The sequence below is a fragment of the Stenella coeruleoalba genome, assembly GCF_951394435.1.
Source record: "Stenella coeruleoalba genome assembly, chromosome: 8".
NCBI classification, from domain to species: domain Eukaryota; kingdom Metazoa; phylum Chordata; class Mammalia; order Artiodactyla; family Delphinidae; genus Stenella; species Stenella coeruleoalba.
Genome location: NC_137154.1, coordinates 90,045,226 through 90,189,404, shown reverse-complemented (window position 1 = coordinate 90,189,404; position 144,179 = coordinate 90,045,226). Strand labels below are relative to the sequence as shown.

Genomic DNA, 144,179 nt, shown 5'->3' with positions numbered 1-144,179 from the left:
TTTCTCTTCCTCATAGTCTCAGCTTTTGGTAAATTTACTCCTGTTGCCCTGCCCTTCCTCCCTGTAGACGTGGCTGGAGGGTACAGCCCTGGTGAGACCCACCCTTCCCAGACTTGCCCAGGGAGCTGGGCAGGGGCAACATCGGGGGCAGCATGACCCTCAGGAGTGGGACAGGCTCTGCGGGTGGCTCAGCCCTCATGGAGTCCCAGGGAAGTGGAGCCTTGCACGCCCCGTGCCTGTCCTTCCAGGCAGCAGAGGGAAGGCAATAGCCTGCGTTAGAACAAGCGCCAGATGGGCGGAGGATGTGGGCTCACGTGCTGTGCTCGCCTTTGCCAGCTCATCTCCCCTCTGAGCCTTAGTCACGTCCTCCGTAGAGAAGAGACTGTTCTCTTTACAGGTTGCTGTGAAGACTGAATTAGATAATATGTAGACAAAATGTATGTATATAACATATAGATATATAGTGGATAGAACCCGACCCAGTAGATGATCATACATAATGTAGATTACAGTAATAGCTATATAAATACATAATAAATAGCAGTGGCTGAGGGCACATTACAGGACTGTGTTTTAAGCTTTCTACGTGTATTGTTTAATCATCACAGCGATGTGCTGAGGTGAATCCTTTTATTATCCCCATTTACAAATGAGGAAAACAAGGTAAAGAGGTATTGGAAGACATGCCCAAAGGCACACAGTTAGTAAGTGGGGGACTTGGAATGTGAAAAATGAGCCCTAGAAACCTGATCACATGTCCTGGGAGAATGTATCACTGGGCGGTGCCCATACTGAGGCAAAGTGCTTGCTTGTCTCTGTGCATGTGGGAGTGTGTGTGCGCACACACACACATATGCACACACACACACAAACACATATACACACATGCACACACATACACACGCATGCGCACACCCAACACATATACGCACACACATACACATACACACATACGCACATGCACACATAACATATGTACATACATATACACACATGCGTGTATATACACACATAGTCACATGCAAGCATATACATTCACACATGCACGCACATACACGTGTACATACACCCATGCACACATATACACACACGCACACATACCGACATGTCCTTGCACATTGTCACTGTGTAACCGAAGACCCTGCACCCTTCCTCCTAGAAGAGCTTCCCTAAGGGGGCCACCTCTTGGAGAAGTAAAGGGGAAACAAATTAGTCACTGCAACGAGTAGGAGAAAACTAGCAGGAAGGGAAACCAAGTGCCTTTGAACAGAGGGAGAAATTCCCGAGGAGCCAGCTGGGCCGACAGGGTGCCACCCACACCTCAAATTGTGAAACAGACTCGTGAGAACAGGAACAGGCTTCCTGTGACACTGTCCTTGCCTGATTACCCTGTTTCTTTCTAGGGAGCCCGGGACCCAGCTGTTTAGCATGAGGGGCAGCGCTCCTGATGCTGCCATGCTGCAGGCAGCTCATCCCAAAGCTTCATCCAGGGATTCCAACAAGGGGCCAGATCCTTTCTGTGCTTTTCGTGTAATTGAACTTAATGGAATTTGTTCAATTTCGAGTTCTCCTCTGCTGCACTCTGTTCCCTTCCTCTCTGATCTGCCGAATGGAGCTGGGGGTGGGGATTTAGACTAGGGACTTGCTTCCGCCCTTTTCTAGCTGACAGCCGTGGCCACATCATCACCTTCCCTGGTCAGCTCTAAGGTCCCATCCGGCCTGACCTTCCCCGTCTAAGATTCTAATCAGGTCTCATCAGCCATGGCCCACTGTGGCTAGCAGGTGACTTGCGTAGTGTGTGAAGGGGGGTCACTGCATCTGTGAGCCTCAGATGACAGTGTGTCATCACAGCAGAGGAAATGGTGTGTGAACGGGGGCATACGTCATCCTGACTGACACTGCCCCTGCCCACACGGCTTGATCTCAGAGTCAGAATCAGGTTTGCGGATAATGCAATGTCGTCATGGAGTTACCTTCCCCCAAGTACGTCAAAGGGATAAAAGGAAATTTCAGAGCAAAGAAAAGGGATGACCCAAGAAAGTGGTTCTGAATCACTGCTGCCCCTGCATAGCACTGCGTAGTGTCAGCTACTGTCCTAGACACTTCAAGAGACCAACTCATTTAGTTTTTGGAACAGCGCTGCTGGGGTGGGTACTGATATAACCCCCATTTTACAGATGAAGACACTGAGACATAAAAGGTTACACAACTGGCAGGTGGCAATGCTAGGATTCAAAATTATAAACCAGTGTTTATCGTTTTAACCATTAAATTATACTGCTTCCCAAGGAAAGTCTCTGTCCAGGTGGAAGGAGCCACTTGGGAGAAGGTAAATTTCCAAGTTGTCTCTGGAACCCGGATTGGATACTGCCCGTTTCAGAGGAAGACCGTGATCGGGAAGAGGGGAGCCCCTCGCAGCCAGAGCACTTGCTTTTTGCACACTAAAGAATCGGCAGGCAGTTCCTCCTCTATTTAATTTTTGCTTGTAGCCCCCAGGCGTATGCCTGGCGCTCCCGCATCCGGAGGATAAGGAACAGCGGGACGCTTTGCCCTCTCGAGGTGACATTCTCAGACTGGCCCTCTGAGGCCCATCTCTCCCATCCTCCTGAGGTTCACTTCCTGCTCTGGCCACCCCCATGCCCACCTTCCCTGTGGGAGGACTGGCAAGGCCCGGGCAGCAGAATGTCTTTGCAACATGGGCCAACGCTGGCGCCTGCGTCACTTCCCTATTTCTGCTGAAAACACGCGCCGAAGATAGAACTGGGAGGCGAAGCCCCAAGACGGGTTCGAGCAGAGAAGGCAGCTGCACCCCGGTGGCTGAGCTGCGATAGAGCGTGAGAGCCGGTGGATCATGGGAGAATCCCGAGTACAGCCCTCACCGCACGGGCAGCCCACCCCCTCTCCTTGGGCGGTGCTGGCTGCAGCTGGACTCATGCCATGGAAGTAGAGAAGGAAGAGGGGGAATCCCAGAAGTGAAAACAACACCAAAAGAGAGCGGAGAGGAAGATGAGTGAAAGTCCTAGCTGATGCAAATATTGACTTAACCATTACGGGAGTAAATAAAACTCCCATTTATGTCATGCAAGTGCTATATTCCTTGAATACTTCTGCTGGAGGAATGTTTTATTTCACCATAGAAGAAAAATGTTTTCATATTCTCTCCCGCCGCTCAGACCCAGAACCCAGCGAGGCCTTGTGCCCCCGAGAGCCATAATATTATTTGTTAACATTTTTATGATGCCAAATGGTCTGTAGGAGAACGGGCGCAATTCTTTAGCTGGGAAACCATATGGCACGACGAGTAATAAATAAGGTATTGTGATAGTTAATGAACCTAATTGCCAGCAAAGGCTTTAATACAGAGACTGTGCTGCTGAGAATTTAGCACCACATTAGGGATGCTGCGGAGCTCCCCTGACTTCTGAGGCTTAATTTAAGTTCTATATTGCAAACTCCAGAAAATAATTCCAAACCCTCCTGCCGGAACAGCAACCTGCTGGTAGACTGTGATTATACCAAATTACTAAAATCACAATCAATTTAATACACACAGTTAACCCTTGCCAGGAAGGACTCACAAGGAGGAGAGGGATCAAGATTGAAACCCAGGGCTTCCCTGGTGGCGCAGTGGTTGAGAGTCCGCCTGCCGATGCGGGGGACGCGGGTTCGTGTCCCTGTCCGGGAAGATCCCACATGCCGCAGAGCGGCTGGGCCCGTGAGCCATGGCCGCTGAGCCTGCGCGTCTGGAGCCTGTGCTCCGCAACGGGAGAGGCCACGACAGTGAGAGGCCCATGTAACAAAAAAAAAAAAAAAAAAGATTGCAACCCATTCTACCTGTGGCTCTGGATGGAGGAGAACAGGGAGAGGCAGGAAAGGGGTGGTGCCCGAAGAAAGGGGCCGGAGCCAGGGGTCCTGGTCTGCAAAGAGAGGAAGTGGGAGAGATGCTGATAGGAGACCTAGGCACAGGCACGGTGTGTTGGATTTCTCTAGTCCTGCAGGGTCCCTTTCCCTGTGGGACAAGATGACAGAGGGTCTTGGAGACAGGGGTCTGTGCTCACCCATCACTCCCAGCAGCAGGAAACCTGGCAGGAAAAGGAACTTTGCCATTGCTGCTATTATTCCATAAGTCAAGGTTATTAACTAGAGAAGATCAAATCGTGGCAGTCAAATAACCTTACACTGTGGAAGATGTAAATGCCGAACAGCTGCCGCTGAACTTTCAGTGGTGTCTGGTCCCTGGGCAAGAGAGGCACACGGCAACAAGGAGAGGAGCTGGAGGAGAGGATGCCACACCCTTCTGGAGCTTGCAATAGCCTCGCCCACCCACCAGCCCTGGCCCGGATGGAGAAGGGTCAGCTGTAGAAAGAGAGTCTACCGTAGCAGGTCAAGCCAGGCGTGGAGGGAGAGAATGCTCTGAGGCTGTGGCACCCCGTCCACAGCCCAAGTTCCATGGCAATGCCCAGGCTGTGGTTTGGAGAGCAGCTCAGAAATGTCCTTTCCAGAGAGCACTGTGAAAGAGAGGGGAGACCTAGCACAGCTCTGTGTGCTAGGCCCTCCTGCATTCAGAGAGGGCAAGTGGGGCAGGTTGAGAGGTGAGAGTGGGTATTGGAAATAAGGAATCTTCCCATAAACCAAGAAGACAATGGAGGGGCTTCCCTGGCGGTGCAGTGGTTAAGAGTCCGTCTGCAGGGGACACGGGTTCGTGCCCCGGTCCGGGAAGATCCCACATGCCGCGGAGTGGCTGGGCCCGTGAGCCGTGGCCGCTGAGCCTGCGTGTCCGGAGCCTGTGCTCCGCAATGGGAGGGGCCACAGAAGTGAGAGTCCCGCGTACTGCAGAAAAAAAAAAAGAAGACAATGGAAAAAGCTCAGATTGGAGAAGCTGGTAAAACCAAAAATGTACAGAAGAATCTGGAAGGTCATTAGAACCAGGCAGGAGGCAGAGGCAGGCCTGGCCTCAGGTATGAGACCCATGAGGGGTGACCACATATGGCCATATGGCTCCTTCCCAGGGAGCTTTGGACAAAGCCCATTTCCTGCTGTGGACTAAGGTAGATTCAGCGTCATCTGGGATGTTGGGTGCACTCTGGAGTCCCAGAAGTAGGGTTTATGGGACAGGCCTTACGAGCTGTGGCATCAGGTGTGAGACAGAGGATGAGGCATTACTGTAGGTGGTAAGCTTCTTGAAGGCAAGAAAACTGACCTTGGCAGCCAGCCTGCGCACACTTAGGAAATTGAACGAGTTGAATCTCAGAGGACTAAACTCCACAGGGGACCAGAAGAGGAAGCACTTGTATCGATCCAACCAGCCGGGCAGTCGGTGTGGGTGACAGGTCCTCCAGACAGCACTGGCAGGGTCTAAGACCCTCACGGTCTGCTAGAGAGGGTAGGACCCGCCTCACGCTCAGCCCTTCTCTTGGTGCAGGGCACTCCCTGCTGCCCTGGCTTGTCTCGGGTCTGTGGTGCTCAGCCGTGGGTGTGGCCCTGAAGTGGATGCTGTCAGCTGCCTTGTCTAGAAATCCTGCCTCCAGAGCTTGGTGATGGAAGCTGAGACCCTAAAGTCTTTCCCAGACCCTGCCTATGGGGGTGGGGAGTTGAGAAAGGGTCGCAGGACTCCCACAGGCCCTCTCTAACCCTGATGGAACTTCAGAATCAACTGGGGAGCCCCACCCCCAAAGACTCGAATCCAGCAGATCTAAGAGTAGGTGTTTAAAGTTACACAGGTGATCTGGACACAGTACTGGATAGAAAGCTATTTCTCTGCATGGTTCCTCACCCTGACTTCACCCTCACTCTACCCTCCCCACTCAGCTCCAGACTGTGGAAGGAGAAATACATACGCTCTCCCTGGTAAGCCATGGACAGAACACAGAGATTCTGCTTCAACAGCGAGCAACATGGAGAAGCAAAAGGAAGACATTCTTAACTCCAGGGTAGTTAACCAACCCCTGGGTCAAGGGCACAGTTAAGGTTGTTGAATTTCCACATCCGGTGGCCTTTCCAGTTAGATAGATACACATCTGGAGGCAGAGGGATGACAATGGCCTTCAGGTCTTTGGTGTTTGTAATTTGATGGTATTTCCGTATTTATAGAGGAGGAAAATGAAGGCCAGAGAGGTTGTGTGATTCTTACTCAGAAGGATGGTATGGAAACTGACTAGTACCCAGGTGTCTTGACTCTAAGTGTGTGCTCTTTCTAGAACAGTTTGCTTTTTCTTCCTTCAAGTTGTGTACTCTGGGCACTGGGAAGATAAAACGAGCAAAAGAAGATCTAGGATTCATGTTCATATATTGGATATGAAGGGGACAGAGGGTTCGCAGAGGAGGGAAATGTAAGATGCTGCAGGAGCTCACCATCTAGTTGGAGAGATTCTTACAAAGTCGTAAAGCTGTTTATTAAAGTTAAGATAGTGTAGGGTTTATGGGAGGAAGGACCTTATCCGAGAATGCTTCCTAGAAAAGGACTCGGAAGTGATAAGTGCTTACTGTTAATTGTGAGTTGATCACCCAGCTCTGTGCTAGAGGCTTTGGGAAAAACAAGGATATTGTGTCTGTCCACAGGGAGCTTTCAGTCAAGTTAGAGAAGCAGTGTGTACCTGAGAGGCATGGAGAATGCCAAGGCAAGCAGGCCCCTGAGCCCTAGTGGCGGGACCCAGACTCTCAAGTGCTCTAGTCTCCCAGTGAAACTCACTTTCTCCAGATTCTGAGAAGTGGGGAAAGTTGGACCAAGTTGGGCCAAGACTCCCAGTGGCAAAGGGGGCTCCCTGGGGATCCTGGGCGAAGAGTCCACAGGCCCTGGGGAAGAACTGCTTCCTCAGGGTCAGGGGGTGCAACTGGAATAAGCTCTTGACTGGCTTCTCCGTTCCCCCGGGGCCGGAGGGCAGAGCCCAGGGCCTCAATGGCCCCAGCTCTCCCTCTCCCAAACGGAAGGTGGTAGGAACCCACCATGGGCCCTGAGCCCTGTCAGATCCAGCAAGTCCTGAGCTGAAGAGCTGCCAGGTGTGGGTTTAATACTGTACATGAATACACTTTGCAATCACAGGGAAGGCTTACTACTTTGAGAAGACCATCGAACATGTTATAGTGATGCAGATCCAGTGAAAAGAAGGAGAATAAGTAAAAGGAAAGGTAATTATCTGATGGAGTTCTCTCAGGATATGCCACAGCAGGGAAGACCTGCAAAGAATGCAGATGTCTAGAGAGACACAACTACTCAAGCATCAAACGAACCTTTAAATTGTCAGAAGCGAGGACGGGAGGAAAGGGATGGCAGCGATCTGGGTGCACATCACGCCGTCAGTACTGGGTCCCTCACTCCACCTTGCTGGCAGCGGTCTCTGTGCGCCAGCCACAGCACAATCCCGCAGAAGGGAGATGTCGCCTAATAAATGTCTCTGGAAAATTACGACTGTACTGCTACAGTGAAAAGGTGGCGCCGTTTGTCTCAGCGCCATCTGCACAGGCTCGTTTGTTGCTCCCGAGGCAGCCCACACGCACCCAGCAAGTCTGCAACTCTCCACCACTTGAAGTGCTTTCCTCACGAGGATGCTCTGGGGCCTGGGGTGCTAATTCCTCTTCCGGCTCTGGGCAGTCAGCAGGAGAGAAGCTGGAAGAGGCCTGCAAATGAATGCTGCAACATCAGACCTGGACCTTGGGGTGCAGACCAGGAGCCCGGCACCCTTCCCACGCAGGTGAAGAGGAACACAGAGCATTGTTCATTATTCATTCATTCATGCATCTCTTCAACCAACTATACGGAGGGTCTGCTAGTTGCCAGGCGCTGTGATGGACATTGGGGCCACCTGGGTAGTTTGCTTGCACTTCCTGAAGGATTGGATTCAAATGTCATCTTCTCCATGAGGTCTTCCCTGGGCCCCCCATCTAATATGGCAGCCCCCCCTCTTGTAGCAGACTCCCACCCCACTGGGAGTTGCCTTTAACCAATAATTGATGGACACAAACCTCTGAACCCTCTCATTCCTTTGCCCCCAATGGCTACCACATTGTGATGTGTTTGGTGCTGTTGAAACATAAAATCTTGAGGAAGGAGTAGGTTGCTATAAAGCTAGGAATATGCACGTGCTGCATTCATGGGATCTGTGGGCATTTAAAGCGTCTGCGTTGAGCTGGTTCCATTGGCAGGTTGGAGGCGGCACTGCTGAAAGCTGGTGAATGAAAGGGACAATATATCAGTGTGGAGGGATGTGGCCATGGTCTTTGCCTGGACCCCGGTCCATTTTTTCATCCACCTGGAAGACACAGACTGCTCTGGTACCTCTGGGAATCTCAGCACAGCAGCAGCGAAGCCCATCAAGACCATGATCCTGAGAAGGCTTGAGATGCCTCCCTTCTCTCCTTCAGGGTCCTCTGCTGATTCTGAAATGGAAACCCCTCTCTTCTCCCTCTTCCCTCCCCTCCTCTCTCTGCACACAGCCCAAGAACCTCATCTTCACATGTAATAACCCTCCTTCACTGTCTTCAGGAAAAAGAAGCACTGTTCTTTCTGTCATGTGCAGAAGCGCTTGTCAGACTTTGCTTTGGGACTCAGTGAACTCACTGGAGGGGAGTTGAAGCTGGGGAAATAGGGACCAGAGTATGACGATGCTTGCTTGGCTTTTTTTCAGTAGGCAATGCAGATAACGGTGATGGTGTGAATCAGGGGCTAGAGTGAACCAGAGCTGCCCAGTGTGGACAATGGACTAGCTGGAGCCCATCCCTGAGGTGGTGAGTCCAAGGAAGGGGGTCCCTGGAATAATCGGGGTGATTGTGTAGTGTGGGTGATGGTGGTACAACGCAGGAGCCTTGAAAGCAGCACCAGAGAGGAGGTAATTGCTGATGGATATTCAGGAAGTTTAATTAAGAGAATTCAGTGACTGATTAGGTGTTTACATGTGGGTAGGAGAGCAAATTTTTGTGCGAAGGAGAAATGAAGGGCAGAGACAGAGATTGAGAAAGGGAAGTGGACAGAGAGGAAAGGTAAAGAGATACTAACAGGATGATAGAAAGGGTAGAGAATGACAGAGGTCAAAAGAGAGATGGAAAAGAAGCAGTCAGAAAGAGTCAATGAAACTCCTAGTGAGACTTCCTAATTTTTTTTAATTTCTTATTTCCAACTAATTTTAGACTCACAGAAAAGTTGAGAAAACAGTACAGAGACTTCCCATATACCACTCACCCAACTTCCCCTAATGTCAACCTTTTATACAACCATGGCACAGCTATCAAGACCAGGACATTAACATTGGTACAATACTGATCGCTAAGGTGTAGACTTTATTGGAATTTCACCAATTTCCTAGTGAGATCTGGAGAGGGAGAAGCATAAACACACAGAACCAGAGAAGGAGATGGGTTTAGACAAAAGAACTCAAGGTCCTCTTCATGGAAAAAGTTTAGAAGGTGGCCCCATCAGATCTCAAAGGCATGGACTATCTTAGGGACATACGTTTGGTACCTCATAAGTGGTTATTTGATAAATGAATACATTCAAGTGCTCCAGTCACAGACCAGTCATTGTAACAAGTATCCACACAACCAACCAGTCTTCAGTCTGCTTGAAGCTTCCGCAGTGTCCAGGATCTGTGGCTTACACCATAGGCATTTTTAAGGGGCCAAATGCCGAGAGCTTCTTCTAATCTCAGGTTCCCAGCTTCATCCTCCAGAGAGAGGTTCATCTACTAATGCCCTCTGCTGACCTCTCTCCTTAAGTGTCTCCATGGGCGCACAGTCATGGCAGCCAGGATCTCAATCCCACTCCCTTTGAAAGTATAATTTAGGGACTGAGGGAAGTTTATTACTGCCATGGAGTGAAGAAAGGAGCCTTTTACCCATCAGTTGGGGTCCTCAGTAAACTCACCCTCTTCATTTAGGAGCCAGGCAGCCTAGGGATGGGTGGCTGTCAATCACCAGGAGGTTCATTAGTTCTCCCCTTCTGGTTTCCTCAGGCATGGAGGGAAGCCAGCCACAGCAGAGAGCAGCTGTGTGAAGTGGCAACCCAAATGGGGCTCTCAGCAGCCCCTTCTCTGGCCAACTCCAAAAGCCTGTGAAATCTCCCATGGCCAAGCCAGCCTGCTTTCATAACAATAGCACATTTGAAGTCTTCTCTAAAAGACCCATTACTGTAGTTCTTTGTTGCATTACGGGGGAGAAATCTGCCATGTTGTCTCCTCTTGATTAAGTGTCAAGAGTCCCTTGAAGAGGTTGTCCACTCTCACCACTATTATTTAACATAGTTTTGGAAGTTTTAGCCACAGCAATCAGAGAAGAAAAAGAAATAAAAGGAATCCAAATAGGAAAAGAAGAAGTAAAGCTGTCACTGTTTGCAGATGACATGATATTATACATAAAGAATCCTAAAGATGCTACCAGAAAACTATTAAAACAATGAATTTGGTAAAGTAGCAGGATACAATATTCATGCACAGAAATCTCTTGCATTCATATACACTAATGATGAAAAATCTGAAAGAGAAATTAAGGAAACATTCCCATGTACCACTGCAACAAAAAGAATAAAATATCTAGAAATAAACCTACCTAAGGATACAAAAGACCTGTATGCAGAAAACTATAAGACACTGATGAAAGAAATTAAAGATGATACAAACAGATGGAGAGATATACCATGTTCTTGGACTAGAAGAATCAACATTGTGAAAAAGATTATACTACCCAAAGCAATCTACAGATTCAATGCAATCCATATCAAACTACCAATGGCATTTTTCACAGAACTAGAACAAAAAATTTCACAATTTGTATGGAAATACAAAAGATCCCGAATAGCCAAAGCAATCTTGAGAAAGAAGAATGGAGCTGGAGGAATCAGGCTCCCTGACTTCAGACTATACTACAAAGCTACAGTAATCAGGGCAGTATGGTGCTGGAACAAAAACAGAAATATAGATCAATGGAACAGGTTAGAAAGCCCAGAGATAAACCCACTCACATATGGTCACCTTATCTTTGATAAAGGAGGCAAGAATATAAATGGAGAAAAGACAGCCTCTTCAGTAAATGGTGCTGGGAAAACTGGATAGCTACATGTAAAAGAATGAAATTAGAACACTCCCTAACACCATACACAAAAATAAACTCAAGATGGATTAAAGACCTAAATGTAAGGCCAGACACTATCAAACTCTTAGAGGAAAACATAGGCAGAACACTCTATGACATAAATCACAGCAAGATCCTTTTTGACCCACCTCCTAGAGAAATGAAAATAAAAACAAAAATAAACAAATGGGACCTAATGAAACTTAAAAGCATTTGCACAGCAAAGGAAAACATTAACAAGACTGAAAGACAACCCTCAGAATGGGAGAAAATATTTGCTAATGAAGCAACTGACAAAGGATTAATCTCCAAAATTTACAAGCAGCTCATGCAGCTCAATGTAAAAAAAAAAAAAAAAAAAAAACCCAATCCCAAAATGGGCAGAAGACCTAAATAGACATTTCTCCAAAGAAGATATACAGATTGCCAACAAACACTTGAAAGGATGCTGAACATCACTAATCATTAGAGAAATGCAAATCAAAACTACTGTGAGGTATCACCTCACGCCAGGCAGAATGGCCATCATCAAAAAATCTACAAACAATAAATGCTGGAGAGGGTGTGGAGAAAAGGGAACCCTCTTGCACTGTTGGTGGGAATGTAAATTGAGGTTCCTTAAAAAGCTAAAAATAAAACTACCATATGACCCAACAATCCCACTACTGGGCATATACCCTGAGAAAACCATAATTCAAAAAGAGTCATGTACCACAATGCTCATTACAGCTCTATTTACAATTACCCGGACAGGGAAGCAACCTAAGTGTCCATCAATGGATGAATGGATAAAGATATGACACATATATACAATGGAATATTACTCAGCCAAAGAAAGAAATGAAATTGAGTTATTTGTAGTGAGGTGGATGGACCTAGAGTCTGTCATACAGATTGAAGTAAGTCAGAAAGAGAAAAACAAATACCATATGCTAACACATATATATGGAATCTAAAAAAAAAAAAAAAAATACTAGGGGCAGGACAGGAATAAAGACACAGATGTAGAGAATGGACTTGAGTACATGGGGAGGGGGAAGGGTAAGCTCGGGCAAAGTGAGAGAGTGGCATTGACATATATACACTGCCAAATGTAAAATAGATAGCTAATGGGAAACAGCCGCATAGCACAGGGAGATCAGCTCGGTGCTTTGTGACCACCTAGAGGGGTGGGATAGGGAGAGTGGGAGGGTGACGCAAGAAGGAGGAGATATGGGGATATATGTATAGATGATTCACTTTGTTATAAAGCAGAAACTAACACACCACTGTAAGGCAATTATACTCCAATAAAGATGTTAAAAAAAAAAAAAAAAGAGTCCCTTTGAAGGCCAAGGGCAGTCCTAGGGGGTTGTGCCAGAGGAAAGAGAACATAAAACTTGGATTAGCAGCAGACAGTAGGGAAAGCTGTCACTTGTCTCCACCAAGGGACTGGTGATTCCAGGCCAGTATAGATGGCCCTTGTGGAACTCTTAGTCTTTCTTTTCCTTCCTTCCTTCCTTCCTTCCTTCCTTCCTTCCTTCCTTTCTTCCTTTCTTCCTTCCTTTCTTTCTTTCTTTCTTTCTTTCCTTCCTTCCTTCCTTCCTTCCTTCCTTCATTCCCTCCTTTCCTTTCCTTTCTTTCTTTCTTTCTTTCCCAGGATATGGGAAGGGAAGGGACTGAGAACACCCATTAGTTGAGGGATACTTAGATAAACTTAGATAAAATTACGTCTCACACACCTCCAGACACTAGGAGTGTGCCCTGTATATGATCCCTCGTCCTTGCCCTTGAAGACCTTCCCATGATCCCCCCTTCTCTTCATAGATAACTCTGATCTTCCTCTCAACCCGGTGGAGAGATGCATGGAGCAACAAACAAGAAAGAATTAAGGGCCTGAAACCATTTTTTTCAGATTTGTCATGTTCCCATATTTGACTCAACCCTCCCCAAATAATCACTCGATCAGCTTGCATCTTTTTCCCTAATAGCAAGGGTAAGCAAGAGTTGGCTTATATAGAAATAGAAGGAATTCCGTTAGCTGTACTGCTGGCCCAGTGCTTGACATAAAGCACGTACTCAAAAATATATGTTAACTGAATGAATGAATGAGTGGTAATACAGGGAAAACCTTTATATCTGGCCAATATGGTGGAAAGAGCATTGGAAGTAGAGAGAACCAGGTTAAAACTCTGGACCTGCTCCTTTCCATGTGCCCTCAGGCAGGTTACGTGACCTCTCTCAGCTTTAGTTTTTCTCACTAAGAAAAACAAAGATGACTAGCTCCACTCTTCAGTGCTATGGTAAAAACAACAGATAATGTGTATGCGAGACAACACACATAGCTTACTCGGTCTCTCTGATGGTTGGTGAGATGAGGTCTGGCTTTAGAATCCCTCAGCACCACGGTCGAGTGAGAGGCTACTTCCCGCATGGAGGGAAGGCTACTTCCCGCATGCACTCTCAGCCCTCTAGCAGCAGCAGTCCGGGCACCTTCTATGTGACAAGGTGATGCTTGCTGTCACATACTGCAGTCTCATTAAATACAACAACCCTGCAAGACAGATGTCTTCTCCCCATTTTCCAGATGAGGAAAGTGAGTCTCAGACAGGGGAAATGACTTGACAGTGGTTGGAGCTTCAGCGAGCACCGGCGTCACCTGGAGGGCTTGTTAAAACTCAGATGCCTGGGCTCCAGCTTGTGTCTCTGATTCAGGGGGTCTGGAGTGGGGCCTGATAACTGGCGTTTCAACAAGTTCCTAAGCGACACTGATGCTGCTGCTCAGAGACCAGAGTTTGAGGACCCCTGATTTCCAGGGTCGTGGCTGGGAAGCGGCAGGCCAGGCATTGAAACCCAAGGCTTCTGATCCCAGGGCTCTCCTTCCCTGTCCACCTCAGCGGGTGCCTCTGCACAGGGTCTGGGTAGGAACTCCATCAATGCCCTGAAATCTCTCTACCTGGAGTCGAGTAGACGGGCCGGGGCCACTGTGAATCTACAAGGCTCCCAGGGAAACGGGGTAAAGCAAAAGCAAGCTCCCGTGAAAGGGAGAAGGTCTGAGGACAGGACGTGGCCCCAGTCGTGATCCCAGCTCACTGGCCCCTGAGCTTCTTTTACAGGGTGTTTTATGAGCCAGTTTTCAGTGCCAGCATCAGGCTGTGGGGGGAGCCCAGGCCCACCAAGAGTAAACAGCAGCCCGGGCAGGTGGGCAGGGTTCGCAGAGAGGCCCCCACTGCAGGGCGCTTTTAAATTGCTACCGTATTTAATTGTTAGCCCAGCTCCTTCATTGGTGGAGTGATGGGAGAAGGGAGAGGTAGGCAGGGCCCAGAATGAGCTGTGAGAAGCTGTATTTCTCTCCATTTGGGGCTCACTGGGGATTCTGTACAAAGCAGCGCCTTGGGGCTCAGTGCTGGAGTTTATCAACCCCTGTGCTTGATGGGTTCAAGGTTTGTGCCTCCTGGTTAGTGGGACCCAGGAGGGTGGGGAACCCAGCTGCTCCTGGCACGCATCTCGCCATTCTTGCGGGCAGGGACTGACTCTGACCTTTGTGGGTCCTGAAATAGAAGCCACAGCTAGTATGAGGCACCATAAAGCTTCTTGGCAGCCACACGCTGTCACCTGGCTCTTCAAGGCCTCGTCCTAGCAGCGGAAATACAAGAAAGCTGTCTGGAGGCAGAGGGATGGCCACAGAGATCTCTCCAGGGCACTGCCAGCCTGAAATCCCAAGGATCTTGTGTCTCCTGAAACTTTCTGGCCCTAAGGTGAGGGCAGGCATCTTTACCCCTGAGATCAGTCCAGACACCCACCCATCTTTGCCTATTCTTTCCCTCCTACTATCTTCCAACAGGAATCCAGAACCGCTCCTGCCTCAGAGCAATTTAACCCAACTGAGCAGGGAGAATATTAGACTGAGGAAACCTCATCACTAGAAAATGATAGTAATGATAACTATTGCTATCCCCCATTCACAGCATACTAAATGCTGGCCACTGTTCACGTACTGATGCATTTAATTGACTCAATAAACAATGACGTGGGTACTGTTATTATCACCATTTTACAGATGGGAAAACTGAGGCACTAGGGGGTTGAGTAGCTTGGCCAAGACCACACAGCTAGAGAATGAGTGAGCCTGCAGGGCAGGAAGGGCATTTGGGGCAAGTTGAGCAAAGGCCTAGGGAGGAGGTGGCAAGGCCCTTTTGAAGGTCAACTAGGAGTTCAGTGAGGCTGGAGTGTGTGTGTTGGGGCAAAGAGGTAAGAGAAGGTATGGCGAAGTAGGGAAGGGATTAATCAGGAAGGATTTTGAATAGATGCTAAAGAGTTTAATTTTATCCTGGAGGCAATGAGAAGTCACTGAAGAAAGCTAAATATGTAAAAGACGTACTTAGATTATGTTTTGGGAAAATCACTCTGAAAGTAGTGTGGAAGGTCAAAGTGGCATGGAGACTGTTCATGGGCCTACTGCAGTAATCCAAGTTCTCCAGAGACTTACACTTTTTTCTATATATAAAGAGATTGATATATTTGTCTAGTTTTTGCCAAGCTGGAGACCCAGAAGAGCCGATGTGTAGTTCTAGTTGGAAAGCCAACAGGCTGGGGATCTAGGAATAGCTGATGCTTCAGTTTGAGTCTGAAGATCAGAAAAAAAAAAAATGTCCCAGCTAATGCAATCAGGCAGGAGGCGTTCCTCCTTACTCACAGAAATGTCAGCCCTTTGTTCTATTCAAACCTTCAACAGATTGGCTGAGGCCCACCCCCATCAGGGAGGGCAATCTGCTTTACTCAGTCTAACAATTCAGAAGTTAATCTCATCCAGAAACACCCCCACAGACGCACCCAGAATAATGTTTGCCCAGATGGGTGGGCACCCTGTGGCCACATAAAATTAACCATCACACAAAGGAGAAATGATAGTGGCTTCGATGAGAACAGTGGCCACGGCAATACAAAGGAAATTACAGATTAGAAAATTGTTAACAAGTTGAACAGGATTTGGTGACCAGTCAGTCTTGAAAGATGGGGGAGAGAGTCCATGATAACACCTGGGTTTTGGTTGGGGGAGACTAAGTGAAAGGTGGTTCTTTTTACTGGGAGAGTGTCATCTTGTTGTCCCTTAGCTTCACCAGTTTATGGGGACAAACACTATCCCATTAACAGTTAAATATCAGTTTTACTGGCTCAAAGCCCCACCTGCAGATCCTTGCAAAGTTTTCCCAAAGAACTCCTGGCATCTTAAAAGGTCTTACCCACATTCATGAATCCATCTGAGTCATCAGTCATGGGCGCCACCTCTGCAGAACAAGAGATCCACTGCCCACCCCCTCTCATTGGCACCAGCAGCCTAGTGGAGCTCTGCCCAGGTGTGCAGAAGCTGTAGGCTGTGCACACGTGTGCGGCCACCTGCTGGGAGGTCAGAGCGGGGGAGCTCCTTCCCTCTGGCAAGGAGGCTGTCATAGACCATACAGCTTTTACCATGAGATTCTTAGTTTCACCCTTGGAGCCCTTGTTCCTGGGGTGCATACCTGCCATCCCCTAGGTTCTGGGGGTTCGTCCATACCAGCTGCCCTGCAAAACCTAGATCGGTACCTAGATCACTGCCCTCCTGTGACCACTGGGCAATTTTGGCGGGTGTCCCTTATCATACTAGATGTCTCCATTTGTGGGGAATTCTCTCCTGGAGGCCTGGAAGTTCTTATGATTTGGCCTCTGCCAGCTACCCCCAGTCTCGCACTCCACCCCTCCCACTGCACCTGACGTGCCTTTATGAGCCTGGAAACCAAATGCAGATGGAGTCTCTGTCCCCACACACCAATGGTCCTCAGCCCAATGGATCAGTGCATGGAGATAGATGCTCAAGGACATGAGTATTGTTCAAATCTTGGGGTGGTATGTTTTGGTCTAGATTTTTTGTTTGTTTTCTTGCTTTGTTGTGTTGTTCACGCTTTGATTTTACTTTGGATCTTAGGTATGGAGGGTTGAGGTAACCGTAGTCCTCATTCCAAGTTACGGCCACCAGATCTGTGCAAGTTCTCCCTCCTATTTATTTCTTCTTCTTATTTCCATACCTAGAGTGACTGTATGTTTATTATACAAGAAGGAGCACATCTGAGAAGAAAAAGAGGCATTTTAATAATCGTTATGCTGGGATCACAGCCGTAATCCGGGACAGCCACGGGCAAACCAGGACATATGGTCCCTGCTTATTCATGTGTCCGTTTCTGTGTCCCTCTAACAGCCATTCTATTTTGTCTAATTAGTGCATTTCATTTTTATACATTTTTATAAAATGTGTATTTTTGTTTTATGCACATGCATTGTTATAAATGATACTTTGCTATAGATCTATTTCTGTTTCTTACCTTTTTCATTAAGCACTGTTCGTGTTTACATCGAATCTGTTGCTTCTAGTGAATGCATAATAAATGTTCCGTGTCGTGCAGCAACCACAGACACGGATGCGCCCACTTGGTGATGGACACCCAGGTGCCCAGCCTCACCCCATCATGGATCATGCTGTCGTGATTCTCCTTGTTCAGGGAGCCTCAAGAGCTGCTGGGAGAATTACTTTGGGATCTCAGGAGCAGAATTGCCAGGTTGTTATTTAAGTAAGTAGTACCAGATTGCTTTCCAAAATTTGCCTGACTCTTCGTGACTAATGTATACATTTCAGCTCCAGCCCAGCTGGGACACCCGGGGAAGAGAAGGTTGAGAACAGAAACCAAGGAAGCACCAGAGTTTTGAGAATGATCAGAGGGGGTGGATATGATGGTGGAGACTGTGGCCAAAGCTGTCATAAAGGCAGGAGGGAAAAAACAAAAAAGGCTGCAGCAAGATGAGACATGGCAGCACAGAGCTGTGGCTCTGAGGGAGACACCCCTGCGCTTGACCTCAGCCCAGCCCCCAGCTAGCTATGTGACTTTGTTTCCTCACGTGTCAACTGGGTATAACAAGTCCCTGCTTTGATAGGTTGTAATTTAGTTCTGTATCTGGCATCTAAGCATCCAATAAATGTTAGGAATTTGATCCTCTAACAGTTTTTCATCCAAGCACTTATCAGAGTTTGTGTTTATTTTGTCATTTGTAGGATTATTTGATTCATATCTGTATCTTCCACTATCTTGTGTGCTGCTTTGGGGCTGGACCCTGTCTACTTGATGACGACTTTATCCTTAGCACCTACGACAGTGCCTGGCACAGAGGAGACACAACAGATATTTATTGCATTAATTAACCAGTGTAAGTAAAATACAGAGGATAATTACTGGTTGTGGTAAGTGCCCTGAAGGAAAAGACATCATGAAGTAATTGAGAATAATTGAGCTGAGGGAAGACCACAGGTAGGTCTGCAGGGAAGGCTTCTCTGAGGAGGTGACATGAACTGAGAGAGAAAGGTAGAGAATGGACCGTCCATATGGAGCGTTGAGTGTTTCAGGCAGAAGGATAGCATGTTCAAGGGCCCTGAGGCAGGTCAGGGCTTGGCATGTCATGGGAAGTCAATGAGGGATCTTAATAGGGAAAGTAACATAATAAATGAACACAGAGAAAACAGTTAGGAAGCTGTTGCCTTTGAAAGATTATGATGGCTTGTATCGTGAATAGATGATAGGTGGGCTTGGGGTACATTTTGGAAGTGGAAGATAGGACATGCTGAATGATCAGGTGTATGGCAGAAGGAAAATATGTAAATTAAGGTTGACTTGGGCAATTGTGTGAGTAGTGGTACCATTTACTGGCACCAGAAAACCTGGGAAGAAATAGGATTGGTGGTAGGGTGGGAGATTGAGACTAGAAAGCTCAGATTTCAACATATTAAGCTTGAGATAACTTCAGATCACTAAAGGGAGATACTGAATAAGCAGTTAGATAGAGAAGTCTGAGACTAATCGGGAGAGGTCCTAGTTTATTTGGAGTCATCAGTGCGTGAGAGGGTAAAGTCATGAGATAGGATTGGATAAACTCCCAAAGGAATAACGTATCGATAGAGGTGATAAGAAGGCCCTGCACAGAGCCTTGGGCCCTCCAGCATTTAGAGGCTGTTGGAAGGGGAGGAGTCAGCAAAGGAGATTGAGCAGGTGTGGCTAGTGAGGTGGGAGAACCTGGAGTGATGTCAGGAAAGGCAAGAGAGAGGAGGGAGTGGGCAACTGTTAGGCTGCTGGGAAGTGTAGGAAGAGTGGGATAGGGAGACGAGGCCTTTGGAATTGGCAATGTGAAGGCTGCTGATGTGTTTTTTTAATGACTTTTTAAAACAACAGGTTTATCGAGATACAATTTGCATGCCACAAAAATTGGCCCATTTTAAGTATACGGTACAGATTTTTCGTATATTCACAGAATGGAGCCACTGCCGCCACGGTCTAATTTTAGAACACTTCCATCATACTTATTAACAGTACTCCCCTTCCCCTTCCCACCCCCTACCCAATCCCAGCTCCAGCCAACTACTGATCTACTTTATGTCACTACAGAGTTGCCTATTCTGGACATTTCGTATAAATGGAATCATACAATATGTGGTCTTTGCCTCAGGCTTCTTTCACTTAGCGTAATGTTTCCAGGTTTCCTCCATATTGTAGCACGTGTCAGTACTTCATTCCTTTTATGACTGAATATTATTTCCGTGTACGAATATGCCACCTTTACTGATCATGCATCAGTTGATTACAGTTTGGATTGTTTCCACTTTTTTGCTATTATGAATAATGCTGCTGTGAACATTGTGTACTAACTTCTCTGTGGACATATGTTTTCATTTCTCTTGGGTAGATACCTAGAGTGGAATTGCTAGGTCATGTTAAACATGTCATTTGGGCTTCCCTGGTGGCGCAGTGGTTGAGAGTCCGCCTGCCGACGCAGGGGACACGGGTTCGTGCCCCGGTCCGGGAAGATCCCACATGCCGCGGAGCGGCTGGGCCCGTGAGCAATGGCCGCTGAGCCTAAGCGTCCAGAGCCTGTGCTCCGCAACGGGAGAGGCCACAACAGTGAGAGGCCCACGTACCGCAAAAACAACAACAACAACAAAAAATGTCATTCTATGTTTAACATCTTGAGAAATTACCAAACTGTTTTCCAAAGTGGCTGCTCCGTTTCATATCCTCACCAGCCCTGTAAGAGGGCTCTAATTTTGCCACATCCTCACCGTCTCTTGTTATTGTCTGCCTTTTATTTTAGCCATCCTAGTGGATGTGAAATGGTATCTCATTGTGGTTTCGATTTGCATTTCCCTCATGACTATATCATGTGCTTATCGGCCATTTGTATATCGCTACTGGTAAATTCCACAAGGACGGATTCAAGGGAATCTGTTGAAACCAGACGAAGTTAACAAAGAATTGAAGGTGAGGAATTGGGAAAAGCAAATATAAAAACTCTTTGAGAAGTTCCCCTTTGGAACAGTTTCAAGGGAAGTTTCTTTGTGCTTTCTTAATAATAGGAGACACTAAAATATGTTTGTTCATGAGGATGGTCCAGCAGACCTGGTTGCTAGGTGATGCAGAGGAAAGGGGAAATAAACACAAAAGCAAAAGTTCTTGAGCAGGACTCAGGGCATGTGAGGTGGGGTTGCCTTTGAAATGATCCCCCTTTCCTGCATCTTAACCTGTGAGAACTTGGGTACCGGTATGGCCCATCTGTGGATTTGCTGGTCAGAAGATGAGGGGGTTCCTTTCTGATGGCTCAGTGAATGAAAGAATGAGGTCATCAACAAGAAGCAGAGTGGAATAGGCGTGGGAGGTTGGGAGAAAAAAACAGAATAATATAATAATTATTTGGAGAGTAAGAACTCAAACTTAAAAGAGAAATATAGGCTTGCTGGGGGTGGAGGGGGCGGTCATTCAGTGCCCGTTATAGTTTGAAGCCATGGATTTATAGTAAATCCAGTCAGCTCAGTTTGATTTTCTCCAAGAATATTCAACTACTCAGATGTGGGAGCAGAGAATGTGGCTGGCTGGACTCAGCTGGGGTTGTGGCTTCACCAGGTGAATGAAGATTCATTTCTTTCCCATGTGGACACCCAATGTGTTAGACAGGGAGCTGAGTGGAGGGTTGAGGATGTATATAAAGTAGTGATTATAATAAGGGCCATGGCAGTGGTTCTTAAGGTGTGATTGCCAGATCAGCAGCATCTACATCACGCAGAAACTTGTTAGATATGCAATTTGGGAGCCCCACCCCAGACCTACATAAGAGGATAGTGTCCTCAGGGGATGGAAGTGAAGATGGAAGGGAGTCAACTGTTTCTAGATTGGAAGCTCCAGAGGAGAGATGAAATGGGTTAGTTTAGGAGACACGACCAGCAGTTTGGGGACCAGTGATCCACTGATAATGGATGACCCAGGAAGCCTGGACTTCTAGAGGTTCCTAAAATAAGCAGGGATGCGAGGTGTGATCGGATTTACCGTGAAGAGCCCTAGAAGAAAGTGGGCGATAGTTCATTCCAGGGTCCTGAATCATTAGCTGAGTTCTAGATGGCAGCTCCTCCTGAGGCTGGGAACGGGCATCAAATCACTTCAACCACATTCTACTGATTATTAATAAAGTCACAAACCCAGCTCACATTTAAGGGGAAGGGTCTACACAAAGGCATGAATACAGTCAGGTATGGCTCATTGAGGACCACCAATGTTCCAGACCACTACAACTGTTAATGCTTTTTACGTCCAGCTTAAAAAATCATTGACTGCTACAAGATCATTAAGTTATTTTATGTTGTATTTTTAAAGCTTTTTGTTTTACTTTTTTTTTTTTTTTTTTTTTGCCGCACAGCACGGACATGCAGGATCTTAGTTCCCCGACCAGGGATCGAACCCGTGCCCCCTGCAGTGGAAGCATGGAGTCTTAACCACTGGACCGCCAGGGAAGTCCGTTTTCCCTTTCACATTTAGATCTACCATCCATCCGGAATGAATGTTTGTGATCGATGCAAAGTAGGAGTCAAGATTCATTTCTTTCCCATGTGGACACCCAATGTATTAAGAAGACCAATCCTTGTACCATTGCTATACAGGGCCATCTTTGTTATAAATCAAGTATCCATATATGTTTGTGTTTATTTCTGGATTTTCTATTTTGTTTCATTAGTATATGTACTGTGGCTGCCCCTATTCCAGTCTGTCTTGATTACTGTAGTTATGTGAAAAGTCTTGATAACCAGTAATGGAAATCTTACAATTTTGTTCTTCTTCGTATAAGATTTTCTTGGCTTTTAGCATTTTTACAAGTTCATTAAAATATAATAAGATAATAAAAGGATAATGAGATTGTTGTGGATTGAATTGTGCCCCCCAAAAGATATGTGTAAGTCCTAACTCTCAGTGCCTCAGAATGTGACCTTATTTAGGAATAGGGTATTTGCAGATGTAATCAGGTTAAGCTAAGGTCAGATTGGAGTAGGGTGGGCCAATACATGGGATGGGTCCTACTCCAATATGAGTGGGGTTCTTATAAGAAGAGGAGAAAGCAGATACACAGAATGGGAAGGCCATGTGACAATGGAGGCAGAGATTGGAGGGATGCAGCGGCAAGCCCAGGGACATCAAAGGGTAATGACCACCACAAGTTAGGAAGGGGCAAGGGAGGATTCTCTCCTACAGGTTTCAGAGGAAGCAGGGATGTGGTGACATCTTGATTTCCAACTTCTAGACTCCAGACTGTGAGATAGTAAATTTCTTTTGTTTTAAGCCACCCATTTTGTGAGATTTTGGTACAGTAGCCCCAGGAAACTAATACAAAGATGTTATAGCAAACAACTTTTTTCTAATAAATTCCAGAATTTAAATGAAATAGACAAATTCCTAGGGCAACATACTTACAAAATTGACACAAAAAGAAATAAACGTTTTGAAATCCTGTATCTATTAAAGAAGCTGAATCTGTAATTTAAAAAAAGTTTGTCCACAAAGAAAACTATAGACCCAGATGACGATTTACCAAACTTTAAGAGATGCATTTTAAATCATCAGTAATGTGGAGAATTGTTCAAGGTTAGAGTACAAGATCCCAGGCAAAAATGATGTGGACTTACATTCTTTCAGTGAAAATGGGTATAGTAAAGAGAGGATGGATAGAAGAGAGATTAGGAAGAGAAGGCAGAATCAATAGAATTTGTGGATGTTCAAGACTTGAAGGAAAGATGATAGAGTGACATCCTTGCTCAGGTGTCTTGCTTGGACACCTAGGTCAGTAGTTGTGACATTCACTGAAACAGAGAGCATGGAAAGTACAGCTGAAGGAGGGGATTGATAGGAATTGAAATTTGACCTCTTGAATTTGAGGGGACGCTCCAAGGGCAGATGTTAGATAGATACTGGATCTGTAGTTCAGGAGTGCAGTGTTGCTTGGTGATACAGACTTAAGGGTTAGGGGCCCACTGAGTGATGTTTGAAGCTATGAGAATGGCTGAGATCCCCCCAGGAAGGAGCATTGTCAGAAGAGAAGAGGCCAAGGACAGAAGCCTGAGGAACATAAAGACCTATCGGTTGTCAGTCTGAAAGCTATTACAATTAAAAACAAAACCAAGGGACTTCTCTGGTGGTGCAGTGGTTAAGAATCCGCCTGCCAGTGCAGGAGACACGGGTTCGAGCCCCAGTCTGGGAAGATCCTACACGCTGTGGAGCAACTGAGCCTGTGAGCCACAACTACTGAGCTGGCACGCCACAACTACGGAAGCCCGCGCACCCTAGAGCCCGCGCACCGCAAGGAAGAGTAACCCCTGCTCGCTGCAACTAGAGAAAGCCCGTGCACAGCAACAAAGACCCAACGCAGGCAAAAATAAATAAAATTTTAAAAATTAAAAAAAAAACAAAGCCGAAAAAAAACAAAACAAAACTGCTATCCAACTAGATCGAATGATAAAGAAAAATTGTTATTATGCATAACAAGTGGTCTCAAGGTAGGGGGACTATAGGGTTGGTTGACAGGTGAAAAGGATCCTATATTCATTTCCTAGGGCTGTCATAACAAAGTCGCACACATTGGATGGCTTCAAACAACAGAAACTTGTCTTACAGCTCTGGAGGCTAGACGTCTAACATCAGCTGTCATCAGGACCACGGTCCCTCCCACGTTAAAAGATCAGTGGCTGCCAGGGCTTGTGGAGGGATGGTGGGGGGATGAATAGGCAGAATACAGAGGATTTTTAGGGTAGTGAAACTACTTTGTAGGACGCTATAGTGCTGGATACTTCTGTCCAAAGCCCTAGAATGTACACAGCAAGAGTGAAGCCTGAGGCAAACTATGGGCTCTGGGTATGGGATGTGCCAATGTAAGTTCATCGATTGTAACAAATGTACCACTCTGTTGGGGGATGTTGATGATGGGGAAGGTTATGTGTGGGGCGGGTAGAGGGGTACAGGGGAAATCTCTGTACCTTCCACTTAATTTTGCTGTGAATCTAAAACTGCTCTAAAATAACTCTTCTTTTAAAAAAGTATATTTATAGCCATGACTTATACCCGCCTACACGTCTCTACCTGGAGATACACTTGCTTCTAGCATTGCATATAAACATACACACGCTTTTCTCCCTGTCTACATGTCTTTCTAGCAGCTACTGCAGAAACAGGGAGGCACAGAATCTCCATCGGCGACACTGATGTATACAACTTTCTCTCCTTATGTAAGTGAGAGGTGTGTCAGTCCAGGTCCTCTGAGAATCAGATGCCAATATGGGATTCAATGTGCAAGCATTTTACTAGGGGGAATGCCCGTGAGGGGAGCTGGGGAGGGAGACAGGGATGGCGGCGAGAGCTGTCAGACTGCTCGGTAAGTAAGTCTGGTCTGAGGGAAGGAGAGAGGGAAGGAATGAGGGAAGGAGTCTTCCTGGACTGCCCTGCAGCAGAGGAAAGGTTTGGCAAGGCTGTCGGGGAGTCCTCCAGCCCCCTGTTCATCAGAGGAATCCCACCTCCCAGGAATGGGCCTCTCTTAGCATCCCAGCCACTCTCAGTCCCTGGCCAGGGGCAGCCCCTGGGAGGCGTGGCCTTGGCACCAACACTGCTTTCAGAGCAGCACCTGGGGCCCTTGATCAATTACCCTCAGCGTAGCTGGCAGTCCAGGGGCAGGGCGTTCTCATGGCTACCCTAAGAGGTGCCCTTTTTTTTTGCACTTAATCTAATCACTCCAGATTAAAAAACAGAAAAACAGGTCATAGTTGGAGAATTCCCCAGGAGACAGAATCGCCTGTGTGGTCCTCTCTGTCACCGAGGCTTTTCTAGGTGGAGCCTCTGCTCAGAGAGGCCCTCCAGGTTGGCGCCTCAGGAAGGCCAGGGCTGTCCGAGAACCTGGCCTGTGCTCTACTCCAGGCATGCCCTGGGGAGCCCTGGCTAAGCTTACTGCTGATGCTTCCTGGCTGCTTTCGGGGAAGATTTCCCTGCTCAAGCACAGGAGAGGCCAGGACACTCTTGGCTGGTGTCTTCGGGGACCCAAACCTCAGATCAGGGACACAGTGAGTGGGGAATGCCCATTCAGGGATTCCCCATCATGTCTCCCTCTCCCTGGGGTCCGTGACCTTTGTGGCAGAGCTGCCGGTCCAGCCCTCATCAGAGCACAAGGAACGGAGGGCGGCCAACCAGGCCAGTGGCTCAGTGTGAATCATCTTGTGTCCAAGGCCGAGTTCCACTGATGAAACTGCAGAGAGCCACAGTGGCCCAAGCCCAGTACTGTACAGATGAAAGTCTTGTTTATGCGAAAGATATATCTACAGAGGGAGCAATAAACTGCAAAGCAAAGTATGAAGGTTTGCAGCAAATGCTATAAAGTTTTATATTCCTGAAAACTAGGGATAAAAGATATAACCATTTAAAGCAAAGTGGATAAAAGGGGCTTCCACACGATTGTAAAACAGCCTTATAATAGCTAATTGCTAGTTTCTTATTACAGCGGAGAGAGTCAAAATAGCCTTTAAAATACCCATCGTTGGAAAGTGGGAGGGAGAGAGGACAAGGACAGGAGGGAGTGACCTGCCAGAAAGGGTTTGGGTCCCAGTCCCCAAGGGGTCTCAGAGGAGAGACCACTGTCATCCCTGCAAGGCGGTCCTGTCCCCAGTACTGAGGGCCTGAGGGCCTGTCCAACGTTCCCATTCACTATCGCAGAGACCTTGAGTGAATGTGGACAAGTCATCTCGCCGCCCTGGGCCACAACATCTTCTTAACCAGGAAGAAAGTGCACGATGACCTCGCAGGTGCTTCCAGCTCTGGTACTGTCACCACTGTCCACCCGGGGCCTCCACATTCCAGGCACCGTGTTAGGAAGGTGGCGGGGAGGACGGCTAAGATTCTGAGAATGGTGGAGAAGATCATGGCAATTCCATGTAATATGTTGTGGAACAGAGGTATGCGTGGGTGTGACGGATGCTCTAAGAGCTCTCAGAGGAGATGACGTCTGAGCTGCCTTTGGGGGTTGAGTAGAAACTTGCCAGAATGACATACTAGGCAGAGTGACTAGCATGTGTAAAGGCCCATGACCAGAGCTTCCTGAGTGGGGTCCGTGTAAGTGGTGCCCGTGGGTTTATACAGTGCACAACCTGTGCAGCCTGACGCAGGCATCCTATGAAGCTGGGGCCCAGGTGCATGCAGAGGATGGTGAGGTTGGTCCCAAACCCCAGCAGGCACTGCAGCAGACCTTCAGCTTTGGACCTCTCAACCCACCCTCATTTCCCACCGCCTCCCTTATATCAGGCCCCTTAGGGGTGCTACTGTTTAAATGTGGCCTGACCCCAGGGGATCTCTGTTGTACTCCCAAACTCTGGGGAACCCCCGGGGAACTATCAGGAAGCTAGGGAGAGGCCCAAATCCATTTCCCCCTTCAGCAATACAATTGCTCTTTCTCTTTACTCTGCAGGAGGACATATGGGTTTCCTCCTCCACAAACGGGATGATTAACGAAAAGTAAACTTTTAAGGCAATGGTTTACCCCAGGATTCCTTGTCAATCCAGCCCCATTTAGCCAACTTCCAACCCCATGGGGCACATCCCCTGCCAGCAGTGCTCCTTCCACACTGCACCCCACCCCACATACAGGCACTGGGCAGCAACTCCTGCTTCGGGGTTGGAGGGAGTCCCCAGGACCTGCCCTTCAGCCCTTCAGATGGTGGAGATGGGGACCCTTGGAGCCCCTCCCGGCCTGCCTCTGCCTGCCCGGCACCGCTTCCTGCTCCAGAATCAGCCCATCCTTCTTCCTGGGGGCAGGAGGGCAGAGGCCGAGCTAGGACCCTACATAGCTTTGCTGAGGACATGCGGCATTTGACCCGTGACCCTACAGGAAATCCTTCCAACCTCTGAGGCAAACCTCAGGAGGAAAACCATGACCCCAGAGGGAACAAAGGGCAGTGCTGTGCCTCTCCTCCCCTCCCCCAGCCCAAGATGGCTCAACTCTGAAACATGCAGGAGTGAAAGCATTCGCAGCCGACCAGCCCGGCTCAGGTCTCAGCCATGGAAGGGGGCCGGGGAATCCGTAAAGAGGTAAGGTGCATGCATGCATCCTGCTTGCCCAGAACAGTCCAGGTGTAATTAATAACAGCACCTCCATTTCCAGGACAGAAGTGCTCTGGTCTGGCTGATAATTACAGGATCATCCTAGCAGAAAGGGACTCACATAGAATCCGCACCACCACCCCCTTCATTCATCCGAATATTGAGCTTCCACCCTGAGCCTGGCACAGGTCTGGCCCTGGAGATGACGAGGCAGGCAGTCCCGGCTGTGGGAGCTCACGGATTTTGACAGCTACAGCGCCAAACCAGCTATGACACAATGTGGACGTTCTGGGGGCAAGTGATTCATTCTCTTAAAGGATCTGAGAAGGTTCACCGAAGAAGTGACATCAGGGGTTTCAATGGCCAATCAGCCTCCTTAAGGCCACTCCGCCCACATTCTCCACTCAGCCCCGCAGAGTTACTCTCCCGCCCAGATTCTCCCATGCCGTTTAGGCTGCCTGGGTCTCTCTTATGCCTTACTCCCTGCGCCTCACCCAAACTGGCAGTGACGGGAGAGGTAAAAAGTAGATTAGGGAAGGGGTTGCAGGTCAGAGCTCCCATCTGCACAGCAGATGTCTGTTTCCCCCACCGCAGCTCATCCACTCGTTGGCCCACTAAATGCCAAGCGTGGGCTACCTGCCAGCGCAGTGTGAGTGGTGAACAGGACGAGAAATACCGGCCTTTGGGAACTTACAGGCTGGGAGGCAAGATAAATGCTCAACAAATCACCCGACAATAAAGAAATGCCTCACATTTCCTGGGAGAGGGAAGAAATGGCGGGGATGGGGGGTTAGCAATGGGAGAAACACGTCGCTCACCTTCACAAGACTTTTGAGGGGTGAACCTTTCATGGGAATTTTAAGCCCAATGACAAACCCATCTGGCAGATGGATTTGAGTTTCATTAGTGAGAGCCAGAAAAATGAGTCCTTGGGTGAAAAGGGCAGGGGGTGGATATGTCAGCAAAGAGAAGAGGATAGAGCACAGAGCTGGAGCCTCAGGCCAAGATGAAGTGTCACCCAGATGGAAAGGCAGGATTTCCTGGACCCTGACCTGGGAAGGTCCTCCAGAGTTTACTCTATCCAACCCCCTGCCTGTACTGCTTTCTCAAAGAGGGTGGATCAGGAGAAGCGGGGTGGGTGTCTCTGTTGAAGTCTTCGGAGGGAGATGATTCTGCACCCCATTCTGGGTTTAACACCTCTTGCCTCAAGAAGCCCCAGGAAGATGAGAAAACTCTGGGAGTTGCAGGCGTTGGGGAAGGTGCTGCCTTGGCCTGATCCTATATCTCCTACCAGGCTGGGTCCTGGTTTCATTGCTTTCATGTCCCCTTCCCCTAAGGTCATAAAATAGCTCAAACTCATCACCATAAAGTTATTGCACAAATGAACACTGCCTAATGGACAGTATTATTTCTTATATAGTGTTAATTAAATAGGTCTGAAATGGACCACACCTCATTTTTCCTGTGCAAGGGCCTGGGCAGGAAGCTTCTAGATTTACGCATAAAAGCAATAAGAATACTGTAGTTAAAATTTATCAAGCACTTACTTTGCACTGGACCCTTTACTTGCATTGCTTCTTTTACTCCTCCCCAAAATCCCGTAAGGTAGGTATTGTTAAGTGTGTCTATTTTACAGTTGAGGAAACTGAGGCACAGAGAAGCTAAGCAACTTTGCCCGAGATCTCACAGGGTAGTGGGCAGAATGATGGCCCCCCCTCAGAGATAACTACTTCCTAATACCCAGAACCTGTGATTATGTTGCATTACAAGGTAAAAGGGTCTTTGCAGTTGTGATTAATTTAAAGATCTTGAGGTGGGGGTTTATTCTGGCTCATCTGGGTGGGTCCATTGTATTCACAAAGGTCTTTATAAGGGAAAGAGGGAGGCAAAAGGGACAGAGAAGGAGATGTGATGAAGCAGAGAGATCTGAAAGATATTACACTCCTGGCTTCAAAGCTGGGGGAAGGGGCCAGGAGCCAACCTCTGAGTCTCTAGAATCTAGGCAACCTCTAGAATCTAGGAAAGGCAAGGAAACAGATTCTCTCCTAGAGCTTCCAGAAAGAACGGAGCCCTGCCGGTGCATTTTGGACTTCTGACCTCGAGAACTGCAGGATAGTAAACTTGTGTTTTTAAATTGGTAATTTGTTACAGCAGCAGCAGAAAACTAATACGCACAGCTAGCATGGGGCAACAGCAAAGTTGTGGGTGTTGCCCTAGGATGGGTAAAGAAATCATGTCATTAACCCTATTTGGGACCGACATCATCTCTTCAGTCCTTACCCCAGAGCCACTGGACGGGTGTCTCCCAGGGTCCCGCCTTCCTCATCTAACTACAGACCCCCACGCCCACCCCTACACACACCTCCCCAGCTCCTGCTCTGGGCAGCCCCTTACTCTCACTCTTCTTTTCCTAGGACAATTGAGGAGCATCTCAGAGCCAGTGTGAAGGGGGATGGAGTTGGGGTCCTAGAGACATGGGCAGAAGAGAAAGGCAGAGAGTCATCCGTGGAACTTACGTGTATGGGTTTTGCGTAAAACAACTTCTTCACCATCAGGCATCAATATCTTCAACACATAAGCAGAAAGGGGGAAATAAACTAAGTGTGCAGCTTAGTGTGGGGTCCAGGCCTGAGCACAGAAGCAAGAGGGGCCGTTGTTCGGGGATGAGTACTGGCACAGCCTCCGCCCAGAGCAGCAGAGCAGGGCATCAGGCAGTCTGAAACACGATCCTTAGTGCTGGCCAAAAGGAAGGGGCTGGCCTTGAGAAAAGGGGACTCAGAGGCTCCTGAGGAGGGCTGGGGCATTTGAGGGGGAAGGGGGGAGAGAAGGGGGCAAAAAAAGTTTGCCTAATCCCCTCGATAGAATAGCTGGACTTTGCTGCCACCTTGTGGACAGAATTTAGAAGGACCGGGTTGTGACTGTCCTTGGCCCAAGTTTGACGTCCTATTCCGGGCCTTACAGGATGGTACTTCTTTCTGAGTCTTGAGTGGGGGGTTCGCCCAGGCACATGGAAGTGAGTCCTAGGCTCCCATGGTCCTGGATGTCATGTTCATGATGTGTCCCCCTGCCAGGAATTTAGGTCTCTTTGCAGACAGGGACACAGGAGGTGAAATTGAATAGGAGAGACCCAGCCAGGAGCAGGATGATCCCCCCAAGCTGTGCCCAGTATTCACATGCTTTCCCAGAGGAGGAACTCAAAGCTGTAGTTTTAGGGAGGAACTCTGTACAAAGGAACCTGGGAATGCACAGGGGCGAGCGAGGCTGAGTGGGTAGTAATAGGAGAAAAAGGGACAGGAAGGTATGGGACACAGAGATATGAATTCAGCCTGGTGTGGATAGAACTTTATCCCCTGCTGGCCTTATAGTGAATGACCAGCTCACTTCACCCTGCCCATCTCTAAAATGGAGCCAACAAGGAAAAGGGAGACGTTCCTACCCATTCAGAATGTGATGTGAGCAGACCAAGGAAGGGCCCCTAAGCCACTAGACATCCCTCTACTCCAGCCTCATGACTTCCCTGGGCTTTGGCCCCATACTGAGAGTATGGTGCCCCACAGCACCTATGAGCAGGTACTAATGTGCGCCCATTTTTCAGATGAGAAGGTTGAGGCACAGAGGAATTAAGTGCTTGTCCAAGGTTTCACAGCTAGCATGTGATGGGGCCAAAATTCAAATTTGGGGTGGCCCACTCCACATGGCACTCTGATATTGTGCCCAATAAATGTATTGCAGAAGGAATGGGAGTGGCCATGCTTCTGGTGTCCTAGCTCTGGTTCCCTCCCAACTTGAGTTTTGACAGTGGAAATTGAGGCAGATCTTCTCCCTGCTCTGCCCCTTCCCAACTTAGATAAAAGTCTCTCTTTTTCTTTTTTTGCGGTACGCGGGCCTCTCATTGTTCTGGCCTCTCCCGTTGCGGAGCACAGGCTCCGGACGCGCAGGCTCAGTGGCCATGGCTCACGGGCCCAGCTGCTCCGCGGCATGTGGGATCCTCCCGGACTGGGGCACGAACCCGTGTCCCCTGAATCAGCAGGCGGACTCTCAACCACTGCGCCACCAGGGAAGCCCTAAAAGTTTCTCCTTAAAGGCTTCTAGGAAATGAGTTCCATTCCTTCCCTTTCAGACTCCCAATCTCATTCATGTCAGGAATATGGCTCTCAGGAAGTCCTTCTTGCAGTCTAACCTCCCACCCCTCCTCCTGCAGGTCAAGCCCAGATATAAGGTCCCAGATAGGAGAGAGAGAGGATGTGAAGCAGGCTTCTGTTTCCGAGAAGGGTGTTCTTGGTCTCTAAAAGCAGGGTTTCATTCTCTAACCGTGACAGTCAGGGCTGGCCAATCACAGGCCTTAATGGGAGAGCTTAAATTATAGAGGACCAAGTTAGAGGAAAGAAGAAGAAGAAAAAAAAAAAAACCCGCCCAACTCCCAACCCCTGGTACTGCAGCTGATAGGTAATTATCTGTTGTCTGTGTGCACTGTTGGGGCTCCAGCCCTGACTGCCCAGGATGGACATTGCGGTCTGGGGAGAAGCCCACTGAGTTGGTGTCAGGTCAAGGCGATTGAGAGGGGCCCCGGCCAGACCGTTCGCGACTTATTCCCCCCCTCTTCCCCCCCTCCACTCCCCTCCAATCAGGGGAGGAGCTGCCCTCTCTTGCCCGCCACCCGTCCCCCAACACTCGGAGGAGAGAGGGAGTGATTAGCATGGGGCATTGTCCTTGGATAATGGGCCCCAGCTGCCGCTTGAAAGAAGAGACAAAGCGCCGGACCGCTCCACAAGCATTATCCCCTCGTTAAATCTCTGTTATTAGATTAGATTCAAAACGTATTGATTCAGAGGCTGGAGGGAAGTGAGGGAGGGAAGGAGGGGAATCTGGCTGGGGAATGTTGAACCGTACCTCCCCACTGACTCGTCCTCCCCCCTACCCCACCAGGCAAGTTTCCCTCGTATTCTCTCAGTGAGATCTCCCCTAAGCCCACATCCTGACTCTGAGCTCAGCTACTCTCCCTAGACCCTCCCAAGAGCCGCGGAATGTCCACTCTTGTGAGGGGCCCTGGGGTCGCTGAGCAGAGATGGCCATTGCCCAGGAGGAGAGGCAGCCTCCCTGGGATGGTGGCGGTGGACTCCACAGCTTGGAGCACCATACAGGGCGGTTCAGGCTGGGCACTTTCAAGATCTTTAAGGGAGTCTTTTGAGGAGAAATGACAGGTTTGGAAAGCTGCGTGGATGGGAAAGAAGGTGAGAAGCGGGACTATTCGTAGGTGAATGGAGAAGGCTGCAGGAGAGGAGTGGAGATGAGACGGAGAGAACCAGGGTGCTTCCCAGAAGCACTTGTAAAGACATGGGCGGTTTCTGGTTTTCTCTCTCTGCCTAGGACACAAGGAGAGGGACGGAGCTGAAGTGGCAGGAGGAAGGAAGCAAGCAAGTTCTGGGAGAGATAACAGGTGAGAGGGAGCTTCTGGGTGTTCTCATATCCCAAACTGGGTAAAGGTCTCCTTGGGAGGAGCCCAAGCTCAATACTGACGGACAGGGGTTAGTACACTGGGGGATCCTCTGGCCCTGGGTCTCAGTTTCCCATCCCTGGGCAGCGCGGCCTGGATGCTGCATTGATGAGCTGATTGGCTGTGGCTAGTGGAGCGGAAGACGTTACATGTGGTGGCTCATGCTCGGGTTGCTTGATTGGCTGCCTCAGTGCTGGGCTTGTTACCCCATTGATTGTGGGTGAAGAGTGGGGAGGGGGAGATGGGGAATCAATAGGTTGATTAGTGTCTTACTAGCTCTCTGGTTGGACACCTTGTCAACAGCCACCCACTTACTGATCGGTGGTGCATCGACCGTTCCAGACTGTCCAGCTTTCTCCCTCTCTCTGGCCTGAGACGTGAGAATCACCCAGCAGCATGACTGGCCCAGCAGGGCCAAGTGGAGAGTGGAGCGGGACAGCTTTGATCCCAAGGCCAGGCTCCCAGGTATGGGCTGCCAGGACCATCTTGAGAGAGTCGGGACGAGCAACCCTCATCTTTAGCCCAAGCTGCGCTTAGCAGGAGGCAACAATTGTGAATGGGAGCCAATCTCCAGCCCCACAGTCTCCTGCTTTTTGCTGGGAAACCCTGATACCTATCCATCAGCAAAACAAACAAAAATCCTTAACTAATATCAAGAGCACATACGTCTGAGGTGGAAGTAGCAGATGAAACCTCATTCCAGGTCAATTTACGAACCAGCAGCTGGATAGACAATATTTAATGAGTTCTTTCGGCATGCTGGGGAAACTGGGGTGAGAAGAAGAAGCTCAGAGAAGCTAAACCAGACGAGCCTGCTTCCTCAGCCTCTAGGCTTTTTCAGACATGAAGCTCTCAAGGGCCTAAGGTTCTGCCCTCCGTCCAGCTTCACTGGATGGTCTAGAAACTAGAGCTGCAGAGTTTGGGATCAGGGAAAGTATAGGTTCAGGTGATCCATACTGAATCCCTTGTAGTCGACCAGCCTTGAAACAACTCATCCCAGGTATTTGGGGGGGTCCTTTTCTTTCAGCCATGTAGAATTCAGTCCCTAAGAGACAGGCACCCCAAGACAGGGAAAGAGAGAAAGCTGGAATGAGAAAGGGAGAACCAGAGAAAGCCTCAAGCAAACATGGCAAACATGAAGCCATCATTCTTGGTGGTTCCGGCATTCCTTTCCTCTGAATGCTTGTTAGGTGGATGGAGTGATAGAGTTGGGATGCTCCTTAGCATGTCTTAAATCCTGATGTGTGGGAGAGGGGCCAGGATCTGAGATGCAAGATCAAAGACCGTGCCCCGGCCTCTGCCTCCATCATGGTCCTGCTTTCTGGTGGATGTGCCAGGGGCCGGCCGCTGAGAGTTCCCAAAGGAGAAACATAAACTCAAGACTTAGCGGTTTCTGCTTTCAAACACCGAACCAGTGGGTGCTGGCTGTGGTGCCGATGTTCTTGCAGGGAGAGAGCTGGCTTCCAGCTTCACCAAGAGACCGTGAGCCCAGAATGATGGCAGGACTGTGTAGACCCTTCCGGCATCTTTCCAGGAGGTCACAGAACTGAGCACGCTCCTCCCCACCTCTGCATTGTGTTCATGGTCCCGACCCTCACACCTTGAATCCCACCTCCTATTGTTTCTTTTTCAGAACAGCCACTGTTTGGTCACTTCTTAATTCCTTGGGGCAGAGGGCATCGTACATCTGGAACCACAGATAATTCCCCAACCTCATTTCCACCAGTAACTTCAGACCTCGTCTTCCACCCACCCAGCTGCTGACAAATGGTCAAGAAGAGAGTTTAGGGGCTTCATAGCATTTTATTACCCCACCTCCCCCATCTGATGGATGTGCAGGGAAGTGGCCAGAGGTGAAGTGACAGAGAGACATTAGGGTTGGTTAAACCTAATGCAGAGTTATCAGGCCCGTGTGGCAGACAGCTGGTTTACCTTCCATCTCAAAACGAGGCTGAGGGAGTGAGCAGATTCCAAGGTGCCAATTCAGGGGAGCGCCAATGGGGAAACTGAGGCTTGATGCTTAGACAGAGTGAAGTCAGGGCATGTGTGGATTTCTCCTGATCTAAGATAGTGTGTTTTAAAGCCATAATGGGCCTGTAGGAGAGTGGAGGATGTAAGAGCCTTAAACACCAAGTTTTTAGGGGAAGGGTTAAGGCCCTGTCTCGGGATTGCTGAGAGACTTGGCATTGGAAACAGGCATGGAACTGTTTATGTGTTTTGAGAAGGTCCCTGGCATCCCCTGGGCCCTGAAATTCCCCCATCCCCGGCCTAACCAGCCTCATTACCCACCCCCTACTGGGCTGGACCCACTCAGGAATACTGCCAGACGGACCAGAGCGTGACCAGGGTGACGCCGTAGGCCAGCACCGCCAGCAGGTAGATGCGGAAGAGCAGCCTGTCCAGCACGGAGCCCACGCGCAGCCACTCCCGGGCCACCTCTCGGCTCTCCTCCCGTTTTTCCAGGAAGTGCCGGATGGAGGTCAGCTCCTGCAGCAGCCCACGCACCGCCAGGGAGGCCTCCCGCGGCGGTGGGGGAGGGCTACCACTGCCCCTCGGGGTCTTCTCCAAGTCCCGGGATCCCCCCAAATGGCTGCAGTGGTTTGCCATGTCTAGAAGAAGGGCAGAGCATTGGCAAAGGAGGCAGGCCCAGCAGCCTTGCTTGAACACTGACCTTTAGGTTTCTAAGGCCTCAGACATTTTTATTATTTATAATCTTAGACCAAAGAAGTATAGAGAATAACTTACGTATTTGTGTACCCACCATCCAACTTAAACAAATAAAGAAAGCCAGGACAGGGACTTCCCTGGTGGCGCAGTGGTTAAGAACCCGCCTGCCAATGCAGGGGACACAGGTTCGAGCCCTGGTCCGGAAGATCCCACATGCCACGGAGTAACTAAGCCCGTGCACCACAACTACTGAGCCTGTGCTCTAGAGCCCACAAGCCATAACTACTGAACCCGTGCACCACAACTACTGAGCCCACGTGCCACAACTACTGAAGCCCGCGTGCCTAGAGTCCATGCTCCACAGCAAGAGAAGCCACCGCAATGAGAAGCCCACGCACCACAACGAAGAGTAGCCCCCGCTCGCCACAACTAGAGAAAAGCCCGCGCACAGCAACGAAGACCCAATGCAGCCCAAAATAAATAAATAAATAAATAAATAAAGTATGGTTCATTAAAAAAAAAAAAAGAAAGCCAGTACAGTGGAAGATCCGCGTATACCTCTCCTTAGTCACATCCTCCGTTCCCTCCCCACATCACCAAGATCATGAATTTGATATTTATCCTTCCCATGCATTTTTTTTAACCCATGGGCCTTCCCCAGAAATTTGATATCCATTATTTCATTTGAGCCTCCCAGCAGCCCCACAGAGAGGCAGAATAAGAGCAATTCCCAACCACACTCTTCACATGAAGATGCTAAAGCTCGGAGAGGTTGTGACTAGCCCGTGGTGACACAGCTGGAGCATCATTCAAAGGGGAAGCCACCAAGGCCCAGGTATCTGGACTCCAAAGCCACTGCTCTGTCCGCTACATCATATTGCCTCACTGCCCTCCTCTCCGTGACTTCGAATCCTTCCAGACCAGAAAATACACCTTCGCATCACTACCTTCCCCAGGTGAGCAGCTGAATTAGGTATTAGGCTGTCGCGCGAGCTCATGATGAGATGGTCTTTGATTAACCAAACATCTTCTGTAAAAGGCCTGGCCCCAGCCAGGAAGAAGACGCAAGGAGGGGAGTGGGGTGGAGAGTTTAAAACACCAGCTTAGAGTCAGGTGGGCTTGGGTTCACCAGGTCCTGGCTCTGTGACTTAGGGCAGGCTATTTGGCTTCTCTGTGCTTCTGTTTGCTGATTGAAAAATTAGAGTGAAGATCCTATTGAGTTGCCATGAGAATTACCTGTGATAGTGCAGGACACTGCTTTGCAAACACCTGGTAAAGTGCTCAAGAAAGAAACCAGCAAACCAATCACTGCCGCTGCCAACAGCAAGGATGACAAATTCCTCAGGGGCATGAGGAATTTAGTGTCCCTCTGTGCCCTGTCCCTCTGCCTTATAGGTGTTTGAAATTCTAACGGACCTGGTCTTTGGCTGTTTCTAATGAGAGAGTGTTAGGAACCCGGATGCAGTGCTGAACCACGTGAGGCTAGCTGTCCCCTAAGTGCCCGAGGGGCATCCATTTGACCCCCCCGCCTGGGGATCCATCCCAGGAGAGGCCACCCTCAGCCCAGAGGTCTCACCTCCTGATCTGCTCAGCCTCTGGGACTCCTAACCCCTCTCCGTCCCCACCTGGGATGATGCGCAAATACGAAGGTGAGGAAAGGGTTTGATTGATGCCTTTGGCTGAAGTCCACCGTGGGTTCTCTGTGCAGGACGGTACCCGCTTCCCAGGGCCTGCGCAGGCTCTCTGGCCTGGCTAGCCCTCCAGAGAACCCCTCCCATGTCCCTGCATCCAGGCCAGAAGTTCCCTCTCTCACCTGAGCAGGCATCGGTCTTGGGAGCTTGGGAGGTGGCTGGGGGCCTCCGGGAAGTCGACTGTTCCCCTAGGCAGAGGAGCAGGGCGACTCTCTCCAGGACCAGGTGCCGCAGCCAGGCAGGCACTGGCTGCTGCAGGTTCTGCTTATGTACCAGCCGCACGATGAGGATGGTCTCGGCCAAGCTGATCACCAGAAGAGCCATGCACACGACGAAGTAGACACCTGTGCACCCCGGGGTGGGGCGGGGGTGGGGGACACACATGGGAGGTGGGAGAGGGCCGGTTCCTCTGGTCCTCGGTTGCACTGAGCTCTTCCCCGGGAGCGGGCCTTACCGATGAGGGGCGTACCGATGGCCGTGGCCGGCAGCGTGTCGGACACGATGATCAGGAAGACCGAGTAGCCCAGGAGGAGCGTGATCTTGAAGGAGACCCTCTCGCCACTGTCCGGGGGCAGGTAGAAGCCTACAATGTCCGTGACCATGAGGAAAATACTGGGCAGCAGTAGGTTGACGGCGTAGAACAGGGGCCGCCGGCGGATGACCACCTGGGACCAAGAGAGGAGCTCTGGGGGAGCCGGGAGCAGACGGGTCCTGAACCCAGGAACCACCACCCCATCCCAGACCCCCCTGCTTCGTGGGGCTTGCAGCCTGGATGGCTCGGAAAAGGAGACGGGCAGACCCCATATTCCGCCTCCAGATCCAGGCTTGAGGCTGTTCAGGAGAAGTAAAGGACAATTCAGTTGCGTTTCCCCACCTACTTCACTGAGGGAAGAGTGTGAGCTGGGAAAGGGCTATGCCTCCTTAAGTCTACCTGGGTGTGACTTTACTCATTGTTTTACCCACATCCGCATCCTGTCCGACTCACGTGGAACTTCATCTCTGCGTAACAGTGGCTGCTTTCTATACTGAACTCCCGAAACTCGGTCAGCACCCCCAGCAGCTCCCACTCGCCCTGGTTCATGAAGATGCTCCTGTCCAGTTTCACCTTTTCCGGCAGACGCCACAGGGAGAGGTTGATGTCCTGGACTGAGACAGGAGAAATCAAGCAGCTTTGGAGTCTGAGCCAGGGGTGTGCCTGTGGTGGGGGGGCAGCACCTACGTGGTGGGGCTCAAGCCTCAACTCTTAATCTTCAGCCTCAGCTTTCTCAGCTATACGATGAGGTAATAGTGCACACTGTACATGTCTGTGCAGTGGGGCTGTAACAAGGGAGACGAAGTCTTGGGTGGGAACACAGCAAAATGCCAAGACCCAGCGAACCATTTATTAGGAAGTTCTCTTCTCTCTCTCTGTTTCTGTTTCTGTCTTTGTCTCTGTCTCTCTCTGTCTTTCTCTCTCTGTCTATCTCTGTCTCTGTCTGTCTGTTTGTTTCTCTCTCTCTCTCTCTCTCTCTCTCTCTCCCTCTCTCTCTCTCTCTCTCTCTCTCTCTCTCTCTCTCTCTCTCTCACACACACACACACACACACACACACAGCCCTTCAAGCACCTTTCTAGGTTTCCTGTTAGAGTTTCTCATTTAGACAATGAGCAAGAGACAGCTTTCCTCACCTTTGCCTTGATAGAGCTGCCTGTCTTTAAAGGTGAACTAGGAAAATAAGCACTTATTATTATACTCACTTATAGAACAGCAGTTATACTGCTCTGTATCAGTACTAGAGAAACAGATATACATATGCACAAAAGGACAGAAGTATCCACTGCAGCAAAATATTGGGGAAGATCTAAATGGCTACCAATCAGGAAAATGCTTGATAAGGTATCATGCAGTCCAAATCATAAGCTATCCTACAGCAGTCAAAATTGATGAGGAAGAGCTAAATCTGCAGTAACTTGGAAAAATGTCCAAGACCTGTTGTTGAGTAAAAAGGCTCAGATACCAGTATATAATAGAACATGAAATATTTTACATTTATGTAAAATAAAAACCTATAGGACAATTTCCAGGCACTTTCCATAGATGTGTATGTATGTGTATATATTCAAAGGATAGAGTAGGATCTGGAAGAACATATTATGTGAAGTTTGTACTGATAAAAATTGTTAAGTCTTGGTGTGGGGAGTTGTTGGTAAGATTTGGGGACTGAGAGTAAAGGTCAAAGATCAAAGATTATTTGTAATTACGGCTTTAAAAAAAATTTATTTTGCCGCGCTGCATGGCATGCAGGATCTTCATTCCCCGACCAGGAATCGAACCCCTGCAGTGGAAGGGCAGAATCTTAACCACTGGACCGCTAGGGAAGTCCCTGTAATTATGGCTTTTGTTCAAGGGAGTTAGGTATTACCTTCACCATTTACAGTTAATGCAATAAAATCAGGATAGAACTGGAGGATGCCTTTTTGCAGTAAGGCAATTCTCACTTCACCAGACCATACTGGGCACCTAACGTTTGTCCACTCAATAAAAGTTTACCGAGTGTCTTCCTTTGGGCTGGCACTGCCCTGGGGATCTAACGGTGGATAGAAATCATGTCGCTGCCCTCTCTAAGTGTCTACCTGGAGGGGTAGACATTGAACAAGTCCTTACAAGTGACTAGAAGTGGGGAGAACAGGAGACTAAGAAGTTGAGTGCTGGGGTTGCCTCATCTGGGGGATGAGAGGGGGTTTCCCTGGGGCACGGACGGGGACACTGTGATTAGGGGGACTGTAGAGGAGTTGGCCCATCGGTGGGGGGGCAGTGGGGCAGAAAGGGGAAAGGGGGAGGGAGGGGGAGGGACACGTTGGCCTAGGAGAGGAAGCAGCATGTGAGTAAAGGAAAGAGCAAGGGGCTCTGGGGCCCAGGAAGGCAGGCAGCTGGGCTGGGGAGCGCACGCCAGGTGAGGCCGGAGGGTTGGCCACACTTTGCAGGGGACTCTCGGCCAGGTAAGAGATTTGGATTGTGTCTCAGGGAAGCAGACAGTGACATGATCAGATCTGCATTTTAATGAGATCTCCCTGGCTGCTGTGAGGAGCCTGAATGGGGGGGAGGGAGGAAGAATGAATGGGTGGGGACAGCTAGGAGGCTCCTGCAACAACCTGGGCAGGAGATGAGGGTTGCTTGCACTGGGGGCAGGGTCCATCAGTGGAGAAGTGGCTGGATTTGAAAGACATTTCGTGCCAGATCCTACTTGTGATATTGGGAAAGAATTGTCCCTGAGCATCTTGCCGTCAGTTTACACTGTCTCATTCAATCCTTATGACAACTGAGGGAGGCGACAAGGGCAACAATGGTAGTGCCATTTGGAAGATAAGGAAACAGAGGCTCAGCAACATTAAAAAACAAGGGGTGATCAAGTTGGAAGAGGGAGACTGCATCCTAGGGTGTGCTCCTCACGCGGGCACCCCGGGCACCCCCAACATGTGCTCCCGCCTCCCGAAGCCCACAGACTCACTGGTGTGCAGCCAGCTGGTGAAGGTCAGCGAGCAGTTCTGTACGTCGAAGGGGAAGTTGTAGATGTCGAGGCTACAGGCGGTCACCACCTGGAGGGGCTTGTAGTTCTGGACCTCTCCATGATGCCGGACATACACATACGGGATATTTGGAGACTTCCCCACGTCCACACTGGCCAGGGAAGAGGGGTCGGTTTGGGACTCAAGAAGCAGGTGAGGCCGTGGGAGTCTGAAGGTCTCTGAGCTACTCGGCAGGGAGGGTCTAGGCAGCAAGACAACCTGGCAGTTTTGTCTGGCCTCCGTTTTTCCAAGCTTCTTATCTATCTTAGGTTTCCTCACCTGCCGTTGCCAAGGCCACTTTCCAAGCAGTAAAGGGCATTTCTCATTTATTCCCCTGGCAACCTCACCACAAAAGGCAGGCCAGGAGGCCATGGACCCCCAAGCCATGGGCTGTAAGGAGAATGCCCAGCTGTCCCCATGCACCCCCCACCCGGGCTGGGCAGACCTCAGCCCCCAGGATCGCCAACCCGATGGTGACGAGCAGGCTTGGTGGGAGAGCAGGACCTTGGGTTCCATCCCTAGAAGTCCTGTGAAATGAAAACCATCATTTCCGGGGTGGGGCAGGGGGGAAGGAACTGGCAAAATCAGTGAGAAGAATCGGAACAAAACAGCAAAGTCCTGCTCACTTCATCCTGTTCTATCAGCCAACCCCGGGCCGGGCTCTCCCAAGAAACCACTGCGGCTGAGCCTCGGACCCTGAGCCTGCAGAGCCTTCTGCGACATCAGGCTGAGAGATGAGAAGTCAAGACCAAGGCTACGTCACTGTTTAAGCTGGAGATCCAGCCAGAAACTGGGGCTCCCCGATCCCTCCAGCCTGAGCTACACGAGGCCGGGGCTCTGAGTCAACTGCCTCCCCAAATAACAAGGTGAATGGCACCCCTAGAACTGGGTGATGTGGCGGGTACTGGGTGGAGGGCAACTGGCCCCCACCACCTTCTCCTTCTGTGTATCTCCCCAGCCATCTTCCCAGACCTTGGATTCAGAAACCCAGGCAGTGGAGCCTGAAGAATGGGGAGAAGGAATGTTGGCGGCTAGGAATAAAGGCTGGTGGGACCCACTTCATATCGGGGGTGCAATTTGTGGCCAGTGTGGCCATGTGTGACTTGAAAGTTTGAGTGTCTCCCGGCCCCAAATCTCCTTCATGACCAGGAGCGGTAACCACCGCTAGCACTTCATTCCTTTCAGCAATGTAACTGTCCCTTTTAAAAATGCAGCCATTCCTCGTTAGACTATTATGATTCAGTGTGGATTCATTCACTGGCCTCCCTTCCCGGGGAAGGGGGCCCTTGGACCAAGAAGTGCAGAGTTTCAACATCAGACACAGAAAAAGAGGAGTTTTCTAAAAAGAAAGGAAAGGGAGAAAAAAGACAAAGGGGAATTGGGGCCCGATTCAACTTTACCTATGGTTCAGCAGGTCTAGTGGGGCATCTCAAATGCAACAGCAGTAATCCTGTCTCCCGCCCCCTGGCTGCCCAGTATCTGATGTCAGTACTCACAACTCGTTGATGAGGATGTCTGGGACCCAGATGCTGTCCGTGGGGATGGACAACTTGGTGATGTTGTCAAAGTCCTCAGGGTTCCACTGGAGAAACTCATCAGTCCAGTACTAAGGGAGGGACAGGAACGGTCACAGGCTACCCCGTCCGTCTCAGGCCGAGTCGTCCGCAACTCAGGCCAACTTCACCACTTGGAGCCTAGGCAACAGGTGGGCATCTTCTTGGGAGAATCTGGGTGTCAGTGGCACCCAGACCACTCAGCGGTACCCAAATGTCCCCCAACCTCTGTACTCACACATCCCTACATGCAAATACAACACAGACGGATGCAGCCTCTCCCCGGGAAGGTATTCAATCATTAATAATGTTATAAACCCCCTAGCCACCAACTGAGGGATCTTAGACAAATTGCTTCTTGGGTCTTGATCGCCACATATGTGAACAGGGATAATAGCATGCACCTCACAGGGTAGAGATGGTTATTACTAAATTTTGATCAATGCCTCCTCCACTATCCTGCCGGAATGACTGATCTAAAATGTAAATTTCATCATGTCACTCCTTTGCTTAAAAGTCTTCAGTGGAGCTCCACTGCCATTAGGATCATGGACAACAAAGGCCCACCTGATCTGGCCTCCACCTATCTCTCCAGCCTCATTTTTCTTGCCATGGCTCTCTGTGGAGTCTACACTCCAGCCACATGGAATTAAACATTGTCAAAACCTCTGCATCGCCGCGTATCCTGCTCCCCCCACACTGCAGTCCTGTCTTCTTTATCGAGGTGAGTCTTACTCATCCTTCCAGATGTAACCCAGGAATCTGTCTGTTTCCTTCTCCAGGAGCCTCCCACGACCCCTACTCCCCAGGCTGAGTTTAGTGCCTCTGCTTTGCTCCCACAATTGGCATCTTTTCTTTGCTGCACAGGAGCGGCTATCTTGCTGTGTTGCATTGTCTGGTCACGTATCTGTGGCCTCCACTCGTCTATGAGCTCATCGTGGGCAGGACCTGAGTCTAATCTGGTGCCTTAGCACAGCTGCTGGTACATAGCAGATCGGCATCTCCTACTGCTGGAGCAGACAAGTGACCCTGGAGGTCCAGAGGCGGGACTTAAGCCAGATGTCCCGGGGAAGGAGCCCCAGAATGCCTGTTCTGGCTTGGGTCCCTCTCTTGAGGCAGGTGTGCTGTGTATTAAGAGATCTCGCTAAGGCAGAAAGGGAGCAGGACGTCAGGAATCAGTATTCTGGCTTCTTCCTCCACCCCACTCCCTGTCCCATGAGGAGCGGGAGGGATTTAACAGGGACCTACATACACCAGGTGTGTCCTCAGAGCTTCTCTCGGGTTTGACTTCTAAGAACTGTCCCCCGCCTCCTGCTGTCCTCTCTTCAGTCACTTTGGTGTCCCCTCCTGCTCTGATGTCTTCCCCACAGCCTCAGGGGCTGCCAGAGCAGGACCAGCCTGTGGACGGCAGCCCGCACTGTCTCCTGCCCTCCCCCGCCAGCTCCAAGCCGCCAGTGCCGCCAAGAAATGCCGCCAAGGCCTCGCAGCCCTCCACACACCAGTGCCTGAGCGATGCCCTTCAGAAGCCGGAAGAGCGGGCAAATGGCCGGGGATGGGGAGACTAACTGGAAGGAATCATCCTGTTTCAATCGCCCAATTTGGTTGTCATCCAATTTGGCTTTAAAGAAGGAAGAACTTTCTAGCAATTAGAGCTGTTTCAAAGCAAAGTGACTGCCTTCTGAGCTACCAGTCACTGAGGTGTTTGAGCAACAGAGGTGGGAAAAGTACATGTTTGCGAGGCTGTGAAAAACTTCAGAAACCAGGGTGTGGAGGATTCGTCCTCCACCAATCTTTTTTTTTTTTTTTTTTTTGCGGTACGCGGGCCTCTCACTGTTGTGGCCTCTCCCCTTGCGGAGCACAAGCTCCGGATGCGCAGGCTCAGGGGCCATGGCTCACGGGCCCAGCCGCTCCGCGGCATGTGGGATCTTCCCAGACCGGGGCACGAACCCGTGTCCCCTGCATCGGCAGGCGGACTCTCAACCACTGCGCCACCAGGGAAGCCCCACCAATCTTTAAGCCGCCTTCTCCCAGTCCTGAGGTTAGAGGGGTCCAGACCCAGGAGATCCTGGATCTCGTGAGTAGGCCTCCCACCTCTTCCCTCCCCTCCCCTCCCCTCCCCAAGGCCTCTGAGATCCTGACTCCTTTGAGATGTAGGAGCCCCAGTCCGAGGAAATGGGGGTGGGGGAGGGGCAGGGGCTGGTCAGCTCACCTGCCGGTACCAGATGTACGTGGTCAGCACCTGATTCTTCTCATCCTGTGGAAAGAACAGGAACTCAGCGTAGGCGGCCCTGTGGGCTGCAGGCCCCTTGCGCACACCAACCCCAGCAGGAGCTGCTGCTCTGTGTCTCTGTTCCCTTGGGAAGTGAGAGTGAGGAAATGAGGTGGAGGAAAAGGGGTGAGCCAGGAAGAGTTGGTTTTTTACTAGGACACACCTAGAGAGAAGTCCAGTGATTTCTTTTTTAACATCGTGTGTGTGTGTGTGTGTGTGTGTGTGTGTGTGTCTTCTATTATCTTCTATTCTGTTGTGTGTATTTTACATATACATTTATAACACAATAGAAGATAATGATAGAAGACATATAACAGCATCATATAGATGTATATCCGTACATTTATATGTGTATCTATCTCCTACTCTAGCATGGAGTCAAGCTGTACAAAACCACACAGGATGAAAAATCCATCACTATCCCTCCCTTCGATCCAATTCCCAATTTCCCTTCCTGAAACGGCCAACTGACTCTAGTAGAGACAGCCAGAGAAGTCCATTCCACCCATCCTACCCCAGTGCAGTGCCCTGAGTCTTGCAATATCCTCTCATTTATCTCTGCCCAATGTCCGACCTCCTCGGCTGGGCAGTGCACCCCATCCTACTTCAGTAATTGATTAATTGATTTATTTAGGATTAATTCCTCAACGACGAGTTAGTAACACCCGCCGTGTACCAAGGACGTGTGTAAGACAGCAAGGGTGTAGAGACAAATAGGACGGTCTGAACCCTCACACAGCTCACACGGGCAGGTACGACTGTGAAAACCGCATGCGCTGAGTGACCCTCTGGCTGTAGGGTACAGGAGGGGCAGCCAGGAAGGTGACCCCAGTTTTCTGGTTTGGGCAGCTGTCCTGAGCCGTGGTGCCAGAGCACAGGTGCTGTGGGTGCTTGAATGCCCACCGAGTTGCCTGGGGGTGACTTGGTCTCACATGGCCTCCCACCCAGAAGGCCCACCTCTGAGCCGGGCAGTGGGGACAGGCGCTCACCACGCTGAGGATGGCGTAGACGATGACATCAATGGACACCGTGGTCGGCGTCCTCCAGTCCCGCACAGGCCGCACACCCTTCTTGTAGTTGGCCAGGAGGTGATCTGACAGCCGCAGCAGAGCTGGCCTGGAGGTGTTCCGGGCCTGGGGGCCCCGCCTGTGCTTGGCTGGGAAGGAGAACAGTTCAAATCAGACAACAGAGCCTGAGTCTCCCCCAGTTCTCTGGCCCTGGTTTGAAAGCTATTAAAAGGAAAGTGTCCCCACCCTTCCCAGATACTCCCACAGCTGAAATTCCCATCACCAGAGCATATGCCCAAATCCAAAGATACCGTCTCCTAAGGGTAGCCTAGGCGCCCATTTACATGAGAAGGGAGCTGGGCTGTGAACGCAGGTGCCACAAGACAGGTGAGGTCTCAAGTAGGCCAAGGGCTCAGAAGGGTTGAGAGAAGCTGCCTGCCCAGAGGAGGTGGGCCCACGGGGCCCTGCATGAGGGGCTCTGGGAGATAGAGGGGAGCTGGCCCTCGGGTGTGATACTGGAAAGCGTGTCCCCAAGTGCCCAATTTCTAAGCCCAATGGTCTGCGGAGGGTCAGTCCCAGCCAAGGTCACATCTCAGCGTCTGCAAAGCACACTGTCCGCTTGACCCCAGCCCGCAACTGGCGAGGAGAAAAGGGTGGGCATCCAGTGACTATGGACATTCCTTCTCCCTCCCGCAAAATCTACCCAGAGGAAATCCCTGCCCCCTCTCCACACTCACAGAAACTCCTGGGGAGGCTTTGCCAGGCCTCCTTCTAGGGTAGCTTTATGGGCAGGTGTGATGGGGTTAGGAAGAGGGCTGGGCTGAGGTGTGGAGGAAGTGAGGAGAAACCAAACGGTCCCCAGAGCAGGAGGCCTGCAAAGATAAAGCAGTGAAACCCCAACCCCTGGGCCCTAGCCCCGCTCTCTGGGGACTTCATGAGCACCTCAGTTGTCCGTCCGGGAAACAGTAGAAGCACCTCCCGAAAGGTGCCAGAAATATGAAGGTGAAAGACGGGGTCGGGGAGGGGAACAACTTGGAGGACCAGGGCACAGGCTGCAAGGCCGTGAGGGGCTGGCAGAGGGAGACCAGGGTCTTTCACAGACCAGGGGCCAGCAGGCCCGGCTTTCTCTCGACAAGGCTGCTTCTTCTCCCATCTCATCTATCATGTGTGGACCTCCACAGCAAGTTGGTCCTGCAGAACCCCTTCCCGCCCCTCACCCACCTGCCCCTGATAAACTTTCAGCTTCCCTCAGAAAGGCAGAGAAGAGCAGAGAGAGAGGAAGACAAGAGGACATTTATTGAGTGTCCCCTTTGAAAAAATATCAATGAACATATTGTTCATTGCAGTCTTAGGAGAGCCCACTGGAGTGAGTATCATGACACCCCATTTATAGATAAAGAAGGTAAGGCTCAGAAGCCTTGGTGAGGCCCCCCAAGGCTCAGAAAGACGAGTGCCGTGCCCTGCAAGGGAAGGAAATGAAATTCAAACCCAGGTCCCTGTGTGTCTTCACTACACGGCAGCTCAGATCCTACTGTCTGGGACTCTGATCACTTTGGACAGAACAAGTCTGGGTCCTGCAGGCCTCAGAGCAAAGGACCAATGCTGGGAGGGACAGAGCTTCTCTTCAGCTAAGGAAACTCCAGACCACAGTCCTAACTTGCAGCCCAGGCCTACTCATCCTGGGCTGAGTTTCCCCAAACGACAGCTCATGGGAGGAAAATCATTGTGCCCAGAAGCCCTTCAGATCTGTCCAATTAAGCACATCCTAACTGTGCCCCAGCCCCAGCTTCAACCCTGCTCTGGATGGAGAGAAAACCTTCCCAAATGGGGAACAAATATTGTCTGCAGCAAAAGGAAATGGATCCTTTTGTGACCAAAGCGCCCTGTGTCCCCAGGAGGCGGAAAGGGATGGGTGGGGGAATGCAGAGAAAAGTTTGGTGCTATTAGAGGTTAGCCCTGGAAGGAACTTTAGAGAACCCATGCAACAAAAGCAGTGAAGCTGGGGAAACATGATGACATTCATTCTGGTCTCCACTCTACTGCTAAGGAGCTGTGTGACCCTGAGTGAATTACTCCCCATCTCTGGTCCACAGCATTCCCATTTATAACAAGAAAGGGTGGACAAAATGAGCTCAAAGTTCCCTTGCAGCTGCCCTTCGATGAGTTTGGAGGCAGGGCAAAAAGAGAGGAGCCCCTGTCCCATGCCTGTCTAAGCATTTCCCACACAGCTCAGGGCCCCTCTCTGCAAGCCCTGCTCTCACCCAACGTTCAACATCCCCAATTTCTAGCTGGATCCCAGTGTGTTAAAATCCTCTCCTGCTCATATGCAGTAAGATCCCTAACTTGCTTGTAGCCCCACCCACTCCAAAACCCTCTTTGCCTCAACTTCTGGAGGGGCCAAGCATCCCCTCTCCCACCTCTGTAGCTGCCAGCAGGTCCTGCGTGCTTCCCCACGGCCTCCTTACCTTCTCCCTGGGCCAGGAGCGTGGGCAGAAGCAAGGCAAGCAGCGCCTGCGGCACCCACAGCAGCATGGCGAGCTTCTGGCGGTGTCGGACGCCTCGAGGGGCCTTCAGGGTGAGCCCTGCTGAGGACCAGCCTGCCTGCGCTCTGCCAGCCTCATGTCTCAGCCAGCCTGCCTCTCCCAGCTGGCTGCTCACTGCACCTTCGGAGGCTGCAGCCTCGCACTGCCCCGGCCACCAGGGCTGGGAAGCCGCCAAGTTTTCCTGCAATCAATCCTTCAGCTGGATCAGGTTTCAGGGCGGGGAAGGAAGAAGAGGGAGCCAGTGAGAGGGGAGCCCACCAGGTTGATGTCATGCGGCCAGAGCTCAGTCCACCCATTCAGCCAGGTGGCCTGGCCAAGTTCCCCAAGGAGCAACTTGGTGTCAGGGGGCTTCAGGAGCTCCTGGAGCAAGGGTGCAGCCTGTCCACTGGGAGGTGCTTTAGGCTGCTGCCTTCATTTATGCCCGTCGGTAGCATCGGGCTGGGGCAGGGTGGGGTGGGGTCCGAGAAGCAGGAGGACCATGCTTTAACTCCACAGGTGACACGGTGCCCCTAGCTAAGCGGGTGACTGGCCATTATCATTAAAGAGCAAATACACATCTAACTGCTCCCCTGCCACACGCACACACACAAGGATACAGAATGTCCCATTCTGTATCCTTGGGCTCCCTGTGGGTAAACATGAGGCACCCCCCGCCCCGCTGTATTTTGCTCCAAGCCCAGGCCAACGTGGCCTGGGGCCCATTCCTTCCACCGAGCCAAACCCTCCAGAGACAGCAAGCCAGGAAGGAGCCTCAGACACTGAACTTGATCTAAAAGGGGCAGCACCGAAGCTGGAGGAGAAAAAGGGACAAGAGGAAGCTGAAAAGAAACAGAAGGTAAACTATAGAAAGGGGGGGTCTGGAGAAGAAGGGGGAGAAGTAAAAAGAAAGCTTCCCTGGTGGCGCAGTGGTTGAGAGTCCGCCTGCCGATGCAGGGGACACGGGTTCGTGCCCCAGTCCGGGAAGATCCCACATGCCACGGAGTGGCTGGGCCCGTGAGCTGTGGCCGCTGAGCCTGTGCGTCCGGAGCCTGTGCTCCGCAATGGGAGAGGCCACAGCAGTGAGAGGCCCGCGTACTGCAAAAAAAAAAAAAAGTAAAAAGAAGCAGAAAAGGAAGAAGAGAAAGAAAACTTGATAGGAAACTGAGAAGGAAGAGGAAAATAGAAGTAAAAGGCAAGGAAGGAGGGGGACAAATAGAGGAAAAGAAGGAGGAAAAGAAGAGAAGAAAGAGGAGGGGAAAGGGTGAAGCAGAGGCAGCAGGAAGGGGCTGAGCCGTGAGCCCCAGGTGGCCTGAATGTGGCTGACCCTCCCTGAATGGGACTCTGGGCAATGGGCTCTCCATACTGCGGTGGACCATCTCGGGGACAGTAAGGAAGCCTAGAGACCCTGTGCCACGGACCCCAAGCTTTCATTTCTGCAGTGAGCTCCTGGGACCCTCTGGGACTGCCCGATTGTGTTAGGGAGGGAAGAGGATGTCTTCTGCCCAGCGTGTGCATTAGAGAATTAGCTTCTTAGGTAACAGAATTAGAGCAAGTCGGGCAGGCCACGGCCTCCAATGGAGATGTATTGCCCGTGCGTCTCTCTGATGGAGCAGCAATCAGGTTTCCCTTGAAGAAATTAATGGACGTGATGGCACAACAGACAAGGGGAGCTGGAGCTGTGGCCAGTGGCGGGGTGTAAATTGCCTCCGATGAAACTGTGGAGTCACTTCTGCCCCTTTAAAATAAGACAAGAATTAGTGTGAGGCCTTGATGAACTCTCCTTGGCCAGTGGGGATGAGGGAAAAGCAGAGGCCTGGCTAATTTGATTCCTGAGCTCTGCCTGCAGACGGCCAGGCTCCTCCCAGGGAGGCAGACGCACAGATGGCAGCCATCCAGTGTGGGTAATGAAAAGCTCGGAGGCTGTAGGGTCTGCAAGCCTTCCTCTGTGTCCAGATGCTCCCAGAACCATGGGAAGGAGGACTGTGTTCACATGTGTGCCTGGAGCTTTCCACACATTCATGATGCTGTCCCATGACACAGTCCTTTAACCACTTTTCTTGCTCCCATTTTCCAGGTTAAAACACAGAGCCCAGAGAGCCTCCAGGACTTGCCTCAGTTCCCAAAGCTACTTATGGATGGAGCTGAGATCCTCCAGACGCGTGGTTCCAGCCCTTCCCATTACAGCTGTGTGCTTCCCATCTCCTCCAGTAGATTTTTACTGGTCTGTAAAACGTTTACCACCAAAGAACCTGATCTTTTAAAACCTATAAACCTATAAAAATTCTGCAGCCTGTAGTAACATCTGGCCCCACTAGAGGTCCACTGGCTAGAGGAGGGCTGGGGAAAGCATATGGTTTCTCATTATGGTGCTAAATGGGAGATAGAGCTTTATCCTCCCCCAACCCCTTGAGGAGAGGGATTCACGAAGCCCATTGGTTGGACACCCAGGCTTGGTTCTCGCTCACGGAGCCCCTGTGAGACCCACCTCTCTTTGCTCTGGGGGTGGCTTGGGGGCAGCCTTTCTGCCACCTAGTTCCAGGGACCTGACACATCCTGGCCTGGAGGCTGAACAACTTAGGTGTTGTCTATTCATGGAGAGGGTGGAAACCAGGAGGATCAGTTTTCCTAGTTCCCCTGCCCAAAGAGGCAGCAGTGGCCTTTATAGGAAGGAGAGAAGAGGAACAGTGTCTTCAGACATTGAAGGGTCCCTTCTCTCTGGGTTTTTCTTTCCTCGATGTCCCATCAGGTCTCATCACGACCTGTTCTCTAATAAGGCACCGGTCCTTGGAATGGCCTGCTATTTACCAAGCATACTGTGTGCCAGGCACTGTGCTAAGCTCTTTATCACATTTAATCCTTACTTCCTATGAAGAAGATACTATTCCCGTATTGCCGGTGAGGAAATTGAGGCACAGAGAAGTTAAGCAACCTTACATAGCCAATAAGTGGAGAACATGGTATTAAGTCTTATAGACTCGGAAGCCTGGGCTTTTAACCACCTGATTGCACTGAATCCCAGAGCATCTCTGGATTTAGACCCAGGCTGATTGGACCCTGGCTCCAATCCCGGGAATGCATGGGGGTCCACATTCTTGCCTTGATTGGTTTTGTTGAAAGGGTAGGCTCACAAGCCTGCTAATTAAAGATATTTTTATTGAGGTGTGTCACAAGTAGAATATATGATAACTTAATGGACTGTTAAGTGTACTATTTTCCCCACTACAAAATGGATTCAGAAACACCGCACTCCACCATCCTGGTCCCAGCAAAGCTCTGTGAATGTCAGGTATGGGCTGCACAGTAAATGTGGAACTGGTGACCTCTGTAGCCCCTCCTCATGGTATGGACGTGATGCTAGAGTTTTGGAGTCTGATATTACGCTGTAGAGTCTGGGGGCATGAGGTGGGGCTTCATGAGAAGGATGGGGTTATTTCTTGTCTTGCCACCTGAGGAAAAGGCTGTTTTTCTAGCCCTCTAACCAGACAGGATGGAGATTCTGAAGTAAGTGATACATTGGGGCTTTTTCTCTCAATATTGACCCCCAAAGGTCAAGATGACCAAGGGTTGTTCCTAGGAGGTGGCTGCTTATATTGCCACCTTCCACATGCAGACAGGCAAGAAGTAGGAATGAAGACACCCAGGCAAGGGGCCTGTGAAGTTATGCTGTTCTTTTTGGGACTCTATGAAGCTATTTTGGGACACTAGGTCGAGGAAGAATGAGTGCCCTGTGCCCTACAGATGGACTGTCTCAGTCTTCATGTATCCCTTTGCTTACTTCCCTCATCTCTTCCCTTAATATGTACTCAATACTGAATGCTCCACCTTCTTCCTCCACGCTAAGGGGAGGAGAAGGAAGGGGAATTTACTACTGATTAGGCCAGTGTGGTGGCAGCAGCGACGGTCTGAGAGAGAAGCACTGAGAACAGTGAAACCCAAGGGACCACGATGGGCTGCTTGGTCCCACTGCCTCACCTGCCTGGCCATCTTCCTGCTGCTAAACTTCAGAGATCAGGGACTTGTTTTCACAAGGGAGCTGGTAATCCTTCACACAATCCATGGTGGTGGTGGTGGGGTCATGGGTGTGAGAAACAGCAGAACAGGCAGGGTCCTTCTGGCAAAGGATGGAGGTCTCACTCAAGTCCTAGCAAAGATCCAAGAAGGGGGTATTCCAGCCTCTTGAATATGTCTCCTTCCTAAAGATGAAACTTTTCCCCTTCCCTTTTCCCTAAATTTCCATCAAGTTCTAGCTTCTTCAGCTCCTTGAGATGGAATCTCTTCTTCTGTGCCCCCCCAAAACAGAGCAACTTCTCCAAGGTAGAAGGTCCTGGAAAGTGCATCTAGAATTAGCAAGCTAGTAACAAAGGCCAGGCCTTAATGGGGCTGGTTATGGGTCAGTCCATCTGGTCACCCAAGATCTAGACCTGGGGACAGAAGGTCATTTGGCTTAAATTTCTCTCACTCAAAAGAATTACTAAATTCCAGGGAGGAAGGGACTAGAGAAGACACCTTGTTCCTAGTGAGTGGCCATTAGTCCATCTGGACACCCCAGAGCTGGGCCTAGGGATGGAGATGTTTTGGCTTAAATTTCTCTCTTACTTGAATTCTAATTCCTATCAAGGAAGGAACTGGAGTGGCCTTTTTATCCATCCTCTTGTTTCCGGGAAGATTAGAGTCTTAATATATTGTTATTAGTACTTTCTGAGAAATGATCTTTTTTTTTAACATCTTTATTGGAGTATAATTGCTTTACATTGTTGTGTTAGTTTCTGCTGTATAACAGAGTGAATCAGCTATACTTACACTTATATCCCCATATCCCCTCCCTCTGGCGTCTCCCTCCCACCCTCCCTATCCCACCCCTCTAGGTGGTCACAAAGCACCGAGCTGATCTCCCTTTGCTATGCGGCTGCTTCCCACTAGCTATCTGTTTTACATTTGGTAGTGTATATATGTCCATGCCACTCTCTCACTTAGTCCCAGCTTACCCTTCCCCCTCCCTGGGTCCTTAAGTCCATTCTCTATGACTGCGTCTTTATTCCTGTCCCGCCCCTACCTTCTTCAGAACCTTTTTTTTTTTTTTTTTTTTTTAGATTCCATTATATGTGTTAGCATACGGTATTTGTCTTTCTCTTTCTGACTTACTTCACTCTGTATAACAGATTCTAGGTCCATCCACCTCACTACAAATAACTCAATTTCATTTCTTTTAATGGCTGAGTAATATTCCATTATATATATGTGCCACATCTTCTTTATCCGTTCATCTGTCTATGGAAACTTAGGTTGCTTCCATGTCCTGGCTATTGTAAATAATGCTGCAATGAATGTTGTGGTACATGACTCTTTCTGAATTATGGTTTACTCAGGGTATATGCCCAGTAGTGGGATTGCTGGGTCATATGATAGTTCTACTTTTAGTTTTTTAAGGAACCTCCATACGGTTCTCCATAGTGGCTGTATCAGTTTGCATTCCCACCAACAATGCAACAGGGTTCCCTTTTCTCCACACCCTCTCCAGCATTTATTGTTTGTAGATTTTTTGATGATGGCCATTCTGCCTGGCGTGAGGTGATACCTCATTGTAGTTTTGATTTGCATTTCTCTAGTGATTAGTGACATTCAGCATCCTTTTATGTGTTTGTTGGCAATCTGTATATCTTCTTTGGAGAAATGTCTATTTAGGTCTTCTGCCCATTTTTGGATTGGGTTTTTGTTTTTTTGATATTGAGCTGCATGAGCTGCTTGTATATTTTGGAGATTAATCCTTTGTCAGTTGCTTCATTTGCAAATATTTTCTCCCATTCTGAGGGTTTCTCCCATTCTTTTCATCTTGTTTATGGCTTCCTTTGCTGTGCAAAAGCTTTTAAGTCTATTAGTCTTGAGTCTTAGTCTATAATAGACTATTATTATTACTATTAGACTATTACTAATAGTCTATTAGTCTATTAGTCTTGAGTCTTCTTCCTTTTTTTCTTGATGAATCTGGCTAATGGTTTATCAATTTTGTTTATCTTCTCAAAGAACCAGGTTTTAGTTTTATTGATCTTTGTTATCGTTTCCTTCATTTCTTTTTCATTTATTTCTGATCTGATCTTTATGATTTCTTTCCTCTGTTAACTTTGGGATTTTTTTGTTCTTCTTTCTCTGATTGCTTTAGGTGTAAGATTAGGTTGTTTATTTGAGATGTTTCTTGTTTTATGAGGTAGGATAATGTTACTATAAACTTCCCTCTTAGAACTGTTTTGCTGCATCTCATAGGTTTTGGTCATCGTGTTTTCATTGTCATTTGTTTCTAGGTATTTTCTGATTTCCTGTATGATTTCTTCAGTGATTTCTTGGTTATTTATTATCATATTGTTTAGCCTCCATGTGTTTGTAGTTTTTTTCCTGTAATTGATATCTAGTCTCATAGCGTTGTGGTTAGAAAAGTCACTTGATACAATTTCAATTTTCTTAAATTTACCAAGGCTTGATTTGTGACCCAAGATATGATCTATCCCAGAGAATATTCCATGAGTACTTGAGAATAAAGTGTATTCTGTTGTTTTTGGATGGAATGTCCTATAAATATCAATTAAATCCATTTTGTTTAATGTGTCATTTAAAGCTTGTGTTTCCTTATTTATTTTCATTTTGGTTGATCTGTCCATTGGTGAAAGTAGGGTGTTAAAGTCCCTTGCTGTTATTGTGTTACTGTCGATTTCCCCTTTTATGGCTGTTAGCATTTGCCTTATGTATTGAGGTGCTCCTATGTTGGGTGCATAAGTATTTACAATTGTTATATCTTCTTCTTGGATTGATCCCTTGATCATTATGTAGTATCCTTCTTTGTCTCTTGTAATAATCTTTATTTTAAAGTCTATTTTGTCTTATATGAGAATTGCTACTCCAGCTTTCTTTTGATTTCCATTTACATGGAATATCTTTTTCCATCCCCTCACTTTCAATCTGTATGTGTCCCTAGGTCTGAAGTGGGTCGCTTGTAGACAGCATATATACGGGACTTGTTTTTGTATCCATTCAGCCAGTCTATGTCTTTTGGTTGGAGCATTTAATCCATTTACATTTAAGGTAATTATTGATATGTATGTTCCTATTACCATTTTCTTAATTGTTTTCGTTTGTTATTGTAGGTCTTTTCCTTGTCTTGTGTTTTCTGCTTAGAGAAGTTCCTTTAGCATTTGTTGTAAAGCTGGTTTGGTGGTGCTGAATTCTCTTAACTTATGCTTGTCTGTAAAAGTTTTAATTTCTCCATCAAATCTGAATGAGATCCTTGCTGGGTAGAGTAATCTTGGTTTTAGGTTTTTCTCTTTCATCATTTTAAATATGTCCTACCACTCCCTTCTGGCTTGCAGACTTTCTGCTCAAAGATCAGTTGATAACGTTACGGGGATTCCCTTGTATGTCATTTGTTGCTTTTCTCTTGCTGCCTTCAATATTTTTTCTTTGTATTTAATTTTTGATAGTTCGATTAATATGTGTCTTGACATGTTTCTCCTTGGATTTATCCTGCCTGGGACTCTCTGTGCTTTCTGGACTTGATTGATTGTTTCCTTTCCCATATTACAGAAGTTTTCAACTGTAATCTCTTCAAATATTTTCTCAGTCCCTTTCTTTTTCTCTTCTTCTTCTGAGACTCCTATAAGTTGAATGTTGGTGTGTTTAATGCTGTCCCAGAGGCCTCTGAGACTGTCCTCAATTCTTTTCATTCTTTTTTCTTTATTCTGCTCTGCGGTAGTTATTTCCACTATTTTATTTTCCAGGTCACTTATCCATCCTTCTGCTTCAGTTATTCTGCTATTGATTCCTTCTAGAGAATTTTTAATTTAATTTATTGTGTTGTTCATCATTGTTTGCTCTTTAGTTCTTCTAGGTCCTTATTAAATGTTTCTTGTATTTTCTCCATTCTATTTCCAAGATTTTGGATCATCTTTACTATCACTACTCTGAATTCTTTTTCAGGTAGACTGCCTATTTCCTCTTCATCTGCTTGATCTGGTGGGTTTTTATCTTGCTCCTTCATCTGCTATGTATTTCTCTGTCCTCTCATTTTGCTTAACTTACTGTGTTTGGGGTCTCCGATTCACAGGCTGCAGGTTCATAGTTCCTGTTGTTTTTGGTGTCTGCCCCCAGTGGGGAATATTTGTTCAGTTGGTTGTGTAGGATTCCTGGTGGAGGAGACTGGTGCCTGTGTTCTGGTAAATTAGGCTGGATCTTGTCATTCTGGTGAGCAGGATAACGTCTGGTGGTGTGTTTTGGGGTGTCTGTGATCTTATTATAATTTTAGGCAGCCTCTCTGCTATTGGGTGGGATTGTGTTCCTGTCTTGCTAGTTTTTTGGCATGGGGTGCCCTGCACTGGAGCTTGCTGGTCATTCAGTGGAGCTGGGTCTTAGCATTGAGACAGACATCTCTGGGAGAGCTCTCACCAATTGATATTACGTGGGGCCGGGAGGTCTCTGGTGGTCCAATGTCCTGAACTCAGCTCTCGGACCTCAGAGGCTCAGGCCTGACAGCCGGCCGGAACACCAAGACCCTGTCAGCCACACGGCCAGGTATGTGGGGGAGTTTCTTGCCTTTTGGGAAGTCTGAGGTTTTCTGCCAGTGTTCAGTAGGTGTTCTGTAGGAGGTGTTCCACATGTAGATGTATTTTTGATGTATTTGTGGGGAGGAAGGTGATCTCACGTCTTACTTCTCTGCCATATTGAAGGTCCTTCTTCGAGAAATTTTCAGAGAAAGAGACCTCACAAGCCCCTCTGGGATTCCAAAACCAAGTTTCTTCTAATATCTCACTTTAATTGCACTTGGTACACTTTGAATCGTTTCCTTCCATCCTGTAGAAATGAGTCACATCTCCATCCATCCTCTCCATCATCTCTGAGAGGCGGTGAGAACACAGTGCGCTTTTCTGGACTCTTCTAGAGAAAAGAAACAGAGGCAAAGAATAATAACATTTACCAAACTTTGTACTGCACTGCATGGATTACAATGCACTTTCATGCATGTTCTCATTCCCTTTGAAATACACTAGAGCACTCTGAGGTAGGTGACATTATCGTCATTTTATAAATGAAGAACTACCACATCGAGACTTTTAGTAATTTGTCCAAGGTCACTCAGCTAATAGGTGGCCAAGTCTGCTAGGAACCCTAAGCCAACTAGGGCTACACTCAAGAAAAACGGATGCTGTCATCTACCTTTTCCACTGAGGTAAGAAGCAAAGAGGAAGGAAACACAATGCACTGTAATGGCCATTGCCTCTAGGGTGTTGTGGAATGTGGATCTAAAAGGAGGGTAGGCAGGATGTGGAGGTAGTTTTTCTGTATCTACCTATTAAGCCTTTACATTTTGTACCATGTAAATATATTACCTATTCAAAAAATGAGTTTTTAAAAAGAAGCTATGGGAAGAATGGAATATAAGCCGGTTAGTCATGGCTGCATCATAATCTATCCGAGTGACCTTGGGTAAGTCAGCTAAACTGTCTATGCCTCGGTTTTTTCACCTATCAAATGAGGATAAGGAGTAATTGCCCTGACTACTGCATTTACCTGTCTATCAAATGCACAGGACTTTTTTTGAGAGTAATCGTTCAGTAACTACTAATGTGGAATGGGAAAGACAGTATCAGCATCACCTGGTTGAAATTACACATGCCCCTCCACCCAGATATTCTGATACCTGCTCCCCCTTCCCCACTACACAATTATGAAAACCATAATTCATAACCAGTCTGTGTTATGAAAAACCACAGAACCTGGAGTCAGACTTGAGCTCAAATCTCAGTTGCTCAGCTTACTAGTTGTATGATCCTGGTCAAGATACCTAAAGTGTCCAACCTCATCTTTCTCGTGTCTAAATTGAGTGTACCATACTTCTCCCTGAAGGTCATTGTGAGAATTAAGTGAGGTGGTGATGTAAAGCATGTAGCACAATGCCCAGGACCTAGTATATACTCAAAAGCTGGGTAGTATCCTTCTTATTACAAATAAAAGGGAAGCAATAGAATTAATAGCCACCATCCATTCTACTCTCTAATTCTATGAGTTCAACTTTTTTTTTTTTAAGATTTTACCTACAAGTGATACCATACAGTATTTATCTTTCTCTGTATGGCTTATTTCACTGAGCATAATGCCCTCCAAGTTCATCCATGTTGTCACAAATGGAAGGATTTCCTCTTTTATGGATGAAGAATAAATATTCCATTGTGTTTATATACCACATATTCTTTACACTTAGGTCTTATCCAAATCTTGGCTATTAGACATGAGAGAGCAGATTTCTTTCTGAGAGTCTGATTTCATTTCCTTTGGATATGTAACCTAGAAGTGGGATTGCTAGATCTTATGGTAATTGTTTTAATTTTTTAAAGAACCTCTGTAATGTTTTCCATAGTGGCTGTACCAATTTACTTTCCCTCCAACAATGTACAAAGGTTCCCTTCTCTCTACATCCTCACCAACACTTATTTCCTGTCTTGATAACAGCCATCTTAACAGGTGTGATGTGAAGTTGTATCTCATTGTAGTTTGATTTGCATTTCCCTGATGGTTAGTCATGTTGAGCACTTTTTTATGTACCTATTGGCCATTTTCTTTAGAAAAATGTCAAGTCCTTTGTCCATTTTTCATCAGGTTATTTGTTGTTTTTGCTACTAAGTTGTATGAGTTTCTTATATATTTTAGGTATTAATCCCTTATCAGATAATATGGTTTGCAAATATTTTCTCCCATTTCATAGGTTGCCTTTTCATTTTGTCGTTACCTTTGCTGTGCAGAAGATTTTTAGTTTGATGTAGTCCCACTTGTTTATTTTTTCTTTTGTTGATTGTGCTTTTTGTGTCATATCCAAAAAAATCATTGCCAAGACCATCATCAAAGAGTTTTTTCCCCGTGTTTTCTTTTAGGAATTTTCTGCTTTCAAGTCTTATATTTAAGTCCTTAATCCACTTTAAGTTAATTTTTGTGAGTGATGTAAGATAGGAGTCCAATTTCATTCTTTTGCATGTGAATATCCAGTTTTCCCAACACCATTTATTGAAGAGACTATCCTTTACAGGCAGGGACTTTTTTAATCTGCTGTATTGATTGTTGAATTCCCAGAACCTAGAAGGGTGCTTGTTACATAGTAGATGCTCAATAACTATTTGTTGGGTGAGTGAATTACTGGCATTAGCAGAAGGGAAGAAAAATGGGGCTATTCTATCAAAATCCTCCTGTGCTCTGGAGCTCTCCTGACCTCCTTGGGGGGCCTGTCAACTGAGGTAAGAGGATGCTGCCAGCCCTGGAGCTGGGATCCTTGGCTGCCTACTTTGGTTCTGGGGATGTACTGAGCACACTGTCATGGTCCAACTGTTGCCATGACTCTGGTCTGCTGCTCTCTTGGACACATGGGACTCAGCTGACCACTGGGTGGCTTGTGTAATAACGCATTTCTTGGAATGGGGAACATTTGGGCCCCCTGAGATACCATTACCTGGAGTAAGAAAATACTCTGGGACCCAGAGCCTATAGTCCTGTGTGAGTAGATAGAGAGATGGGACAATGGGGAGAGGACAGGCATGAGAGAAACTCCAGCCTCACTCCTGACAAGGGGGAGGCAGCAAGCCCTCACAGGAGCTCTCCTTATAGGAGAGCAGTCTGCCTCTCAGCTCAAAGCAAGGCCCTCACCACATCCCAACAGATTTAATCTGCCTTTGTATCAACGTCCTCCAGAGTGGCAGATATTAGAGAAAACTCCCTCGGGTCTTAAAAACCATCTAGTCCAGCCTCCATCCAGCACCCAAATCTCTATGACATCTCCAGCAAACGATCTTCCAGCCTTTGCTTGCAGACGTCCAATGAGGAGTCTTTTCATGACAGCCCATTGTATTTTTGCAGAAGTCTTTCTTGTTCCCCAGATCGGTTACACAAAACCTTCCACCCATCCAGACCTTCCTTTGGGACTACTCAGAGGAAGGCAAATTCCTTTTCAGTATCAAAGTCATTCCATCATCATGCCTTCTCTTCTATAGGCCATGCCCTTAAATTCTTCCAGCACAGAGTGTAAAACAGGGAGGACCCTGGACAGGGAGGGCTGAGGCCATGCATGACCCGCCTTAGAGTCTGCAGTGCTGTGCTGTGTGCCTGGGGCCTCATGAGTGCTTGACCAAGTCCATTGAATGCATGGATGAGTCAAAGAATCCGGTGCAAGCTTCTCAAGTAAAGTGCATCTCAGTGAGGCTTAGTGATGTCCACAAGCCCATCAGCTCTTCACACCAGAACTAGCTCCAGTTCAGAGGATTTTCCGGAGTCCCCTACCAGAACGTTTAGAGATCTTGCTTTGCTTTGTCTTTTATTTTCGGGTTTGGCCTCGTAGCCCATCTGGCCCCTGTTCCCTCTGTCCTCATCTGCTCTGCTCCTCTTCCTGTGACCCTTCCCATCATCCTGTCCACTCTGCCTTAGAGCCTTTGCTCTAGTTTTCTCTGCCCAGGGCTCTCTCCCCCCAGATGCCCACTCGGCTAATTCCCCCTCGCCTCCTTCAAGTCTTTGTCTTAATCTCACCTGCTCAGTGAAACCCACCCAGACTACTCCATTTAATACCCTCACCTGCCCAGTCCCACCCCAGCACACCTGATCCCTCTTACTCTGCCCTACTTTTTCCCATAGCCCCATCACCTCCTAATATTCTACGGGATTGACTCCTGTTGATTCTTTATCCTCTGTCTCCACTGATAGAATGTTAGCTCCGGGCAGGGATCTTTGGGGGCTTTGTCTACTGATGTATCCCAAATACCTGAAACAGTGCCTGACACCTAATAGGGGCTCAGTAAATATTTGTTGAATGAATCTCCTGCTCAGAGAACGCAGCAGGGCCCCGGGTCTGAATCAGCTGCCAACAGGGCACAGTAGGGGCTGAATACACAGTTATTAATAGATAGACTGATTGATTCCATGACATGTCTTTGCTGTTCTGTAGCACTGTGTATTGGGCACTGGCTACCCAGCTGAAGGAAGAGGTGTGTACACAGGCTCTCCTGTGGTTGCCACAGAGGTCCCACCCATGGCCATGGCCTAGTGGGTACCCTCTATGCCAGGCCGCAGCAGGAGATCTTTGCAGTATGACTGGGTTCATGGTTGCCCCCTTTGCTTTCCAACCCATCTCAGATGCCCCACATGGTAAGCTGAATAATGACCCCAAAGATACTCAGGTCCTAATCCCTGGATCCTGGATATGGCAAAAGGAAGTTTGCAGGTGTGATTACGTTAAAGATCTTGAGAGGGAGAGATTATCCCAATCTGCCCTAAATGTAATTACAAGTGTCCTTATAAGAGGGAGGCAGAAGGAGATCTTATGACAGAAAAGGAGAAGGCCGTGCGATGACAGAAGGAGAAACTGGAGTGGTGAGCCTTGGAGGAGGAGGAAGGGGATGCAAACCAAGGAATGCAGGCGGCCACTAGAATCTGAAAAAGGCAAGGAAATGGATTCTCCCCTCAAGGCCTCCAGAAGGAACCAGTCCTGCCCAAACACCTTGACTTTAACCCTGTGAAACTGATTTTGGATTTCTGACCTCCACAGCTGTAAGAGAACATATCTTTGTTGTCTTTTTTTTTTTCTTAATTGGAGTATAGCTGCTTTACGATGTTGTGTTAGTTTCTGCTGCACAATGAAGTGAGTCAGCTATATGTATACCTACATCCCCTCCCTCTGGGACTTCCCTCCCACCCCCTACAATCCCACCCAACTAGGTCATCACAGAGCACTGAGCTGAGCTCCCTGGGCTATACAGCAGGTTCCCACTAGCTATCTATTTTACACATGGTGTATTTATGTCAAACCTAATCTCCCAATCTGACCCTGAGAAAACCATAATTCAAAAGGACACATGTACCTTAATGTTCCATTACAGCCCTATTTACAATAGCCAGGTCATGGAAGCAGTCTAAATGCCCATTGACAGATGAATGGATAAAGAAGATGTGGCACATATATACAATGGAACACTACTCAGCCATAAAAAGGAACGAAATTGGGTCATTTGTAGAGATGTGGATGGACCTAGAGTCTGTCATACAGAGTGAAGTAAGCCAGAAAGAGAAAAACAAATACTGTATATTAATGCATATATGTGGAATCTAGAAAAATGGTTCAGCTGAACCTATTTGCAAGGCAGGAATAGAGACGTAGACGTAGAGAATGGACCTGTGGACACGGGGGGGAAGGGAAGGGTGTTGTCTTAAGCCACTAAGTTTGTGGTAATTTATTACAGCAGCCATAGGAAACCACTGGCAGCTCCCCTTCACAACCACCAGCACAAACCCCACGTGTGTTTTCTCACACCCCACAGAACCTCAGACTCACACTGGGGCAGGAGGACCCTGCAGTGTCCCAGGTGATGGCAGCCCTGACAACCTTGTGTTGTTCCAAGTTGAGCCACCCTCTTTCTCCTCCTCTGCAGCTTTTTCCAAACACTTTACCAAAGGTCTTGCTGGCCTGGAATAGCTTCCCTGAGAAGACCCTCTGCATCTTCCTGCTTCTAAATATTTAATTAGTCCTAAATGAAGAATCCTCCAAAACTGTAGAGCACTTTGCACATCTGCTGACATAATCACATTTGCGTGGTTGCTGTTGCTTCTGATTGTCATCCTGGAAACTTTCCTTCCCCTCTGGCTCCGCTGCAGGTGATTGCAGGCACACTGAGAGCAGCAGCACTTTCCAAAGCACATCCTCTTGTTTCCTGGGAACCTTCCAAATTCTATACCTCTATTTGTCATTGCACCAAACGAAGGTTGAACTGATCAGCCCCAGAGTATTCCTGAATTCTCCCATAAACACAGATCGCCATGATGCAGGGTTCCCAGACCTGGGCTTTTTATAAACAAGTCAGCATGACAATCCTGAAAGGTAGAATTATCATTCCCTCCTTACAGATGAGGAATCTGAGGCTCAGGATACCGTGGAATGTGGTGGCTAGAAGCCAGATATGGTGACCCTTAGAGCTATGCTCCGTATGTTCCAGATGTCCCCTTTTCTGGCACTTGTAAGAATCTCACTTCCTGGTCTTGCAGTGGTTGGGCAGGTTGCATGATTGAGGACAATAGGACAGTGAGTTGTGAGCAGAAAAGACACATTTGTCTTCCAGGCCAGGCAAGACCCTTGTGACATCTCCTTCTCTCTACCACGGTGACCAACGATGTCCCAGATGGAGGCTGCTCCATCCACGTGGGTCTCAGAGGAAGGACATGGATCAGAGCTGGGGCTAATCCAAGGCGGGAACACAGCATGCTGCTGTAAGCCACTGAGAGCTGGGGGTCATGTGGCCACCACTAGCTTCTCCTGACTGCCTGGTTTAAAAGTCAGCTCTGCCACTTTCTAGCTACGTGGCCTTGGATGAGTCAGTCAGCCTCTCTAGAGCTTGACAGGATGGATGCATGGCATCTGCCACAGAGTTTGGGGGCGGATTTAACAAGATAATATGAATAAAATTCTTAGTGCTGTGCCTGTCACATAGTAAATGCTCAGTAAATGGAAGCTGTAGTCACTGTTGTTGTTGTTACTGTTATTATTATAAAAGAAATTCAGTTAATTGCCCAGAGTCCCCTTAGTTAGAAGTGACTGTTGGTAAGGTACAGGAGGGAAAAGGGGACCGAATTTTCTTCATCCTATGTGTTGGACATCATTATCCATATTTTATTTTATATTTTCACATCTTTATTGGAGTATAAATGCTTTACAATGTTGTGCTAGTTTCTGCTGTACAACAAAGTGAATCAGCTATACATATACATATATCCCCATATCCCCTCCTTCTTGAGGCTCCCTCCCACCCTCCCTATCCCATCCCTCTAGGTGGTCACAAAGCACCGAGCTGATCTGCCTGTGCTATGCAGCAGCTTCCCACTAGCCATCCATTTTACATTGGGTAGTGTATATATGTCAATGCTACTATCTCACTTCGTCCCAGCTTCCCCTTCCCCCCGCTGTGCCCTCAAGTCCGTTCTCTACATCCATGTCTTTATTCCTGCCCTGCCACCAAGTTCATCTGTACTGCTTTTTAAAATTCCATATATATGCGTTAGCATATGGTATTTGTTTTTCTCTTTCTGACTTACTTCACTCTATATGACAGATTCTAGGTCCATCCACCTCACTACAAATAACTCAATTTCATTTCTTTTTATGGCCGAGTAATATTCCATTGTATATATGTGCCACATCTTCTTTATCCATTCATCCGATGATGAACATTTAGCTTGTTTCCATCTCCGGACTATTGTAAATAGAGCTGCAATGAACATTTTGGTACATGACTCTTTTTGAATTATGGCTTTCTCAGGGTATATGCCCAGTACTGGGATTGCTGGGTCATATGGTAGTTCTATTTTTAGTTTTTTAAGGAACCTCCATACTGTTCTCCATAGTGGTTGTATCAATTTACATTCCCACCAACAATGCAACAGGGTTCCCTTTTCTCCACACCCTCTCCAGCATTTATTGTTTGTAGATTTTTTGGTGATGGCCATTCTGACAGGTGTGAGGTGATACCTCATTGTGGTTTTGATTTGCATTTCTCTAGCAAATTACCAATGGCATTTTTTGCAGAAGTGTCCATATTTTACAGATGGGTAAACTGAGGCTTAGAGAATTATTTAACTTTTCTAGGGTCACAGAGTCATTAAATGAAGGAGCCAGGATTTGAATTTAGCCCTGGATGATTCTCTCCCCATCATCTTCTTTATTTTCTTTGAAAGAGAAGGCTCCCAGCCCTGGGCACCCCTAAGCCCTGCACCCTCTACTCCAGCCCCAACTAGCTCCATCACTTCCTCAGAGCAGCATGGCTTGTCACACTACAGTGCCAGCCTTCTTAGCCTCCTCCTTAAATCTGGACCTGGCCCATCCTGACTTGACCTGCGGTAGCCCAGTCCCATATCTGACCCCTTCCCTTACCCTTCCCACCAGCTTCTCTTCAACCTGGGCAGGGGAGCACAGGGGGTCCTCAGGATTCTAGCCCAGGACGGTGTGTGCATCTTCTAACATGACAGCACGAGGGCAGGGCCTCTCTCCCAGCAGGGTTAACCTCGGGGAGGCGCACTGCATTGGGAAACAGAAGACCCCAGCTCTCCTCTGGGCTCTGCACTTGAGAATAATGACCCCTCATGTTTGCAGCTCCCACCCCCTCAGGAGCTGATTTAACTCTGCCACAGCTCCCTACGACAGGGAGGGCCCCGGTTATCATCACCACCTCCCTAAACTCTAGAGATACTAGATGCACCTAGATACTGACATCTAGATACTAAAGCTAATAGGTGTTAAGTCAGATAATCCTGAGCTCAAATTCTACTCTTTCTCTTACTCACTACGTGATGTTAGGCAAGTTATTTAGCCTCTCTGGGCCTCTGTTTCTGGATCTGTAAATTTACTCGACCCTGTAAGATTATCAGGAGGACTCACTTATGTGCAATATGGGAAGTTCTCGCATTTAGTGAGTATCCCACAGGTGGTAGCTGTCAGTGATCAGTATCATTACCATCATCTTTATCACTATCTATGGTTTCTTGTTATTTTCTCCCAGCCTCATCTACAAAATGAGAGCTTTGAACGAGATGGTCTAATTCCCTTCCAAATTTGAGTGACTCCCTCAAACTCACACACACACACACACACACACACACACACACACCCTGCTGCTCAAAGAGGCAATGCAGGGGACCCCAGATTTACAAAGCCACAGTGACAAGCCTGAGCTCTGCTCAGTTACCCTCAAGGGTCAAGTTCAGGGAGTAGGCAGAGTGTCATGGAGGCTGAAAGGCAAGAGGGCAGAGGGTGAGGGAGAAACAGGTCAAATGCCCAGAAGGGTTAGCAGGGTGCAGGGAGACCTAAGGTCTTGGAGTGCAGCCCCAGAGCCATCACTTGGAATCAGTGCCCCATAAAACCTAATGGGTGTTTGAAATATCACCAGCCAGGGAAGGTCCGGGAGTTGGAGAGAGATTTCATCCCTCCCCGCAACTGGGGCTGAGACATGGTGGCAGGGAGACCTGGGTGGGGAGACAGAGCGTCGTCTCCACTTGCACCCTGGCACCTCTGGAAGGCAGGCAATGAGCGGTGACGGCAGCACGGCGCACCTTGTCACCTGGGGTTCTTCCCGTCCCCACCCCCGGGGCCCAGCGCTTTGATGCAAGATGGCAGCAAAGCGCTTGCCCCACCGTAGCTTGGCCGGCTGCCTTCTGGGGCAACTGGAGCACATGTTCCTACATCCAGGACTCCCAGTGCCCCACTCTGTGCGGGCCTGTGATTACATGCCAGATACGGTTAGGGCGACTGCAGCTCTGGTCGCAGGTCTACCTTCGCCCGGCGTTCTGAGGCGCCAAGCTCTGGGGAGCGGCGAGGATTTGGGAGAGCAAACCTGCTCCATCTGTCAGAGGCCAATCCGTTAGAAGAAGCCCCTCCTGCGAGGGGAAGGATTCACACAATGGAGGTCCGTGGAGATACTCTGGCCATGACCTGGCCGGCAGGAGGGCTCAGGATTTTGCTGCACTGAGTTTGCTCCACGGTGAGTGGGCTCTGGGGGAAAGGGGCCACCTGATGGTTGGTATCGGCAGCTTGGTTCTCCAAAAAAGAGGGTGTCTGCTGTCAGGGGAAGGAGGGCAGTGGGAGGGGCCTTCTCTTCCCTTCACTGCCCTCTCTCTTTGGACGGCATACACAGAGTCATCTCCAGCATCTGCCCACAGCCTGTAATTCAGCCACCCAGCTGCACTGAGTGTTTGGCTGCTCTGGTTGTGGGGAGGGCAGATTACTGAGTGGAGTGAAGTGACTGGCAGGTGCCTGGGGGGCCCGGCTGCCCTGGTAGCAGAGGCAGGCTCCACGTGATGCTGTACTGCCCGAGAAGCCCCAGCTCCCGGGACTCCTGTGTGTCCCCTTCCCAAAACTCAGACCGTCCCCCTTTCCCGTCATCATTCTTTAGATCCACGCTTCTCTAACTGTTATAAGCAAGTGAATCATCTGGGATGTGGTTAGAATTCAGATTCCAATTTAGAGCCCAAGATTCTGTATTTCTAACCAGTTCCCGGTACTGTTGCTCTGCTGCTGATGCAGGGACGATGCTCTGAGTAGGACATCTTTAGAATTTTCATAGCATCATTATGTATATGATCTCTGCTCTCATGACAGCCCTGTGGAAAGAGTAATGATAATAATAATAATGGTAGTAGCGTATATCATTCTCATTGCCTCCAATGCAAGACACTGAACCCCGAATTTCATAAATCCTACTTCAATCTTCACAGCACCTCAGCAAAAGAGCTCTTTCTCAGAATTTACAGATGAGAAAAAAGTTGACATTCTGAGATAACTTGCCAAGGTCATGAACCCAATGAGCGGTGGAGCTGGAATTCAAACTTCCATCTTCTAACACTGGTCCCTCCTCTATTTATATATAAGGTTGGCAAATTTAAGCTTCTTTAAAAAAGTAATGGTCAAGGATGTAAGCTCTGGAGCCAGAGTGTGCCTGACTTTAGCAGAGAGCCCAAGAATCTGGACCCAGACTCTTCAGATTTGAATGCTAGCTTTGTCACTTGCTAGCTTAATGATCTTGGGCAACTTACTTAACCTCTCTGTGCTTCAGTTTCTTTAACTGAAATGGCAATGATAATACTAGGGTTATTATGAGGATTATACAGTCAGCCTTCTGTATCTATGGATGTGGAACCTGCAGATACAGAGGACTGACTGTAAGACACGTGAGCATTTACAGATTTTGGTATCCAAGGGGGTGGGGTCCTGGAACCAATGCCCCTCAGATACCAAGGGACACTGTAGAAACTATGATATATAATTATATATGCATCTCATAATATATATAATCCTCATAATAACCATAGTATTATCTATCTATCTATCTATCTATCTATCTATCATTGACCTTAAACAAATAGTTATTTCTTCAGCAGTACATGGGTTTATTCAGGATCAGCAAAGAATTGTAATTTGGGGTCTGCAAGCATGATGAGCCATGTGTAAGTGTTGTGCAACAAAGAGACGAGAACTCTTTTATGGAGGGTGAAAGGAAGCTGGGAGGGCTATAGTAAACGTAGAGTCCATTGGAGGAATTGAGAGTTCAAAGCATAGTGGCTTTTCATTGGCTGAGCTCCTGCCAGCCTAGAAGAGAAAGATTTTCTTCTTCCTGTAGGGCTCTGCTATCATCCAGGGTGTGAGAACTCCTCCTTCTGACCTCTCAACTCGAGATTCATTGAGGTCTCTGTTTATTCATTTTTATATTATCTGTGCAATGAGATTATAGACAGAGAGCACTTAGAAAAGTGTCTGACACAAATATCAGTGATATGATTACTTGTGAAATGGGGATATTGATACTAAAGATAAAGACTATCATTCAATCAAAGACTTTGCAAGTGTCAGACACTTTTCTACATGTAGTAACTCATTTAGTTCTCATAATAATTCTATAAGCTAGGTTTAATATTAATCACATTGTATAGATGAGGAAACCGAGGCACAGAGTTTAAATGACTTGCCCCAAATCACATAGCTAATAAGTGACAGAGCTGGAATTTGAACCCAGTGTGATTCACGCAACACGTATTGACATATTGATTGAGTGTTTACAGTGTGCCAGGCACTGCTGTAGGCACTGGAAATACAGCAGTAAACACAATAAACCCCCTGCTCTCTAGGGGTCCTAGACTGATACCTCCTAAGCACTCAGCACAGTGCTTGGCACATGGCAAAACCCTCAATGAACACTGGCTCTGCTTGTCCTCTTACCCTTCTCTTGCCTGTGGCAGACATCACTAATTGATCACAGCATTCTTTCCCACAGAGCCTGCCTCCGTCCAAAAAACCTGTCTTAAGACAGCACTCCAGGCAGCCTCTGTCTGCACTGAGACCAAAGCTATGTCAGCTCTGAGTAATCATGGAACAAATGAACATCTCTGACCTCAAAGCCTGTGGTGTCAGCACCCAGGAGGAGGCAGATGGGACAGAGACAGAGGGAGGTTCATATGGGGAAGAGCCGAGAAGCCAAGATTGACCAGGGAGGTGGGGAGGGAAAGCACTACCAACAGCCGCTCAACTCCCTTGCTCTTGGCCTGGAGCTTTCTAAAGAGGACGAGCAAGACGACTGGGCAGGGGGCTGGCCATCCCCATGCAGGTCTGTCCCTAGTGACACCAGTTAGGACTGATAATCCTGCTAGGCCCTCTTGGGCCCCAGGTCTTTGGAGCCTGGCACTAGGCTTGGGGAGAGGTAGAAGGTGAGGTAAAGGGCGAGCAAAGGGCTCCCCACCCCGGCTCTACTGCCTGCTATCGAGCCCACCTACTGCCCAGCAGAAAGCCTGGCTGCAATTCCCACTATATGGCCTCTGCCAAATGAAGCACAAACTTCACTACATCACCCCCCTGACAGGACAGGGAGGGGCTGGAGTGAAACGCTGGGCGGCTTCAGCCCCTAATCTAATCACTGGCATGGGTCATTTCAATTCCGGAGTGTGCTGGGGGCGTGGCAGCTCCCCAAAGCCTCCATGCTGGTGCTCAGCTAATTGCGAATCTCTTACTGTCTCCCAGGTGAATAACTCAGGACTAAGAGCTTCTGGTTGCTGAGATGGAGTGTGAGCTGGGGAACTGGACAGGGCAACACCTGAGATGGGCCCCAGGGCACAGATGGGGTTGCAGGGAGGGAAGCACAGCCTTCCTGGAGGGGACACAGGGACTGTTGTCCCTGCCCTGGGGTGACCACCCACCATCTGGGAACTGGTCTTAAAACCCAAGACCTAGAAACAGACTCACAGACATAGAGATCAGACTTGTGATTGCCAAGGGGGAGGGGGAGAGGGATGCACTGGGAGTTTTGGGTTGGCAGGTGCAAACTATTACATTTGCAGTGGATAAACAACAAGGTCCTACCGTAGAGCACAGGGAACTATATCCAATCTCCTGGGATAAATCATAATGGAAAAGAAAATATTAAAAAAAAGAAAGTCTATATATGTATAACTGAGTCACTTTGCTGTACAGCGGAGATTGGTACAACATTGTAAATCAACTATACTTTGATTTAAAAAAAAAAAAAGAAAGAAAGAAAGAAAAAAAAGCAAAACCCAAGACCTGAAGTTTTCTGGAACCTCAGAGCCACAGGGTAGGGTAAAAATTTAAGTTCCACCCCTTCCTACTAACCTTGTCTTTAGATATATAATTAGATCCCTGAGGAGTGAGAGGGCCCGGGAAGCCTCCGGGCTTTACCGAGGGGAGAGCTAATGCCTTCGGGCAGCTTCAGGCTGGCTGCCTGCAGGGCGGTTCTTTGGTTCCTTTATGGGTCTGGCCCATAGAGGCTTCAAGCTGGACCCCGGGAGACTGGCTGAGTCATGGAGATGTAAGAGGCGAGGGGCTCAGTATCCTTAACCACACAGCTCCTCTCCTCTAGTACAACTGGAGAAGGAGGTGGGGATGTCTTGGGAGGAAAGTGAGACCTCTACCATCGAATTATTGGCCATCCAACAGGGTGCAGAGACTGTGGGAGATTGTGGCAGCAGCCCTTGGAAGTTTTTCTGGTTATAATGACAAATAGAGGGCTGCCTGTCTAGCCAGGGGTTGTGCATAACTAACTCTTTATTCTAGATGTTAGTGAAGTCCCCAGAACTGGAGCTGAGATTTCTTGGTGAGTGCTGAAACTACCTGAGATTCTGGGAAATAGCAGATGGTAGGAGCATTCACAGCTGGGAAAATCCCATTTTTGCTCTGCTCCTCAGTTGCCTTCCTCTATGAAATGGGAATCATGAAAGGTATAAACACTTGGAGAGGCTGAGCCAATGCTGCTCTGTAAGTAAGGGCTGCTGGTGCCCTATCTTCGTCCCACTGCAGAGGGACACTATTCCAGGAGGAGGGCTCTAAGTGCCATTCGCTAATGATAGCTTTGCTTCAGGCCCTGACCCAGGGCTTAGAATGAGTCCCTGGCTGCCACGTTGACATCAGGGCCACTTGGCACTTGGACAGAGGAGGTCCACACACTGGGGCCTGGCTTAGCAGCCAGGCTTCACTCGTGAAGGCCTGCTGACATAGAGAGGCTGGGAGAGATTCCCTAGGGAGAAAGCCAAGGTGAGCTGCATGGGAAGTGAAATGGGAAGTCCCTTGGGCAGCACCCACCCCCACCCCTCGCCCGGCCCGCAGCCCAAGTCCCTGACAAGGAGGCATATGGTGGCTTCAGCCCTTGGCCTTTGGATTCTGGAATAAAGGCCCTTCTGGGGTATCCAGTCCATAAATGGATTCTGATAGAGGTAGCTGGAAGAGGACCTCACAGCAAAGACTAAAGAATGGAATCCGTCTGTTGATAGCAGGCAGGTGTTTTTATTTCACAATATATGATTTACTTTTCCAAGTATTCTTAAATACATTGCTTCATTCTGAGCCTCAAAATTCTGTGATATGGGTAGAATAAGTATAAGCAGCCCCGATGTCAAATAGTAAGCTGAAGCTCTGAGAGGTCAGTCTCAAGGTCCCCTGGCAAGGTAGTGATGGAGCCAGGAGCAAAGTCAGGTGGTGGAAAGGAAGGAGCCTCTGTAGTGGGGACCTCACCGCAGATCTTTTCCTTTTCTAATAACCGAGACAGTGAAGAAAGATTTGGGATCAATTTAGAGGCTAACTGAGCAGGTCGAGGCAGAGGAGACCAGGAGCAGGAAGTAGGAAGCGAGGAGGGAAACAGGTGGACGTTTGCATGGACACTTCCTGTTCACAAACTTCTTACACTCCTCATTTCATTAACAGCAGCAGCGGAATTTCATGGACAATTGGCGTTGAGCATTAACTGGGAGGTAATGAGAGGGAGGATGCGGTAAAGGCTGTTTGAATTTAAATTCTTTTCCTTTGGGGGGATGGGGGGGCAGATTTTTTTAAAGGCAATTTTAGTGCTGGAAAAAGTTCCTAGCAAACAGCAGTCCTCTGCAAGCAGTGTTAGGAGTAATGCCTTACCCTCAGCCCACGGTGTTCTTCTACCCACCAAATTCTGGTGCTTGCCCTGAGTGAGGGATGCTGAGGGACTGGGTGTCTGACCCTGGGCAGATTCAGTCCCTCAGACTTGGGGAAACACACTGGTAGATGGTAGAAATGTGTCTACCATCAGCCACGAGCTAGAATGAGTTTCTCTGCAATAGTTATGGCAGAATCACCATGAAAAAAAACTCTGTATGGACCTGGGCAGAGATGAGGATGACCTAGAAATAGAAAACAAGATTTCTGTTTTAGGAGTGTGTGATCTATTTGACAAGTGATACACACACACACAGAGCCATGAAACATTCAAGGGGAGAAGGATAGGAGATAATGTAAGTCTGAAGTTAGAGGAGAGGGGACAGAGTCATAGGGTGATCAGGTGGTAAGGGTGGGGGAGGAAGGCTGTTTTTTGAGCCAGGTCTTAGACAGGGACCTACAGATTGGTGAAACAGAAGAAGACTGTGCCAAGAAATAGAGGCTTAGATGGAAATGAACCCCTTCCTGAGCAGGATGGTAGGCAGGCTGGCTTGGCTAGATTGAAGGTTCTGTAATAGAAAGCAATGAGAAATGAAGAAAGTTAAATATAAGGGGAGGGAAACTTTGTGGAAGGCATGAATTCTAATCTTAGGATTCAGGTTATGAGGCCACAGGAACTGCCATAAGATAGGATAATCAGTACAGAATTGGCTACTGAGGAGAATGAACCAGAAGTTGATTAGTTACCCAAGTGCAAGGTGATCAGGGCTCTTCTATCTGGACAGATGGCTGTGGGCACAGATGGGGAGCTAAGGGGCCATTGGGACTCTGATGGCTAATTTTCTGTGTCAACTTGGCTGGGCCACAGATATTTGTTCAAACATTATTCTTGGTGTTTCTGTGAAGGTATCTCTTAAATGTTTAAAGTCTTTAAACCAGTAGACTTTGAGTAAAACAGATTGTCCTCCAGAACGTGGGTGGGCTTCATCCAATCATTTGAAGGTCCTAATAGAAAAAGACCAACCTCTCCAGAAGAGAAAATCCAGCCAGCAGACTGCCTATGAACACAAACTGCAATTCCTTCCTGAGTCTCTAGCCTGCCAGAATACCCTACAGATTATGGATTTGCCAAGCCTCCACAATCATGTGAGTGTTATGGGCTGAATTGTGTCCCCCAAGAATTCATATGTTGAAGTCCTAACCCCCAATATGTCACAGTGGGACTGTATTTAGAAACAGGGCCTTTAAAGAAGTAGTTAGGGTTACATGAGCTCATAAGGTGGGCCCTGGTCCAGTGTGACTAGTGTCCTTAGAAGAAGAGGAAATTTGGACACATATGTGTCCAGAAGAGAACCACAGGAAGAAGGCAGCTATCTACAAGCCAGGGAGAGAGGCCTCAGAAGAAACCAACCTTACCAACACCTTGATCTTGGACTTCCAGCCTGCAGAACTATGAGAGAATCAATCTCTGTTTAAGCCACCCAGTCTGTGGTATTTTGTTATGGCAGCCAGAGCAGACTAATACAAGGATAGCAGATTATAATAAACTCCTTGAACCCAAGGGCCATGCATTAAGCCTATCCCCCAGCTCAGTGCCTTACACATGGTGCGTGTTGATGAAATGTTGTGCTAGATCTGGATCCCCTCCAATAGGAATGCACTGCTGAGAAGGCACAGGGGAAGATAGACTCACCTGGGATGAAGGGAACGAGAGCTCCAGGATATAGATAAGGTGGGAACTTTGTGTTCTGGTTGGAGCAATGTTCCTTAGGGATCAAGTCAAGTGAAGAATGATCTGAAACTGACTTATTTTGTACTCTCTGGTGTGCCTAACACAAGGCCTAGGACCTAATCAATACTCAATACAAGTTTTGTTGAACGACCGACTGAATAAGTGACCAAGACAGGACTGGGAGATGGAGTGCTCTTACACCTTTTAAAAAACCACTTAAACACACATGTATGCTTTCATGTGCTAGAAATTTTCTGAAAGAGGTTGCTAACGGTGGTTACTTCTGGGGAGTGAAGTGGGTAAGAGGCCAGGATTACTTTTCACTGGATACCTCGTACTGTTTATGCATTTTCATCATGAATGCATTACTCCTGGGTCATTCAATAGCTAATTCGATGATGTGCATCCCTGGGCTGAATGAAAAGAGGCAACGGGGGCTGGAGAACATTTTACCCCATCATTTGTCCCCTTCCAATATCCCCACAAAAACTTTTCAGCCTTCCCCAAGTGCCATGCAAATACATTGATGGAGACCAGCAAACTTGGGTCTTCATAAGCCACTCCACAGCACCCAGAGGGAGCACAGGGTGATGGTGTAGAACCCCAGCACAACAAGATAGCTTTGGAAGAGCAATCGGTCAAAGCGCTCCAGGAGGGCCAGCCACCCAGCCTCCTGTCGGTCCGCCTGGTCCTGGGTCTGGAAGTAGCTGCTGATACGTTGAAGCTGGGACCAGACTTCCCTCAGGGTCCATGGCTGGGCCTGGTGCTCCTGACAGATGGGGGACTCTACATGAGAGGAAGACACTCTAGGTGAGCCAGGGGCTACCAAGGCTCCCCCAGCCTTCCCATTGAAGCCGATGGCCTCAACCTTCAAGAAAGGTGGTGGGCAAAACTGGGCAGTGGGTTAGTTAGGATTGGGGACCCTCTCCCTACCTGCTGAGGGGAGGCAAGACTGCGCTGAAGGAACCCCTGGAGAACACAGCAAGTAGGGTGCTTGTGTAAGTAGGGTGTCGAGGCTACATCTATCCGGGAGATTTTTCTGAGCTAGCAGCCAGCCCACATTGACTTAGAGCTTCAGGGGCTGGAATGGTTCTTTTTTTTTTTTAATTGAGGTATAATTGACATATTATGTTAGTTTCAAGCGTACAACATAATGATTCAATGTTTGTATACACTGTGAAATGATCACCACAATAAGCCTAGGTAACTTCCATCACCACACAGTTACAAATTTTTGTTCTTGTGATGAGAACTTTTGGAATGTACTCTCTCGGCAACTTTCAAGGATACAGTGAAAATATGGACTGCTTCATGACTTTGCATGTCATCCTTGCACAGGGGCCATGCTAACCTCTGTATCATTCCAGTGTTAGTATATGTGTTGCCAAAGGGAACACTGGGATGATTTGTATACTTTTGCACATTAAGCGATCAGATCCCACATGTATACAAACCATTTGTGTGTGTGTGTGTGCACGCGTGCACACGCACACACTCTGCTATTCTGGAGTCAATGGCTCCAAACTGGAAAATAAAACAAGCTAAGGGGACTGAGGCCCTGATCTCTAGGCTGACATGTGGCTTCCTGGCAAGCCATCAGGAGACGGTCTTCAGTCTCCAGGGAGGTAATGTAATATGCAGGGCAGAGGTTAAGAAGCAGGTGTTTCCATTTTTTCATACAGCTGACTCAAGACGGCCTGGTACTCCACCCATGGGAACTAAGGCTGAGGGTGATAAAGCAGAACCAGGCAGGGACCTCAAGGCTTCTCACAAACCTGTTACCCCAGTGAGCTGGGCCCAGGAATCCATTCTAGACCCTTCTGCATCGGTGTCCCCTCGAAAGCACAAGAAGGTCCACTCCCGCTGGCTGCACTGCTCATCATGGAGGAATTTGACCAACAGGATGGACTTGCATAAGCTGAGGACCAAGAAGGCCATGCAGACCGTGAAGAAGACCCCTGAGGGAAGGAGCCAATGGAGGTGGAGTTAGCAGGGGTCCCTGGGCCTCTTCCTTCCCCATCTGAAAGGCAACATCAGATCTTGGACAGAAGTAATGCAAGACAGGTACCTAGAGACCCCGGAGCTGCTTACCAATTAGAGGCGTGGTCACTGCACTCTTCGGCACCTCATCAGACATGTTAAGCCTGAAGACGGTGTAGCCCACCAGCACGCTGCTCTTGAACACAATCCTGGCGTGGCAGGTGGGCGGGAGATAGAAGCTCCCCAGGTCCACGAGCATTAGGAAGATGCTGGGAATCAGCAGGCTCACAACATAGACCAGTGGGCGCCTGCGAATCACCACCTGGACAGGGATGAGGAATCTGTTGCCAAGAGGGTCTAAGCCAATGGACAAATGTTTGGCCAAAGAACACTTAGCCAAGAACACTTTCTGCCGTCCCAACATTTCTGCATAATAAGAAAAGTCTATGTAGTTTAGAATAGGAGATTATCTTGTGGTTTAGAAAATAGAAAAAAATCCTTTAAGCTTTTACATAGAACTAATATTAATATTATTAATCATTATAAGAAGAAGCTACCATTTATTTAGCACTTGCTCTATGCCAGGCACTGGAATAAGTGTTTCATATGATTTGTCTTATTTAATCCTCACAACAGCTCTGAGGGCTGCTCTGAGGGCTGAGTATTATTATTATTATTTTTTAACGATTTTATTGGAGTATAATTGCTTTACAATGGTGTGTTAGTTTCTGCTTTATAACGAAGTGAATCAGTTATACATATACATATATCCCCATATCTCTTCCCTCTTGCGTCTCCCTCCCTCCCACCCTCCCTATCCCACCCTTCTAGCTGGTCACATAGCACCGAGCTGATCTCCCTGTGCTATGTGACTGCTATGTGACTGCTATTTTACATTTGGTAGTGTATACATGTCCATATATACACTACCACTCTCTCACAGGGCTGGGTATTATTATATCCATTTTACAAACCGGGAAACTGAGGTTCCTAGAGATTAAATTGCTTGTCCAAATTCACATAACTGGTGAGTGAGAAACTGTTTTAAAACCAGGTCTTACACCAGAATCTTTCTTTTTAAACCATTTAGTTTGCAATATATTGTATTGGTTTTGGTTTAGTCTCTCTTCTTACCCGAGATGCAAACACCTTAGTACCTGTGTATCTGTCAGAGTCTTGTTAGGAACAAATAACACAGTTAAACTAAGAAAGTTGAGGAGGGCTTGACAAGGTGTGGGCAGGACATAGAGAAACAACAAGGAAGAGGACAGTGCCCCAGGGATTCGGGGGACTGCGTCAGCTGTTCCTACCCTTAGGCCTGAAGGGACCAAAGACCGGGAATGTGGTTGGAACTTGAGGGGACAGAAAGCTGGTTGGACTTGTGGCTTCCTTGTAGGAGCACAGCCAGCTGGCAGAAACACCGTGGGGTGGGGAGAAATGGAGAGATAAATGCCCCACTCACTCTCCCCCCTCCTTCCAATCTCCTGCCACTGCCTCCCCTGCTGCTACTGGCCAAACATGACCAGGAGTCCCAACTCTACAGGCCGTAGACCAGCCTCCAGGAGCAAAAGTAGATGTGAGGTGGGGGCACCTGCAGATACCCAGCAGGGCCTGCTGCACGGCTGGGCAGAGAGCTGCTGAGCAGGTTTCTTAGCTGGGAATTTAAGACTCATAAAATTACAATGATTGCTGTTGCCATTTTGTTATACCTAGCTTCTCTGGGATGGGAATAGGAGATGTCTGTAATGAACACAAAATCTATTCTCATCCTTCCTGGAGAGAAACTATGATATGACAGGGCTGTTTCCCCCATCAGACACTTACTGCTTTGCAATGACCGTTTGAGGGTGAAAATGGCATTTTTTAATCCTTCATAGGGCCAGAAATAATACCTATCTTACAGTGGGTGTTCGATAAATGTTTACTGAACAAATGAATGTTCTGAGCCACGTTGCTGTTAGATTTGGAAAAAAATAATGTCTGAAATCTCCCATTGCTCTGATTCATCAAACAGCTGAACGATTTCTACGTGTCAGATAGTGTGCTAGATACTCTTTCACATGGGATGTGAGTTATTTGCTCTTCACTGTCAGTTTGTTGGGACGTAATAGAGCATCCCCACTTTATAGATCTTTAAAAATAAAGCTCAGCCCCCTAGGTAAGCTGAGTAAGTGGCAGAGCTGGGATGTGCTCCCACATCTTCTGGTTCCAAGCGCTGTGCTCTTTCCCATACAGCCTACTCTTGGTCTGATCAGACCTCTGAGCTGAGTTCAGGGTCTTCTCTCTCACCTCTGCCTCCGTCTCCGGATGAGGATCACATAGACGGGAGCCAGGGCAGAGACCAGGGAAAGAGCAGAAGGTGGTGGGCGAAGAGCCTGGCTGGGTGAGACCAGATGTCACCTTGCTGGTGAGAGCAGGGCCTCCCCAGCCTTTGGGTCTGGAAGCGTGTCCTGACTCAGTGGAGTTCTGCAGACCAGAGCCATTCGGCGTATTGTAGTCGGGCTGTTGTCTTTCACACGAGACATAACTGGCTGCAAATATCTAAACCAGAGTGACACTCACTGCTTTGCAATCATTTGGTTAAAATACATTTTTACCCAAGTGCAGTCAACAAGGAAAACCATGACCTGTCATCAACCTGCACCTTTCTACTCCCTTCGTTGTGCTGTGACAGACATAGCCGTGTTTGGAGGCGCAGGGGGAAGGGAGTCAAGGGGCCAGAGTCCACAGGGGCTCTTGTGTTGTGAGCCCCACCTGGGCTGTTGGTGATCTAGCCATATGGGGAGATGGGGGCGACCAAGCCTGCTGTTTCTGGAGGGTAGAAGTGGGAAGACCCCCAGAGACTTCATGGTGGATGTTACATAAAGGAGATGAAAGGAATAAGAATACCACCCTAAAGAAAAGTACCAGTAGGCATGTTGGTTAAGCAGAAAGAGCCCAGACTTAGAGTCAAAGGAACAGCAGAGTTCCTAAGCTTCTCAATTTGATGTGCTGGTTCAAGTGATTCTGGATGGTATCGAACCTCTCCTTGCCTTGGTTTTTCCCTTTTTAGAAAAGGAGTTTACTTTTGCCTTGCCAAGCACCTTGGGTACAATTGAGATTAGCTGTTGTACTCTGTAAATAAAGTTCCCATGTAAATAGCGCATGCCGAGATGACTCTTCTCCACCCAGAGGCTGATACAGAAAGTGAGTGGAAATCTGGGACAGAACCAAAGATGGGCAGTGTGGCTCCTTAGGGTCCCTGGTTCCTAGGAAAGTGCAGTTTCACCAAACCTCATGTTCCCCAAGGTGCCAGGGGAGAGGCGTGTCAAGAGGTAAGAGGCTGAGAGGCACGCCAGCTTCATGCAGTCACGAGGAGCCGGGCACTGAGATGGGCCCATGCTTGGCTTTGTGCCATTTTGAGATTCTTAATAATTTTTAAGCAAGGGACCCTGCATTTTCACTTTGCAGGAGGCCCCAAAAAGTATGTAGCCTGTCCTGTTGTGACGATACTCCTCACTGGCTATCAACAATAGCTGAAAGTAAACAGGTAGGTACAAGGGTGGACAATTAGCTTGGGCTGTGACATAAAGCAGAAGGCTCTATGTCTATGTTTGGCTTGTAAAATCGTGAAACTAGGCAGACCCTCCAGAACTACCTTAGCCATTTTTCTGCCTTTTAGCAGGGATGTTCCAATTCCTAAGACAGATCAAATAGTTCCTACAGTTTTGGTTTTCTTCAAGCACAAAGGACCCACCTTTTTCTTTAAGTTGATCTGGGGGCAATGTTACCTATGGACTAGACTAATTTTCTCTACAAGCCCAGTACAGCCTAAAGAAACTCTAATTTTATCCCACAGTTTTCAGAAATGTTTTGTTTTCATGATCTCCTTTGATCCTCAAAGCCCTCTGTCCCCCTACTCAAGAAACATGAATTGAGCATGAACAGAGTATCAGGCACTATCCTAAATGATAGAGTTAGAACTGGTGACAGGACAAGTCTCTACTCTTGCCCCCCAAACCCCCAACCCACGTCTTATGGGATCAGGAACCAGATTCCGATGGTTAGATATTTCACAAGTCTGCAGATCGAAGTTTGCCCCAGAATGGACCATACCCAGGGTCTATTCTTGATTTGATGACAAGATTTGGGACTTTCTGAGTTAATGTTTAGGTGATATTCTGGTCTTAGAATTAGTACTGGAATGGGTTAAGACATTTGGGGATGTTGGGATAGGGCGTCTATATTTTGCACATGGGACAGACATGAATTTGGGGGAGTCAGAGGGTGGCAGATGGTACTGGGTTGAATAATGCCCCCCAAAATCTGTGTCTTTCCAGAAGCTCAGGATATGACCTAATTTGGAAATGGGATCATTGCAGATGAAATTAGTTAAGGTGAGGTCATATGGAATAGAGTGGGCCCTTAACCCAATGTGACTGATGTCCTTGTAAGAAGAAGAAAAAATGGATCTCCTTTGTATCCATTCAAAGGATAATGCCACGTAAGGATGGAGGCAGACATTGGAGTGATATGTCTACAAGCCAAGGAAAGCCAAAGATTGCTAGCAACCACCAAAAGCTAAGGGAGAGGCATGGAGCAGTCTCTCCCTCAGAGTGCCCAGAAGGAACCAACCCTGCCAACACCTTGATGTCAGATTTCTGACCTCCAGAACTGTGAGAGAAGAAATTTCTATTGTTTTAAAGTGGTCCTTTGTGACAGCAGCTCTAAGAAACTAATACAGGCGACTTGGCCGGTAACACACAGTGGCAGGATGCCACAGACTGGACTGGAATATTACTGCTTATCTTTAGTTGTGTGTCACCATCATACAGGATTAGGCACAGAGTTTCTGGAGTCAAGTCCAGGCTCCACCAGCCACCCTATAACCTTGGTTAAGATACTTAACTTCTCTACACCCCAATTCAAACACCTGTAAACATGTGGATCCTTAGCGGCTGCATCTCACAGAGATGTGAGGGTTACAGTATGACCTCTTAAAACAGTGCCTGGTTTGGAGTTAGTGCTTGGTTTTGTGGTTACTGTTACCATGTCTCCCTGGGCAGATTTTGAGGCCTGTGATAGGAACCAAGAGACTTGTTTTATTCATGCTTGTGTCCTCAGTGCTCAGCATTGAGCTTGGTGCACGATAAAAACACAAAAGGTGTTCATTGAGCTGTATTACAGTCTGTTAATAATGCTGCTTTTAGCTCCAGTAGGGTGGGAGAGTGGAGTGAACCCAAAGGGGGGCTCTCATCTTAAGGTCAGTGTTCTGAGGGCTACCTCTCTGCAGGTCACGTCAGGCAGTGACCCCTGTATGCCAGGGGACGGTATGTCACCAGCTCAATGAGACACCACTCTCTGCAGAACTGCCCCTACCTAGAGCCCATCATTTCTAATGGACTAAAGGAGCTGGTGCCTTTAAATTCCACAGAAGGGGAAGAAAAAGCACTTTGGTTTCAGTCCGTATTCTCCATTAGACACCCTTCAGGTGTTAGCAATATTATGCCACAATTTCATTATCCATTAAAGCCAGGTAATAATAAGTACACAAAGGTATTTGCAGCCTATTGATGTTAATGAAAGAGATCAATCTAATTCAGAATGTGTATGTAGAGAGCTCCTTGGAGATGGAATAGGCCCCAAGGTGAGCCTCTAATTGCCTCCTTGATGGTAGACCTCACCAGTACTCAATTTTGCATGACCATCTTTATGACATAGTTGGAATTTTGACGCCCAGACTCACGCTTCATACAGAAGCCCATTCTCCTCCTCTCTCAAGCCCCTCCTAACATTCCCAATTCAGAAAGAATGGGAAAGTTGCGGCCATTTAAGTAAGATCCTTGCACAAGAGTGAGAGTTTCTTGGATCTAGACCATGGGTCGGGTTGGATTAGCAGAAAGTCCGTGATTCCAGAGTTACTTGAGTGACCCTGGAAGGGTTTCTAGGGGTCTAAATTCTCTCTCTCTATCTCTCTATCTATCATCTATCTATATATCTGTGTGTGTGTGTGTCTCTCTCTCTCCTCTCTTTATCTCTGTCTCTGGAGTGACCTAATAGAGCTTAGAAGGATCCTCTATCAAGTTTCTGAGCTGCATTCAAAGGATATCTCAATGAAATTAATCTACCCTACTCTAGAAAGGAAAATTACATCTGAAAGTGAGGGTAAACAAGGCGCCTTTCTTTCCCAGATGCCCCTCTGCATTTTTCTAGGAGTCCCCTGTGGACCTCCCAATTCTGGCCGCATGAAATTTAGTCAGTGAGAGGACATCTGTGGTCCAGCTCACTTTAGTTCCCACAACGGTCTGCCCTTTTCTATCCAACGTAAGTTCTCAAATTTTATTTCTACCGCCTCTCACTTCTACCCTCATTCTTTTTTTTTTTTTTTTTTTGCGGTACGCGGGCCTCTCACTGTTGTGGCCTCTCCCGCTGCGGAGCAACAGGCTCCGGACACGCAGGCTCAGCGGCCATGGCTTATGGGCCCAGCCGCTGCGCGGCATGTGGGATCTTCCCGGACCGGGGCACGAACCCGTGTCCCCTGCATTGGCAGGCGGACTCTCAACCACTGCGCCACCAGGGAAGCCCTACCCTCATTCTTTAACAAACAAAAAAGAAACAAAACACTACATATAGAAATCAAATGTTCACCCTGCTCTTTCTGGGAACCAGCACCTCTGGCAATGTGTTGGAGGAAACCTCCCCTCCTATGGCTGCTGGATCGGGTGCCAGGCTGCACACAGACATCCTCGTAGGCAGAGGTGCCTGTGCTCTGGGCCCCCTGCGGAATGCAGCCTGACTCCAAAGTGTCACCGGTGCCCTCTGATCATCAATACATGTCCTAGAGCTGCAGACATGATTGCACATTAGCCAGAACTAATGGGGCACCCGGAGCATTTGGTTCAGTATCAATGGCAGCATGTACATCAGGCCCAGGTTGATGACGTACTTAGAATAGATCTTTGTTCCTCCTGCCTGCCCCACCTGTTCCCTACCCCCTGCTGGGTAGCCTGGACTTGGACATAGGAGGTGATTAGATTAAGAGGGAGTTGATCCTTTGCTGTCAGGACCCTGGCAGGTCCATTGTTGGCATGGAACTGGGCTCTGAATTTCACATTATTGGCTAAAGGTCGTTGAAGGACACCAGGGTGACTTGATTGCTAAATTCAGAGTAGGATGTCTGGCACGGAGTAGGAGAACATGGGCCGACACGGTGCACATAGGGGGAATAGGGAGTCAGGGAGGCTGAACGAGGTCGAGGGGGACAAAGAACTGAACTGGAGAGTCATTCAATCTACTTGTCTTCCAAAGTTGCAGGAATGCCCCTGAGTCTGACTCCCTGCCTTACCAGACATGATCTGTGGCTCTTCCCAGGATTCTTTCCCTACTCTGTTCCAGAGGGCCAGGGTGGAAGGCAGCCTGCTAGATAACCAACCTTAACCCCCAGGGCAAAGGTCCCCAGGGAGAAGTTCCAAGAGCATGAAATCTCGCACCGATGTCCCCTCCAGCCCCACTCAGTGTAAACACTGAATGGAAAAGAAGGGTGGCAGTGAAGACAACAAACGAATGGGACCTTGGTCCCCGAGATCCAGGGAGGAGATCGTCTCCTCCCTTTAACAATCTTTTACGTCTCTGTTCATCATATTTAACATGGACTAGGACATAGAAAACCTCTTGCCAGGACTTCCCTGGTGGCGCAGTGGTTAAGAATCCGCCTGCCAATGCAGGGGACACGGGTTTGAGCCCTGGTCCGGGAAGATCCCACATGCTGCGGAGCAACTAAGCCCGTGCACGAGCCACAGCTACTGAGCCCACGTGCCACAACTACTGAAGCCCGCACACCTAGAGCCCGTGCTCCACAACAAGAGAAGCCACCTCAACGAGAAGCCCACATGCAGCAGCAAAGAGTAGCCCTCACTCGATGCAACTATAGAAGAGCCTGCGCACAGCAACGAAGACCCAACACAGCCAAAAATAAACAAACAAATAAATAAATAAAGTAAAAAAAGAAAACCTCTTGCCACTGTTGAGAAGACAATTAATATCTAGGGTAAAGGGTGACATGTAACTACAAATAATGGCTGCTCTATGGAGAGAGTGCGTTTGTGTGCACGGGAACACACACTCCTGTTTACCTGCCCCGTCTCCCATCTTTGTTTGTCTCCTCCGTGCATGTAGGTAATGGTGTGTGCAGCGTTCTCCAGAGTGCTTGATGGGTGACTGTGTTCCACCCTGCATGTGCTACTCTCTCACATTTCCCTTTAATGATCTCCATTATTCGGGCTGCATTAATAATGTTTGTGGGCTGATATCTTTAAAATTAATGAGGTGTTTACTCTTAGCCAAGAAACTCATTGAAATTAAAAAAGCTTTCTTTTTCCCCTCCCTTTCTCTTGGTAAAAAAGTGGACAAACAAGCCACAATGCAAGCTTTGATAAAAACCAAGCAGAATAGGCAAGAACCCAAGCCCTACCGCAAAGAAGGTATGAATTGGGAGTAGCTGGTGCCTGGAGTTATACATTAGTCATGTTCAAATCACAGCTGTGTCTAAGAGGGCTTGATTTAACAAGAGCTTTGCTAGAAAGCTGCATACCACACCTTTTAACCAATGGAGGACTTCTGTGCCCTCAATAATCGCTTATTTCATCCCCACCGCTCCCCTTAGCATAGGATTATCCATTGTAACCGTAGCACCTTAGTCTAGTCTGACTTTTCCTTCTTATTCAAAAGGGTTGTTTCCAGGAGACTTCATCTGTGTGAATTCATCTGTGCAATCCTGACCTGTCTGTAGTCTCTACTTTTCAATCAGATTACCTGGCATGAAAGACCCTCCCACTGCCCCCAGCTCCCACCACCAGCTGACTTTGTGCAGAAAAGCAGGACTGAATATTAATGACAAGTCTGCCGGCTGCAGAAACTTGCTGCAAAGTATCAGGCTTCACTGTCCTGCTCCCAACTGCCTCCCAGGTGTCTGCTGGACAAATTTCCCCAGGAACAGTGCAGCCAAGGGCATTCCCGGTGACACATCTGAGAAGTTCGGGTTCTTATCACGTCGTACTAGAGTAGTTGTTCTCTCTGACCTGGAAACCACCAGTAGTCTCTGTGGATCCTGCAGGTGATTTGTTAGCTAATCCCTCAAGATACTCAAGTTAATAATATGATAATTTTATGCACTTGAGTCTGGGATTAATTAATAATTTACTCAATTGCAAACAGGACATTAATGTTGAAGAGACACTCTTCTCCCAATTTTTTGTTGCTGTTGTTGTGGGTTTTTATTTCTCTCTCTCTCGGTAGCAATTAAAAGTGAGGATGTTACATGTATTGAAAGCCTGGAAGATTCCTGCTGTAGGGGCTGGTTCAGGTCTCTGTCTGAAAACCATTCTCTTTATATTCACATATGGAATAGCTACAGCAGGAGTCCAGGATCTACGGCTGAATCTCTCGTCTCTGAAATGCCAAAATGCAAGTGGATGTTGGAACCATTGGAATCTCCTGTACTTAGGTGGTAATGAATGAGAAGATGCAGGAGAGAGACTCCTCAGCCCAATAGAGAAGGTGAAAAACTGCAGAGAAGTGGGCAACAGGGACAGGAATGGGGAGGACTTACATTAAACTGAATCTGTGCAAAATCTCCAGCGCTGCTCTGCAGGATGTTGTATGTTGAGGACACAGAAAGAAGTTCCCACTCACTGTCATTCAAAAATTCTTTGTGGTCATGTGTAATGTCTTCTCTGCTTCTCAGGAAGGCCAGGTCTACATCTTCCACTGAAAACAGAAACACTTGACTTCCCATGGAGAGAGGCACCAATATTAACCCACTTTTCCAACTCGCAATTCAAATCCTTCCTTTTTACTCCTGTCCCCACATGGACAGTCTTATGGAGATGGGGTTCAATATACTATTTTGAATTAGGGGTAGGGATGGGGGATAAAAACTTTCAGGTCATGAAAAAAAGCAGCTATGAACTGAGGGTTTGTACTCCATTGTCTATAGAATGAGACTTCTATAACGTTCTCAATGGCAGTAGAGGCCTAATATTGTATTTTCAAACCAACAGCAGCAAAGGGCAATATCTCTGGGCACAATACTGTACTTAGTCTGAATTACAGCAGGAGCCAAATAACTACAAGAAGAGATTTAGATTTATAAAAAGTCAATTATGTGCAAGAATAAAATAGACCTGAGGGACAGCAGAATGTAATAATTTCACCTATGTGAGCCAAGCCAGCACAACAAGTGTGTTTGCCCACTAGCAGGCTACACCTCTCATGGCTTACCTGTGTGCAGAATGCTATTGAAGGTTAGGCTGCAATTCTGAATATCGAATGGAAAAGCGTATGTCTCTAAACTGCATGCAGAGACCAGTAGGATGGACTTAGAGTGCTTAATGGTCCCAGATGAGTTCACGTAAACATAGGGAAGATCAGGTGATCTTTCAATGTCCACACTATATGAAACAAAAAAGATCTTTGTTACAGAAAGGGCTTTAGTCATTCCAATACATAAGCAGAACTGATTATGAGATGATAGTGACTGTAACACCCAAGACTAGCCTAGAAGTGCAAAGACAGAATCGCACTTTACATGAGATAGCCACCCTGGCAAAGGTGGGTTCAGCAATGACAGCCTTGTAAGTCAACTCACTGGAGATCAGCTCGGTGCTTTGTGACTGCCTGGAGGGGTGGGACAGGGAGGGTGGGAGGGAGGGAGACGCAAGAGGGAAGAGATATGGGAACATATGTATATGTATAGCTGATTCACTTTGTTATAAAGCAGAAACTAACAACCATTGTAAAGCAATTATACTCCAATAAAGATGTAAAAAAAAGAAAAAAAAAACACAGGCATAGGACTTCCCTGGTGGTGCAGTGGTTAAAAATCTGCCTGCCAATGCAGGGCACAGGGGTTTGAGCCCTGGTCTGGGAAGATCCCACATGCCACGGAGCAACTAAGCCCATGTGCCACAACTACTGAGCCTGCGTGTCACAACTATGGAAGCCCGCATGCCTAGAGCCTGTGCTCTGCAACAAGAGAAGCCACTGCAATGAGAGAAGCTCACGCACCGCAACGAAGAGTAGCCCCGCTCCCCTCAACTAGAGAAAGCCCACGTGCAACAACAAAGACCCAATGCAGCCAAAAATAAAATATATAAATAAATAAGTAAATGTATAAAACAAACACACACACACACACACAGACATAATCCATGAGTAACATCAAGCATTAGCAATCAAATCTGTATCTTAAATGATGTCAACCCATGGTACTTCTAATCTGAATATTCCCAACAGTATGCTCTTCTTCAAGTTGAGAAACAAAAATTAGTAACAATGACTTAAAGGAAGCAGCAACCAGCCTGAATATTCTAAGCAGTCTAAACCCCACAGAAACACACCCCAGCACACTTACAACTCATTTATGGTGATATCAGGAGCCCAGATGGCACTTAGGGGTAGGGAGATCTCACTAATCTCATCAAACATGCTGGAGTTCCAGGATAAAAACTCATCATCCCAAACCTGTATCCAAAAAGGAAACATCACAAAGGGGCAATGCCAATCTCATCAAAGAACTGAAGAGGGATTCGGATGAATAACTCAATTGATCAGCCCGTTGGTTCTATCTGTCAGGGAAGAGGACTTTCCATTCAGCTCCTAAAAAGGGTTGCCCCAACCAGAAACCACGGCCATGTATCTTACTCAGATTCTAATAAATCAAGTCTGCTGCGGACATAAAGAACTAGAAACACAAGATAGTATCTATTTCTTCGAATAATTACATCTTGCAACAGATTGAGTTCAGGAGTCCAGCATGCACGGAAGAAAACATAATCATTTACCTCACGGTACCATACACTTGTCTTTAATTTTTGATTCTGTGCATCCTGCAAAGCAAAAAGAACATCCACACCAAATCTTAGAGTGTCAGAAAATCAAAGCCCAATTCAACAGTGTGACAATTCAGAGGAAGAAAATCAAATCCAACAAAATAATGCTGATTTTAGAAACATTACCTTGACTCTTCAATACCTGAGTATTCTCAGTTCTTATTTATTACATACACCTGTCGCTATGAGCTTTACTATATTATCTATGATAAAATGACACACTAACTGCACTTGACATCTTAAATGATTTGTGAATCTCTTTCCTACTCTAATTGTTACCCTGCCATTAATCAGACTAAAAGATGATATGTAGTCGTAGCCAATTTTGGACTAAAAAGATGAGACCACCCTTTTATTTGTAATCAAGATGTTATTCATAATCTTTCAATGAATGTTATCTCAACTGCCATTGGCAGCCATTCCTGTTGTTACTCTATGCTTGGATTTCTCTGCTTATAAAACAGACTGAATGAGCTTAATCCAAGTGAGGTATATTTTTGGTGATATAAATAGATGTGGCTTCCCACGTCAGTGATTTAAAAAAAAGATCTCCCCAAACAAAAAAATCCACTTTACTAATTTTTTTTCATATTGAATCTAGTAAAAACATGCTAAAATGATTATATTCTTAGGGATTAAAAGAAAAGGAACATCTCATACCATATACAAGCATTAACTCAAAATGGATCATAAACCAAAATGTAAGAGCTAAAACTATAAAACTCTTAGAACAAAACATAGGAGTAAACTTCATGACTTTGAATTAGGCAATAATTTCTTAGATATGACACCACAAACACAAGCAGCAAAAGAAAAAGTAAATGGGACTTCATCAAAATTTAAAACCTTTGTGTTTGAAAGGACATCATCAGGAAGTCAAGTGACAAACCACAGTATGAGTGAAAATATTTGCAAATCATATACCTAGTAAGGGGCTTGTATCCAGAATATATAAAGAACTCTTACAACTCAACAATAAAAAGGTAAATAAACCAATTTAAAAATGAGCATCAAAGGCCACAGTCAAGGCTTCCCTGGTGGCACAGTGATTGAGAGTCCGCCTGCCGATGCAGGGGACGCAGGTTCGTGCCCCGGTCCGGGAAGATCCCACATGCCGCAGAGCGGCTGGGCCCGTGAGCCATGGTCGCTGAGCCTGCGCGTCCGGAGCCTGTGCTCCGCAATGGGAGAGGCCACAACAGTGAGAGGCCCATGTACCGCAAAAAAAAAAAAAAAAGGACACAGTCAACAGAGTGAGAAGGCAACTCATAGAATGGAAGAAAACATTTGTGGATCCTACATCTGATAAAGGGTTATTATCCTGAATATTAAAGAACTTCTACAACTCAAAACAAAACCAATATCCTTATTTAAGAGTGGGCAAAAGACTTGAATACACTAGATATACAAATGGCCAATAAATACATGAAAATATGCTCAACATCACAGCTATGGACCAAACTGTGTTCTTCCAAAATTCATATATGACTGTATTTGGAGGTAGGACTTTTAGGAGATAATTAAGGTTAAATGAGGTCAAAAGGGTGGGGCTCTCATCCAATAGGATTGGTGACCTTAGAAAGAGAGGAAGAGAGAATGATCTCTCTTTCTCCTCCCTGTGAGGACACAGTGAGAAGGCAGCCATCTGCAAGCCAGGAGGAGAGCTCTTACTAGGAACCAAATTGGCTGGAACTTTGATCTTGAACTGCCCAGCCTCCAGAACTGTGACAAATAAATTTCTGTTGTTTAAGCCACCCAGCCTATGGTATTTGTTACGGCAGTTGGAGCTGGCTGATATAATTTCTAATCATTAGGGAAATATAAACCAAAACCACAATGAAATACCATTTCACTCTCATTAGGATGGCTACTATTTTTTTTTTAAAGCAGAAAATAAGTGTTGGTGAGGATAATTGGAATTCTTGTGCACTATTGTTGGGAATGTAAAATGGTGCAGCTGCTATGGAAAACAGTATGGCAGTTCCTAAAAACTTAAAAATAGAATTACTACATGGTCCAACAATTCCTCTCCTCGGCATTTACCCAAAAGAATTGAAAGCAGGGACTTGGACAGATATTTGTACATCTATGTTCATTATTCACAATAGCCAAGGGGTGGAAGCAACCCAAGTGCCCCTCAGTGGATGAATGGATGAACAAAATGTAGTATATATATGCAATGTAATATTATTCAGTCTTTAAAAGGAAGGAAATTCTGACCCATGCTACAACATGGATGAACCTTGAAGACACTATGCAAAGTCACAAATAAGCCAGTCACAAAAGGACAAATAGGGCTTCCCTGGTGGCGCAGTGGTTGGAGGTCTGCCTGCCGATGCAGGGGACACGGGTTCATGCCCTGGTCTGGGAAGATCCCACATGCCGCGGAGCGGCTGTGCCCGTGAGCCATGGCTGCTGAGCCTGCGCGTCCGGAGCCTGTGCTCCGCAATGGGAGAGGCCACAACAGTGAGAGGCCCACGTACCGCAAAAAAAAAAAAAAAAAAAAAAAAAAAAAAAAGGCAAATATTTTATGATATTTGTCTATATATAGACAAATATATAGACAAATATCATATTAGGCTATATATAGTCTAAGTACCTAGACTAGTCAAATTCATAGGGACAGAAAGTAGAATGATGGTTGCCGGGGGCTGGGGAATGGGAAATGGGGAAATGGTGTTTAATGGGTGCAGGGTTTCAGTTTTGGAAGATGAAGAGTTCTGGAGATGGACAGTGGTGATGTTTGTACAACAATGAGCATGTACTTAATGCCATTGAACTGTACACTTAAAAAAGGTTAAGATGGAAATTTTATATTACGTGTAGTTTACTACAAGCAAAATTAATAATTTTAAAATAAGCAAAGGACTTGAACAGATATTTCTCCAAGGGAGATATATAAATGTGGCCAATTAACACTTGAAAAGATGCTCGACATCATTAGTTATTAGGGAAATGCAAATCAAAACCACAATGAGATACCACTTCACCCCACTAGGACGGGTAAAATTAAAAAGACAAAAAATAAGTGTTGGGAAAATGTAGAAAAATTAGAGCCCCCCTACATTGCTAGTGGGATTATAAAATGGTGCAGCCACTGTGTAAAACAGTATGGTAGTTCCTCAGAATGTTAAACATAGAGTTACCATAGGACCTAGCAACTGCACTCCTAAGTGAATAACCAAGTACACACACACACACAGTGTGTACAGGAAAAACTCTTGAAAACAGAAGTACACACACACACACAGTGTGTACAGGAAAAAAAGCAAACTTGTACAGGACTGTTCATAGCAGCCAAAAAGTAGAAATAACCCAATATCCATCAACTGATGAATGGATAAACAAAATGTGGTACATATCCATTCAATAGAATATTTTTCAGCACTAAAAACTAGCACGTTCCTACATGCTACAACATGGATGAAACTTGAAGACATTATGCTAAATGAAAGAATTCAATCACAAGAGGCCATTTATTGTATGATACCATTTATATGAAATGTCTGGAATAGGCAAATCTGTAGAGATAAAAAGTAGATTAGTGGGACTTCCCTGGCAGTCCAGTGGTTAAGACTTCACCTTCCAATGCAGGGAGTGAAGGTCTGATCCCTGGTTGGGGAGCTAGATCCCACATGCCTTGCAGCCAAAAATAAAAAAAACCCAAAACAGAACAGAAGCAATATTGTGACAAATTCAATGAAGACTTTTTAAAAACTGGTCCACATCAAAAGAAATTTTTTTTAAAAAGTAGATTAGTGTTTGCCTAGGGCCGGTGAGGGTGGGGTGCAGGATGCGGCTGCTAATGGTATGAAATCTTTGGAAGTGATGAAATGCTTTGAAATTAGATAGTGGTGATGGTTGCACAGCTCTGTGAATATACTGCAACCACTGAATTATATAGTTTAAATGGATGACTTTTGTGGTTGTGTTATATCTCAATAGAACTGCCATTTAAAAAATGTATTAATAAAGAAAAAGAAAATCATTATTTTTTGGCCACACCATGCAGCATGCGGGATTTTATTTCCCTGACTGGGGATTGAACCCATGCCCCCAGTAGTGGAAGCGTGGAGGCTTAACCATTGGACCACCAGGGAAGTCCCAGGAAACCATTTTTGAAGATGTTTCAGGGAATGTATAGGTAAGAAGGCTGGTACAAACTACTGATGAAACCATTCCTTTCCAACTGTATCCTTCAAAGAGAATAAGAGGCATGGAAAATCCAAGATAAAAACATGTGAAATAAAATGTGTAAAACACTTCCTTACTGATTTTGGTTCAAAGCTGAGGAGTCATTTAAATAACATTTGTATTTCTGTAATATTAAGTGTAATACCAATTTCAGTAAAATAATAGAGTTGGGGAGTTATGGCATGAAAGCAAACAACAGCTCCATTTTCCTCCCCAGAACAAAGTATATTAAATTAATTATCCAGTCAGTTATCCAATCACATCAAAAATATATAATCTTGGGGCTTCCCTGGTGGCGCAGTGGTTGAGAGTCCGCCTGCCGATGCAGGGGACACGGGTTCGTGCCCCGGTCCGGGAAGATCCCACATGCCGTGGAGCAGCTGGGCCCGTGAGCCATGGCCGCTAAGCCTGCGCGTCCGGAGCCTGTGCTCCTTAACGGGAGAAGCCACAACAGTGAGAGGCCCACGTACCGAAAAAAAAAAAAAATATATATATATATATATATATAATCTTTGTGCATAGGGTCAAGACTACCACTCTCTTAAATCCAGGCTGGGTGGGGGGTAGGGAGAAGCCATTGACATTTACTTCTTGCGGGGGGTGCACCTGGAATTGTGTAGTGCTCAGACTATACAGGTGTACACAGGATGGCATCATTTGAAAGAGAAACAATAAACTTTTTAAAGTTCCCCCTTTTTGCAATCAAAAAAGTAAGTTGCTATTGAATAAACATTTCTAGATACCTTGAGAAAAAAGGGATTGTGCACAGATACAGAGGGACTCTACTTCAGTGGTTCAGCAGAGGTTAGTCGGAGTGAACTTGCTCTGCAGATTTTTATGAACTTCAAATAGATACATGAGAAAGGCAGGTTTTAAAATGGTATACAGTTGTCCCTCAGTATCCATGCAGCATTGGCTCCAGAACCCCCTCAGATACCAAAATCTATAGATGCTCAAGACCCTTATGTATAAAATGGAGAAGTATTTGCATATAACCTACACACATCCTCCAGTATACTTTAAATCATCTCTAGATTACTCATAATACCCAATACAATGAAATGCTACGTAAATAGTTGCTGATGCATGGCAAATTCAAGTTTTGCTTTTTGGAACTTTCTGAAATTTTTTAAAATAAATTTATTTATTTTATTTATTTATTTATTTTTGGCTGCCTTGGGTCTTTGTTGCTGTGTGCGGGCTTTCTCTAGTTGCAGAGAGCAGGGGTTACTCTTTGTTGTGGTGCGCAGGCTTCTCATTACAGTGGCTTCTCTTGTTGCGGACCGTGGGCTCTAGGCACGTGGGCTTCAGTAACTGTGGCACATGGGCTCAGTAGTTGTGGCACATGGGCTTAGTTGCTCCACAGCATGTGGGATCTTCCAGGACCAGGGATCGAACCCTTGTCCCCTGCATTGGCAGGCGGATCCTTAACCACTGCGCCACCAGGGAAGTCTCTGGAATTTTTTTTTAATATATTTTCGAGGCACAGTTGGTTCAATCTGCAAATACTGTACTGACTGTACAAAATGTAAACACTGAATTCACAAGTATTTCCCTAAGAAACAGCTTGGAGGAGGTACAGAGAGGACTCCCAGCCAAGATAGGCTCTGAGGGGCTCAGGGCAGTTAAAAAAAGACCTCTACTGAGAGCCCAAGATTGGGTGACACCACTTTCTTCCAAGTTTTACTGGCTGAGAGAGCCTGAAATAGATCATATCTCACCCACTAACACACAAAAGGCACAGTTCTAGGCTTAGCTGCAATCAAAGAGGGTCCCCCCTTAACAATGGAAAAAGTCCAAAACGTTGTTTCTATTACTGAGAAATATAGCTTTTAGCTACTCTTTCATTACAAATATACTTTTACATCTATGAAATATCCCAACCAGTTTCTTTATCACTGTCATGAAAAGTTGTGAATATAACTCGTTGACTCAGTCATGTGGCTGGGGAGGAAGGTCTCTACGTATTAATGTTTCATTTTCACTGTCATTTTATCTAGTTGGTTCTTATTAACTGCCATGTTGACGCCTTCGCTTGTTTTTCTCTTCCTGCCAAGCCCTTTGTCATGTTACACGTAACAATAGTGTTAAGAATTTTTTCCCTAATATCTTATGGGGGTGTCTGGGAAGATTTGTCATTCAGCCCTAAAGAACACAATGTCAAAAAGAAGTTTGAGGCTAAAACTGAAGTCTTTTTTTTGTCAAGGGAAACAAGTTTCTCAATGCCAGCTGGTGAACATAATTGGTTCTCTGGTGGCATTATTCACAGCTTTTCCCTCTGTGCATCTCTTTCTTTTATTTTTTTCTTTAGATGCCTTCCATCTTGTTTGTTAAAAGCAAAGGATATTTCAGAGAATTGGAATTCATTAGCCTTCCTAACAGAGGGAGTCTATTTAGATCTAAATTGGTGGTTAGCAAATATACAGATAATTCCTGCACATTCTTATTTATCTTTCCCAGTTCCAAAGACTATAGAAACAGATGCCTTAACGTCTGGCTGGGAGTCTCTAGTCAATGGACTGGAATACAAAGGAATCTTGGATTCAGAATTGACAAAACTCAATAGAAACAAATGGAAACTCTTCCCTGTTAGTAGATTATCTCTATAATCAGATTTCCCTAAGGTACACATAATACCCAGAAATTCTAAGACAAGACTGTAGTCTTTCACGTAAACAAAACAGGAGGCAAAACATAACGGAAGGGAGGTGCACTGATGAAAGCTCGGCTGAAAGCTCTTCACTCCAAACAAAAGTTGCCAGCAGTTCAGCTGCTGGTAGATGCATCCAACAAGTTATCTATTCACATTGGGAGTGTCCTTGTCTGAGCAGAATTTGTGAGTGATTTTTATCAAGTCCTTCAAACCAGCCCTGCCTCTGGAACAAACTTTAGGAGCAGCCCACCTGAATGTAATAGAGACATTTGCAAATTATATTAGACTAAGTCATTCATAAAGACAACCCTAGAATTGTACTTACATATCTTAATTAATTGGTTAGACATATATCTACCCAGTAGCTTTGAAGTAAGATATACTATGCTGCATATTGTGGGAAACAGGACCATGAGTTAGAAAATCCTTCCCTCAAGTAGCTATTAGTGTATGTGACATTTTAACAGTTAACTATGGGCATTAAGAAATACACATACTTCGCTGGATTCAAAAGAGGGAGACATTGCTGTCAGTTTGGAGAATTGAGGAAAATTTCTCTTAGGAGCTGAGATTTGAGGACTATAATATTTGATAGATGGCAAATGAAGAGGAAAACACATTCATTGGAGGAAATAGCAGAATTAACAGCATATAGGCAGGAAACAAGAAGTTCAGGTTCATTGTAGCATTGAGTACATGTAGAAGATAAAGTTAAGACAGTAGATAGGGATAAAACTAGAGGGATGGAATATAAGATTTTTCCATATTTCTGAAGGCAAGTTTTCCATATCCAATAAAATATGTCTAACATATTCTTGTAAAAAATTAGTATATTTCACAACATTGGAGAAAAGCATATCTTTGAAAAAATAATGGTGTTCTCCTTACCCACCATAAGGGATATAATTTTATTTTCTTTTATTGGGGTAGGAAGAAAGAGTTAGATTAAAACTTTCAATTTGATACAGTTGTTCCAAGGGAATTAGTAAAAGAAAGACTTTACTCCTTTTCTTTATCTCCAAATAAGACTCTAAATGAAAGCCTGAGCAATTCTACTTCACCTTCACCAATATGAAGTCAGAAAGTAGAAGGATAAGGAGAGACCTAGAAACCTGTCTTCAGCTCTTAACTCAAGGCTGATTCTATCTCTTCCCTGGAGTTTCATATAACATGGTTCATATCGTGTCTTTATTCAAATCATGTTTTTCCCATTGGACAATGTCCGATAAACAATATAGACATAATAACCCACTGACAACTAAATAGCAAGGACTAATATCTCTTAAGTAAGTGAAGATGCAGCCCCAGAAAATTGTCTCCCAAATTCTAGTTCAACATCCAAATAGAAAAGAGATTTAAAGGAGTTTTCTACTGGGGCTTTGTGTAAGACTAGGTCTTTTGGATAGTAAGGGTGGGCGTTTTCTGGCATTTAATTAAACAGTATTTTCTAGGATCTTAGATAGAGTACTTTTACTAGTGTAAGTGGGAAAATAAAGCTGAGAAAAGTGAAATTGTGTGCTAAAAGGAGGATTTTTTGTGTTGCATTTAAATGTACCTACTTATGGCCGCATAGCACAGGGAGATCAGCTCCGTGCTTTGTGTCCACCTAGAGGGGTACGATAGGGAGGGTGGGAGGGAGACGCAAGAGGGAGGAGATATGGGGATGTAGGTATATGTATAGCTGATTCACTTTGTTATACAGCAGAAACTAACACACCATTGTAAAGCAATTATACTCCAATAGAGATGTTAAAAATAAATAAATAAATGTACCTGCTTACGAAGAAATAATGAGTAGGGGTTTATCTAAGCTCGAGGAAAATTATGCTAAAATAACTTCATTAGATAAAAAATAATTTAAACCATGTTATAACAGAAAATTTATACTTTCAGTTTTGAAGTATTTTTCATCAATTTCAATACCTGAGTCTCAGTCAAAAAATCAGAGTCTATGATTCATAGTGCAGCACTAAGATATTAACATAGAGAAACACGTCCATTAAAATAAATTAAAGAGAAATTATTGAATTATTTTTTAAAGTACATTAAAATAATAATACTGTATTGTAGGGCATATTATATATGTAAATGTAAGGGGAACAGGTAAATAGAATTTTACTGTTGTAAGATTTGTACATTTTATATGAAGTGTAATAACATTAATTCTAAGTACATTGTATTAAGTTAATGATGGATATGGAAATCCCTAAAATAACATCTAAAAATAATACACAGAGGGATTGCAAAAAAGCTAATTTGATTTCAGAGGAACTAAAATCAAATATTAAAGAATATTTAATTTATCCAAAATAAGGCAGGATAAGAGGATCAGAAAACAGAAAACAGATGCGACAGCTAGAAAACAAATAGCAAGATGGTATTGGTAAATGGACAAAACACTTCCATTAAAATGCATAGGTTGACAGGTTAAAATAGCAATACCCTGGAACACTACTCAGCAACAAAAAAGAGTGAATTATTGATACACACAACAACTTGGATGAACCTGAAGGGAATTACACTGAATGAAAGAAGCCAACCTCAAAGGTAAGATACTGCATGATTCCATTTATATAATATTCTTGAGATGACACAATTATAAAGATAGAGAAGGGATTTATTGGTTGCCAGGGGTTAAGGGTTAGAGGGGAGAAAGGATTGCGGCTATAAAGGAACAGTACCAGGGAGCCCTGTGATGATGATGATTGTGTAGCTTGATGTGGTGGTAGTGGTGGTTACACAAAGCTACACATATGATAAAATTATAGAGAAACATACACACACATGCAAATGAGTATATGTAAAACTGGAGAAAGCTGAATAAGCACCAAAGTCCATTTTCTAGTATTGATACTGTACTGTACTGTATTTATTGTACTGTACTGATATTGTACTGTACTGTACTGTACTGATATTGTACTGTACTGTATTTATGCAAGATGTTAACATTGGGGGGCATTGAGTGAAGGGTGCACAGAACCTCCCTATAAATTTATTAGCAACTTCCTGTAAATTTATAGTTATTTCAAAATAAAAAGTTTAACAGAATGAAAGACCAAACTACATGCTCTGTCTAAGAGATGACTTTGAGTACCACAGAAATTGAAAATAAAAGGATGGCAAAATACATACCATGCAGAAAGTAAGCAAGAAAAAAACTTCAAGAAAAAGAATATTACCAGAGATAAAGAAGGGTATTTTATAATGGTAAAAGCTTCTGTTTGTTAAGAAGACATATGATCTTAAATGTGTATGCATCTAATAACAGGGCAGATAAATAGACAAACCACAATTATAATTGGGGATTGTTATACCCCTCTCTACGAAATTAATAGAACAACTGGACAAAAAAATTGTTATAGGAGATTTTAACAATACTATAACACACTTATTGAATTTACATTTATAAAACAGTGCACCCTTCTATTCAACATTGCACTAGAGGTTCGAGTCAGGGCAGTAGGCAATAAAAGGAAAGAAAAGCTATAAAGATTGGAAAGAAAGACATACAGCTTTCATTATTCACAGACAACATGATCTTCTACAGAGAAAATTTGAAAGAATCTACAAAAAAGACTCAAAAATTAATTAGATGGCAGGGTCACAGGATCAAGGTCAATATATACAAATCAGTTATATTTTTGTATGCTAGCAAGTAACAGAGACCCAAAATTAAAATACATTTATATTATTAAAATTTTAATTCTCTTTCTTATTAAAAAATATCATTTATAGGGCTTCCCTGGTGGCGCAGTTGTTGAGAGTCCACCTGCCGATACAGGGGACACGGGTTTGTGACCCGGTCTGGGAAGATCCCACATGTCGCGGAGCGGCTGCGCCCGTGAGCCATGGCCGCTGAAGCTGCGCATCCGGAGCCTGTGCTCCGCAATGGGAGAGGCCACAACAGTGAGAGGCCCGTGTACCGCAAAAAAAAAAAAAAAAAAAAAACCTTTTATAATAGCATCAAAAATGTGAAATACTTAGGGATAAATTTAACCAGATATGTGTAGAACACTGAAAAGCACTAAACATTATGCAAAGAAATTGAAGAACTAAACAAATGGAGAGATACACTGTTGTCATGGATTGAAAGCTTATTGTTAAGATGTTGATTCTCCTTAAATTGATCTATAGATTTAATGCAATCTCAATAAAAATCTGGTGGTTTTTAAAATAGAAGTTGATGAATTTTCTTAAGTTTATATGGAAATGCAAAGTGCCTAGAAGAGTCAAAACAATTTTAAAACAGAAGAGTAAGGTTGGAAGACTCACACTATCTGATTTCAAGACTTCTGTAATGCACAGTAATTGACACAGTGTATTGGTGTAAGGAGAAATATATTGATTAGTTGGACAGAATAGAATCCAAAAATAGACCAAAACTATATAAAGAACTTCTGCAACTCAATAATAAAGTAATAAACAATGCTATTTTTTAAAAAGTAAAAGATTTGAGTGAATACTCTATTTTAAAAGATATACAGTTGACAAGTAAGCTCATGGAAAGATGTTCAACATCATTAGTTTTTAGTGAAATGAAAGTTTAAAACCACATCGAGATATCACAAATCTACTTTGTGGTGACAAATCTACTAGAATGGTTAAAATTTAAAGAGATTGACAATATCAAGTGCTGGCAATCATGTGGAGGAACTGAAACTCTCAGACATTGCAGGTGGAGTGCAAAACAACACAGCCACTTTGGAAAACAGTTTGGCAGTTTCTTATAAAGTTAAACATAGACTTATACAACACAGCAATCTCACACCTAAGTATTTATCCAACAGAATTGAAAACGTATGCAAATGTTTATAGTGACTTTATTCATAATTGTTCCAATTTGGAAACAACCCACATCACATGTCCAACAACTGGTAAATAAGTAAACAAATTGCAGTACATTTGTACAATAGAATACTACTACTGACATATGCAACAACACAACACTGATAGCTCTCAAAGGCATTATTCTAAGTGAAAGAAGCCAAAAACAAAGAATAAAATACAATATGATTCCATTTATATGACATTCTAGAAAGGCAAAACTATAGGGAGAAAAAAGAAAATCTGTGGTTGCCAGAGACTGGGGCTGGGGGAAGGGACTGGCTTAAAACAGATGAGTTTCAAGGACTTCCCTGGTGGTACAGGGGTAAAGAATTCCCCTTACAATGCAGGGGAAGCAGGTTTGGTTCCTGGTCAGGGAACTAAAATCCCACATGCCGCGGGATAACTAAGACTGTGCACCACAACTACAGAGCCCAGGAGCCCTGGAGCCCACGCACCACTACTAGAGAAGAGAAAACCCACATGCCACAACTAGAGAGAAGCCCCCACACTGCAACAAAAGATCCTGCATGCCTCCATGAAGATCCTGCATGCCACAACTAAGACCTGATGCAGCCAAAAATAAATAAAGTAAATAATAAATAAATCTTAAAAAAATGATGAGTTTCAGTCTACATAATTTTTACCTCAAATTTTAAAATGCATCAAAATTTCATAGGATACAGTTAAATTAGTGCTTGGGGGAAAACTTATAACTTTAAATGTTAAAATTATAAAAGAAAAAAGGTTTAAAATAAATGATATAACTTTCCACTTTAAGAAACAAGATAAAGAAGAACAAATTAAGTACACAGTAAGTAGAAGAAAGGAAATAAAGATAAGAGTAGATATCAGTAAAATAGAAAACAATAAGGAAAATTCAAAACCAATATTTGGTTCTTTAAAGAAATAAATTAAATTGATAAACATTTGGTAATATTAGTCAAGGGAAAATAAGAGAAAACACAAATTACCAACATGAGGAATGAAAAAGGCAGTATCACTGGAGATCCTTTGGACATTAAAAGAATTAAGAGAGAATATTATGAACACATAAATTTGTAACTTTGATGAAACAGACAAATTCCTTGAAAAATACAAATTACCAAAACGGGCACAAGAAGAAATAGAAAATTTGAATATTCCTATATATGTTAATGAAATTAAATTTATATTTAAATACCTTCCCACAAAGAAAACTCCAGTCCCAGGCAGTTTTACTGGTGAATTTTATCAAACATTAGGGAAGAAAATTATCCATGTTACACAATTCCTTCAGTAAATTGAGGAGGGAACACTTTTCAACTAGTTTTATAAAGCCAGCATAACCCTGACGCCAAAACCAGACAAATACATTACAAAAAATAAAACTATAACCCAATACTCCTCATTAACATAGATGCAATCTACAATAAGTAGGAATTCAAATCCAGAAATATATAAAAAGGATAATATATCAAGATCAAGTGGGGTTTATTCTAGGAATGCAGGGGTGGTTTAACATTTGAAAATCAATCAAAAATAATTTACCATATTAACTGCATAAAACAGAAAAATCATATGATCATTCAAATTGATTGAGAAAAAATTTGATGTAATTTAGTGTCATTCATGATTTTTAAAATATCTCTCAGCACATAGAAAATAGGAGAGGACTTTTTCAACCTGATAAAGATCATCTATGAAAAATCTATAGCTAACGTCACACTTAATGGTGAAAGATTTTTCTGTAAGAATGGAAACAAATAAAAATGTCTGCTCTCACCACTTCCATTAACACTGTAGTAGAGGTCTTAGGCAATGCAATAAGACAAGAAGAATAAAGGGTACACAGATTAAAAAAGAAAGAAGTAAAACTATTTGCAGATGAAATGATTGTGTATGTAGAAAATACTAATCTGAAAAACTACTAGAATTAGGAAGTGAATTTTGCAAGGTCACAGGACACAAAGTCAACATACAAAATGAATCCTATTTCTTTCTAATGACAACAAATAACTAGAACATTTAAAATTTTAAGTAATATTTATAGCTACATCAAAAATACTTTGGGATAACTTTAATGGAAATATGTATAAAACTTCTACCTTTAAAATTATAAAACACTGCTGAAGACCCAAATAAATGGAGAGACATACCATATTCAAAGACTGGAAAACTCAGTATTGGTAAATGTCAATTCTCCCCTAAATTTCTCTGTGGGTCCTACACCATTCCAAGCAAACTCCCAGCAGGTTTTTTTTTTTAATGAAGTGTGACAAACTGAATATAAAATTTATGTAGAAGTACAAAGGTTCTAAAAAGCCAAACTATCTTAAAAATGAAGAATAAAATTCAAGGACTTACACTATCTGATTTCAAGATATCAGATAGTCTGACACTTATAAGTTAACTTAATTTTCAGCCAAGACATCACAGCAATTCAACGGGGAAAGGGAAGACTTTTCAAAAAATGGTGATGGAACAAATCCTTTCTAAATGCAAAAACAAAAACAAAACAAAATTCAAAACAACAGCAAAAAACTTTGAACTATGCCTCACACCATTACAAAAATTAATTCTCAAGATCACAGAACTAAATCTAAGGAGCTAAAAACTATAAATCTTCTGAAAGAAAATATAGGAAAATATTTTGGTAAACTTGTAGTAGCAAAGATTTCTTTTAGACAGTACCCAGAAAGCACTAACCATAAATAAAGAACTGGTAAAAAACGGACTTTATTAAATTAAAAAATTTCTGTCCATCGTAAGACCCATTAGGAAAATAAGTAGGCAAGCCACAGACTGAGAATAAACATTTGCAATACATAGATGACAAAGGACTTGTGTCCAGAATATATAAGCAATCCCTATTAATCTATAATAAAAATACAACCAACACAATAAAAAATAGGAAAAGACTTAAACGGGTACTTCACAAAGAAAGATATATAAGTGGCCAATAAACACATAAAAAAAGAGCCCCTAATTATTAGCCATGGGAAGTATAAAGAAAAACCACAATGAAATATCCCTACACACTTACCAGAATGGGTAAAATTAAAAAGACTGATAACACCTAATGTTGGTGAAGATGTGGGGAAATGGGAACTCTCATAGCTGATGGGCGGGAGTATACAGCCTACAACCACCTTGTAAATCAGTCTGGCAGTTTCTCGTTAAATGTGCATCTATCCTATGAGAATTGGCAGTTATTCCACTTCTAGGTTTTACTGAAGAGAAATAAAAACATATATACACCAAAATACTTGTACAGAAATGTTCACAGCAGCTTTATTCATAATACACTAAAACTGGAAACAACCCATATGCCTATCAACAGGAGGATGGATAAACAAATCATGGTATAGCCATAACCAAATACCACTTATCAATAAAAAAGAAAAACTACTGATACGCACAACAACATGAATGGAGCTCAAAAACATGCTGAGTGAAAAATCCAGGCACAGTAGGGTACATACAGTAAATTTTCATTCTTAAGAAGTTCTAGAACTGGCAAAAATAATCTATGATGAAAGAAATCAGAACAGTGGTTGTCCTTGTGGATGGAGGGGATGATGGGAAGGAAATGGGGGATCTTTCCGGGGTGATGGAAATGTTTGACATATTGATAGGGATACGGATTATGTGGGTGCATGCAATTATCAAAACTCATACTGTGCATTTCAATATCTGTATATTATACCTCAATTGGAAAAAAAATTTTGAGAAGTAAATTGAAAAACAATTATTAAACTGCTTTAACAAACAAGCTCAGTAAAGTCTGCTTTTAAAAGAAATCAAAAGAAATTTGGGATCTATTGATACTGAAGACTTTGTAATTAAGAAAAAGGAGAAAGAAGAAGCAGAGACAATTATATGGGCCATCACTGAGGGCTTCCTAAGACCTCTGCTAACTGCTTTACATGCACTTTCTCATTTAATACCCACAACAACCCATTTTTCAGACATAGTAGGAAAGATATGCTTTAATAAACAAATCTTCCCACTACCCTTAGCAAATACCTTAGGTATAAGTTCCCTTAAAAACTCAGGATAGCAAGGCACTTTTTTCCCCTTTTAAAATGTCAGGCAGTAAGTTGTAGAAGTTGTTTCATAAACCTGCTCCTATCACTAAGAAATGTAAACCATAGAAAATAATACCTATTACCATTTTTGGTTTCAGCAATGCTCATAAAATATGTTCTGTGACCTATGACCACAATTCTTAAAACATCTTATTTCTGTGAAATTCCTATTTCTAGGAATATTTTCTAGATATAGAAATTCCTATTTCTATATCTGCCCTCACAATGCAAGTCGGGGGCTAGAAAGCATGATTTGCCTAATAAATATTTACCCCAGGCTCACTGCTGAGTCTAGCACAACTTCTCTATCAGCTCAACGAGAGTCTCAAGAATAAAACTTCTCCTAGACCCCTGCATAAACAGCAGGTAGTTTTACAAAAGAACGATGGGACTAAGAGATGGTAAGATGGTCCTTACCACATCCAACACAGCGCGGACAAACACATCCAGGTATACTGTGGTGGCCTGGGTCCAGTTGTGAACTGGCCTCACTTCCTTGCGATATTTTTGTAATAGCTGCTTGGTGAGATGATGCAGAGCAGAGCTCCTGGGATGAGGGGTATCTATGGCCAGGATTCCTGAAAAAGAAAACTATCATCGTTTTCACCGTTTATGAAAATAAAAGGAACTTAGCATCTTTAGGACACTTCAGACTGCTCAGGACTCAGTGGCTCCTAGCAGGATATAGTTTTCAGCTCATCCGAACTGCTTAAGTTCACAGCCAACTAGCGGGCTTATTGGCAGACACTTGTTTAAAGTAGAAAATAAACTTATGGTTACCAAACTGGAAAGAGGGGGAAGGGATAAATTAGGAATTTGGGATTAACAGATACACACTACTGTATATAAAATAAACAACAAGGACCTACTGCATAGCACAGGGAACTATATTCAATATCTTATAATAACCTACAATGAAAAAGAATCTGAAAAAAAATGTGTGTGTGTGTGTGTGTGCGTGTGTGTGTGTGTGTGTCTATAACTGAATCACTTTGCTGTACACCTGAAACATTGTAAATGAACTATACTTCAATTAAAAAGCAAACAAACAAACAAAAAAAAGCAAAGTAAGCTGATGGGCTAAGTGCCCAATGGAGAAATCTCATTGTAAAGATAAATAAATCAACCCCATCTCTGAGGATGCAAACTTTCACTTACGGTTCCATTTTTACAACAATCTTGCATATTGGAGACAACATCCTTTCTTTTTTCCTGTATCACCCCCTCCCAGTACATAGGAGAAAACTTCCCATGCACTTAGCCAACATTTAACTTCCTCTTTGGATTTTTCTTTGGATTTTCTGTTCGTAATTCAAAATCACATAGAAAGCCCAAAGCAGAAACATGGACAAACCAGTTGAACACAAAGATTTGTGTGGATTTCTGAGGAATGGGATTAGTGAGATTCCAATTCACATTTTTCTCCTCAAAAATATATCTGTTCTCTCACTCTGCCTTAAAATGCACTTGTCGGAAAATGAGATCTTCATTTTGGGAAAATTCTCTGTGGCTCCAGGGAACAACCATTTCCTAGGACCCAGGAATCTTGATTTGTAGAGGAGCCGTGATTGGTGTTGAGGCCGGGAAGGCCAGGGGAAAGCAAGCAAGAGAAATGAGCACCAGCAATTGGAAGTGACAAATCTGTGAGGGCTTTCTCAGAATTGCAGAAAGATATTTTGTTCACCAGCTTTGCCGGCCCCTGGGGGATTCAAAGCTTCGCTAAGTCATTGGACTGAAGCAAATTGCACACCTCCTGCCAACAGCGCCTGAGTGAAATCTATCTGTAGTGTCCTGCGTGTGAATTCACCTCGGCTCTCAGCGGTTTTGATGGTTATTTTGATGAGCTGCTGAAGGTACGCGGGATCCAGCAGGAAACTGTAAATGAGATATCCTCTCCCCGTGCGACAATCCTGTTTATACCCATCTGTTTATGAATGATGCTTTGTCACTTGCTGCCGCAGGCAACAATTTCTATGTTTATCAATGTCAGTGTGACCAAAATGCTAACAACGGTGCTGGAGGTGCAATTCCAGACTCATTGTGGGCAGTGGAATATTCACTTTCATTATCATCTGAACTGGGAATCTAATTAGCGTTTTAACTCCCTAACTATTCACCCGACAAGATGCCAGAAGTGGCAACAGCGATTCTGGCATGCGGGACTAAGGTGGGTGACTTGCATCAGGCATCATCTTTAGTTTTTGTGAACTGTGATTGTCAAAAAGTGTGCTGTGAATCTCTCTACCTGAGACTGTTTCTTGCTGGCGGACGCTGCGGGTAGAGATTTCTGGAGCCCAAATCAAAGCTGGTCTGGTGCTTTTCCTGAGAACTTCGCTTTGGGCAAGTTCACTCTTACCTCCCTTGGAAGCTCCCAATTCAAGTCCCAGCTGGGGAGCCACTGAAATGTGCCTGTTTCAATACAGGAAACCACTTGAGACAGAGTTAAGACATAATTCTGAGAAGTGAATGTGTGCTCCCTATACCCTCTGTTCATGGAGAGTCAAATTCCCCTCTAATACCTTTTCTAGGAAACAATCCATAGGTCCCCTATGGATAAACACATACTTTCTAGAATGTGTCATAGTCTTTGGGTAAAAAGAGAATGTTCTGGAAGCTGGAAATAGGAACAAAAGAGAAGCAGGCAATGATTGGAGAAAAATCAGAAGCAAACGGAAGTATGCTTAAATAAACTACAGAGGGAAAGAGTTCTTTGTTTAAAATGGGAAGAAATAATAAATTACATTTCTACTATGAGTGCACATTTGCCTGAGGAGAAAGATCAATTAGAGGAGAGAGATTAAGGATTTAAGTGACCATTAATTAACAGTAAATTATGCCCCTTGAAAGCTAATGTGACATTCACACAAGCACTAAATGACTCACAGTTCAGTGATGTTTCAGCAGACACTGATGGAAAATATCAACAGACCCAGGAAAGATTCCTCACTAGCTCTGCCTCCTTGAATGATAATAATCAGCTTCAAATAATTCACTTGTAAATTTCTGGAAAGTAGAATGTGTTAGGAACTGAGCTGTGAAGCGCTTTTGGTGAAGACAGATTTAAAAAAGATAAGAATACAATAGAATTATTCCTTTGTTTTCCTTATTTCAACGAGTTACACACACGCCTATCTTAGAATGTTCTGGGCACTTTGATGAAAAGAGCTCTTTTTGCTTTAGTGAGTATACCACCTTTAGGATTATAAGAGAATGATACTGAGACAGGCTGGGACCTGGGACCTAGGACCCTTTGCTGCAGTGCTTACACCTGGACAAATGTCTCCTTAAGAAGCAAAATACAAAGAAACTAAAAGGGACTAAAAATAACTGCGTGCATGTGCAGTTAGGGCAAATTATGGACAACAAGATACAAAAAGACCAAAAAAACCCAACTTCCACTTTTGAAGAGCAGGGAGCAAAAGCAGGGTACTGCACATGCCCCTGCACACAGCACCACCAAGGGGGTGGGCAGACCACCTAAGCCTCCCCTCTGGCTGGACCCCTGGACACACCCCTACCCTCACGCCATTTAAGGAACCAGCTCCTCCCACCTCAGGGAGCGAGCAAGGGAACCTGTTACTTGTTTTTACTCCTCCCTGCTATATAGTAGGAGTCCCAATAGAGCCGTGCCTGAACTTCTTGTCTGGCCTCTTATCAATTTCTATTGATTAAGGAAGGCCAAGAAACGTGGTTGGTAGCAATACATATATCTGAGATGTTACAAGGAAACAGAGGTTTGAGGGCATGGTACTACTGAATACCTAATACTGATTAAATAATTAGCTGTGTGCCAGACACTGGGCTAAGAGCCCTTTACATGAATTATCTCATTTAACTTCTACAAGAATAGGTACTCTACAGCCCCGTGAAGGGTCATTTACAGGTGAGGGACGCTAGGCCTAGGGAGGTTAGTACCACTGAAGATCACACAGCTTGTAAGTGAGGAGGCCGGAATTTAAACAAGACTGATCTGGATGCAAAGGTCAAGCTCTTACTCCGGCACTACCCTGAACTGGCTCCCTGAGAATACTAGGTGAGTAACCCTTCAAAAGGAAGAGTTGCATGTTGTACGTTTTTGGACAGAAACAGCGCACTGTTATTTTCTGTGTTTGTGGGTTTTTTTAAAATATTTATTTATTTGGCCGTGCCGGGGCTTAGTTGCGGCCCTCGGGATCTTTGAGTTTCATCATGTGAACCCTTAGTTGCTGCCTGGGGGATTTGTTCCCTGACCAGGGATCGAACCTGGGTCCCCTGCATTGGGAGCATGGAGTCTTAGCCACTGGACTGCCATTTGTGTGTTTTCAGGTCAGTGATATGTTACATTTGCATTGCAGCTTACAATTACATAATGCTATCTTATTCGGTCTTCGTGAATATACAAAACAAACAGTTAACTTACAGGGAAACAGAGTCTCTAAGAGGTTAATTGACTTGCCCGGGGTCATGTGGCTGGTGAGTAGAGTGGCAGGACCTAGATGGTTCTAATCCAGGCCTCCTACCCTAGCACACTGTCTCCTGGGTGCAGCAGTGAATTGGTGGTTGGTTCAGGGCTTTGATGTTTACAAATCATCTTGATATTAAACCAGTAAAAATTCCAAAGGATGAATTTTTCTGCAACAAATGTTCTCAGTATGATTTATGGTCAAGCACTGATTACGAGACACTATTAAAACACTTTCTCTGCCACAGTTAGAGCAAAAATCAAGCATAAGGCAAAACATTAGAAAAAGAAATCATGAAGAAGAATTTCTTCTGTTTTCAAACCTTCATTTTTCTATTTTATCTTACTTAGTTTAATGTTCACAATTATTTTCTGCTAAGAAACCCATTTGACATTTAATGAAATTCCCTCTGTTTTCATTTTTATAATTAAGATATGCTTTTATCCTTTAAGTTCAACACCCAGCATTTTTATACTTTAATGATAAGTGGCTATTTTTCTTCTCTACCCAATAAAAAAATCATTGCCAGCTGCTTGGCTACCAAATTCCTTCCTCATCTCCGTAATTGACTCATTCCACTTTCAGTTATATTTTAAAACATGGAAATTCAGATACAAGCTCTAGGAGAACCCTCAAGAAAGTGGGGTGTTGGGAAACACCAGCATAAACATAAATTTTTGATTTGTGTATATTTTCTAAGAACCAATTGTATCCTATTCAAATGGCTCAATTCAGTAGAGTTAATACTGGCACTATGGAATTTTAGTTTCAGAAATTTAGGGAAAGAAAACATATATATATATATATTAGTTTCTAAAATATTTTTAAGGGGAATTGTACACTCAAAACATGCAAGTTTATAGAGCTCGTCTTTAGAGAAACACTCATCACCTACACAGACTTTGTACGGCTGGATGTAAAGCCCCTAATACCAAAATGACATCCAGGTTTCTGTAGCTATGATGGATCCAAGGAACTCTCTCTCTGGGCTACTAAAAGCCAAGACTACTTTGGATAATAAAAATATACTATTCAGACATAAAAGTAAATCTGAAAGAGAATACCCCAAACTCTCAATGTCAATTGTTGTAAAGAAAGCTTGATTTCTAAGGAAGCAGAAATTTATCAGACAATTATAACATTTCAGAGCATATTTTCAGCTATGTGTAAAGCCCCACTGTGTGACCCTATGTGTATATACATCTATAATTGTAGGAGCAAAGTCGTAACAAATTGTTGGTCTCCGTGTAGCTTCACAGGACTGACATTTTACAGATGGTAAAAAAAACAAACACTTGTGACGAGTTATACAGCACAACGTAGAAAACCATGTCTTAGCTTCTAGGCGTTAATATTCAAAGCCTAGTAATATCATTAAAGGACTCACCTGAGGCGGCCACCAGGACCAAGGGCCACAGAGGGGCCATTGAACTTGCCAGTGTTCCCCAGGCACTTCCAGAAGATGAGAAACACAAACTTGCCTATTGGATGGAACGCCGCTCAATCTTTCCTAAAAGACCTCCTTTCCATTCCGTTCTTCTCTGTTTGCCAGTTTATGCTGTCCTTGCTGGTGCTATTTTGTAAACACTAAATGGGACCAAAGGCAGTACCAGCACCACACAAATGTTTTGGAATTGATACCATTGCAATACTTCTTAACTTCTCCATTTGGTTCTGCCCCAGGATCAGATCTTGGCCAACATTTCAATTTCCCTGACAGGAGATAGCTAAGTGAATAATGTAATCTAAGAGGAGCCCCTAAGCAGGGGAAATTCCACACTAATGTGATTTCCTTTACAGCCTTTACCTAAGGCAGTCCTCTTGCTGACATTTAGGACACTAATTTCATTAATAATTGAGTTCCAAATAGCTGATCTAAATCAGACTTATGCAGTAACATCTTCAGCATTTGACTATGATTATTGGACTCTTGAATTTCACTAAGCTAATGGAAACCTGGTATTGTCAAATGAAGAGCAACTACTAACAGTACAGTGGGAAGAGTGTCTTTTGTTTCTCCTAAGCCCCTTTCATTAAAAGAAACATCGATTTTTGATAAATAGAAATGCTTCTTAAATTCTCACTGCCCACAATTCAGAAAGTAACTACATAAGAGAGAATGCGTCTAGGCTTACTGAAGATGAAAACTACTAAAGTTTAACATCACTCAATAAAAACTGGGGTTTTTTTTTCACTTTTTGATTGAGCCCCATTCACTTTTCATTATTAAGGAAAAAGATGCATCATTCCACATAACTCTATCTTGCATTGGTAGACCCCTAGATGCTCTAGAGACAAAAATTAAATTTCATACCATTTCCAACATATGCCCGCTTTTTACTATAGATGGAATGTAGAGGAACAGGTTTGAGATAAGTTTTCACACAACAAACTGAGGGAGGGGAAGCATATACCTGATCCCTGTGCTCCTAATCATTTGGTCCCTTTGTTTAGAATCCATGAAGCTCTCTTTTTAATTTTCATCTACCAGTAAAATATAGACGTTGGTGAAAGCAGTTACAAATATGGAAAGGGAGAAAACTAGGATGAACCCTGTAGTGTTGAGTTGGTTTTGGAAGTATCAGAGTGAACTCTTGGTTTTCGATACATGTAGCTAAATATAGAAATACATACAAATGTAAGCATGTGTGTACATGTGTTCATACACGCATATGTTCCTAGCTCTGTCCACTAGAGCGCCTGAGAGCAGGAACAGCCCAACAAAAATGAGTACACCTAACACCCAGATCTTGGTCTCTAAATAGCATACATACCTACAAGGAAGAAATGGAGAAATGCGTGATGCCAGGGCCAGGGCAGGAAAGTAGAAAAAGAGCCTAGAATGCCTCCTTGTATCACAAAGTAAAGAAGTGCTAAGAGAATCATGGGGACAGGATAAAAGGACAGAGTCAGCTTGAAGGGGCTCCCACTGGCCAAATCTGTGACGATTCAAGCATCAAAATCAATAATGATGGCAAAGATTTATAACTCATGAAGTAGAATAACAATCCATGAGTCCATCCTGATTTAAATAAAGAGATGGATGGGAAGGAGAGAAAACTTTTCCCTTAAATTACAATTGCCAACTAATAAATGTAGAAGAAATAATGGAATCTTTATAGTGATAATTAATTCACAAAAGAAACATCAATGGGTGATAAAAACTAGTTGGCAAAAGTTTGATGAGGAACAGGACATTAACACAAAATACTTACTAAATACAAAGATTTAAAAAAATCTTTCAGGACTTCCCTGGTGGTGCAGTGGTTAAGAATCCACCTGTCAAGGCAGAGGACACAGGTTCAAACCCTGGTCCAGGAAGATCCCACATGCTGCAGAGCAACTGAGCTCATGTGCCACAACTACTGAGCCCGCACGCCACAATTACTAAAGCCCGCGCGCCTAGAGCCCATGCTTCGCAACAAGAGAAGCCACCACAATGAGAAGCCCGCGCACCGCAACAAAGAGTAGCCCCTGCTCGCTGCAACTAGAGAAGACCCAACGCAGCCCAAAATTAATTAATTAATTAATTTTAAAAATATTTCAGTAGAGAAGCCTGGCAGACAACACCTTTATCAAATGATGAAAATTAGCATCACCAGTTATGGGAGTTGTGCACCACGAGATTTGAGAAGATGCAACAGCCCTTCTGTTATCATCCTGCCAAAAATTCATAACTTGAATCTATCCAGTAGGAAACCCCGTATTATGGGACATTCTACAAAACAGCAGGCATGTAATCTTCAAAAGTGTCAAGGATATGAAAGTTAAAGAAAGACTGAGAAACTGTATCAAACAAAAGGAGATTAAAGAGACATGACAACTCAGTGCAATGTGTGATTCTGCAGTGGATCCTTTTGTCATAAGAATATTTTGGAGAGAACTGGTGAAACTCAAATGCGGTCTGTGGATTAGATGGTAGTGATATAGCAATGTTGAATTCCTAATTTTGATTGTATTGAGATTATGTAAAATAATGTCCTTGTTTGTAAGAGTAATGCTCTAAGTAATCACAGGTGAAGGGTCATCATGTTGGCAACAAACTCTCACATGGCTGGTGGGGGTGGAGAGTTCTTTCTACTTCCTGTGCTTCCAGTTTTGCTGGGCATTTGAAAATACTTTTACTTTTTCAGAAGAAAAAGTAAAAAAAGAAATATAACCTGGTAGAGGAAATTGGATACAAAGTTATGGAAAGTTTGAGAAATATCCTTGAGATAGGGTAGAAAAATAAATGGGGCTTCATCAAGAGGTAAGATCATGAAGGACTGATCTGACCATCAAAATCCCATCACTTCCCATCAATGCTTTGAATTGTTGGCTTCTACCTATGAGATGAATTAGGACAGGAGAAAGGCAAGCTGTAGGCAGCAGACCATTTTTTTTTTATGGGCAGGGAGCACAGAAGCTTGCCTTTATGCAAAGCTTTAATTGAGATGGTAATCAACATTATCTTCTTGCCACACATGTTAGTAAGCCATGACTCTAGGTCAAACCTCCTGGGACACGCTTGCCCTCCCTTCTGGCTCACTTTCTCATATACCCATCTGTTACTGGAAGGCCACTGCTAATGACGTGTAATACAGGTACATTACGACCTTCATTAGCTAATTTAACAACAGTCTGGTGATCCTGCCCATTACAGCTCTTTATTGGCTGATGAATTTTGCAAAGACAAGAAAGGTTTGTGTGAGTGACTTGTCTTCAAAGTAGTTTATATACAGATATTTCCTGATCTTCCCTTGATTGCCCTGCTCTGCACCACCAGATGGCTCAGAGCTTTCTTTTCCCAAACTTACTGTCCTGTCTAGGTTTAGTTTATATACTCAGTGCCTTTACATTCGGTGTCTGTCCCTTGCTCAACTTTTAATTTTCCATGAAAACCATCTCTTCTCAACTCCTTAAATTCAATACTGTTTACTCACATTATTTTTTGCAATCCATTAGTCAAAGATTTCATCCCCCTTAGATATCTCTTTAGGAAGGATGAATGCAGGGTGAACCCTGTTCAGACCCTTGAAACAGGTCAGGGTATTAAAGTAAAGAAAATGGAATTGTCAGGGGATAAGCATTCAGGCTTCTTAAATATCACCTGGGGAAAAAAAGACTTATTAATCTGAAGTTTGAATCTGCCATTCTCTGAGAGCAGTTCAGGCCAGGCCTAACATTAAGAGAGTACCTAGAAATATATTTATTTCAGAAGTCCCCTCTCCACATTCCCATGAGCACTTGCACTTTGTTTTTCCATTATTTCCGAGTAAGATATGACACCTCTTGGACCAGTTTTTTGGAAGAAGCAGGGGGAGAGTGTTTATTATGCAAACATAATAAGGAAGTGTTTATTATGCAAACAGCAACTGAGTTATGTGTCCTTTAAGACTACTAAATAGTTTTTAATTACTGCTATATCAGTAAATCCCATAAATATGCAAATGCAATTAGTTGACAAAATAGGCCTTAAATATCTTTATTCCTCTCCAACAAAGTTCTTTGAAGTTAATCGCTAACTCTCTTTGTTCACTCCCTTGGCAGTAGTGCTAAAATTGACAGGAATTTTGACAGATGTACATATTCAGGGAGAACCAAATTTTCTGAGCACATCTGGTCAGGCTGCAGGAGAAAAGCAGAAATGGACACTCTAGCCAAACTCAAATATTTAATGAGTAGAGTCCCATATGAAATTTCTTTTATTTAATGAGTAGAGTCCCATATGAAATTTCTTTTATTCCATAGCAGTGCCTTCTGAAATAAATATCAAGGTAACCACTTGGGTACCACTTCAAGTCCAAAGCTACATTGAACATTTGCTTTTTTTTCTGGCACAAGATTTCATTTTTTAGTAATAATGCACATTTTCTGGTCCCTAAAAATAAACAAAAAAATATGGTCCGCCATGACCCCGGCCTTTCGTGGTTATGTGACATTGTTTTCCATGAGAACATAGGAGCTAAGGTTCCAGGCTTTGGAGTCAGACACACCTCATTTTGCCTCCCAGCTCCATCACTTGCTAGCTGCTCATGGCCTTGGTCAAATTGCTTACTGTTTCTAAGCCTCAGTTTTCACAACTGTAAAAAGGGTATAATAGGCTCTGTTTAGTTTTCTATGGTTGCATAACAAATTACCACACACTTAGCAGCTTAAAACAAAGCTCATTTGTGAGCTCAAAGTTCTGTAGGTCAGAAGCCCAGGCACAGCAGGGATAAATTCTCTGCTCAGGATCTCACAAGGCAGAAATCATGGTGGTATGCTGGAGCTGGCTCTTACTACATCAGAAAGGCCAACTGTGGGGACTTCCCTGGTGGTACAGTGGTTAGGACTCTGTGCTTCCACTGCAGGGGGCACAGGTTCGATCCCTGGTCAGGGAACTAAGATCCCGAAGGCAGCCCTGCACAGCCAAAGAAAAAGGGGGGGTGGGGGGGGCAACTATTGTACATCCCTTCCCAACTCTGTGTTCAGGTTAGTAGCTTGAAATCAGCCATGACGGAAGTATCTGCCACACGGGAACGAGCAAACACTAAAAATCAGGTCTCCTCCGACCAGCTGGTTACCAAACACCCACTAGCACCCCGGGGCCCACTCCCTTGAACTTACAGGGCTTCATAGACACCTCCATTGGGCACTTGAGTGTATTATGACTACTTGTTTACTTTCCTATCTCTTCCAGAATTCTGTGGATTCCTTGAAGGCAGAGCACTGTATCTTATTCATCCTTCTATCTCCAGCATGGAGCTTGGTACCTAGCGAGTGCTCATTAAATGTTTGAGAAGGATGGAAAGAGGAGAGGAAGGAAGGAATTAACAAATAGGCAGAAAAGAATTTCGGTTTATGCAGGAAAGATGGCACCAGGAAGGGCCTAGCTTTTTCACAACCACATATAATATGCTAACCCTTCACTACCCATCTCACAAAGGATGGTGAGAATAATGGCTTGGGTTCAGATCAAGATTGCTTTTATTTAGTTTGCTCCAGAACAGGCCAGCAAGCCGTGAAAAGGATAAACATGGGACACAAATGCAGCAAGTTCATGCCTCTCTTTGAGTCTCTCAGAGGGTACCTAAAATTCGGGGGTCTTGTGATCCCCAGGAGTGAGATGTCCCCCCAGAAGCCAGAGGAATGTACACCTGGGGGCTTGTTGCTTCTGTGTATTCCTTCAATGACAGCAGTTCCAGGAAGCTGCTTAGACTGCAGTGTAAAGCAAAGAGTCTGACTCACGATGCCATGCTGGTCAGGCCTTCTGCACAGATCATGAGCCTTCAAGTCTTGCTGTGCCAGCACTGGGGAATCTCTCGTGACCTGTGGCTCACCGCAGAGCCCAGGACTTTTCCATTTAGGTTCATTTAGGAGTCTTCTGTGGAGAGGCCTGGATACGGTCAATCACAGAAACCAGTAAGAAAGCTATTCTGGTTTGGTCTAAATTTCTGGATATTTCTATCTCTGCCATGGACTCAAGATGGGCAAGGGCTTTGATCTTTTAGAGCTTGCTTTATTCATTCATTCATTCACTCTGTGGAGAATTGTGGTAGACACTGGGGATATAAAGATAAGGGAGTTCAAGGAAATTGGGGTGGAGGTAATAGGTAAGAAACACCTAGAATACAACGAGATAAATGCCAAAAGATGAATGAAGTGGGGGAAAATAGAAGTAAAAAAAAAATGGAGCCCAGATTTGGGGTGAGGTGAGGAGAGGCTTTTCACAAGTGACATTTGTGCTGGGTAAAGATAGGTAGGTGAGGAGAGAACTAGGAGAGCGGAAGGAATAGCATGTGAAAAGGCTGGACGGTGAGATGAAAGAGCATGATAGAATGAAATGATGCCATTTCAGCAACATGGATGGACCTAGAGATTATCATACTAAGTGAAGTAAGTCAGACAGAGAAAGACAAATACCATATGATACCACTTACATGTGGAATCTAAAAAAAGATACAAATGAACTTATTTACAAAACAGAAATAGAGTCACAGACATAGAAATCAAACTTATGGTTAACCAAAGGGGAAAGGTCAGGGGGGAGGGATAAACTGGGAGTTTGGGATTGACATGTACACACTACTATATATAAAATAGATAACCAATAAGGACCTACTGTATAGCACAGGGAACTCAATACACTGTAATGACCTATATGGGAAAAGAATCTAAAAAAAAGAGTAGGTATATGTATATGTATAACCGATTCACTTTACTGTACAGCAGAAACTAACACAACATTGTAAATCAATTATACTCCAATAAAAACTAAAAGAAAAGAAAGAGCATGGTACCTTCCAGGGAGCTGCAAGCCTCACTGCATAAAATTGGGAGGCAGATAATCCCAGATGCACATGAGTTGAGTGGATTAATAAGTTCGTGTTAAAAAGCGTTGAGGAGAGAATAAAACGGAAAAGTGAAATACTGTATAAGTCTGTATAAGGGCTGTTGTTATAAAGCTGTCTCCAAATGGCCCGTAGCAATTATTCTAAAATGCACAACAGCTGTATTTGTCCCCTTTCTGCCATTGCTGAAATTTACACTGTCATTGCTCCAGGAGGAGGGCTTGGCACTAATAATAGGCTGGCTGACTATGGCTGGAGTGTGACAGACCTCTAGTCAGAGCCCTTAAAAACTGCAGAGTGGGAAAAGGGAAAGCTACTTGGAAGTCAAAGTGAATGTAATCAGAGCGCTGCCTTGTGGCAGCCGTCATACCTGCAGCCCCAGGAAACGCCAAGCTGTTTTCTATTTTATTACACAGTGCACTTTTACGAGACTTGAAAGTCACGTCCCGCCTCTATTCGTGTCACCACTCTTTTTTCTTTGTTCTGACTATCCCTCTTTAGATTCCCCAACATCAACTCACACCAACCTGTCTAATCTATTTCCACTCTGCTTACAAATGTCAACCAATTCCTCCCTGCTCACTTACGTTTGTTCCTCCAAACTCTTTGTTTTTCTGGGAGTTTCCCAGTGACTCAGTGACTTCCCTACTCTGTTCCTAAGAGCAGGAATAAGTAAAACCTTGATGCTCCTTGTCTGAAAAGTTATAAACAGTATTATTAAAAGTCATGTAGAATTTTAATATTAGACAGAAAGTATAAAATTCCATAAAGCTGAATGTCTTAGATTGGGTTTTCCTGAAACATACCTGAGATAAGGATTTGTGAACACGTGTTTATTGTAGAAGTACTCACAACAGAAATAGCTAAGGAAAAACAATCCTTATAGCCTCAAACTGCAGGGAAACTGACAGAAACCTACACTAAGAATTCGTTCCTTAGTAAGGGAGCCTGGTGGCGGCATACTCACACCTGTCTGTCATTGGCTTTGAGCCTGGGGGCAGGGGTGACGGAGTAAACTCCCAGGCATTTTCTGCTCTTTTCTTGGGCAGACAAAACTTTAGTAGCCCAAGGAAAGTTCTACGAAAGTTCTAGGTATTGGCATTTGGAAGCAATAGCACACAGAAGTTGAGATAAGGGAGCACAGAAACAGTAAAAAGGGATCTGAGAAGAGCTGGGAAGATCACTGAAGGTTTCCACTGAAGAGTCAGCAAAGATTTGTGGGAGATACTACGTTTCTTATTTTTCCAGAAGACTGTTACATTCTAAGGAACCTGATGATCAACTTTGTTTCAGAGCCTAATCATACAGAAATATAAAAAGCTACATTTCACACCTGAAACTAACACATTGTAAATCAACTACACTCCAATAAAAATGTTTTAAAAATAAAACAAAAAGGTACCTTCAAATTAATACTACCCCACCCTGAAGGAAGCTCTTCTCTCCCCAAAATATTCAATGATGATTTTTCCATAACTTTTAGCAGAGGCACGTGATTCCTAACTTGATCACATCTTTTAAGAATAATATATGAAGGGACTTCCCTGGTGATCCAGCAGTTAAGACTCTGTGCTCCCAATGCAGGGGGCCCAGGTTCGATCCCTGGTCAGGGAACTAGATCCTGCATGCTGCAACTAAGAGCCTGCATGCAGCAACAACAACAAAAAAGAAAGATCCTGCAGGCCACAACGAAGATCTTGTGTCCTGCAACTAAGACCTGGCGCAGCCAAATAAATAAATATTTTTAAGTATTAAAGAATAAGATATGAAACCATAAAATCGTAAGTCTAAATTATAATGGCATGAAGTCTAAACAAGAAGTTTGCAACCTTGGCAGCACACTGGGATCATTGGAGTGCTTCAAAACTTTTAAAATATTATGTGGGGGGCTTCCCTGGTGGCGCAGTGGTTGAGAGTCCGCCTGCCGGTGCAGGGGACATGGGTTCGTGCCCCGGTCTGGGAGGATCCCACATGCCGCGGAGCGGCTGGGCCCATGAGCCATGGCCGCTGAGCCTGCACGTCCGGAGCCTGTTGCTCCGCAACGGGAGAGGCCACAACAGTGATTATGTGGGCCCCAACTTCACAGATTCTGATGTTAAGGTAAAAAGTGGGAACAAGGCACTGGCATGTTTTTGAAACTCCACAGGTGACTCTGATGTGCAACCAGGTCTGAAAATCACAAGTTTAAATCAGTGCAAATAGAAGCACTTGTAGATGGATGGAATGAATTTCCCTTCATTCAATTATCATTGAATTCTACTTTGCCGCTTGTAAAAAGAAACTGTCAGGATATTTGCCCTGTGTACACTTCCCTTCTTTGAAAATTGCCTCCTTCTCCAGTTCCCATGGCCATGTGTGTATTGTTTTCCCAACCACTCTGACCAAAGCCAATAGGACAAGGGGTGGCCATCTGGTCCAAGTGGACCACTAGACTCTCTCCCAGAACTTGGGGGATAAGTCACTGGCCAGTTGGTTACTGGTGCTGAGGCTGGGAAAGTGTCATGGACCTGGCGTTGGGGAAATGTCAATTTCCACCATTTCCGTAGAGAAGCAACTGGACGACAGAGAATGAGAAGAAAACAGACCTGTAGAGAGATCAAGGATGAGAAATGACGTGGCAGCAAAGAGTAACTGATTCCTGATGACTCTCCAAGAGTTGGTTTCAGTGCTCATGTGGCCCAGCTATGTTACCAAGAAGTTGCCCTGTGGCTTCCACAAAAGCCCTCCTCGCCCCTTTTTACTTAGAGCTTCTTTGTGCTCGTTTCTCTTACTTACAACTAAAAAGCCTTTGTTAAAACAATGGTAGTTTGGCCAGGTGCTAAGTTTGTGCCCCAGAATAACTTTCCGTTAGGTAAAATATATGAGCTTATAGTGCGTATACATTTCTGAGTCTGTGTGGAATCATTGTTCATCACCATGTTTGTCTGCCTCACTGAACTAGAGGGCCCTTAAGGAAGAGAGGCTATGCCTTACTCATCCAGCTGGCATCGAGCACAGTAAAATGGTGCAGTGAGGGTTCAGTACATGCTTGTTGAATTCAACTATGAGGCTGGTCAAATAGAATATGTATATATTAGTCTGCTAGGGCTGTCATGACACAATACCACAGACTGTGGGGCTTAAATAATTTATTTTCTTACACTTCTGGAGCTGGACGTCTAAGATCAAGACGTCAACAGGGGTGGTTTCTTCTGAGGCCTCTCTCCTTGGCTTGCAGGTGGCTACTTTCTCACTGTGTCTTCATCTGGTTGCCCCTTGGTCTGTGTAAGTTTCTGTGTCCTAATCTTTTCTTATAAGGATCCCAGTCGTATTGAACTAAGGGCCACCCTAATGACCCCATTTTAACTTAATTACCTCTTTGAAGGACTTGACCACATATTCTCCACATAGTAACATTCTGAGGTACTAGAAGTAATGGCTTCAACATACACATTTGGTGGGAGCACAATTCAGCCCATCACAGTGTGTGCTGATTTATTTATTCAACTCACTTTTATTGATTGTGATGAAATAGGTCGAGTGTGATACTTCAAACTAAAGACTCTAGGGTGCTCTGTCATTGCTAAATATGCCAACTCCTTCATATTCTTAGTTTATAACTCTCAGAGAATCTTAGAGACCGAATTAACTCCAAATTATATGATTAGCCCTCAGAGGAAATCTAAGGCTATACACTTCAGAAAAATAGGTAAGTTCCCAGCACATAATCTTATTATTAAAACCAGTATGGATAGAGTTTTAAAATTTTTGCTTCATTATTTTTTTAAATTAAGACTTTATTTTTTAAAGTAAGTTTAGGTTCCCAACAAAATTAAGGGGAAGGTACGAAGATTTCTCATACACACCCTGCCCCACCCAATACACGCATAGCCTCCCATATTATCAACATCCCCCACCAAAGTGCAGCATTTATTGCAATTAATAGACCTACACTGACATGTCATAATTTCCCAAAGTCCGTAGTTAACACCACATTTCACTCTTGATGTTATACATTCTATGAGTTTGGAGAAATGCATAATGAGGGACATGTATTCATCATTATGGTACCATACAGAGTATTTACATTGCCCTAAAACTCCTCTGTACTTTGCTATCCCCTATGCCCCCTCCCCCAACTCCTTGGCAACCACTGATCTTTTTACTGTCTCCATAGTTTTTTTATTCAAGAATGTCATATTCGGGCTTCCCTGGTGGCGCAGTGGTTGAGAGTCCGCCTGCCGACGCAGGGGACACGGGTTCGTGCCCCGGTCCGGGAGGATCCCACATGCCGCGGAGCGGCTGGGCCCGTGAGCCATGGCCGCTGAGCCTGCGCGTCCGGAGCCTGTGCTCCGCAACGGGAGAGGCCACATCAGTGAGAGGCCCGTGTACCACAAAAAAAAAAAAAAAGAATGTCATATTCTTTGAATCATACAGTATGTAGCCATTTAAGATTGGCTTTTTTTCACATACGAATATGCATTTAAGGTTCCTTCATGTCTTTTCACGCCTTGAGAGTTCATTGCTTTTTAGTGCTGAATAATTTTCCGTTGTCTGGATGTACCACAGTTTATTTATCCATTCACCTACTGAAAAACAGTTCAATTACTTCCAAGTTTTGGCAATTATGAATAATTACTACTATAAACAATTGTGTACAGGTTTTACTATGGATATAATTTTCAACTCCGCTTGATAAATACCAAGGAACACAATTTCTGGATCGCATGGTAAGAGTATGTTTAGCTTTATAAGAAACTGCCACACTGTCTTCCAAAGTGCTGTACTACTTTGCATTCCCACCAGCAATGAAGGAGAACTCCTGTTGCTCTACATCCTCACCAGCATTTGGTGCTGTCAGTATTCTGGATATTTTTTTATCGGTTGATTTACAATATTAGTTTCAGGTGAAAAACAAAGTGATTCAATATTTTATAGATTATACTCCATTTAATGTTAGTATAAGATATTGGCTATATTCTCTGTGCTGTGCAACATATCTTTGTATCTTATTTGTCTTATACATAACAGTTTCTACCTCTTAATCCCTCACCCCTATCTTGCCCCTCCCCCCATTCCTTTCCACACTGGTCACCACTAGTTTGTTCTGTGAGTCTGTTTCTCTTTTGTTGTATTTATTTGTTTGTTCCATGTTTTAGATTTCACATATAAGTGATAACATAGAGTACTTGTCTTTCTCTGTCTGACTTATTTCGCTAAGCATAATACCCTACAGGTCCATCCATGTTGTTGCAAATGGCAAATTTTCATTCTTTTTTATGGCTGAGAAGTATTCTGTTGTATATATACACCATGTCTTCTTTATCCAGTCATATGTTGATGGACACAAATTGCTTCCATATCTCAGCTATTGTAAATAATGCTGCTATGAACATAGGGAAGCATATATCTTTCAAATTAGTGTTTTCTTTCTTTTTTTTCTTTTTCGGATATATACCCAGGAGTGGAACTGCTGGATCATATAGTATTTCTATTTTTAGTTTTTTGAGGAACCACCATACTGTTTTCCATAGTGGTTGTACCAATTTATATTCCCACCAACAGTCTATGAGGGTTCTCTTTTCTCCACATCCTCACCAACATTTGTTATTTGTGGTCTTTTTGATAACAGCCATTCTGACAGGTGTGAGGTGATATCTCATTGTGATTTTGATTTGCACTTCCCTGGTAACTGGTGACACTGAGCATTTTTTCTTCTGCTCATTGGCCATCAGTATGACTTCTTTGGAAAAATATCTGTTCAGGTCTTCTGCCTATTTTCTGATCAGGTTCTTTGTTTTCTGATATTGAGTTGTATGAGCTGTTTATATACTTTGGATATTTACCCCTTATCAGACATATCATGTGAAAATATTTTCTCCCATACAGTAGGTTGTCTTTTCATTTTGTTGATGGCATTCTTTGCTGTGCAAAAGCTTTAAGTTTAATTAAGTCCCATTTGCTTATTTTTACTTTTGTTTCCTTTGCCTGAGGAGTCAGATCCAAAAAAAATAAAATATTGCTATGACTTATATAAAAAGTGTTCTGTCTATGTTTTCTTCTAGGAGTTTTATGGTTTCTAGCCTTACATTTAGGTCTTTAATCCATTTTGAGTTTATTTTTGTATGTGTTGTGAGAAAGTGTTCTAATTGCATTATTTTACATGTAGCTCTCCAATTTTCCCAACACCACTTGTTGAAGAGACTGTCTTTTCCCCACTGTATATTTTACCACCTTTGTCATGGATTAATTGACCATATATGCATGGGTTTATTTCTGGGCTCTCTATTCAATTCCATTGATCAATATATCTGTTTTGTGCCAGTTCCATGCTGTTTTTATTACTGAAACTTTGTAGTATAGTCTGAATTGAGGGAGCATGACAACTTCAGCTCTGTTCTTTTTTCCAAATATTGCTTTGGCTATTCAGAGTCTTTTGTACTTCCATATAAATTTTAGGATTATCTGTTCTAGTTTTTTGGGTAATGTCATGGGTATTTTGATAGGGACTGCATTAAATCTGTAGATTGCCTTGAGTAGTATGGACTTTAAGTTTTTTTTTAATTGAATGTTACAATTATTGCTTCTGTTTTATGTTTTGGGTTTTTATGGCCAAGAGGCATGTGGGATCTTACCTCCCAGGCCACAGACCAAACCCGCACCCCCCTGCATTGGAAGGCAAAGTCTTAACCACTGGACAACCAGGGAAGTCCCCTAGTATGGTTATTTTAACAATATTAATTCTTACAATCCATGAACATGAGATATCTTTCCAATTCTTTGTATCATCTTCAATCTCCTTCATTAACATTTTATGGTTTTCAGAGTATAGGTCTTTTGCCTCTTTGGTTAAATTTATTCCTAAGTGTTTTATACTTTTGGATGCAATTTTAAATAGGATTATTTTCTTGCTTTCTCTAATAGTTGATTATTATTGTATAGAAAAACAACAGATTTCTGTATATTAACCTTGTATCCATCAACCTTGCTGAATTCATTTACTAGTTCTAATAGTTTTGGGGTGGAGATTTTAGGGTTTTCTATATATACTATCATGTGATTTTCTGCTCTGATCTTCATTATTTCCCTCCTTCTGCTAACGTTGGGCTTTGTTCTTCTTTTTCTAATTCCTTTAGATGGTAGATTAGGTTGTTTCTTTGAGATTTTTCTTGTTTCTTGAGGAAGGCCTGTATCATTGTAAACTTCCCTCTTAGAACTGCTTTTGCTGTGTCCCATAGATATTGGAAAGTTGTTTATTATCATTTGTCTTGAGGTATTTTCTGATTTCCTTTTAATTTCTTTATTTACCCATTAGTTTTTTAGTAGCATGTTGTTTAGTCTCCACATGTTTGCATTTTCCCCACTTTTTCTTCCTGTAATTGATCTCTAGTTTCATATAGTTATAGTCAGAAAAGATACTTAGTATAATTTCTATCACCTTAAGTTTGTTGAGACTTTTTCTTTGTAGTTTAGCATGGGTTCTATCTTAGAGAACATATCATGTGCACTTGAAAAGAATGTGTATTCTGCTGTTTTTGGATGGAATGTCCTGTAGATATCTATTAAATCCCACTGGTCTAATATCTCAATTAAGGCCACTGTTTCCTTATTGATTTTTTGTCTGCATGACCTGTCCATTGATGTAAGTGGTGTGTTAAAATTCCCTACTATTATTGTATTGTATTGAATCGAATTGAATTGTATTGTCTATTTTTCCCTTTATGTCTATTAGCACTTGCTTTATAAGCTTAGATGCTCCTAAGCTAGGTGCACATACATTAACAAAAGTTATGTTATCTTCTTGTATTGATCCCTCTATCATTATGTAATGTTCTTCTTTGTCCTTTGTTATAGACTTGTTTCAGAGTCTACTTAGTCTAATATGAGTATTGCTACCTCAGCTTTCTTTGCATTTCCATTTGCATGGAATAACTTTTTCTATCACCTCACTTTCAGTCTGTGTATACCTTTAGCTCTGAAGTGAGTCTCTTGTAGGAAGTGTATAGATTCATCTTTTATTATTATTATTCAATCAGCCACCCTTTGTCTTTTTTTTTTGTTTTGAATGTTATCTTACTTATTGTTTTATACAGCAGGTCCTTATTAGTCATCAATTTTATATACATCAGTGTGTACATGTCAGTCCCAATTGCCCAATTCATCACACCACCACCACCACCTCCCTCCCACTTTACCCCCTTGGTGTCTCAATTTCTGCCCTGCAAACCAGTTCATCTGTACCATTTTTCTAGGTTCCACATATATGTGTTAGTTTATGATATTTGTTTTTCTCTTTCTCCCTTACTTCACACTGTATGACAGTATATAGATCCACCCACGTCTCTACAAATGACCCAATTTCGTTCTTATTTATGGCTGAGTAATATTCCATTGTATATATGTACCACATCTTCTTTATCCATTCATCTGTCGATGGGCATTTAGGTTGCTTCCATGACCTGGCTATTGTAAATAGTGCTGCAATGAACATTGGGGTGCATGTGTCGTTTTGAATTACAGTTTTCTCTGGATATATGCCCAGTAGTGGGATTGCTGGAACATATGGTAATTCTACTTTTAGTTTTTTAAGGAACCTCCATACTGTTCTCCATAGTGCCTGTATCAATTTACATTCCCACCAACAGTGCAAGAGGGTTCCCTTTTCTCCACAGCCTCTCCAGCATTTGTTGTTTGTAGATTTTCTGATGATGCCCATTCTAACTGGTGATACCTCATTGTAGTTTTGATTTGCATTTCTCTAATAATTAGTGATGTTGAGCAGCTTTTCATGTGCTCCTTGGCCATCTGTGTGTCTTCTTTGAAGAAATGTCTATTTAGGTATTCTGCCCATTTTTGGACTGGATTTTTTCTTTTTTAATATTGAGCTGCATGAGTTGTTTATATATTTTGGAAATTAATCCTTTGTCCGTTGATTCATTTGCAAATATTTTCTCCCATTCTGAGGGCTGTCTTTTCATCTTCTTTATGGTTTCCCTTGCTGTGCAAAAGCTTTGAAGTTTTATTAGGTCCCATTTATTTATTTTTGTTTTTATTTCCATAACTCTAGGAGGTGGATCAAAAAAGATCTTGCTGTGATTTATGTCAAACAGTGATCTTCCTATGTTTTCCTCTAAGAGTTTTATAGTGTCTGGTCTTACATTTAGGTCTGTAATCCGCTTTGAGTTTTTTTTTGTGTATGGTGTTAGGGAGTGTTCTAATTTCATTCTTTTACATGTAGCTGTCCAGTTTTCCCAGCACCACTTATTGAAGAGACTGTATTTTCTCCATTGTATATCTTTGCTTCCTTTGTCATAGATTAGTTGACGATAGGTGCGTGGGTTTATCTCTGGACTTTCTATCTTGTTCCATTGATCTATGTTTCTGTTTTTGTGCCAGTACCATATTGTCTTGATTACTGTAGCTTTGTAGTATAGTCTGAAGTCAGGGAGTCTGATTCCTCCAGCTCCGTTTTTTTCACTCAAGGCTGCTTTGGCTATTCTGGGTCTTTTGTGTCTCCATACAAATTTTAAGATTTTTTTGTTCTAGTTCCATAGAAAATACCATTGGTAATTTGATAGAGATTGCATTGAATCTGTAGATTGCTTTGGGTAGTATAGTCATTTTCACAATATTGATTCTTCTAATCCAAGAACATGGTATATCTCTCCATCTGTTTGTGTCATCTTTGATTTCTTTCATCAGTGTCTTATACTTTTCTGAGTACAGGTCTTTTGTCTCCCTAGGTAGGTTTATTCCTAGGTATTTTATTCTTTTTGTTGCAATGGTGAATGGGATTGTTTCCTTAATTTCTCTTTCAGATTTTTCATCATTAGTGTATAGGAATGCAAGAGATTTCTGTGCATTAATTTTGTATCCTGCAACTTTATCACATTCATTGATTAGCTCTAGTAGTTTTCTGGTGGCATCTTTAGGATTCTCTACGTAGAGTATCATGTCATCTGCAAACAGTGACAGTTTTACTTCTTCTTTTCCAATTTATATTCCTTGTATTTCTTTTTCTTCTCTGATTGCTGTGGCTAGGACTTCCAAAACTATGTTGAATAATAGTGGTGAGAGTAGACATCCTTGTCTTGTTCTTGATCTTAGAGGAAATGCTTTCAGTTTTTCACCATTGACAGTGATGTTTGCTGTGGGTTTGTTGTATATGGCCTTCATTATGTTGAGGTAGGTTCCTTCTATGCCCACTTTCTGGAGAGGTTTTATCATAAATGGGTGTTGAATTTTGTCAAAAGCTTTTTCTGCATGTATTGAGATGATCATATGGTTTTTATTCTTTAATTTGTTAATGTGGTTTATCTCATTGATTGATTTACGTATATTGAAGAATTCTTGCATCCCTGGGATAAATCCCACTTGATCATGGTGTATGATCCTTTTAATGTGTTGTTGGATTCTGTTTGCTAGTATTTTGTTGAGGATTTTTGCATTTATATTCATCAGTGATATTGGTCTGCAATTTTCTTTTTTTGTAGTATCTTTGTCTGGTTTTGGTATCAGGGTGATGGTGGCCTCATAGAATGAGTTTGGGAGTGTTCCTTCCTCCACAATTTTTTGGGAGAGTTTGAGAAGGATGGGTGTTCGCTCTGCTCTAAATATTTGATAGAATTCACCTGTGAAGCCATCTGGTCCTGGACTTTTGTTTGTTGGAAGATTTTTAGTCACAGTTTCAATTTCATTACTTGTGACTGGTCTGTTCATATTTTCTATTCTTCCTAGTTCAGTCTTGGAAGGTTATACCTTTCTAAGAATTTGTCCATTTCTTTCAGGTTGTCCATTTTATTGGCATAGAGTTGCTCGTAGTAGTCTCTTAGGATGCTTTGTATTTCTACAGTGTCTGTTGTAACTTCTCCTTTTTCATTTCTAATTTCATTGATTTGAGTCCTTTCCCTCTTTTTCTTGATGAGTCTGGCTAATGGTTTATCAATTTTGTTTATCTTCTCAAAGAACCAGCTTTTAGTTTTATTGATCTTTGCTATTGTTTTCTTTGTTTCTATTTCATTTATTTCTGCTCTGATCTTTATGATTTCTTTCCTTCTACTAACTTTGGATTTTGTTTGTTCTTCTTTCTCTAGTTCCTTTAGGTGTAAGATTGGATTGTTTATTTGAGATTTTTCTTGTTTCTTCTGGTAGGCTTGTATAGCTATAAACTTCCTTCTTATCCACCATTCTGTCTTCCAGGTCACTTATCCGTTCTTCTGCCTCAGTTATTCTGCTATTGATTCCTTCTAGTGTAGTTTTCATTTCAGTTATTGTATTGTTCATCTCCATTTGTTTGCTCTTTAATTCTTCTAGGTGTTTGTTAAACATTTCTTGCATTTTCTTGATCTTTGCCTCCATTCTTTTTCCGAGGTCCTGGATCATCTTCACTATCATTATTCTGAATTATTTTTCTGGAAGGTTGCCTATCTCCACTTCATTTTGTTGTTTTTCTGGGGTTTTATCTTGTTCTTTCATGTGGTACATAGCCCTCTGCCTTTTCATCTTGTCTATCTTTCTGTGAATGTGTTGGGTTTTTTTTCCCACAGGCTGCAGGATTGTAGTTCTTCTTGCTTCTGCTGTCTGCCTTCTGGTGGATGAGGCTATCTAAGAGGCTTGTGCAAGTTTCCTGATGAGAGGGACTGGTGGTGGGTAGAGCTGACTGTTGCTCTACTGAGTTGCAGAACTCAGTGAAACTTTAATCCGTTTGACTGCTGATGGGTGGGGCTGGGTTCCCTCCCTGTTGGTTGTTTGGCCTGAGACAACCCAACACTGGACCCTACCTGGGCTCTTTGTTGGGGCTAATGGTAGACTCTGGGAGGGCTCACACAAAGGAGTACCTCCCAGAACTTCTGCTGCCAGTGTCCTTGTCCCCATGGTGAGCCACAGCCACTGACCTCCTCTGCAGGAGACCCTCCTACAGTAGAAGGTAGGTCTGGTTCAGTCTCCCCTGGAGTCACTGCTCCTTCCCCTGGGTCCTGATGCACACAATACTTTGTGTGTGGCCTCCAAGAGTGGAGTCTCTGTTTCCCCCAGTCCTGTTGAAGTGTTGCAATCAAATCCTAGCCTTCAAAGTATGATTCTCTAGGAATTCCTCCTCCCGTTGCCAGACCCCCAGGTTGGGAACTTGACGTGGGGCTCAGAACCTTCACTCCTGTGGGTGGACTTCTGTGGTATAAGTGTTCTCCAGTCTGTGAGTCACCCACCCGCAGTTATGGGATTTGCTTTACTGTGATTGTGCCCCTCCTACTGTCTCATTGTTTCTTCTCCTTTGTCTTTGGATGTAGGGTGTCTTTTTTGGTGAGTTCCAGTGTCTTCCTGTTGACGATTGTCCAGCAGCTAGTTGTGATTCTGTTGTTCTTGCAAGAGGGAGTGAGAGCACGTTTGTCTACTATGCCATCTTGGTTGCTAATGTCTCTCACCCTTTGTCTTTTGATTGGAGCATTGACATTCAAAGTGATTACTGACAGGTATGTGCTTTTTGCCACTTTATTACTTGTTTTCTGGTTGTGTTTGTAGTTCTTCTGTTATTTTCTTCTTTTAGTCTTTTTCCTTGTGGTGTGACAATTTTCATTAGCATTATGCTTGTGTTCCTTTTTCTCTAGTTTTGATGTATCTATTGAAGGTTTTTTATTTGTGGTTACCATAAGGTTCATGTATGTTGACTGATAACTTTATCCACTTGTTTTAAACTGGCAGTCATTTAAGTTCAAACACTTTCTAAAGATCTACATTTTTTACTCCTCTCCCCCATGTTTTGTGTTTTTGATGTCATAGTTTACATCTTTGTGTCTTTCCCTTAACTGTTTATTGTAGTTTTAGTTGATTTTACAATTTTTGTCTTTCATTCTTCATACTAGCTTATTTAAGGGGTTGATCCACAACCTTTACCATATATTTGCCTTTACTAGTGGGATTTTTTCTTTCCTATAAATTCTTACTTCTTGTTGTAGCCTTTTTCCACTTAAAGAAGACCTTTTCACATGTCTTATAAGATCAGTTTAGTATTGATGAAATCTTTTACTTTTTACTTGTCTGAGAAGTTCTTTATCTCTCCTTCAATTCTGAATGATAACCTTTCTGGGTAGAGTATCCTGGGCTTAGGTTTTTACCTTCCAGCACTCTAAATATATCATGCCACACCCTTCTGGTCTGCAAAGTTTCTGCAGAAAAATCTGCTGATAGCTTTATGAGGGTTCCTTGTATGTAGTTCTTGGTTTTTCTCTTGCTGAATTTAAGATTCTCTCTTTATCATTAACTTTTTGCCATTTTGATTATGGTACATCTTGGTGTCAGTTTGTTTGGGTTCATCTTGTTTGGGACTCACTGTGCTTCCTGTACCTGGAAATCTGTTTCCTTCATCATCTTCAAGAAGTTTTCAGCAATGATTTCATCAAATATATTTTCTATCCTTTTCTCTCTTCTCCATCCAAATTCTAGTATGCTTGATATGGTCCCATAGGTCCCTTAAAAGTCCTCATTTTTAATTTTTTTTTTGCTATTCCGATTGGTTGATTTCCATTATTCTATCTTTCAGATTGCTTATTTATCCTTCTGTATCACCTAGTTTGCTGTTAATTCCTTCTACTGTATTTTTCATTTTAGTTATTGTATTCTTCAGCTCTGTTTCTTTTTTATATTTTTTAGTTCCTTGTTAAAGTTCTCACTGTGTTCATATATTCTCTTTCCAAGTTCAGTTAGCATTCTTATTACTATTACTTTGAGCTCTTTATTTGGTAAATTATTCAATATTTATCTCTATTTCATTAGGGTCCTTTTGGGGGGCAAGGGTTCTCGTTCTTTCAATTGAAACATATTTCATTGCCTTCTCATTTTGCTTATCTTTCTCTGTCTCTATGAAATTAGGTGAAATGGTTACCTATCCCAGTCTTGAAGGGGTGTTCTTGTGTGGGAGTATCCTTATACAATCTGCTTGTGCCCAGTGGTTTTAGTGGAAGAGCTGAATCTGAAGCAATCATGGGCTAAATCTTCCCCCAGGGTATGCTGGCAACTACCACCTTGGTAGGAGGTAGGGCTGGAGATGGAAGGGCTAGGGCCAGAGACATGTGTAAGCCAGGGCTTCTCCTCTGCTCAATGGCAGTCACTGCCTTCTCAGGGATGGGAGTTCAAGGGGTTCAAGGGACTGAAGTGGAAATCCTGAGGGTTGGGTCTGAGCCAGCTCCATTCCCTTTAAGTGTGCACACTCTCCTTAGCAACAGCACCTCCACACTAGCAGGGCCAGAGAAGGTGCCTGATATGGACTGGGTTGCATGCTGGGGTGGTCCCAGCAAGCTGGTCAGAGCCCAGGCAGTTTTCAACCTGCTGCCTCCATGCTCTTCCTGGGGGTAAGCAAGTGTGTGTGTGTGCACTCCCAAACAGCAGAGTCTTGGTTTCTTACAGCCCTCCTGTAAGTTCCACTGGTTTCCAAACCAGCTAAGGGGACTTGTCTTCCTGCTGTTGGACCCCAGGGCTGAGTTGCCCAAACTGTGACTTGAACCCCTCACTCCCCAGGGAGGATCACCAAGCCCAAGATATTCCCCTCCTCCTCTGTGTCCCCATGCTAGGAGTGTGGTTCCTGACCCAATTACTTCTCCTCCCTTTCTACCTGACTACATGTGGATCTTTTTTATAGTCTTGGTTGTAGAAGAGCTTTTCTGCCAGTCTTCATGTTATTTGCAGTGAGAGATGCTCCACATATAGATATATTTTGATATGTTTGTGGGAGAGGTGAGCTTCACATCCTCCTACTCCGCCATCTTGATCCAGTATTCTGGATTTTGACCATTCTAATAGGTAGGTACTGGTACCTCATTGTCGTTTTAATTTGCATTTCCCTGATGACATATGTAGTGGAGCAGTTTTTCATATGCCTGTTTGTCACCTGTATATCTTTGATGAGGTTTCTGTTAAGGTCTTTGGCCCATTTTTAGTCAGGTTGTTTTCTTATTGTTGGGGTTTAATAGTTCTTTGCATATTTTGGATAACAGTCCTTTATTAGATATGTATTCTGCAAATATTTTCTCCACGTTTGTGGCTTATCTTCTCATTCTCTTCACATTGTCTCTCACAGAACAGTTTTAATTTTAATGAAGTCCAGTTTATCAATTATTTATTTCATGAACTCTGACTTTGATGTTGTATCTAAAAAGTACCCGAGGTCATCTGTGTTTTCTCCTATGTTATTGTACAGGAGTTTTATAGTTTTATGTTTTACATTTAGGTCTGTGACCTATTTTTGGTACTTTTTTGTGAAGAGTGTATGGCATGTGTTAGAATATTTTTTTCTTTGCATGTGGATGTCCAGTTGTTCCAGCACTATTTATTGAAAAGAGTACCTTTGCTCCATTGTATGGCCTTTGCGCTTTTGTCAAAGATCAGTTGACTATATTTAGGTGGGTTTTTTTCTGCACTCTCTATTTTATTCCATTGATCTATTTGTCTGTTCTTTTTCTGAGTCTACACTGTCTTCATTACTGTAGCTTTATATTAAGTCTTAATGTTGGGTAGTGTCAGTCTTCCAACTTTTTCTTTTTCAATATTGTATTGGCTATTTTGGGAATTTTTGCCTCTCCAAATATACTTTATAATCAGTTTGTTGATATTCACAAAATAACTTGCTGGGATTTTGATTGGGATTCCATTGAATCTATAGCTCAAATTGGAGATAACTGACATCTTGACAATATTTACCATTCCTATCTACAAGCATGGACTATCTCAAAATTTATTTAGATCTTCTTTGATTTAATTCATCAGAGTTTTGTAATTTTTCCTCATGTAAATCTAGTACATATTTTGTTAGATTTATACCTAAGTATTTAATTTGGGAGGGAGGGAGTGCTAATATAAATAGTATTGTGCTTATAACTTCTAATTCCACTTGTTCATTGCTGGTATATAGGAATGTAATTAACTTTTATATATTAACAAAGTGTCCTGAAACCTTGCTATAATCACACATTAGTTCCAGGAGGTATTTTTGACAATTATTTGGATTTTCTACATCGATGATCATGTCAGATTTATCTCTTCCTTCCCAGTCTATATACATTTATTTACTTTTCTTGTCTTATTGCATTAGCTAGATCTTCCAGTATGTTTTTGAAAGGAATGGTAAGAGAGAACATCCTTGCCTTCTACATGATTTTGGTGGGAAAGTTTAGAGTTTCTCACCACTTGGTATGTTGTTAACTGTAAGTATTTTGTAGATAATCTTTATCAAGTTGAGGAAGTTTTCCTCTATTCCTAGTTTACTGACAGTTTTTATCATTAATGAATGTTGGATTTTGTCAAATGCCTTTTCTGCATCTATTGATATGATCATGTGATTTTTGGAAACAGGTTTTTTGTTTGTTTGGCTTTTGGTTTTTTTGGCCACGCTGCATGGCATGCAGGAATCTTAGTTCTCTGACCAGGGATTGAACCTGTGCCTCCTGCAATGGAAGCATGGAGTTCTAACCACTTGACCGCCAGGGAATTCCTATGGAAATGGTTTTTTAAAAGGCTTTTATTCTAGTTTTCACCCTGTTTGTCCAGCTCACTTTTTAATTCTTTTACTTTTAAATTCTTCTTTTTTGTGCTTTGTTGTTACTGTAAAAGGAGATAATAATTTACATATGCTAAAATGCACAGATCTTAAGTGTACAGGCTGATGCATTTTGAAAAATGTATACATTCATGTAACCAACATCCCAATTAAGATACAGTACATTTCCAAAAATTTCCTTCATGTTCTTTTCAAGTTCTGTTTAACACATCTTTGCCTTTAGAATTTCATATAATTGGAATCATATACAGTATGTACTCTTTTGTGCCAGGCTTCTTTTTCACAATTAAGTGTTTTTGAAGTTCAAATATGTTGTTATGTATAACAACAAATCTTTGATTTTTATTGCTGAATGATATTTTATCATATGGATATTACACAACTTGTTTATCCAATCTCCTGTTTATGAACATTTCAGTCACTTCCAGTTTGGTACTATTATGAATAAAGATACTATGGACATTCTTGTACAAGTCTGTTTATGGATGCACACTTTTCATTTCTCCTGGGTAAAAACCTGGGAATGGATTGCTGGGTATTAAGATATGTGTATGTTTAACATATAAGGAACTCTCAGTTTTCCAAAGTGGTTTTGCCATTTTATACTCCCACATTGTATCTATATGTGAGTTTGGGTTGCTTCAAATCTTTTCCAACACTTTATAAAGTCCTTTAAATTTTAGTTGTTCTAGTGGGTGTGTAGTAATATCACATTGTAGTTTTAATTTGCATTTCCCTGGTGACTAATTATATATTGGACATTCATATATCTTATTGTAAAGTATCTGTTCAAGTGTTTTGCCCTTTTAAAAATGAGCTTTTTCTTAATGATTTGTAGGCATTCTTTATACATCAGGTTATGAATAATCTTGTAAGATATATGTATTGCAAATATGTTCTCCCAGTCTGTGGCTTACCTTTTCATTTTCTTAACAGTTTTTTGAGGAGCAGAATTTTTCATTTTGATGAAGCCAGTTTATCAGTTCCTTCTTTTATGTTTAATGTACTTCATGTTCTGTCAAACAAATTTTTGCCTATATCTAGGTAGAAAAGATATTCCCTTATGTTGTCTTGTCTCTAGAAGCATTAAAATTTTAGTATTACATTTAGATCTTTGGCTGATGTGGAATTAGTTGTTGTATATAAGATTAAAGTCAAGGTTCATTTTTTCTATACAAATATCCATTGTTTATCACCATTTATTGAAAAGACTTTTCTTTTCCCAGTGAATTGCATCAGCAGTTTTCTGAAAATCAATTGACTCTGAATTTGTTTCTGGACTCTCTTATGCTATTATGTTGATATATTTGTCTACCATAAGGTTTCTCAATTTCAGCACTACTGACATCTTGAGCCAAATAATTCTTTGTTGTGGGGAAGTTTGTCCTGTGCATTATAGGATATTTAGCAGTGTCCCTGACCTCTACTCATAAGATGCCTATAGTACCCATCCCCTAATTGTGACAACCAAAAATGCCTCCACACATTGCCAAATGTCTCCTAGGGGACAAAATTGTCCCTGGGAGAGCCACTGCATATCCTTTTGCCATGACTTGAAATTATATAGTATAAGGTCTCCAATTTGTTGTTCTTTTTCAAGATTATATTAGTTATTCTAGCTCCTCCACATTTCTATACAGGCATACCTCAGAGATATCTGGGTTTGGTTCCAGACAACACAACAAAGTGACTATCACAATAAAGAAAATCACATGAATTTTTTGGTTTCCTAGTGCATATGCAAGTTATGTTTACACTCTGCTGTAGTCTCTTAAGTGTGCAGTAGCATTATGTCTAAAAAAACAATTTATACACCTTAATTCTAAAATTCTTAATCGCTAAAAAATTTGCTAACCATCATTTGAACCTTTCGTGAGTTGTAATCTTTTCACAATGGTAACATCAAAGATCACTGATCAGAGATCACCATAACAAATATAATAACAATGAAAAATTTGCAATATTGTGAGAATTACCAAAATGTGATACAGAGACATGAAGTGAGCAAAGGCTGTTGGAAAAATGGTGTCAATAGATTTTCTGGATGCAGGGTTGCCACAAACTCAGTTTGTATTAAAACACAGTATCTGCAAAGCACAATAAAACGAAGTGCAATAAATTGAGGTATGCCTGTACAAGCTTTAGAATCAGCTTATCAATTTCTACAAAAAAACCTGCTGAGATTTTTCAGTATGCGGGCCTCTCACTGTTGTGGCCTCTCCCATTGCGGAGCACAGGCTCAGGATGCGCAGGCTCAGGGGCCATGGCTCACGGTCCCAGCCGCTCCACAGCATGTGGGATCTTCCCGGACCAGGGCACGAACCCGTGTCCCCTGCATCGGCAGGTGGACTCTCAACCACTGGGCCACCGGGGAAGCCCCTGCTGAGATTTTGATGAAATTATGTTGAATCTGTAGATCGATTTGGAAAGAATTAACAACATAACAATTATTGAATCTTCCCATCTGTCTTAGCTTAGGCTGACTATTTTTATTATTTCTTGTAATAAAAATAGCAGGGACTTGGTGGCTTAAACAGTAGAAATTTATTTCCCACAATTCTGGAGGCTGGGAAATCCAAGATCAAAGTGATTGATTCCTGGTGCTCACTTCCTGGATTGCAGATGGCCAGTTTCTCACTGTCCCTATATAGCACTTGTAGGGCTGCCATAACAAAATACTATAGACTGGGTGGCTTAAACAACAGAAATTTATTTTCTCATATTTCTGTAATCTGGGAGTGCAAGATCAAGGTATGCCTAGTTTGTTTCTCCTGAGGCCTCACTCCTTGGCTTATAGATTGCTTCCTTCTTGTTATGTCTTCACATGACATATGTGAATTTGTACACATACATCATTAGTGTCTCTTCCTCTTCCTATAAAGATACAAGTCCTATAGGATTAGGGCCCCACTCTTATGACCTCATTTACCTTAATTATCTCCTTCAACGTCCTATCTTCAAATATAGTCACATTAGGGATTAGAGCCTCAGTGTGTAAATTTTGGGGGAACACAGTTCAGTTGATAACATAGGAGGTTATCAGTTTTCTAAAGTATGTTTCAATGAGCCAGATTTTGGCTTTGTTATTTTCTTTCTTTTGTCTGTTTTCTATTTCATTGTCTTATCCTCTTATCTTTATTATTTCCTTCCTTACACTTACTTTTTTACTTTGCTCTTCTTTGTTTATTGTCTTACAGTGGAACAGTAGGTCATTGATTTAAGACCTTTCTTCTTTGTCTAACATAAGCATTTAAAACCATACATTTCCTCTAGGCACTGCATAAGTGACATTGCACAAATTTTGATATGTTGTATATTTACTATTTTTCAGTTTTAAATATTTTCTAATGTCTCTTGTGATTTCCTTCCTGAGCCACGTATTATTTAGAAATGAGTTGTTTGTTTTAAATTTTTGGATGTTTTCTAAACTTTGTATTGCTTTTGATTTCCAGTTTAATTTTGTTAATTTTGTCAAAGAACATACATACATATGATTTCAATAATTTCATTCTGATTGAGAGTTGTTTTATGGCATAGCCTATGACTTACTATTGTGAAAGCACCACGTACACTTGAAAGGACTGTATATTCTGTCATTGTTGGATGTAGCATTCTGTGAATATCACTTAGATCAGGGTGGTTGACTGTATGTTTAGATTATATTTTTACTGATTTTTTTTTGGGGGGGGGTGGTCTCTTGTTTTACCCCTTCCAGCAAGATGTTAAAATCTCCTGCCACGCTTGTAGAATTGCCTGTTTCTCCATTGTATTCTTTCAATTTTTGCTTCATGTATTTTTGAAGCTCTGTTACTAGGTGCATACACATTTATGATTATTATGGCTTCCTGATGAGTTGATGCTTTCATCAGTATAAAATGGCCCTCTGTGTAATGAGATCTATTTTGTCTGATATTAATAGCCACTCCAGCCTTCCTATGGTTATTTTGCACTATGTCTTTATCATTTTGGGAAGCTAAAACAGAATACCAAAGACTAGGTGGCTTATACATAACAGAAACTTATTTCTCACAGTTCTAGAGGATCGATGTCCAACATCAGGGTGCCAGCATGGTCAAGTTCTGGTGAAGGCCCTCTCTGGGTGGCAGAATACCAACTTCTCTGGTATCCTTCTATGGTAGAAAGAGGACTAGAAATCTCTCTAGGGCCTCTTTTATAAGGGCACTAATTTCATTCATGAGAGCTCTACCCTCATGACTTAATTACTTTCCCAGAGGCCCCATTTCCTAATACCATCACATTGGGGGTTAAGATTTCAACATATGAATTTTAGGGGGACAGAAACATTCAGTTCATTTTCCACCCCTTTTTTCCAATCCATTTACATGTGTTTTTATATTTAAAGTGCATCTCTTGTGTATAGCATAGTTGGGTCTTGCTTTTAATTTTACTTTGTTAATTTGTACCTCTTCATTGGAATGTTTGATCCATTTAAAGTAATTATTGATATGGTTGGATTTAGGTCTCCCATTTTATGATTCGTTTTCTATATTTTTCTGGTTTTTCTGTTCCTCCTTTTCGATTTTTTTTAACTCCCATTTAAGATTACCTATTGACTTTTTAGCTATGTCTTTTACATAATTTTCTTAGTGGTTACACTAGGGATTAAAATATTCATTCTTAACTTTTCACAGTCTACTTTTAGCGTTAGAACTGTACCTTCCCATGAAATGTAGTAATCTTGCAATCACTTAGTTCAATTTACTAGCCCCTGCTATTGTCATATGTATTCTGTTTTATATACTCCATGTGAAAATATTATAGTTTTTCCTTTACATAAAAATATGTAGCCTGTTATAAAGCCAGTTCAATTACTTTATTTCAAATACTGAATGTTTTAAATTCTAAATTTTTCATTTGGTTCTTTTTTTTTTTTTTTTTTTTTTTTGCGATACGCGGGCCTCTCACTGTTGTGGCCTCTCCCGTTGCGGAGCACAGGCTCCGGACGTGCAGTCTCAGTGGCCGTGGCTCACGGGCCCAGCTGCTCTGCGGCATGTGGGATCTTCCCAGACCGGGGCACGAACCCGTGTCCCCTGCATCAGCAGGCGGACTCTCAACCACTGTGCCACCAGGGAAGTCCCTTTCATTTGGTTCTTGTTTGTATTTTCTAATTATCTGTTGAGGTTTTCCAGTTTTTCATTTATTACATGTATGTTTTCCTTTACTTCATTAAGCACAGTTATTATAGACACTTTATTTTTCCAATTTTTATTGGAGTATAGTTGATTTACAATGTTGTTTTAGTTTCAGGTGTACAGCAAAGTGAATCGGTTATGCATATACATATAGCCACTCTTTTTTTTTCAGATTCTTTTCCCATATAGGCCATTACAGAGTATTGAGTAGAGTTCCCTGTGCTACACAGCAGGTTCTTATTAGTTATCTATTTTATACATATTAGTGCGTATATGTCAATCCCAAACTCCCAATTTATCCCTCCCCCTCTAGTATGGCTAAATACTGCTAACCAAGAAAGGAAACAAAAATGTCACTTTAACAAACTTTTGCTTCAAGAAATATCTCTCAAGCAATCTCTAGAATTTGCTCTGAAGGTGTAGGCTTACTTGGTAATGTCCACAGGCTAATGGAATAGGGGCTCTTTAACTACCCTATCCAGTTTGAGCAATGCATATTTAGCATTTGTAAAAATCAGAACATTCAAGTGTCAGTTCATAATGTCACAATATTTTCATGTTCATCAGATGAGCTCAGAACCAGCTCATTCAGATACAAGTCAGAGTGTTGGTTTGCCCTCAGCCCATTCTCTTTGTCTTGCCAATGAAATAATGAGATTTAGCATAAAATAACACTCATTGGGATCACTGCTCATCTTTTCATAAAGCTGAAGGAACAAAACTTGAGAATCCTCTACTTCAAATAACATGACTAACAATTTTAAGCTGAAATACTTTCCTAAAGCTTTTTAACTCCTTGGTACTAGAGCTCCTTGATTTGCAGAAACCAGCTCTCTAATCTGCTGGCCCCAGTAATGCAATACTTAACCTGTACTCCCTAAAGACACTGTCACCCATTCTACAGGGCTGCAGCTCCTCACAAAAAATGGTTGGATTCCAGACAGTCTATTCAGCACCCCATTCTTTTGGTTTTAAGTTGCTTGCTATGGATTACTCTGGAGAAGTGTAAGAGACAATAAATACAATTGTTTCAGAGCTTCAGAGTTCCTACCTTTGACTCCTCAGGTCTGAAATTCTAAACTCTTCCTCCAACCAGATGGAAGTAAAGCCCCATTCAACTTCTGCCCTTAGCTTTTACCCCTCAGGCAGAGATCATCAATTATTACCTGCCCCCCCCCCCCCACTCCCCGGCAACTCCACAAAGCTCCATCTCTTCGGGGATGGCCTTGAGGCACCTAGGCCTTAAGTGCCAGTAGAGGTTGGCTTACAAAAGTGAAAAAGCTACAGTCCCTTAAGGGCATGGGACTCAAGGCAGGGAATTCACTCACTCTAGGGTACCCTCCATTCCCTCTGGCTGTGTTCTTTAGAAATGAAACAAATTCTTGTGAATGAGGCATGCTTATCAGACTTAGCTAGTCTGAAACACTTTGGGAGATAACTATGGTAAAATTCTCTAGGATCACTGCTTAAATTAAGTTCAGGATAAAATGCTCCATAAGGAGGGTGAACACGTAATTTATCATCCAAACCTGGAAGTTTGAGGAGGGTGGAGCTACTAATAATCATGTGGGGAAAATAGGGGTAAATCAGAATTGCACCAGGCAAACTGGGACCTGTGCTTACCCCAACTATAACTGGTCTTCTGAGTGCCTGAACTCCCATTGTCTTTCTCGCAGCCTTCCCTGTCTTTCTCAATTCAAATAGCACCTCCTCAGAGAAGTCTTTAGAGGCTGTTTCTTCTCTAATTATTCATCTTTCCCAGACTGGGTTTCTCTAAGCCAGAATCTTCTTAACTTTTACCCAGGCTACAGAAAGAGAGCTAGATTGCTTTCGCTTAGAATCCTGGCTCTACCTTTATTAGTAGATAGACTTTGGGCATATTAACCTTTCTGTGGTGGTTTTCTTATCTGTGAAGCAGGTAGTAAATAATAATAGTACTTACTTGTGAGGACAAAATGAGTTCATATATGCAAAGCACTCAGAACACCACCTAGGCTGTAAGTGCTCAGTACTGTTAGCTATCACTTCCTCTAAAAATATTTTTTTTTCCTACCAGAGTCAAGTATCAGATCACTAAAAAATTTGCATTTCTAAAGGCAAAATTGTATAAGTTACTTTTGCCTCATCTATTCTTTCAAATCCTAATATTTTGAGGAGCATATTTTCCTTCAGTGGTGGTCCTGAGTGAAAAAAAAAATTAAGTCACCTGGAGTCCCAATTTATGTCCCAGTATTTGCTACATTATACAAGTTTCTATTTGCTTTTCCTGGGTGGCTTTCTGGTTTTTATCCTAAGTCATGTCTTTGGTTTCTGTAGCAAGGCCCCAGCTTTGACACACGTGGAAAAGAAGGCCCCACCTGCCATTTCAGTAAACAAAGGATGTTGCAGCCATAAAGCCATCAGCCACTGTACCCCCCCCCCCCCCCCCCCCCCCGCCGCCCCTGGTGTGCCCTCAGGGGAATTTAGGATGGAGGAAAACAGGGTACTGGCCCTAGATAGTTAAGATGCGTATCAGAGGAATAATTTCAGTGAGCCCAGACTTGCATCTTTCCATACCTAGAAAAGGACTAAAATCATCTTGAGATGTCTTTATTTTTAACTAAAGTAGAGTTGATTTACAATGCTGTGTTAGTTTCAGGTTTACAACATAGTGATTCAATGGATTGTACTCCATTTAAAGTTATTACTAAATAATGGCTATGTTTCCCTGTGCTGTACAATATATCCTTGTTGCTTATTTATTTTATACATAGTAGTTTGTATCTCTTAATCCCCTTTTTTGCCCCTCTTCTCTTCACTCTCCCCACTAGTAACCACTAGTTTGTTCTCTATATCTGAATCTGTTTCTGTTTTGTTATATTCATTTGTTTTATTTTTTAGATTCCACATATAAGTGATAATGTAGAGCACTGGTCCCCAACCTTTTTGGCACCGGGGACCAGTTTCATGGAAGACAATTTTTCCACAGATGGGGGTGGGGCTGGTTCAGGCGGTAATACGAGCGATGGGGCGCGATGGGGAGCGGCAGATGAAGCTTCGCTCGCTTGCCCGCCACTCACCTCCTGCTGTAGCCGGGTTCCTAACAGGCCGCGACCGGTTGGGAACCCCTGACGTACAGTATCTGTCTTTGTCTGACTTATTTCATTTTTCACTTAGTTTAGATATGTGATTCTCAGCTGGAGGAGAGTTTCCTCCTTAGGAAACATTTGACAATGTCTGGAGACATTTTTAATGGTCCTACAACTTGGCAGGGGAGAGCTACTGGCATCTAATAAGTTGAGCCTCTACAACAAAGAATTATTGGGCCCAATATGTTAATCATGCCAAATGAAACCAGAGGTTTGTCCTAGATACTAATTTGTTACCAGTTATATGTATTGTAAATATTTTCTCTCTGTTAATATTTTCATTTTTCCTGTAGTACCTTTTGATGAAGAGAAATTCTTAATTTTAATGTAATTTAAGTTATCAACCTTTTCTTTTATGGACTGTGCTTTTGTCTGATTTAAGAAAGCTCCCCTCTGCCCTAAGGAGACGCCCCAATGAAGTGTCTCAAAAGTTTTAAATCTTGCTTTTTTACATTTAAGCCTTTCATTACATTTGTAATGAACTAATTTTTATACTAATTTTAAACTAATTTTATACTAATTTTAAACTAATTTTTATATGAAGAACTGAGGACCGTTTATTAAAAGTCCATCTTATCCCCACTGGGTTACAATGTTGTCAAAAATCAAGTTTACAAAAATGGACTTATTTCTAATTGTCTATTTTTACCTTTCCATCTGGAGGCTAAGGTTGTTTTCACTTTTTTATAAAAGGAAAATTGAATCCCAAGAGTTTAAGGTTTTCATGTATTTCATGAAAACATCTTTCGGTAGGTTTTTTTGTTTTTTTAGTGTTTCTCTATATTTTCTAGAGAAACAAAAGGAAGGAAACCTGATGTTATTTTGAATACCAGTGCCCAATACTTCTCAAATTAAAATGAACTCATTAACTTTACTGAAAGTTGTTTCAATTCTCCACAAAATACATTGCCTACAGTACACATTTCAGAAAGGTTGGAAACACATTTGTTTTGCAACCAGCAAAAGAGAGCCTTTTCTGAAAACTTTTTAACACCTATATTTAACCTTACACATCATCTAACTTTTTCATCTAGGGGTTATAACAGAAATACCCATATTCTTTCCTCCATAGTAAGAAAGGCCATTTTCCTAACTGCTGAGAAGCTGGCTCTAAGGACATTCCTGCCTAGATCATTCCTGGAAAGGAATCCATAGCTCCAACAACAGTCACACCTGTTAGTCACCCTCAGCCATCAGCTTTCAAATCCAGTTGCTCTGAAGCCAGTGGCAAAACTATTTACGGAGTGAAGCAGAGAAGAAATGTAAGTACACATTGCTTTCTTTTCCCTTTTTTCCTTTCCTAACATTTCCCCTTCATTGTCATTTAGCCCACACAAGCTCCACACCAGTATTCAATAACATTGAAATGGGATCATTTCATTAAAACAAACTATACTTTGGAATTGAGGTAAATCAGAGGTAGAAATATAAATTCATTGACTCAGAAAATAATTTAGCATTGGGATGAGAAGATTTCCAGGAGAGGAAATTTTCTCTTTGGGAAAATACTCTGGAAACGATTCCTTTTTTAAACAAGTCAATTATTTGCTACTGCTTGTTATTCTTTTTTTCCTGAATAGTCTTCAAATGATTATCAACTAACAATGCAATTATTCTGGAGCCTTCAAGTATGGTTTTAAGGACAAATGAGAAGGGGTTTTCTGTAGTGACATTCCATGATAGCTACTTTTTATATTTGATCACCATGAAGATTGCCAACTGATGGCCAAGCAATGACATAGAGTATTCCTTAAATACTCTGGTTGGACAGGGGGTCTCTAGCTGATTACCACATCCAGGACCAAGTGGTAGTTAAACCCAAGGGGGCTAAGAGGATTTACCAGATCTACGGCTCTCAGATTATAACAAATTTATTAGATCTGGAGCCCTGTTTAGAACCATATAGCAGAAAGACACTTAATCAAAACTCAGGGGCCTGTATTTACAAAATGGCTATGCATACCTCTTTCAGATATATGGGTGTAGAAGGTCTCTGGAGGTCTTTTAAGGAAATTTTCATAAACAAGAGTTATAGGTTTCCACTGCATTTAAACACATTATATAAGCAATTTCCTAAAATGAATGTGCAAAGGCAAACGAGTTGCTCCAGAGACATGGTAAAGACACACGGAAATAGAGCTTTCTGGCAATGTAGAAGTATGCAATGCTGCAAAGAAAGTGGACTGAGAAATCAGCTTATTTTGCTATGACCCCCCAGGTTGAGGCCAGGAACACACGTTTTGATTGCCCAGGAGAAAAAAAAAAAAAAGTCAAAGCCACAAGCATAAAGAGTCCTACAACCATCAGACATAAACACATAGCCTGCTGAACGTGGAAGATTATGATCACGCTGCCAGTTTACCTGCCAGGGAAAAGAGACCCCCTGAATCTCCAGGTGAAGGAAGTAGCAGCAGTCCTGGTCTAGGCTCCTGAGAATAATCAGGTCTCCCATGGGAGCTGCACCTGCTCTGTACCTGTTTCCTTATGCCTCAAGCTGTGCTTCCATGCAGACTAGAAACGCCTGCAGGTGAAACATCACAATCACATGAGCACAGGAAAGACCACCATCCACATAAAATTCACACTGAAGGTGCTGCCCAAGGGCTAGACCAGGGCAACCAGATAAGCACTACCCTCTAAAAGAGGCCCTTCCCTACCCAGCCTCCACACAGATTTGGACCAAAGTGTGCCAAGTGGATCGTCATTGCGATACATGTGAATAAACGTGAGACAGGGTTTAGCAGTTACAATTTCCATCAAATTGTTGAAAACACGACCCAATTGAGGACACCTTAGCTCTTAATGTGCCATCATAAGCATCTGGCTCAAACTTAAAACCCTATAAAATTTTAGTTTGAACGCCATAAAATCTAAAATGGGGAAACTGGGCAATTCTTGCTCCCCATGCCCAGGTCGGTGTTAGGGCACTTCCCTGAGCACCAGTGAATCCAGGCTCTGGTCCGTTTGGTTAGCTTTACCCGTCAGACCACTCCATTCAGCCTCTGCCTTTCCTTTTCTCAAGGATGATAAATTTTTCGTGTCACTGGACTTGGAAATGGCTCCACCGCCAGGTGGAAAACCCTCTATTACGCGGTCCCTAGACAGGTTCCCCAA

At 44.2% G+C, this 144,179-nt stretch overlaps 2 protein-coding genes across 3 annotated transcripts; both read right to left on the bottom strand.

The window, feature by feature from the left end:
- Positions 1-35,189: 35,189 nt before the first annotated feature.
- Positions 35,190-48,251, bottom strand: HTR3A (5-hydroxytryptamine receptor 3A; the record flags this gene model as incomplete). 2 transcript variants are annotated; one of them, XM_079929541.1, is made up of 9 exons in its annotated part: positions 35,190-35,597; positions 37,469-37,690; positions 37,801-38,011; positions 38,332-38,492; positions 40,833-41,002; positions 42,387-42,496; positions 44,653-44,697; positions 45,702-45,845; positions 48,177-48,251. In XM_079929541.1, 9 exons carry the CDS (start codon positions 48,249-48,251, stop codon positions 35,299-35,301), a joined length of 1,437 nt encoding a protein of 478 aa, XP_079785667.1. In that variant the 3' UTR covers positions 35,190-35,298. The 2 variants fall into 2 exon arrangements, with proteins under 2 accessions (XP_079785667.1, XP_079785666.1); XM_079929540.1 differs by having other exon boundaries at positions 45,702-45,868; positions 48,185-48,251.
- A 26,222-nt stretch (positions 48,252-74,473) lies between these two features.
- HTR3B (5-hydroxytryptamine receptor 3B) lies at positions 74,474-109,377 on the bottom strand (the record flags this gene model as incomplete). Its single annotated transcript, XM_079930448.1, has 9 exons — positions 74,474-74,709; positions 75,699-75,881; positions 76,015-76,225; positions 85,490-85,647; positions 86,161-86,330; positions 87,293-87,402; positions 87,723-87,767; positions 103,926-104,086; positions 109,338-109,377. 9 exons carry the CDS (start codon positions 109,375-109,377, stop codon positions 74,474-74,476), a joined length of 1,314 nt encoding a protein of 437 aa, XP_079786574.1.
- Positions 109,378-144,179: the final 34,802 nt, after the last annotated feature.